The 141,585-nt window shown below is 40.2% G+C and overlaps 8 protein-coding genes across 10 annotated transcripts; 2 read left to right on the forward strand and 6 right to left on the reverse strand.

Annotated features, from left to right (window-relative positions):
* Nucleotides 1–6,531: 6,531 nt before the first annotated feature.
* On the reverse strand, nucleotides 6,532–17,161 carry adnpb (activity-dependent neuroprotector homeobox b). The gene is made up of 4 exons (XM_020635377.3): nucleotides 16,554–17,161; nucleotides 12,201–12,317; nucleotides 10,757–10,849; nucleotides 6,532–10,581 (listed from the first exon to the last, which is right to left on the reverse strand). Exons 2-4 carry the CDS (start codon nucleotides 12,306–12,308, stop codon nucleotides 7,597–7,599), a joined length of 3,186 nt encoding a protein of 1,061 aa, XP_020491033.1. The 5' UTR covers nucleotides 12,309–12,317; nucleotides 16,554–17,161; the 3' UTR covers nucleotides 6,532–7,596.
* A 1,643-nt stretch (nucleotides 17,162–18,804) lies between these two features.
* Nucleotides 18,805–22,243, reverse strand: dpm1 (dolichyl-phosphate mannosyltransferase subunit 1, catalytic). The gene is made up of 9 exons (XM_020635367.3): nucleotides 22,079–22,243; nucleotides 21,469–21,568; nucleotides 21,260–21,293; nucleotides 21,099–21,175; nucleotides 20,447–20,472; nucleotides 20,187–20,282; nucleotides 20,015–20,083; nucleotides 19,792–19,906; nucleotides 18,805–19,260 (listed from the first exon to the last, which is right to left on the reverse strand). Exons 1-9 carry the CDS (start codon nucleotides 22,207–22,209, stop codon nucleotides 19,156–19,158), a joined length of 753 nt encoding a protein of 250 aa, XP_020491023.1. The 5' UTR covers nucleotides 22,210–22,243; the 3' UTR covers nucleotides 18,805–19,155.
* Nucleotides 22,244–23,141: 898 nt separating this feature from the next.
* LOC109985098 (collagen alpha-1(XX) chain) lies at nucleotides 23,142–56,571 on the reverse strand. The gene is made up of 42 exons (XM_029277630.2): nucleotides 56,449–56,571; nucleotides 52,478–52,595; nucleotides 51,120–51,224; nucleotides 48,237–48,380; nucleotides 45,698–45,871; nucleotides 43,748–43,945; nucleotides 43,022–43,189; nucleotides 41,778–41,897; nucleotides 41,477–41,641; nucleotides 39,808–39,966; nucleotides 39,542–39,714; nucleotides 38,963–39,092; nucleotides 38,674–38,819; nucleotides 38,111–38,240; nucleotides 37,831–37,970; nucleotides 36,654–36,780; nucleotides 36,335–36,474; nucleotides 36,099–36,231; nucleotides 35,273–35,418; nucleotides 35,012–35,141; nucleotides 34,211–34,327; nucleotides 33,950–34,096; nucleotides 33,120–33,176; nucleotides 32,654–32,692; nucleotides 32,387–32,525; nucleotides 31,166–31,308; nucleotides 30,782–30,891; nucleotides 29,773–29,931; nucleotides 29,587–29,664; nucleotides 29,230–29,316; nucleotides 29,067–29,120; nucleotides 28,407–28,502; nucleotides 28,176–28,229; nucleotides 27,983–28,036; nucleotides 27,827–27,880; nucleotides 26,403–26,474; nucleotides 25,970–26,005; nucleotides 25,769–25,835; nucleotides 25,460–25,648; nucleotides 25,192–25,269; nucleotides 24,898–25,059; nucleotides 23,142–24,047 (listed from the first exon to the last, which is right to left on the reverse strand). The coding sequence occupies exons 1-42, from the start codon at nucleotides 56,560–56,562 to the stop codon at nucleotides 24,019–24,021; spliced, it is 4,881 nt and encodes a 1,626-aa protein (XP_029133463.2). The 5' UTR covers nucleotides 56,563–56,571; the 3' UTR covers nucleotides 23,142–24,018.
* Nucleotides 56,572–57,496: 925 nt separating this feature from the next.
* Nucleotides 57,497–65,812, reverse strand: slc35c2 (solute carrier family 35 member C2). The gene is made up of 10 exons (XM_020635351.3): nucleotides 65,419–65,812; nucleotides 64,945–65,134; nucleotides 64,072–64,222; nucleotides 62,568–62,631; nucleotides 62,366–62,438; nucleotides 61,837–62,005; nucleotides 61,323–61,406; nucleotides 60,185–60,360; nucleotides 59,559–59,688; nucleotides 57,497–58,432 (listed from the first exon to the last, which is right to left on the reverse strand). Exons 2-10 carry the CDS (start codon nucleotides 65,053–65,055, stop codon nucleotides 58,299–58,301), a joined length of 1,092 nt encoding a protein of 363 aa, XP_020491007.1. The 5' UTR covers nucleotides 65,056–65,134; nucleotides 65,419–65,812; the 3' UTR covers nucleotides 57,497–58,298.
* An 828-nt stretch (nucleotides 65,813–66,640) lies between these two features.
* taf13 (TATA-box binding protein associated factor 13) lies at nucleotides 66,641–67,535 on the forward strand. 2 transcript variants are annotated; one of them, XM_020635353.3, is made up of 2 exons: nucleotides 66,641–66,744; nucleotides 66,873–67,535. In XM_020635353.3, exon 2 carries the CDS (start codon nucleotides 66,877–66,879, stop codon nucleotides 67,249–67,251), a length of 375 nt encoding a protein of 124 aa, XP_020491009.1. In that variant the 5' UTR covers nucleotides 66,641–66,744; nucleotides 66,873–66,876; the 3' UTR covers nucleotides 67,252–67,535. The 2 variants fall into 2 exon arrangements, with proteins under 2 accessions (XP_020491009.1, XP_020491010.1); XM_020635354.3 differs by having other exon boundaries at nucleotides 66,650–66,744; nucleotides 66,876–67,535.
* A 543-nt stretch (nucleotides 67,536–68,078) lies between these two features.
* Nucleotides 68,079–71,364, reverse strand: tnnc2.2 (troponin C2, fast skeletal type, tandem duplicate 2). Its single transcript, XM_020635299.2, has 6 exons — nucleotides 71,259–71,364; nucleotides 70,349–70,400; nucleotides 69,849–69,992; nucleotides 69,232–69,346; nucleotides 68,977–69,113; nucleotides 68,079–68,499 (listed from the first exon to the last, which is right to left on the reverse strand). Exons 1-6 carry the CDS (start codon nucleotides 71,259–71,261, stop codon nucleotides 68,468–68,470), a joined length of 483 nt encoding a protein of 160 aa, XP_020490955.1. The 5' UTR covers nucleotides 71,262–71,364; the 3' UTR covers nucleotides 68,079–68,467.
* A 1,376-nt stretch (nucleotides 71,365–72,740) lies between these two features.
* LOC109985113 (troponin C, skeletal muscle) lies at nucleotides 72,741–78,579 on the reverse strand. The gene is made up of 6 exons (XM_020635376.3): nucleotides 78,476–78,579; nucleotides 76,473–76,527; nucleotides 76,166–76,309; nucleotides 75,930–76,044; nucleotides 73,911–74,047; nucleotides 72,741–73,193 (listed from the first exon to the last, which is right to left on the reverse strand). The coding sequence occupies exons 1-6, from the start codon at nucleotides 78,476–78,478 to the stop codon at nucleotides 73,162–73,164; spliced, it is 486 nt and encodes a 161-aa protein (XP_020491032.1). The 5' UTR covers nucleotides 78,479–78,579; the 3' UTR covers nucleotides 72,741–73,161.
* A 10,606-nt stretch (nucleotides 78,580–89,185) lies between these two features.
* On the forward strand, nucleotides 89,186–110,294 carry LOC109985108 (uncharacterized). Of its 2 annotated transcripts, XM_065961515.1 has the most exons (17): nucleotides 89,186–89,299; nucleotides 91,202–91,483; nucleotides 98,714–98,818; nucleotides 99,090–99,194; nucleotides 99,278–99,382; nucleotides 99,462–99,566; nucleotides 99,655–99,759; nucleotides 99,847–99,951; nucleotides 100,031–100,158; nucleotides 101,374–102,027; nucleotides 102,229–102,864; nucleotides 103,738–104,469; nucleotides 104,717–106,511; nucleotides 106,646–106,822; nucleotides 107,296–107,472; nucleotides 107,745–107,791; nucleotides 108,045–110,294. In XM_065961515.1, exons 2-17 carry the CDS (start codon nucleotides 91,434–91,436, stop codon nucleotides 108,683–108,685), a joined length of 5,667 nt encoding a protein of 1,888 aa, XP_065817587.1. In that variant the 5' UTR covers nucleotides 89,186–89,299; nucleotides 91,202–91,433; the 3' UTR covers nucleotides 108,686–110,294. The 2 variants fall into 2 exon arrangements, with proteins under 2 accessions (XP_065817587.1, XP_065817588.1); XM_065961516.1 differs by lacking the exon at nucleotides 99,462–99,566 and having other exon boundaries at nucleotides 108,045–110,293.
* The last annotated feature ends 31,291 nt before the right edge of the window (nucleotides 110,295–141,585 follow it).

The raw sequence follows: 141,585 nt of genomic DNA on the forward strand, positions 1-141,585 counted from the left end.
ATTTCAGTTTTTACACTCTTGTAAGTCATGAACACACACATAGGCTGAAGTATATACACACATGCAGAAACAGGATCCTATGGACATGCACTAATGGAGAGATGTCAGAGTGACGGAGCAGCCCACGGTGGGCGCTCCTGAGCTGGTGGTGGGGAGGGGGTTCGGTGCCTTGCTCAGGGGCACCTCGGCAGTGCTCAGGAGGTGATCTGGCACCTCTCCAGCTACCAGACCAACTTCCGTATTTGGTCCACACCGGGACTTGAACCGGCCACCCTCCGGTTCCCAAGCCAAGTCCCTACAGCTGTTAAATTAATATTTAAGTGTCCTTCCATCATTAAACGGTCAGTTTCAAGAGTTTTTATTATTTATTTTATTTTTTTAAGAATAGGCTTTAAATGAGACATTAGGAGTGCTTCCTATTATTTACAGTCTATGGGCTGGCTGCTCTATTTTTGCATTACTCTGCATTATATCGTAGTGAGCAAACATTTTAAACCTCAAACAATGTGTGTGTTTTTTTGTTTTTTTTTCATTTTACTTGCATAGAGTGTATAGTATATGCTTGCATTGATGGACTATTTTGTATTAGATGTTAAATGTTAAATGTAACATTTATGAAGGTATAAATGTTGCAGGTTACTTTGTTTCTTACATTTTAGTGACCTCTTCTGGTCAAAAGTCATATAGGCCTACTTCCGCTGGCCACTGGTCCAGTTTATGCACACACTGATAAGTATTCCATCATTTGAGGAGTATAAAAGGTATACATTAACGATTTTTAACTTCTGCACAACTGATAGTGGTCATCATAAAGCTCCAATATTTAAAAAAAATATATATTTTATCTGATACCATCCAATGAATACAAATTCCTTCTAGCAATATAAAATTATGGTAATAAATAGATGGATAAAGATGGATGTCGTTTGCAACTATATGGGCAGTGAAAATTCATCCACACAGGTATTTTTTTTATGTGCCTAATTAGATCTAATGACTTATTTTTAAAAGACTGAGGTAGATTCATACAAATTATAATAAGTGACCTAATTCCTTTAGAGTTATACTCAGCTTGATGGAATAACATTTAACTCCAGTTAAGTCAATATGTGATTTCAAAACTGACAATCTCAGCGGAACAATGTGTTGTTAATCTCACTGTCTCTAGTTTAAGATGCTGCATCACATTTGAGGAGTCGTCCAGTCAATAGGATCAATCTCATCTCTGTTCACTTTTGAAGGTCGAATTTAATATTATTATCATTATTATTATTATTATTAATAATAACATAAATACAAACAAATAACATGTTGAATACTTTCTGAAAAAGGGGCAAGGGCTACTCATATGTTCAATATCATCCCTTTACCCTCCTTCACTTTTGAACAGTTAACACAAATACTGTCAAACACTGCTGCCTTACCAGTTTTAAGATCTGCTGCAGAAGCATCTTTAACTGTTACACTGCATGTACAGTGTATTGCTACTTTTACTACTCCTCCATCAACCAGTTCAATAAATTGCTAAAAGTTCAAATAAAGCAAACATCTGGGACTTTCTCATGAGTTCATCTTCAATTTTTATTTTTGAATGTATTAAACTTTATGGCCCAGCTGGAGCAGGAGAGAACAGGTTCTGATGCACTGCAAGCGTGTGGTGCAGCAGGCAGCCTTTTGCTATCTTGCCACTATCTATCTAACTATCTAACTATCTAGCCACTGCCACAATGTCAAGTGTCTCTGTGCTTCTCGTCTTTTGGCATCTTATCTGCAGGTTACCTGTCTGCACTGAGGTGATGGCGTCATCAGCTATTACTGCAGCAATATTCATGCAGCATGTGTTGGCTTTTGATTTTGAGCCCCTGTCACACATGAACTGCACTCCTTAAAATGTAAAAACATTGGTCGGTTGGGTTGAATGTGTGGTAGCAAATGGCAGTATTTGTCCACCTCTACTTTAATCACACCTTTTCCTGCCATTCCTCTAGGTCGAAATCTGCATGAATTCCAATGAGGTAATGTGTGAGCACAGCCGGTAAAAGCTTTGAAACGTTTGTTAGAAACAAGTGTGCATGATGATAATGTGCTACTCTCTATTGTCTGTATAATGATTTCTGCTTTTGTGTTTGAATTGTGTCACGTCCTGATGTTGTAGAGATATTAACCAAAGAACTCTCACAATAAAAGTAGAGCCTTCCTCCTTGATATATTTCCAGGCTTCATCAGAGACAGACCTCAAAAAGTCAGCTTGCAGTTTGAAGGGGTAAGGATGAGAGTCTGCACCTTTAATGTATGGTTCTCCAAAGGAAATAAAGAGTAATTCTTCCTAAAGTCTGGGATTTAGTTGCTCCCCAAGTGAAGCTGATCAAATATCTCTGAGCCTAGAGATCGACAGACGGATGAGCCAAAGTATTGTAGCCATTGATCTCCAGTCTAATTGTTCTGCTAGAAGCTGAGCAGGAAGGCAAAGCTTTGGCTACTAACAACTTTTATGGTCTTTGTTAGTGAAGACCAGATTGACATCTGGGATACAAACGAGTAAATTAGTCTATACCTGAGCTTGTAGGATGGCTGGAATTACCCAGAGAAACAGGGTACAGACCTGAGATGTCCGTAAAGCTCTCTGAGTAAAGCTGCTGATCCTTCGTGTCAAAAAGAGCCAGTTGGGGTGGTTTGGGCAGCTTCCCAGGATTCCGCCAGGGTGCTTTCCTTGGAGGTTTTCCAGATGCCAACTGGTGGGAGACCCCAGGGTAAGCCCAGAACATGCTGGGAGGGATTTAACTTTTAATTAAGGTCAGTAATGCTTTGGAGTTTCCCAGGTGGAAACTACCTCACATAGCCTTCTGTGACATGGTCTCAGCACATGGATGAATGGAAGGATGCATGGTTATATTTCCATATCTAATCACTCTCAATTATATACACTGTTGAGAGTTATCTCTAACAGGTTATGTGCATACAGTAACAGTTGTAACCTTCATGAGGCACTATGAATGTTGAGATGTTTCCAGCATAAACCCCTCAGATAAGCAGCTGAAAGGATTCAAAGGATCCCTCACCCTGTCCGGGTCCAGGACAACATGCTTCAATGCACTCATGTACTCTAAAATGCTGGCTTGCAATTGGTCATGGACATGGAAAAAGTATTTCCTTGTCGCTTCTTCCTCCTTTTTGCAACTTCTTCAATCCCTTTGTGTCTCATAATTATTAATTTACCATCTTGTTTCTTCTTTAATCACACACATTACTTTTGTCTCTAGCCAGAAGACGTGCTTTCATTCTTTTTTTTTTCCCATTTCCCCAATAATCTTGCTTTTCTGTGCCTGCTGAATGATTCAGTCTCACCATATTCTTCCCATGCATAATATTCACCGTAACAAGGCCTACAAAAAGCAGGAGGCGCTTGTAGTGGAATAATACCAACCATCGCTCTTCTTCCTGCCCCCCATCAATGCAGAAGAGGACTCATGTCTCCCCCGCAGTCTGCGAGGCTTTTCTTTAGTCTCCTCCATTTCCTCTCCACCTCCATCTCTCTCCTCTCCATCTGTGCTGTTATTGTCCTGGTTTGTATGACGCTCTGATCTAGATGACTTCTGGCGACATGCAATATTCAGGGGATGCAAAGTGCATGGTAGCGTTTTGTATCCACAACATCAAATTTGTTCCATTAACCCCTAAAAAAATAAGGATCTCACAGTAACTCCTGCTCGTTTCCTACAGGGGGCGCCATCGGCGACTCCTCCGCAGCTGATATTAGATTATAACCTGTCCAGGATCACTTTCACATGTCCCCTATCCCATGTTTCTCAACTCAATCCTAATGTGTATGTGTCCCCTCTTTCTCTTCATACTCCTACCCTGATGATGAAGCTGCTCAGGTGGACTGCAGGTGAGGGGGCATGCTAAATTGAAGTGTTGACAGCTCAACCAATTAGCCTCTTTTGTCTTAAGTGTAAGGGATGTTTCGTGCACCTCTTTGTGTCTGACAGCACAAGCTCACCAGGGCCTCCCCGTCTCCCTCTTTCAGCTACAGGGGGCGCCAGTCTCTACACCATCACCTCCCCTCCCCCTACTCCTGCTCTTCCTTCTTCTTCCTCTCCCTCCCCCCTAACACCTCCTGCCTGCCCCCACCACTTCCTCCCCTCTTTCTACCTCACCCCTCTACTCATCTCATCTTTGCTTCTCCTCCCTGTCCCTCTCTGTCTCCCCCTTTCCTCCCCTCCCCCGAGCTCCCTTACCCATCCCTCCCCCCTTGGAAAGGCTGCTAAACACTCCTTCTGCACACAGCACTGCAGATGAGGCTTCCGCCTCCTCCACAGTCTGCCAGGCCTCTCTCCTCCAGCCTCCCCCACCATTCCTTCTCTCCCTCCCTCCCTCCCTCCCTCCCTCCATTCCTCCCTCTCTCTCGCTCCTTACAGCAGCATAGCAACACTGAATAGCCAGCCAAGAAGAGTCTTGCCTCTCTCTCTCTCTCTCTCTCTCTCTCTCACTCACCCTCCCCTCTTGCGCTGGGGTAATTTCCCTCCATTTTAGATTCCTTATCCCAGGGCGGCCCAGGATGGCATTTTAATTAAATATTTGGAGGTGAAAAAATATATAGTCAATGTACACATCTCATCCCACTTAATTTACCTGGGATGGTAGAACAGTGTGACTCACTAAATGCAACTCAGCCAGACCTGATTTACCTCTACTGTCAGAGTGTACCTTTCATCAAATGGTGCACCTTGGCAAAGGGTTAATAATCTAGTGTTCTATTTCCAACCAAGGCATTTCTACATCTTATCATTGGTAACATGGAGACAGGCTCCATTCAGTACATCTGTATTCTGGAACACTGGAGAACATGTTGCTTGGTTTCTGACAAACGCATCACATATTCTGTTTCATGTTATCTTTTCTCTCATTGTGAAAATGGGATGAGTCTCTTCAATGTGTAACTTGTTACAATCATCAGGTAACCAGCTAGTTATGGAAACTATGCATGGTAGCTAGAAGGCAGAGGTTTTGGATAAGGTTTTACATGGGCACTGTAGCTTTTACAGAACCCCTACATTGGAATCCAAAACACCCACATCCTTTTACCATGCAGGGTCTACATGGGTGTTACCAGGGTTGGGTGGGTTTCAATTGGGTCACAATGGCAAATATGCATGGGCTTAAATTTGGCACTCCATGTAGCCATAGACACTGGATAGATCCCTATGGGTCCAAGTCTACCCATATGGGCCTGGTTTGAAGTCCATCAAGGGCCCTTCATCAACCCATTAGGGCTTACCAATGCGGGGCCTTGAGAGAGAATATTGGCTGAATACCAGTAAGGTATCCCATCTGAGCCCCACACGTGTTGTGTTTGGGATAAGAGTAGAAACTTTCCCAGTTATTTCACAAATAGAAACTTGATTTGTCATTGACTCCTTCAAGTGATTTCTTAAATTAAATATATACCAATTATAATACACAGCTTTATCAAGCAGTGATATCACTATTATGCAAACTGGATTTTTGAGGCGTACACAAAGAAAACTCTTGGGTGATAAGGCACGAAATTAAATTGCACACTTTAAGTTGGGATGGAGGATTAAATTGTATTTTTTTGGGAATTATGCCTCATACCAAAAAGATTTTCCGCTATAATCTCAAATTACAAAGCAATGTTAAAAAAGTCATTAAAATGTGCTGATGGATACGAATATGTCAGGATACTTCACACCTGCATGGTAAATGAAATATTCAATTGGCTAATTTTAACAGTTCCTAAAATAAGATTCAATTAACTTGGAGGAACTGATCATTTTCTCACCTGGAGAGTGCATGCTTTACTTCTTACACAATAATGAGAATACGTCTTCCATCAAAGTAACTTTCAGAATGAGATAGAAATGGCAGTATCCTACAGAGAATTTAAAAAGACATAAACAGGAACATATTGTTTGTGGCCAACGTAAATAGCCATACATTATTATGACTGGTTGCCTGAATTTTGCATTAAATTGAGTTTAATAGATAAGAGTTATTTTGGAAATCATTTGCAAAAATCAAGTCCAATTTCACTATATACATTACTGTGTCTATAATTAAATGCAATATCTTTTGTTTTAGTGCAAAAATCATGTTCCTCCATACACTACTCCCCTTTCAACATTAAAAAAACCCCACCATACTATATCAGGAAAATATTGAGGATGAAAACCATTACCTACAGCATTTAATACCCCCCCAACAACCCACCGTAGTCTGCAATATCCTACATCAGACGTAGCTTTACCCCCCACTGTGAGGTACTCTGTTGCTTCTTTTCTTCCACAAAGGGGAACTTAATTGACTGCTGTACCAATAAACCAGCAACAAGATTTCCTTACAGGCTGCTAACCACTTGAAAAAGTTTTGCTATAGTCTCCTTTACTTTTTGAAACAGTTGACAAGTTTGGTACAATTTCAGCCTCCATTTCCAATTTCAGTTTTTCGATCGTATCAATAATTTCTGTCAGAATCTTGTGTAACCTACTGTTAAAGAAACTTCAACTTAAGTTAAGTGAGAAGCACAATTACAGCACTTTATTGTTCATAAATGCTTAAGTGAAAAATGGAAACAAAACAAAATACGCACAATTCAAAGAACACATATTGAACACGACTATATTTTTGGGAAAAAAAAGGCTTCAACTTCTGTGAGTGTCAGGATTGTGACAGCCCAGCCTTGTGGAGCAAAGAAACTATTTGAACTGAAAATAGAGAGCAAGAAGAGTCGAGTCAAGGCTAGTGAGCATAAGGCTGCAAAAGATGATGAAATGATCCTTGATACTGTAAGAGAACGTGAAAAACTCAGCGCCAGTATTTTGTCAGAACCAAAAACTTGGGAAAACAAAACTTAAAAAAATAAAATCTAATCAAGTTAAAAGCAAAAACAAATCATTCTATTATTTCATTTATATATAGATATATTATTTTGCAAAAAAAAAGAAACCTAGGTTTGTTAAAAAATAATCTTAACACAGAAGAAAATACCAGCCACCAAAGCAACATCTAGCGTTAAGCATACCAATGTAGAACTTATGAGGCTACCTTACATACAGGTAATAGCAAATATTTAAGGGTACATGTACGGCAACATGTGTCCAAACACGTCTAAAAGACTGTACAAATTTACATTACCCATCTCAGTAGAAGGAAAAATGATGGATTATCTGGTCAGCTCAAAAGCTTAACCGAACAATAACTCATTATTTTGAGCCACTTTAACAAGTTCAGTGGCTAAATCAACTTTAATTACTCCTTATCTCAATGTAATAAAGAATATAGAAGGCAAAAAACTTTCTATTTGTTTGGTGTAACCTTTTTCTTTGCACCAGCCCTCACACTGGAGGAAACAGATTAAAACTGTTTACAAATCTTTACATCAATCTTAGCTGCTTGTTGAGTCCTGTCCATAAATGTCACTGGATGGCTTGTTTTGAGTTGACTCAAGTTGTTCCATCTTTTTTTTACTCCCACCTTCACCAGGCATTGTCCTTCGGTTCAAGCGAGGCAGATTTGTTGGCATGGATCAAAACTTAAGTGTCTCTCTGACTGTGTGAGTCTTGTTGATTTTAACAGTCAGACCTGCTGTTTGCCCAGCTGGGCCCTGTCCCTCCCACTTCTTGCAGATGAAGGAACAAACTTGGGAATTATGATGGGCAGAGTGTCTCTTCCTTTAGCATCCAGTCTTCCTGAGACCACTGAGGGCCCAAAACCATTCTCTACATGTGCGCCTTCGTCCTCATCATCATCATCTTCATCATCATCGTCCTCATCGTCATCCGACAAATCATCAAGATCTGAAACAATCTTGGCCCCTGTCCTTGGCTCAGTTCTTTCTTTAGCTCCAGTAAGCTGTTTGTTACCATGGAGATGTACCTCTCCCTCTTGTTCCCTGTTATGCTGCTCTTCCTCATCACTGTCAGAGTCGATGGCAATGGGCTCAGAAAGGTCTAGAGGCATTTTCTGTGGTATGGTGCTGTTGATTGTCTTGGGTTGGTTTCTGCTGGCACTGACAGGTTTTAGGGCAGATGGGGTTACTGTAGTATCTTCTTCAATGGGCTGTCCCTTTCTTGGCGGGGCCACACCACCATTAGCAGCAACAAGCTCCTTATGTCTCTGTAGAGCCTGCTCTGACAACCCCATATGTGTACTAGACGTCCGCCTCTTGCTTTGTCCGCCCTCAAACACATCGTCCAGAACAAATGCTAGCTCATGTCTTACTTTACTAAGCTCGTGCATACTGAACCCAAGCAACACATTCGCATTTTGGGTTTCACATTCCTGTACACATTTCCTCCTTTTGTTCACAAAGTGGCTGGAGATGTCAGACTTCCATAGCCAAAGACTGGCTGCTAGCTTCTCTACCTCCCGTCGTGTAGGATATGGTGCTTGATTGAAATATTGTGTGAGGAATGCCTTTCTGGATTCGTAAGACTCATTTTCCTGTCCTTTGGGGTCAAGAGCCAGAGTTACAGGCTCATCAGAATTCTCTACAAATGCACATGGACCATTGTAATCCCGTGGGTGGGCCCTTTCTCCAGGGGGTCCGGGCCTCCTCCTTTTTGGTGCACCAGAGTCAGAACTATCAAAGCTGGCCCGTTTGAGAGAGCTGCTCTGGTTCTGGCCAGCACGAGGAGAATGTGCTGGCCGGCTATCCTGTCCATTCTGCGATTTCCCTACACCTCGACAGTGCACCAAATGTAGTGTGATGGTGGAGGCAGTCATGTTGCTAGTATAAACCCCCAAGCAGTGAATACACTTGTAGGTCAACTTCTTCTCCACAGGGTGGACTGTCTGAATCACCTGGTGCCTGTCTCTCAGGTGGTGTGCCAGTGAGTCTGAGATTGGGCCCTTGAGGATTGAAAAACAAAGGGGACAAAGTGTCTTGCCCACATCCCTCTTGTAGGGCACAGAAGCCTGAGGGATACTCTTTGTTGGTGCACTGTCAGCAGTTGCTAAAGGCGTTTTGGGCGGATGTTGAGGCATTAACCTCTTGCCTGATATAAGGGAGGCAGACAAGGCTGATGGGACAGAGGCGGTGTTGTTGTTTTGAGCATGAAATGCCACAGATTCCTCTGGGGCATCTTTCATATTGTAGGTAGTAACAATCAACTGAACATTTTTGGGACTACCCTGCTGCAGCGTGAGGTCAAAGGTCAAGGGAGAATCTGTGCGTGGGCCAACGCTCTCATCTGGGTGGGACAGGCGCATGTGAGCCACCATCTTCTCAACGTCATTAAAGGTTGCACGGCAGTGTGGGCAAGACAGACCATGAATCAACATGTGGTTTAACAAAGTGTCACTTGGGAGATAGCGGTTGCAGTAGAGACACTTGCTGGTGAAGTTGTGGATCTTCATGATGTAGTTTGCTACAGCAGGGACCTTCTCAGCTTTGTGTTCTTTCTCAAAATGAGCACTATAGACATTCTCTGGAAAGAGCTCATTACAGATGGTGCAGATTTTCCACTTCTGTGTATAAGATGTGCCAAGGACTGAGGAACCACCTTTCTTAGAAGTGACAGAAGCTACAGTGGTAGCTGCCGCCTGGACACGTGAACCCAGGGAGTTGGATTTGAGTGAGGAAGAGGCGCTGACAACAACTTGACCCCGCAGGTTGCCTCCAGAAATAAGCTGCTTTGCAGCATGTGACTGCTGCGGCACGGAAACTTGGGCATTGCCTGGTAAAGTAACCCTCACTTGCTGACTGCCAACAGAAAATGGCTGGGTGGTCCCAGCTTTTAATCTTACTGCATCATGTTTCAACCCAGATAAAAGACTGGAGTTGAAACCTGTCTTTGATGGGATGACAACACGACCCAGCTGCTGTGAGCCAGGAGTCCTGGTAGTGGCCATTACTGCACCTTTAGGGCCCATCCCTATGATGGTTTTGTCACCTAGGGTTTTTGGGGGGATAATGAGGGTTGGTTTGGGACGAGGGAATATCACACTGGTGTGTCCAATCATGGCAGTTACCTGGTAGCCTATCCTCTCGTGATCCTCAATGACATGTTGAACAAGTGCCTCGTAGGTCCTGGGAACAAACAGACACTTCTTGCAATGAATCTGGTTACTGTTGACAATGTTTGTTTTATTACTCTCTGTATTGCCTGTAGCTCCTGCTGTGCCACCGTTCTGAGCGTTTGTCTTCTCTCCTGGTTTCACAATGTAGGGCTGGGCCACTTGCTGGAAGTGTTCCCGGTAGATATGCTTTCGCACCACATTGTACAAAGGGTCCCTGTAGGTGCACTTCTTGCAGTAGTACACAGCCTGTTCCACACTGTCCCCAGTCCTCTTTAGGACACCATCCTTCATCATCACCCCTCCAGCTCCAGCCACCATTCCACCAGTGGTTTGCCGCACAGCGTTGTTGGGCATGTGGAATAGTTTAATGTGTGTTTCCAGAGTCTTTTTGTTGCCATTGTAAGTGCAGTAGGGGCAGTTGAGCAGGATGTTGTTCTCAAAGTCCTCGCTGTGGACATTGCGGAAGTGGCTCTTGTATGCAGAGAAGTACTTGGATGAAAAGAGGCAGCCAGTGCAGCAGAAAGGTTTTGATCTGTAGTCCTGGAGACATAGGGTGGAAGAAAAATTAGACTTTACAAGTTCTTTGAGAATATTGAGAACAACATTGTATCATTAGACATATTTTACTTGATTTATGAACAAGACTCAAATGTACATATACACGTTGAAAAAAACTGAATATTTATGTGAGTGTGTAATTGAATGTGTCACACACCTGGACTTTGGTATGTGAAGGTTCCCACATGCATACATCATCCCAGTTCGTGTGCTTTATATACACCTCTGGAGGAGTATAATCTTTGTAGTCCTAAACAATAAAGAAATGAAGGTTATTACTTAGGATGAAACAAAAGGGTGTTACAATACAATTTCACACTTGGGTATAATTTGGTTTTGGGGACAAGGTTCAGTGTTAATTTTTTTTAAAAGAAAGTCTGACAATTACACTTACTAAATTATATTTGATTTATTTTAAAAATGTCAACATTTGTTCAGTTTCACATAGGCTCCATCAGAAGATTGGCCTGTTAAAAATACCTAAACAAATGCAGCTTGAGCTCCTTTGTGCAGGGCACTCATGCACCATAAACTTAGATGCTGTATTCTCTGTTTAGTTTTTGCTCTGGCTTGGATTAGAATCTGCAATGACAGGTTGCTGGAACCCTGATACACCATACTGTGCCTCTAAATGCCATGACAGGACCCTCCAACTCTGGAGGATCCACTCAGACCAGCTTCTTGTTTGCAATTCAGAGAAAGAGACACTGCATGAGCTAGGAAAACCTTGCGAACATTGCTAAATGAACTAGCATGCTACGGCTCATAGACACAACATCATCAATGCCAGGTAAGACCTGCACACATGGAAATATAAAGCTCTCTTTAAAAGAATATCTGCATAAAAAGAATCACATTGATTGTGGCTGTGCTCTTTATTCCTTACTTTTAGAAATAGGATAGTCAGAAAGAGAGAGAGAAAGGGGGGGGATGACATGTAGGAAAGAATCCACAGGATGAATAGGAACCTGGGCTGTCAGCTTCGAGGACAATGGCATCCGTACATGAGGCACGTGCACTATCCACTAGACTACCAGCACCCCATTTTGGCTGATAATTCCCAAACAAATAACAACTTAAACTTTATTAAAGCCTAGCAAATATTAGAACCCGTGACATAAATAAGATAGTCCTCTACAAGACAGTCCAAAACCCCACCTTATCCCTCTAAATGTTTGTTTCTATACACTATACTGGGAGTATCCTTATTGAACATAAAGTAGTATTACAAAAGGACATGTGACGTGCTGTTCACACTGTATTATGACTCCAGTTCATGGACTTATCATCATATATTCTCCACATTTATTCAGCGGTTCCAGTCACCTTACTGCTTGACCATTACTTCTCATAGCAAGCCAAGTTAAATTAAAGAATTCCCATTTTCTTATAATTAAACCAAATTTCCTGTCTGTACACCAGGTTTAAACAGAATCCAAACAAGAATCATTCTCAAATCTTACAAGGGTTAAATATGATGTTGGGTATAAGATATTTTTGAATGACAGTCAGAACAATATTTTGCGAGGTACCGATAGTGCATAAAGTCCTTATTAAGAAAACATATAAACACAACAGCACAGTTGTCTGAGCATGCTCACCTCTAGGTGATCTCTGCAGAACTCCAAACCAATATCCCCGAGGACCCTTTTAACATTTTTCCTTGCTTTCCGTAGACTGCCCAGGTTATTGACAGGGAGCTGGAACATCCTGCCCACCTGGATTGAGAGACAGACACATAAAGCATATTAGCAACAGGAGTAGGGTATATTTGGACAGATTTCAGTATCACAAGTCGGGGAACTAACTTGACACTGTACTTGACTTGTCTAGCAAAAAAGGCATGCAAGCAGAGAACATTAATGATAATAACTATGGAATTTTTTTAAATGTCTAATTTAGTGTATAATGGAGTATGAAATAACTAAAAGGACAACAACCCCTATCAAATAATAAAGAGGATACACTGATGGCTTGAGCTATTTTTTGAAGGTAAGGCTTTTTTGAAATTAAGAAAAATATATCTAGTGACAGTTCATTTTTGCTTTATTCAGCTTTCACAAAAGATTTAATAACTAAGAATTGTTACATCTTTAGCTAGTGTTATGAAACTACAAGGGATGAAGTTGTTCCCCGATAGATTACAAAGCCAAAGCACTCTCATAGTGAGGATTCAGGCAAACCAGCCATGCATTCAGCACATGGGGCTACAGGAGGGGGTTACTCTAGAGACGATAAAAACAACTCATGAACTTCAGTCTGAGTAATAGTTTAATGCATTTAAATGTTGTTTGATGGCTAAAACTAAGTCTGGTTCAACTTGACCTCATGCAAGAGTAAGCAAAAACACACAACTGAGGTGTTGCCTTTGAAAGGTCTAACACTATTCCACTGATTAACAGGTGGTGGTAATGCTCAAAGATACAAAGCAATGCACAAGCAAATGGAGGAAAGTTTGAGACTTCCAACTTATTAAGGATGATGTCGAACATGTATACATTTCACTATAAACAAGATTACTTGGCAAAATGTCTAATAGAATAAATGCCTGAAACAAAGCTGACATCAGTGACCTCACTGATGATTTGAGAGAGACAGGTGGAGAGATATTTGGGAAAAACCAAGTTAAATGGAATTCTGTGCCAAAGTTGTGTTATTTACATGTAGCCTAGGTAAATAAAAAAACAGTTCTAACTAAGGCCCTGTGTCCACCTGGTGTTTTTTCCAGGTGGAAAAGCACTGGCTGTGCCCTCGGGGAGAAAAGCGCTGGACGTCCGTCCTGTCTCTATGACAACAGTCTGTTGACAATGACCAACACTGCTCCGTTACTTTTTAATGCAATGTTATACATTTCAAGATGTTTTTTCCCGATCAGACACAGAGCAAAGAGGAAGTGGGTATAAGACACGATCCGTAGGAGGAAAAAACACGGGGAATATCATACATTTGGAAAAGAGTGCCGGTGACGTCAGCAGCGCCACTGAAAAGTTGAAACAGTTTCAACCTGAGCGCTCGGAGCGGCCGGAAAAAAAAGGTGGAACGCTCAGAAGAAAAGACACTGGGCGCTATGCTTTTTCTCCAGGCGACCGCTTGAAAACAATTGAGAAAAGACGTTGGCATTTAGAAAAAAAAAACCTAGGTAGACACAGGGCCTAACTATGTAACATTTATGTTTAGTCTGATACGAGCCTCTCAAGGGGTAAGGATGGTTTAACTTAAAACATTTGAACTGAACAAATAGGTTTTTCTTTGTGCTCACAATAGGTACGGATAGATCTGGACCGTGCAAGTTATATTGGTGCTCAGCACAAATTTGAGAAGTTAAGAGTTACGGGCCTAACTTTTCAAATAGAAAGGTCACTGTGTCTTGTCCTGTCTGTGATTCACACAACACTAAAATAATGCATTGCACTGTACATTTGCTCCTTAAGTCCACATATGAAGCCAGCAGGTTGACCAGCACCATGACGAGGTGCTGCTGTCATGCTTAAAGTGATTCATGACACATCCGTCCACATGCTTGTTAACAGGCAGGCGATGCAGACTCTACAAATGCATCCGTTCTCAGAGATTGCAAACTGATTATCTGCATGCAAAATATTTTCAGACAAATATTCCTGTAGAATAATCATGGTCAAAGAGAACCTTAAGAACTTTCTTTCAGTATCAAGCAGCAAAAGTTGAATCATGACATGTTCAAGTTGATTGGCATGACAACAAGCATCCTACATTGTGATCATTGCACATGTGCACATCAAAATGTAATGCTAATGCAATGTATCATACAGCCCATGTCAAAAGTGGCAGGTCAAATGTCTCTATTCAAATCAGTGCTTCCTGTACTGAGGTCAAAGGTCACTGATGATCGATGACATATGGCAGCTCAGTCAAAACAAACAGCTAAGTCCCAAACAATTCCTGTGAACAATACAGTTAATTTCCCTTTGAGAAACACAAAACAGAATAGAGGAACTGTGCATCTGACCTGTTCCAAAGGCTACTGGCCTGGTCAAGAGTTGAGAGAACCGCTGACGATTGTGTCCATACACCTGTTCATCTCTTTGTCTTGCCTGTCTGCCTACCATTAAAAAATATGCTGGACATACACCCTTGTCCACTTCCTCTCTGTCTTTCCTTCCTGCTTCCTCTCATTACTCCTGGATGGCGCTAGAGAGCAGCACCATTATGTAAGCCTCCCTATGCTCTGCCTGCCCCTTTTCTCCCTGCCTCGCAATACCATCACAGAATGGCGCCTCCTATTGAGTCAGCAGTAGCCTCCACAATATGTCTGCAGTGGAGAAGGAGGGGAGGGGAGGGGAGGGGAGAGGAAGGGAGGTGAGGAGTGAGGGAGGGAGGCATGTTGAAAGGGGAGGGACAGAAGGAGCAAGAGAGTTCAGTGAAGAGGTTGGGTGAGTGTGGGGGAGTGGGTGGGTGAGGGAGCTGGAAGGAGGAGGAGGAGGAGGAGGAAGTGCGAGAGAGAGAGACAGAGAGAGAGAGAGATAGAAAGAGAGAAGGAGCGAGAGAGAGAGGGAGAGGAAAGGGGAGCAAGTGAGCGAGGGTAGAGGAGGGAGTGTGAGGGGAGAGATGATAGGAAAACAGTGAGGACAGAGTAGAGGAGGAGAGAGCGACGGAAGTGGAGGGGGGAGGGGAGGGGAGGGGGGAGGTTGGACAGGCAGGCTTAGAGGGTGGAAGGAGGGGAGAGAGGGAGGGAGGGAGAGAGAGAGAAGAAGGAGGGGGAGAGAGGAAATGGAAGAGGGTGAGAGAAAGGGGGGCAATGGAGAGGTAGGGAGGGGAGGGGGTGGTGGAAGAAAAAGAGCGAGGAAAAAAAAAAAAGCCAAGGAGAGGCTGAGAGTAGGAGAGAAGGAAGGGAGAGAAGGGATAGGAGAGGGAGGAAAGGCAATAGGAGGCTGTACTGCTGAGGGCTGCTGGCAGAAAACAGGCTTACCCCTTTGCCTGTGTTGCGAAAAAGAAAAAATATTAGAGGCCTTCCAGCCTTTAACCACATATCTCTCTTCACACAACGACTCCACTGGGACATCATGATAGCCTATGTTATGTTTTAATAATGCTCTTCCTTCGCTGTATGGATTTTCCAAAAGCGTCAGTCGACATCAGAATTCAAAGAAAAGTTTGGGATTCATAAAATCCATTTAGGTTAGTTTTTTTCCACTACCTGTCTGAAGCTGTTCATGTATAGTAAGTGGAGGTCTGCATGAGGAGTAAATGTGTGTAAAGGTTGATGGTAATGATTCTGATTACACTCTGACACTTGTACAGACCAGGTGACAAACCCTCCTACCCTCAAATAAACGAGGTTTAAGTTCATCATAACCCCCATGTCAACTGGCTGATCATATTCAAATTAACTTACGTTTGATGAACCAAACTATAGCATAAGGCTATGAGAATTACATGGGTCCAACCTGTCTGTGTGTCTCCCCCAAAACAAACACTCTGACAACACTAATGTAGATGCACTTTCAATATTCATAGCGTTGAATACGTTTACTCGCAAAAAAAAAAAAACCCCGTGGTGGATGATTCTTCAGCTCTAACGCAGAACAAGCAGTCTGTGTGGTGTGTTGATTATAGTCTCTGTTTATCCAACATCTGGCTGTATCGACACGGAGAGCTCCTGCCGCCGCTGACAAAGAATGGGGGGACACGGCGCGCTAAGTTAGCATGCTAAGCTAGCTAACTCGCACCCACAACATGGGCTGTTCGAAAACTAGTGCTGCCGTTTAGTCCTTCATTTGATGTGTTTGATATTCGCGGGGTTTGTTACAATAAAGCCTTCCGGATATGTGAGATTTGAATTTGAGGTATGGCTGAACATATAGAAACAATACCAGCCAAGTTACCTCAGCTTTACTTCAACACCACCCATCGCATCCCCCGCAGGTATAACAGCCAAACTATCTTCGTTTTCACGGCTGAATGACAGACAAGTTTACCTGCTTTCACATCCAGCTCTCCCGTCTGAGTGAAATGTGTCACTTCAGGATGTGTAGACACTTTCTCTTGTAGCAGATATCTCGGTGTTATCCTCTGCAGGTGACAGCTAGCGTCGTCGGGTAACGTTTGGGACCGAGCCACCCGGCCGTCTTTCTCTCCTCCAAACCAAAACTCCCCCTCGCAGAGGAAAAGACTATCTTCGTCCCTGCGGTCGGCAAACAGCAACTGAAAGCCCCTCACCACTCATTAGACAATTAAAACGTACATTCCCCTGAAGTAGAGAGGACAGACCCCTGCCCTGTTGTTGGGGATAACTCCACTCTTTCAAAAGAAATAGCCTAAAGTCTTTCTATTATTGCCCAGCAGCCGGTGAAGCTTTGACTATTCTCCTCACTGACAGACAATACACATCAAGCTAGAAACTGCCCTATCCAAAATGGCGCAAATAAAAGGGGCGGAAGTGACATCGACTTGATTAGCATAAATAATCTCATTGTGAGAGCCCTCGCGACCTCGGCTCATTAAAGTCTTGATTGGTGTTTTAATCAAGCCTGGGCCAATTAAGTGTATATCTTTACAAAAAAATACATTACTCGACCCTGAAAATCCGCAGAGGCCCTTTGGTTTGTGTGTGTCGAGTTGGAGGGGGTAAACAACGCGGTGCAGCAGTTACCGGGTTTAGTCGACAGCGGGCGTCCTTCTTTGAGTAGGGGCCTTCAATTTACGCGCATGCGCAGTGGAGTTACAGCTGGCGTCCCCCGCCTCCCCTGCGAAGGGTCGGATGTCTTCACCCACAGTGGTTGTGTGAGTGGTTGTTCTGTATGATGCTTGTGTCTCTCACTATGACAGGGACTACTTTTCTGTACGATGCCCCTAACAACAGTGAACATTGGTATTGTTATATATCATACCAAGTCACTTTAATCATCACTTGTCACTTTATCTTGTCATTCTCTGCAAATACTGTCTCAATTCCCTGCATATTTAACTTCATCATTCATTTTGTACTTGTATATACCCCCTATTTTCCTATTTTTATTTATCTTATCTATTCTGTTTAATGTGTATTTTGAGCTTTCTTGTCTGTGCTGCTGCCCGAATTTCCCCTCTGGGGATCAATAAAGTATTATCTTATCTTATCTTATTTAAACTGCCAAAATAATGGTTCGATTTCTCAGTCAACTTGGTTTAATCCTTTGCCCTCATATCCCCTCCTCCAATCGTCATTATTGTTATCATCACTCTTTATAATAAAAGGTTAACCCCATCCCCTCATTGGCTACCTAACACTTTTTGTACAATTTGTGTCACTGATTCAAAATATGGTTATCTCTAGGTTTGCTGTGAGGATGGCTAAAGGTGTCAGATCAAACTGTCAAGGTTCACATTTCCTATAAAAGCTAAGATAAAGAGAAAAACCTTATAATGAAATAAGCCTGGAGTTCTAACGACCTCTGGTATTGCCCTGCATTTCCCTACTTGATAATTCATAATGACACTACCATTTGTGTAAAGAGACAACTTGAATGTTAAATGCCTTTATTTTGTGACTTTTAAACTTGATTTACCAATACCTACCTCGCTGTGATCACTGGATATATCAGTTAAACGTCAAACTTTTCCACAGAATTTACCACCTAATTTCTAGGGTACCACACCCCTCTGTAAATACCAATAAATAACTGAAATTATAGTCGACTGTATTCTGACTTCTTAGTCATTTCCATTTGAATGATTTACTTCATTGTTGTGGTACCTATATGTCATCACTTTTGTGTATAAAAAGAAAAATGTATTTTTTAAATTAAAAGGATTTAGGTCAGTTGTGTGATTGTCAAACCTTTAAGCAAAGCTCTTGTGTACCTCAAGGTGAAGGTCACTAATCGGGGATCCCTTCATCAGTGTATGTGAGAAAGATCTACAAACACGTTATTGTTACCTCTGCTGCCTCATCACAGAATATCCACCACACCATGTTCTGGAGGAAAACCTATAATGTGTCACCCCAAAAAGGTTAAAATGTGACTTTTTCCAAGGTCGAAAGTGAAACTCTACACTGATCTTCATTCTGATGGAAAACTCATCATGTGCTACATAAATGATATTATCATGATTAACCAGAATGGGCCCGAGGTTATCCTTGCAGATGGTTAGTTCTGACCTTGAATAATAATAATAACCAATAAGTGAAGCTGTTTAACTAATTTAGGCTTTGAAACTGTTAAGGAATAAAACCAGAAAAAGCTGAGCAAACTATACAAACAGTTTATTTTATACAATCACAGGTATAGCAAGTAAACTTGTAGTTCAACTCAACCGTGTTAATGCAGAGACCAGTCTGCTGTCTATACTGGGAATGAAGAAAACTATGTGCCATGTTCTAAAACAACTCAACAAGATGATGGGAATGTAAAGCACCACTTTCCTCCAGTATTCATGACCGTTACTGACAGAGAATAGTTTTCAAAATGAGTGCTAGCAGAGTCCCTCTTTTCACATACCATCATGTCACTGTAAGTTTCCCTTAATGAAAACTCTGACACAACTATTGTATTCAAGAAAGTGACTTTAAGATTTGCTGTGCACACGTCCAAACAGTGATCATGTTGTGGCAAAGAGTGTGAGCAGTCCCTTCACAAAAGAAATGATCTCATTCCCTCCAAGTTTGGACTCTCCATAAACTCGATCCACAAAGGAAATTGGCACCTGTTGTTTGAAAGAGGACGAAAAAGAGAATCCTTGTTAGATATGGAAACAATTTTTGTAAATCGTTCTTCTTGCACCACTTTATTTTATTTGCTCTACTGATGACACAAAAAAGAAAAATGGACTGATTTCACTTTTCATCATGCAGACAATGTTGGACCAGGTTTCTCTGACCCGGTCTCAGTGGCAATCTACCTTTCTTTTTTTAAAGATTCATTTTGGGGCTTTTTATGCCTTTATTTCAGAGATAGGACAGTGGATAGAGTCAGAAATCAGGGAGAGAGAGAGAGAGAGAGAGAGAGAGAGAGAGAGAGAGAGAGAGAGGAATGACATGCAGGAAAGGATTCGAACCCGGGAGAGCAGGGTAGACATGGAGCAAAGGGCCCAACTTTAAAGTCAACCTCAGTATAGTAAACTTCATAAAAGTAGAATTGGCGCTGGGGCTCAGAAAAACCGCTAGGTGGAGCCTTAGACTGCGGTAGAAAATGAACCACATGAATGAAAGAAAGCATCAACAACATAGGTCCTTACTTCTCCGATTGTGTAGTTGAGCTGCCGGGCGCGGACGATCATCTCCATCTGGAAGACGTACCCTTTGGACACACAGCGCTCCATCAGACTCTCCAGTACCTCCTTCTTATAAAGCCTGGCATCAGGGAACACGAGCAGCAGCAGGAGTTTAACAAAGCACACCCACATGCAAGCACAATTCTAATTTCAGCCGCAGTTATTTCACTACACATGCAGCACACACCTGAAGCTCCCCGTGAGGTCCGAAGCACCGGGTCTCAATAACACCTGAGTCAAGAAGTTGGCCCCCCGACTGAGAGCGAAGAGAAGACAGAAGAAAGGAAAGAAAATCAAACTTCAGACTCTTTCTTTCTGAAATCAGAGTCAGCGGAAATTGATTTTTGAGGTGCAGTTACCTGATGAGTTTCCTGCGGAGGTCCCAGCCGTACACACCTCCATCCCCACTGTATCGAGTACCAGACACCACGTCGTAATTACCTTCCTTCTGCAATCTCACAATCAAGACAAAATAGTCTTCACTTAAACCCTCCTCCACATGCCATTAATATCACAGTCAATTAATTTAACTGTTTCAATGTGCTGAATATGTTCCCATTGAGATACAGTTTGGGAAACACAAATAAATGATAAGAAATGAAAATGTAAAGACACTTACTGAATAAATTCTGGGATAAATTTGGGCTGAAATAATAGAAAAAAAACAACAAGAACAATTAAAGATAATACCTCTTCACATGGAATATTAAACAGAGAATTTGTTACATTTCGATAAAGATTAATTTGATTAAAGATATGGGAGAAAGGAAGGCATTCAAAAGATATACATATACATGTGATATCCAATTAATACCCATAATGCAATTTAGAACGAGTTTAAAAGAAGTTAGAATGAAATGGATTAGCTGATCAATCATTGGCTGTTAACAAAATATCAGATCATTTTTAAATGGACATATCCTACATTTACATATATACTGTAACCTTCTGTTATATTCATATGGTTTGATCAGATCTATCCTCTTTTTTTTTTCTATAAAGTTTATTTTGGGCGTTTTGTGCATTTCTACAGAGACAGGACAGTCGATAGAGTCAGAAAACAGGGAAATTGTGATTTTACAGAAAATTAGGAAAAATCTACACACAAAAATCTCTCTTAAAACCTCTTACATCCTTTTGACCAAATGATTAATTCATTAACAGAGACTGGAATTTACTAAGTAATCATTGATGAAACACTTGTCAGTTTATAAACAAGAACAAACTTCATGTTTGAATCAACCCTGTACAGGGAAACATGTTCAACTCACATGATGGGAAAGATCTGCATCCATTATGAGGATGAAGTTCCCAGTAGCATGCTTCATACCATGGATGTAGGCAGTGCCTTTTAAAAAAAGATGTCATTAGAAGCTGGCACACTGCAACAAGAAAGAATACATCCCTTTTATTTTGAAAACGTCCAACTTACCAAGGCCTAATTTTTTCGCTCTTGGTCGTAGAAGCTAAAGTGCAGAAAGGAGAGTAAGATCATATGCATAAAGAAAGATCATATCATGCACCTTTCATTACTGGAACTAAGGGTGCATTGAGAATCATACCCAAACAAGCAGGGGGTGTGTCATTAAAGACGTAATGGTGAGATATGTATTTTAATAGTGCTACCAAAAATCAGCTTACTATCTTATCCTCTCCATAAATCTTCTGTAGCTGCTCTGCCACCTCCAGTGTACCATCCGGGCTTCCGTCGTCGATGACAATGATCTCGTAGTTATAGCCACTGTAACACAAACAATTCAAACATTTTCTCAGTAAGTTAAATTATGACATTGATGTACATTGTTCTTTAATTGTTAAACCTGGAAACAGTCTGTCATTATGATTTTTCACAGAAGTTAGTCTCTCTTATCGTGCTGCTCGATAACTCACCAGGTCTTCTATCAGTACTCTCACAACTTTACTATTTAAAAAAACACATATATGATTCAAATTTGACATTTATGTATTACTTTTTCTATCTGTATCTGTTGCTCTGCGTTGCTGTGTCTGTTAGTGTTTGTATTCGTATAGTATCAATAAAGTTTATAAAAAAAAATGTTTTAGCTTGTATTAGCTTTTACTTCTTTAGAGGAATGACTCGTTTATCGTGATTGCACATCAAATATTAAACTCTAAAGTGAAGAGTGGAGCTGTCACTGTCTCTCTCTGGTTTAGTGACAGCTCATCAGTGAGTCTCGTTAGCTCAAAGCTAACCTTAGCAGAGACGCTTCACCGGTTACCCAGGACTCACCTTTCACCGAAATATTTCACCAGAAGCCAGACTATCAGAGGTAAGTTTTCTCTCTCGTTGTAGGTTGGTAACAGCACTGAGTATTTGTCTGAATCGTCCCGTTTTAGGTGCGAAGTTTTTCTGCTCGCCATGGCGACTTGGTTTAATTACAAATGGTTAAGCCACAAAAAACCACATAGCATAACATCCGGTGTAGTGTTTTCAAAATAAATTAAGTATTGTAAGTATTAAGTATCCTTAGCGCGCTGCAGCTTTTGGTTAAAAACATGACTGAGGATCCGTTGTTTTTCAATCATTAAAACACCGGATATTGTATCGTTTTAAAACACGTGGGATAGAAAAGTTACGAAAATCTGTACAACCTTCCTATGAAACTCATTAAGCCGATGCTTCCAGTATCCAGAGAGTATCGGCTATGACAGTCGCTCCTCAGTCGGTGCAGAATAAAAATGTGGCTAGCCTTTATTTTGAAACATAAACAAACGTATCTTCAAAACCGGAAATTGAGAGTAACACTTGCGATAGCTTTGTAAGTCGCATTTGTGCTCCTCAAAATAGACACCACTAGAAACAAATTTTCACCACGGTTCCGACAAATGCGTATGATGACATAGGCCTACTACTAATATATTCTTGTTGGTTAATTAATGGTGCTCTAAAAAGACACAACCACAAAACCAAATACATACTAAGGCTATCAATTATTAATGCAAGGTGTCTTTACAGTATAAATAAGATTTTTTTGTAATATTATTTACAAAGTGTAGGTTGTTTAAGTAGTAGATTAAAAACATGTTGTATGGCTTCCCTAACTATCATTACATGTTTTAATGGTAAACTAAACCTCTATTTTTCTGGCAAATTGCTTTAATTATTCATGACATTACAAAAGTGTAACCCATACCCTAGTTTACTTAAAAGCCTGTCACAGCATATGTTTCACCCCTTGTAAGAATATGAGTTATTGGTCCCTATGCCATCAGCATGAGGATGTAACACCAGGCAACTACACCCAGCTATCCTGAAGTTAAGAATAGTCAGATAAAAAAACAAAACAATAACACTTCATTAAACATGTATGAATGGAAGTTTATTAACAAGATATAAAAGACATATAAACAAAGTAAAACTACCTAAAAACACTCTTAAACACACACACACACACACACACACACACACACACACACACACACACACACACACACACACACACACACACACACACACTATGTGTTTGTCTTTACCCAAACCCTAGGGATCAGAAAATGTAAACGTGAATTTTCAACAGGAGTTGGTGTATTATAAAATATCAGACATGAATATCTGTGTACAGTCAATACTATAAACAATATACAAAGTGATCTTACAAATGACTACACACATTCTCACAGTATCGTTTATACCATGGAAAAAAGACACTTTTACACCATGGAGTATGCTTTTTCATTATCATTGAGGCAGTTAAGGTTAGCAAATGAAATAAGTAGGAATGTACCACAGGTGGCTAAACTACTTAGCATTGATACAGTGCATGAATACATAAAGTAACATAAAAGGTTTCAGTGCGATTTCGGTGTATAAGACAGCACTTGACTGATCCCAAAGGAGAATTAGTTTCATTTATAATGCTATCTTTCCAACAGTTCTACAAAAGACAGCTTCTTAATTATCCTTGCATCATTTGGAGCCATATTTTAAATTACAGCACACTCAAACAAGAGGACAGAGAGATCCTCCCCCTGGTGTTTCCTTTTCTCACACATAATGAAGAAGCCCAGACAGCTTCAGCTTCAGTCAGTGGCAAATTCAACCCACCAAACCTCTTAAGTTTAGCGTTTGAATCTTCGTTTCCAGTCATTCAGCTCCAAAGGAACCATAGTCATTTAAAACAGATGTCCATCATCATACCTGACCGTTGCAGCCTTCTTGTTAATATCCACTTAAGGTTGGTAGCCATAATATGGGTCTTCTGAGATAGAAGGGCACAAATAAAACAGAGTCAACACACATTCACATTGTTCTTGTCAGTATCTGCAAATTATTGAGAGAATTCATTCAAGATACAAACATCCAACTAAGTTGGATTACTTCACTTCAGAAGAACAAAATGTTTCCCTGCCTTCCAGTGAGCACAGGGAGGGTTAAACCAACAACTACGTTTTAAAGTATTCTATGAAAATACCACAAACAGGCTGGAGTAACTAATAACAACTTATTATCTATAATCTATACTGCTTTTTCCCGTTTGAGGTTGCAGGTGGGCTGGAGCCAATCCCTGCTGTCATTGGGCGAGAGGAGGGGACCCTGCACCCTGGATTGTTTGCAGGTCATTAACAGGGAAGACATATTGAAACAGAAAACCAATCTTTGGACTGTGGGAGGAAGCCGGAGTAACCAGAAAGAACCCACACATGCACAGGGAGAACATGCAAAATCCACACAGAGAGGCTCCTGACAGACAACGCTAACCATGACACCACCATGCAGCACAAATTATTATGACATTACAAATTCAGTGAGTAATTTAAAAGTGGTTCTCCAATAGGAATGTATCATAAGAGTTTGCATTTGGGTTGCAGCAGGTAGCTCTTTTCAGCTAACATCTTCAACAAACCCACCTTACAGCACAGTCCCAGCTCCGACTTCATTTATGTAACTATGCAGCTAGTGACTTACTACTAGTTTTTTCAGCAAGTACTAAGTCCCTAGCTGGTAAACAGTGGAGTATTTAGCTGCTAGAGAGCCAGATAGGGATACTTCAAAAGGCCTCTTCAGAAATGCTTTTCACAGCTCATGCATTTGAGTAGTTTATAGCTAACCTGGTTGCTGGGGAACTCCTCTGCAGCCTCCACTGCTGTCACACACACCCGGTGGTCCGATCTCGCCTGGCTGACCAGGAGGTCCGGGGATTCCTGGGGGTCCTTGCTTACCATCTTCTCCTTTAGAGCCCGGAGTTCCCAACTTGGACTCACCTGGAGGACCTGTAGACATGATACACAACACATATTGGTCATAACCAGACATCAGCAAAGGGTTGTTGACTTACTGATCTTAAGATGGTTAATGTATTTTATTACAGTGACAAATCAAATATTTGACCCTTAAAGAGGTACCTGCAAATCCTTTGACCCCTGTGGGCCCCTGGACATTTGTCCCTGCATCACCTTTGTGCCCTGTAGAACCCCTTCTTCCTGTAGAGAAGGAAGAGACAAATCTGTACAATGAAAAGCTTAAAATGTTATCACAGAAGTAGGTCCATAATTTATTAATGCTAACATGTGTGGGCTACAGTCACCTGACTAACATGGAATTGTTTTTATTATTATAAAAACTTTAAAAAACATTATTATTTATTATAAGAAGCCCTATGATAGTTTTTACCCTGTTCTCCTGGGTATCCAGCCCTGCCCAGTCTCCCCCTTGTACCGACATTTCCCTGGGTGCCCCTGCTGCCCGGCTGACCCCTGGGCCCTGGTATACCAGGTTCTCCTGGAGGCCCCACTGGCTCTTCAATAGGAGTGGGCTTTCGACTCATCTCATTCATGAAACTATCAAGCTTCAGGACCTCACCTGAAAGACAAACACAACTCTGGGTTGAAGTGTTTGCACCTTGACCATCTTTTAGTTCAAATAAGTGAGTTAAATGTATTCATATCATTATAGATTATACATGCTGATCAGAATACTCACTATGCACTAGCTGCTCACAGGCCTGGGTGACCAGTTGGAAGATCATGGCCATAGACTGAGGCTCCCCCTATCAAACATCAACAGAGGTTTAAGAGCCAAAGCATTATTTTATTTATAATTTATTCACACAATAGTATAAAAAGGAGGCTTCAAAAATGATGAGTTTTGCAATAAGAACTATTTTGTGAAGATATATCCTACCTTTTCTCCTCTTTCTCCTTTATTGCCTGATAGACCCTGTGAAGCAAAAGAAACATGAACTGAATCATCATTATCCTTATTTGACTGTGCATCATCTTTTATCTTCAGTTTGAGTTCATCGTAAATGTAACATTGCAAACTAATGTCTACATATCGGAGAGTGGCTAAGAGTGTGTAAATATAGCCTTCAGATTTCTTATGTTTCCATGTTCACTGTGGATACTGTGTTCCATACATAGCAAATTGTGATGAGAGATGAGAAACATTCAGTCAAGTAAAAGTTTAATTTATACAGCACATTTCACAAAAAATACATCAAAATCATCAACACAAATAGAAAAAGAAACATTAAAATAGAACAATTTTAGAAATCACTAAACAAACCATTGACAATCACATTAAATATTCATTATAATAGTTCCTCTGGTCTTACCGTCGGCCCAACAGGTCCTGAAAAGCCTCTTTCCCCTGAAGGTCCTGGGTGTCCTGGCATTCCTTGGAAACCCTGTACAAAATAAACAGACGAATGTATAATGTAAAAATAAAATAAAAATCTGATGGATAGACATACAGTCAGAGGTGCCAGAGGTTCCTGCACTCCTGAGACAGAGGTACACCAACAGGGATCAGGAGAACAGCCAAGGCAGGCAGAGGTTTTACTGCGAGCCAAACCTGTGTCTGTTTTGTGGAGTTCAGTCTCCTTAAGTTTAGACTACTTACGTTTCATCTTGAAGTGAAGACAGATAACAGATCAATTCAGGTTTATCATAATATGTTATAATAAACCATCCAGTTAACATCTGATCATTTAAAAGAAGGACAACAACAAACCTTCAACAAACCCTTAAATAAAGATTGCTCTTTTTTATACTTTTTTTTTCTGCAATAATTGTTTTGTTTTAACGATACCATTCAAGTCATAATGATTAAGAGCGTCATTCTGTCGGCAAGAAACGGTGAGCATCATGTATTCACATGTGAGTCTGAAAACCTTTGAGCATCGGGTTCAAGCTGGTTCCATTATTTGTAATTTCCCTCAACAGTGTTCAGAAGACACCATGATCATATACTCAGTTATCAAATAATCAATTCACTGTCAAAGCATCCATAAAAACGACTGCAAATAATGACTAAATAATACAAACACATCTTGTGAATATAGACTGTTCCTGTGTCTAGACAGGAGAGGTCAGGGGGGTCGCGGGCTCAGCTGTCAGGTAGCTGCCAGGCTATAATACATTTGGCCCCTTATGCTGGATTCAATTCAGGTCAGAAAGGTCATTTCTACCAGCACCATACATGACACCAAAACAGAGTGACAGACAAAATAACCAACATTTTGATCCTACATAAAACCTGGCAAGCAGCGATGCTTCATACAGATTTGAGTCTTTACTTCATGGCAATCTGTTTCTGAATAAAGAAAATACATTTCAGCCTGTAGGTGGCGCTAAAGAAAGCTCAAAATCTGCTAAAAGGAACGGGTTCATTCTGTATAAATATGTTATGTTTATCAGTCCGTTTCATCTTTCTTCCCGTTTCTTTTAGCAGTAAATCGTATCAGTGATTGTGAATATTTGATGTGAAAAATGTAAAAAAAAAAAAGAAAAGAAAAAAGACATAAGTTGTTTGTCCAGCGTGTTGTGAATCATCTTGTCTCAGACACCTTCCCCTTTGCAGCTGTTTCAGGAATTAAAATGATAATATAGAAATAATCAACCATTTCTCTGACTGTCTTGTTTGCTTTTGTAGCTTGTATAAAGGCATCCATATACATTTTAGCCCTTTTCCTAACCAGTTAAAAATCCTGACAGGAGCTTTAAATTTCACACATTTTGGACTTAAAATGAGTCCTACCCTGGGTCCAGTGAGTCCGGGTCCACCCATGTTTCCTTCAACCCCCCTTATTCCCTGTCAAACACAGAGCAGAGAGATGAGGACACAAATACAGAGGGAGGTACGGTCACTTATTCACTCAACCATCATGAAGAACAGCTGACAGTGGCAGTTCACCTTTGGTCCAGGAATACCCTCTTCACCTTTTGGACCTGGAGGCCCTGGTGAGCCCTTCAGAGGAAGACAAATGATTGGATGGAGCACAATGAGGGGCAGATATTTTAGTTGGCCAACAGTGTGAGGAAGAGGAATAAATTTTTTCTATTAATTGTCTGTATTTTTATGTCCCACTGTTTCAGGTCAAACCCACCTGAAGTCCAGGTCGCCCAGACTCTCCCCTTGCCCCTCTCGCACCTGGTGGACCCTAAAAGGACAAAAATGAAAACAAAAAACAGGAGTATGTTGTAAACAAAATACTGGAGTTATAATAAAAAAACACGAAACACAAACAGAAAACAAAAGACACTGAAAGAGTACCTCAGCAATATGTCTACCATGGTTAGCCGACAGGTACATATTTAAAGCTAAGAGGGTTACTCACCACTTTGCCTGACACAGCTATGCCTCGGGGCCCGATGGTGCCCAGGGGTCCAAGACCTCCCTCTAGTCCAGGCTTCCCTGGAGGACCCACCTCTCCCTGACACACAGAGAAAATCACCAAACATCAGAATAATTCCTCTAAAAAACAAGATATATGTTTTTTCAGCTTGGACACTGAGTCATTTCAAGTTGCCAGCATCCAAGTACCACTCAGTTTGTTCAAATGATTTTTGAAAACATTCAGTAGTATTGTAATTCATTACCAGAGGTCTTCTTCAGGTGATATCACCAGAAGAAAACCTCCTACTTGCTCACAGGGAATGTTCCTGAATATTTCCTGCTGCGTTCTCACATTAGCTCACCCGAAAAATGTACTGGGGGGTTGGGAGGTAACTTTGGTGTAGGTCAGAGTCAAAAACTTTGCTGTTGCAGCTAAACCTTGAAATTTCAGGAAGTTTTCAGGAAGTCTGTGCACGCGTGAAAGCACCAATTATGAATTTGATGCCTTAAGGAGGCAAAAATCTAAACTTGGGTCTTTGTATCTGAAGGACCCCCCCCTCCCTCCTCTTTCTTTCAATAGCATAACAAAAAAAGGCAACATGATGCACTGAAAGCAGTTTGAACTGACATGGACTAAGCTGAATAAAAATGTGTATCTCACCTTTTGGCCTTGGTCTCCCTTTTCGCCTTTCTCACCGCGAGGTCCTGGCTTTCCCTGTGAAAATGCAAAGTGTTGAATTTTAACATGTTGCAAAACAACAAGATGATACAAGCAATGACTAAGCCAGTATTCTAGACCTCTTTGAGGTCTTGTGGTGACGTACTGTTTGTCCAGGTACACCAGGAGCTCCAGGGACATCAGAAGAACAGGTACAGGTGTACGCTGGTGCAGGACAGCTCTCCTCATCGCTCTGATGCAGACAGAGAGACATAAAGAGTGAAAACATTACACCAGCCTTTGACATTCACTGTACTCTGACAATATTGAGAAACAACTTCGGAAAAGTTTTGATAGCAGCAAGTTTTGTGCTTTTCAGTCCATATTGCAAAAAAGCAATGCAATGATAATGGAATAAGCCCTTAGTGCTTACATTCATATGATGGTTCAAACACGATATCAGCTCACAGTACGCATATGAACAGAACTGAATAAAGGTTGGTGTAAATAGTAACAGACTGACCACTCCGGGCAGGTCACAGCAGGTGTCTTCTGTAGCCCAGGTGGTGTTACAGATGATTTCAAAGGACTGCAGCTGGAACTAGAAACAACGCAAAACACAGGACACAAGCTGCTGCTGAGCACAGATTTGTTCAGGGTGTGTAAATCATTTACAGGTCTGAAAGGGGCTGGATTGAATTTAAAATACCGGTGCAGATCCACTGTTGGGTCCTCTGGTCTTCACCAGTTTTCCCAGCATCTCAAAGCCATCAGTCGGCAGGTTGCCTAGAGGGCGGGCAGGCCTCTCACCCACAAGCTGGCAGTCCACAGAAAGGAACACACTCACCTGGCTGACAGAAAGGTGAATCTGCCAGGAGCAAGAACAATGATCAAATTAAGCCACAGGTTATTTAATAAACATCAAATCCCAAATTATTTTTGAGGTAAAAAGTTTTATGCTGAGTCTCAAGATTATCACAGTTTTATAGTCTCTTACTTCCACTACTCCTGCCATGATCAGGAGAAGCTGCATTTCTCTTATAGCAGGAATAACAAATCAGATAAAAGGACTAGTCCTACATCTACCTCATTATTCATTCTTATTAAAATCCTCACATTTTCTCAGTGATATGTTGTTTGTGTTCTTTTTTAATTTTGATTAAACGCTCTCCTTGTGTATTGCAAACATGTCTCCCCATGATGTGTCCCCATGACTTTCTCTGTATTGCAGCCATGGAAGACTCTAACAAGCTACTCTTAACCAACCAAAGAAATGTCCTGAGCTCTCTGTGAAGACAAAAGAGCTGGAAGAGGTTTGAGTCTAAAGTTTGTGTAAAAGTGAAGCAGGTCTTTAGTCTTTCCCTCAGATCCAAACTGTTAATGTTGATACAAATCTGACCTGTAAATACAAATAAAGTATTTCATGGATTGCTATTCAAGCGATGAATAGTCAGTAATACAGAAATAATATATTCATATTGTGTAGTATATAATGTTTCAGATATTGATCTTTGCTATATATTGAGTCAAAACCATCTCTTTAACCTTTCCATCATTTCATATTATTATGAGTTTTAAAAAGTCTAATAACACAAAGGTGAATAAGTGTCACATTGGATGGATGGAAAGATTGCTACTCAAGCTAACATGAAATCAATTAGAATAATTATTATTTTTCAGCTTAATAAAAGTGAAGCTTCAGTCCTCTTTTCTCTCACCTTGTGAAAACTGCCATAGAACAGTCTGTGGACCTGCCGCTGGTCAAAACTTAGCTTCTGTACTTCTCCTCTGTAGTCTAGACTGAAATACACCAGCTGCTTGGTCGTAGCTGTAAGAAGGACAAAAACAGAGGAAAATATTCAGCATAAAAAAAAACTTTAGAGAAAGACAGAGAGATAAGATGAAACAGAAGTAGCACAAAAAATTGACAATTTAAAGCTAGAATTGTGGAATGATTGGAAACACTACTTTTAAAAAAAATAGAAAGGAAGGTCTCTAAGAAGTTGTGAAAATGGGACATCTCATCAGTGCTGTGAGACCTTGATGATACAAAATGAACTTGTGTCGTTTTAGAGAAAGTGACATTCAGAGGTGTTACTCACGGTCGAGCACTATTCCCATCATGGGCTGGAAGTCATTATCAGTCAGCTGCCAGAGGGCGAAGGGCTCTCTGGGTGTATCCTGCAACAGGCGGAAGGCTATGCTGATGGTGTGCTCCGGAGAGAAGCCTAAAGGGTGGATAAACCTGAAGGGGGAGAGGAAAACAAGAATGAATTCATGTAAAGGTAGAGGGACTTGCTCCGTCCCATCTTTTAATGGAACCGTTTACGTTAAGATAAAAAAAAGTTACATATTTACAATTCCTGAATGAGGACAGAGAGAAAACATTGTAATGTGAGGTGATATATTTCACCTGCAAAGCAGCACAGAGTAATGCTACTGGTGACAGTTGTTGCCTTTATATCTAGATCATCTATATAAGATCACACAGGTTTCACATTGGTCTCATGATACAAACGTCGACACTCCCACCCACTCGCTCGTGGTGAATTTTCTTGAGTGATACCTGCTGTGATCACACATCTGCCCACCCTGACTTCTTGCTGAAATTTTACTAGAAGGCTGGCAGGAAAAAGTCAGAATAAAATAAAGGCTGAAAAGATTTGGCCTTTTGCGTTCACACATGGAGCCCAGAACATTTCGGATACATTTCCACGAGTGCAGTGCGTGCGATCGCAGACATTTGGCTCACAGCCCGAAGAGAGGTGCTGCTCTTTAGACTTTTCTTTTCACACATGATACATGAGCACTTGTATCATGCTTTCCTCGTCTCTTGAATATTCAGAGTGCTTTTTACATGTAGGTCAGACAATGATGGCAGACGCTGCAGTGTGAAACATCCATTGGTATTAACTTATTCCATTCACACACATTCACATGCCGCAGACCAAATTTGGGGCCCTGTGTCCTACCCAAGGACACTTTGACATGTGAAGCAGGAACTGGGGTTCAAACCACCGACCTTCCAGTTGAGAGAAGACTGACTCTACCACTGAGCCACAGCCTTAATCGTGTACCAGTAAATGAATGAGCTAATGATACCAAATTTGTTTGTTTTAACCAGACTGTTAACATGTTTAATTCTGCTGTAAAAAAAAGGCATTTTAACATTTAACACATAACTAATAGAGATTTCTGGGTTTTGGAGACAGCCTCAAGTGGACACTCAAGGATTTTTTTTTTTCTTCAGTTTTTTGCACTTCCACATTTCTTTTTCAACAAAGTAGAAGTCATAATAAAATCAGTCGGAGGGGTGATCTCACTTGGTGCTCTGTGTCAGTTGGACGTCTTTGTACAGAGTGAATGTGGGCAGAGTGTTGAAGACAAAAGGCTCAGCTGCCACGCCGTCCACCGAAGAGTGAGCCTTCTGAGTCAGACCAAAAGCTTCCATCATGTCATATCCTGAGATTTCAAACACGTGATAGAAATAAATCATGTGTAACATTTGTAACAACATGAGGCAGATTATTAAATCTTTAAATCTGATATGTCATGGAGGAAAAGTTATGTGTGAGAAGAGCTTGTCTTACCTCTTACAATGCTGTTTCTGATAGTGACTTCAGGGCAGACTGCAACACATAGGGCAGTGTTACATCATTATGAACTCCATAGAAACCATTAGTTAAAGAGATTTATTTACTATTTTCAGGCAACACAAACACACACACAGCTATTGGCAATCCATTTTAGGAGGGTTTAAATACATTATAACAGCAAATGTATATGAATTGAAAAATGAAGAATGAAGCCAATCCTCATGATTACTAGGACTTGTTTTTCAAAGACGCAAAATGACATCAGGACATCAAATAAATATAAAAACAGATTCATTTCACAGTAAGACCAGACCTGCAGGAGGTTTTTGGTACTCAAACACAAAGAAAGTCTGCTCAGTTTGGACCCAAACAATGTTCCAAATGTATTTGGACATTTGTACATTACACATGTGATTAATGTTCATGTCTCTACAGAAAATGAGAAATGGTTCAGGCTTACCTTCGTTATGAATAGGATACAGCCGCGGAGAGATGGGAATTCTTGACGGAGCTGAAGCTGTTTCAGATTTAAAGAAATCATTAATTTGGTTAAAATACAAAAAAAGGTTAAGACTGTAACAGATGTCTGCTTAAGGATGTGTAGTTTGGCTTCATTTTTATTTTATTTGTTTGGGGCCATTAACTCCGTACCCCCTTCTCCCATGTTCATAGCTTGTATTGGTGTGTGGAAGGATATTTAAAAAAAACAACTAATAAAGGCAGGACCGTATAATCATGTTGTATTATGGAGCCTTTTTAACTGAAGGACTTTCAGTATATTCAGATTCTGAAATCTTTAGGACCATCTTGTGTTGTGTGACATATGACCAAAGTTTTGATACTACAAAAGGTACAGGAAGCCATCTGCAGGATTCCAAATCTTAGCCAAATACAGAAATATTAGTAATATTATAAGTAAGTATACAATATGAATGTTTGCCTTGGCTAAGAGGATATGATCTTGCACTTTTCCATATTAACATGTATGCCAGCACGTTGATGACACAAAGTCATAAAAGTGTATTACTTTTCAGCTGGAAGAAAACAATATATTAGCTTTTCTTTGATACAAGTACAGGGGGCTCCAATTAAAAAAGGAAGGGAACCCCTGGTCTAGATGAACCAGTGAGTTAGTTATATTTTGTGGAGGGAACACCTAGAATTATTGCCACGTGTAAATATTGCATATACTGTATTGGTTGAATTTAAATGTGCAAGCCTGGCTTTCATGGTTAGCCAACTACCTTCGACTTTGAACATACTGTGTGTGATGCAGAGACCAGATCACACCTGTTGGATGGAGAATGGAGACGGCAGAGCCTTCTTCTGATCCAAGAAGAGAGTGCACGTTGATGCGATACAGAGTTTCTGGTTCCAGATCATTGAAACAGTGACTGCTGGTGGACTCGTCCACAGTTTCTTCTTTTGTTTGTTTGTCTAAACACAGGGAAGACATAGACCACAAACATACACAACAACGCATCGATTAACAGTGCTTTATTTAATTCAGGGACATTTCTGAAAAATGACACAGGCTCTATAACGGATTACCTTTGACAGACTGGATGACGATGCGATATCCATCAACAGCAGACACAGCTCTCCAGGACACACAGATGCTGGAGTGGTCTGACCTGACCACACTCACACTGCTAACACGCAGACTGGCTGTAGAGACAGTGGGAGACAGATTTTTTTTAGATTTCAGAGGGCTCCCTCTGAAACAAAAAAGACTTGCATACAATTTCCCCGCGGGCAAAAGAACTTACCAAAACTATAAACAATCTTTTCTAATCAGTCGAGTTCCCTTTCGAGACAAACTGCTATTTTTTTTTATCCAGCATTTGTAAGCAATAACTACTTAAACATACCCTAAAATCTGAAGTATCATCTAAAAGGTTGGTTGCATCCTATATACTTAAGGGACCAAGATACCATCAAAAAATGTGGACACACGCACCATCATGACTGTAGGTGCAGCATCACCCACTGCATTGGGATTGAAAATGTGCCCCAACTCATTGTGTATTACAAGGTGTAATGGGAAACATAGTGACACAGACCAGGCTGGCAGTGCCACTTTTTACCATCTTTTCTCCCTCCATAGGTCATAATCATGCATTTTAAAAAACATGGTATTCAATGCATGTGGAGTGCTGGTTTGATTGAAAAGACATCATAATTAAAGAAACAAAGCGACCAGCGGAGGTAGGCAAAGAGACTCAGGGCAAACAATATTCCTTTACCCTCCCAGCAAGGAAAAAGCTATGGCCTTTCACATATAATAACTGCCTTTCTTATAGTAGTGATTTTCAAAAAGGACTGTGTATTCTTTCTGTGTGTTGGACTCACTAGTTTTGCCCTGAGCAGATCCACTGCCTCCTTCTCTGTTGCGGTACTCAGCGGTGACCAGGACGCTGTAACGTGTGTCTGGCTGTAATGACTCTAGCACCACCCGCCTTTCACCTCCCGAAACCAACACCTGTACACAACAAAGACACTCAACGGTAAGCTTTGAAGTAGAAGAACCATTTGTTCAAACAGTGACAGAGCGACGGTTTAATGTAATCTGTCAACATGCAGGACAACGAGGCCTAAGAAGTAGCAATTCACCATTCTGTCCTGACTTTCGGCTCCAGTTAGCGCAGTGTAAGATACACGATACTGAAGGACATGAGCATTGGGGGGTATCCAGGTAACCACCATGCTGACTGCAGTCTCCTCAGAGACAGATACACTGGATGGGCCTCCTCCAGACACTGTACAGATAAAACGAAAAATCAGTGACATTTGACCAATTAATTGAAATTCAGATTAGTTTTAGGACAGTGTACAATCTGTTGCACATGGTAGAAAGGCGCATGTGCATTCAAGGCATGCCACACTGCCCTTCTGCTAATTAAGTGGCACTTATACTGAACACAAAGCAAAGCATAAAGTACAAAGGGTTTGTATGAGCCACTTATATGCATCATAGTTCTGTTTTAGACACAACATGAATCAAATCAGTGTATCCTCTTTGATGATTTAAATCATCAGAGGCCCCAACAAGATTGGAGATGCAGCAATGCAAAACATTATATGATAAAAGGTTCAATGCTGAGCAAAGAAATTATCAAGTCTATCTCACAGATCCTCCTCTTTAGCCCTTATCCTGTTACTCCCAGGTCTTTAGGTGCTATTCTCAACAAATCCACCAGAGGCCCTCAGACTTTCACTGTCTCCTGACTGGTCCACCTATCTAGACAAAGTATTCTTCTTATCATCATTCATGCTAACACCTTAGCTTCTTTATTGCATATACAAATTTTCCCACAAATGAGAAATGACCTCACCTGAGTAATACAAATTCCCCAACAACAGAGGGCGCTAAACACACTGAGGTTAAACAGGCTTAATATATATTCTCTTTATGACTGTGTTGGTGTGTTTGACTCACATGTGCTGTATCGTATGGCCACAGCTTCACTCTGAGCTCCGTCACCGTACAGCGCGGACAGAGAGATCTGGTATTCCTTATCGTCTTCTACTCCCTCAAGGATCACTCCTTCACTCTCACCACTCACCTTCAGCTACAATAAACAGACAGGGACAAAAAGCACCATTTGATTCAAATCATATTCACTTTATTGAACATCTTACACATCACCTATGCATCTAATAATTCATATCCACCTGTCTCAGGTCTCCGCTGTTGAGAGAGATCCACTTAATGAGGTAGGAGACGACATCATCAGCTGCAGCCTCCCAGCGCACAGTGATGTCACTCCCTGAGAAATTAGTCACCCTGAGGTCTGATGGTGGAGGCACCTTCACTAGGAGATAAATACAAAGTGTGAGAAAATAGAATGTTTCTTTTCTCTGCTGCTCTGTTCAAAATGAGTTTAGAGAGCCTCAGTGAGGTTAAAAATCTCTTTTTAGAGAGTTTCCTGACCAAGACAGGCAGCAAGATAGACAATGCCTTCAAGCACAAGTGTGTATGTGTCTGTCTTACACGTGGTGATGTTACTGGTGAGTGCCACAGACAGGCCTTGAGGGTACTGAGACTGGACTGAGACGAGATATCTGGAAAGAGAGGACAGGTTCTGCACCATCACTGAGTTCAGCCCTGTTACATCCACCTGAAAAGAGATTGAATATGAAATGTACACTTTGCATTAACACTGGTTTATACACAAGCAACACTTTCACTGGTGAAGAACATTTTTACTATGCAAAAAGATTTATGAGCCATATCTTAAACTCTTCAACTGAGAATAACATTTGTGCATGGTCAGTTAAAAATCTGGTTTAAAAAAGGTCATAAAATAGGATCTTTCACGTTCCTATTCTTAAAAGCAGCGGACATGCTGTAACTGGCTTGTTTTCAGTCTGTTGGGAGAGAGACACATGTTATGACAGTATTTTCATAACTTTATAACTTCATAACTTGGCGCCAGATAATTATCTGTGGTCTCATTTGCTGTTGTAACAATAACTTCTACATTACATTAATTCCAGACGCTTTACTTCTGATAGACCAAAACTGTGTACTGAGTTAATGTGTGCACAGACTGAAGGAGTTTACAATACACACTGCTCTTCTTCAGAAATAAACCTTTTTTTTTTAGCTTTTAAGTGTCTAGTAAAAGAAAATGCTTCGTGTCAACACAACTTTTGCGTACATTGAAACGAAAGTAGAGAACCCACCCATGTTTATAAAAAGGAAACCAATCTAAGCCACATGACTATGTGTGATATAAAGTAATCTCTACTAGCATTTCACACACCATAAGAAAGACTCTGCAGCTTTACAGCAGTTCTTCAACCTGACACACTTTATAAAAAGCTCATTTTTGATGCATATCTGTTAAAAATTAATATCTTTTAGTGCAGTTAGTTAAAGTTAAACTTATTTATCTTCTGATTCAAAGCTGTTTTACACATTGCATTTGAAGACTGAGAACGGAAGGGAAAAAAGATTTTTTTATGGATGTTACAGCCTGCAATGATTCGGTTCCTCTGCATTATGTTGGCCTGAAACCATAGAAATAACAGTTTCTCTGAATAAAAGCCTCACAGGAATGGTTAAAAATATATTTTTTTATAAAGTATGATTATCTTTATCAACAAAAACAAAATCTGAGTTCCGGGCATTGTTTCGGGGTCAGATTGTTGTTGTTTTTTCTCACCTGTTTTACGTCGCTGCCATGGTTGGTGCTGTAGATGATTCTGTGGGCAGGGACGTCCACAGCTCCAGGAACCCAGCTCACCCTCATCATACTGTGGGCGACCATCGGGAATGAAACACTCACTGGTGGTGGAAGAGGGACTGTGGACAAAACCGTTCCATTTAAAACAGGATGGAAGAGGAACATAAAGGCAATGACTGATTATTGGGCCGTCAGTGTACTAAAGGGATTTATTCTCTTAGTGATCCTTGATCATCTTAGTTTGAGAGGTGTTTCATACGTGTGGTGGCGACAGCAGTGACAGGATCACTCGGGTCCTCGTCATAGAGGGCGTAAAGAGTGACGGAGTAGTCTGTTGATGGAAGTAACCCTGCAAGCTCCACCACTGTCTGGTCCGCCCTGAATTTCTCCTACAGCAATGAAGAAAAAAACAGTTAAAGTTTTTTTGTATAATACTTCTTTCAGCAGTTTTCAGCATGTCTGCCCACATCAATTTGTGATGGAACGGTGGCTACATGGTAACAAACCTCCAGACAATCCTTAATGTAAGCTTACAATGAATTTCTGTAGAGAAGTGCTTACAAACAAACATCAGAACCTGATTTTATTACTAGGGGGCGATTCAGGGGAAACAGGGATTTGCTGATATTTGTATTTATTAAAACTATTGAAGACAGCAGGCATAGCTGTGATTCAAAGGTAAGAATGATGTGGTCGTCATTAACGCAGAAATGGCCAAACATTTTACTAATTGTCTCATTTGTTTATAATTCTCAATAAAGTATAGTTATATTTACCTGAATTTGTCCATGTGTATCTTTTTTTTAAAGTTGGAGGTCTTACCTCCTTGGCGTCATCTGGCTCTCCGTGGTTGAGAGCTGAGTACAGGATCATGTATTGCGTCGCCTCCGGTGCTGCATCCCAACTCACTCTCAGCTTGCTGTAAGAGGAAGGAGTCACCTCCAGGTTGGTAGGCATGCCCAAAGGCACTGAGTGACATGAGAGGGAAAAGAAAAGATGAGCAGAGAAGTAGAGGATCAGCAGAAACAACAGTGTTTTTTCTTTTCATGCCAAGGATGAAAATAAAAATAAATCTCTTAAACTACGATGATTAGAATGACGTCAGACTTACATGTAGTGACAGTTCCTCGTAGCGCCAGGCCAACATTGTCTTCATACACAGGAAAGATGGACACGTGGTACAGTGTTTGAGAAGAAAGGTCTTTCAGAAGCACCGTGGACTCAGAGCCGGCCAATACCACCTAAAGGCAGAACATCACGTACACTTACAATTTATGCATTAAACATTTTTATTTTGACATTAAATATTCTGTTATAATATGTATTCATTTCAAATGAAGGCTACTCGTACAGAAAATGCGTTTAATTTGCAAACTAAATGAAAGGGAATTAATAAATGAATAAATTGAAAGGCGATCAGGGCTCATTGACCTGGTGTTGTGTTCTCGGTGACTCTGTTAGACAAGTTACCATGGAGAAGACAAAAACAAAAACTAAAAACTTAATCCACACATTCCTTTAAAGAGAGCTCAAACTTCATGTACTCAAGAATTTGAATACAATGTAAAGTAAGATTTAGAGGCTTCATGGAACTGACATTCTTTAAGGCATATCTAAATAAATGTGTTTTTGTCCTCAACCTAACATGACGATAATTCATGTGAATTAAAGATCTATTCAAAGATCTAACCTCCTGTGGACTCTGACCCTCGGCGCTGTGGTAGACCACTCTGTACTGTTGGACTGACTTGGCAGGATTGGTCCAGTGAAGCTTCACCTCTCGTGAACCCAGTTCAGAAAACCGTAGATCCATAGGACTTGGGTAAGAGAGGGCGGGGTCTGCTGTAGGTCCAGGATCCATTCCTAAAAAAATAAATAAAAAAAAGCAAGCAACTCTGAATGAGCACATTAAACCTCAACACGACAGACCTACACATTGATAGGCAGATAGCTCACGTTTAGAGACTCCACGGTCCTCTATCCTCCCACACAGGATGTGGACCAGCCTTGCCACCAGTTTACTGAGCAGAGGGAAGTCATTCACATTGTAGACATTCAGATCCACCGGCTCCGACGCCACTTGTCTCAACTCCGCTTCATCAGCGTTCTTTACACCTGAATAACACAGAGTTTTTAAAGTGGTTCAATCGGTGAAGCACAAGAAGAAAACACAGATAGCAAAAAATGCCTTTAAACACCGAGCAATGAGAACATGTCAGAAACTGCATTGTATCATATCAATAAAACCACATCAGCTTATTATTGGTTACACTCCTCTAAAAGCCCCGTGGCTGTATCAACAAACAACATTTTTTATTATTTACAGTCGAGTGTGCACAGAAATGCAGGTGATGATGGGACTGCTTTAAAGTAAACATGAGCCCTAAAAAGTGCCAGAACAGGGATGGGCTACTATAATTACCAAGAGGGACACATAAAACGTTTAATTTAAGGTTACTCTCAATTAGACAAGAACAGTTACTTTTCATTAATTGAACAAAAGGGAAAAATGTAACAATTTCATTTCATTTTCAGAATTGTTTATAGAGATGGGACAGATCCGATCTAATATTGTCAACAGGTCCAATATTGACGCTATTTACGTATCAGATGTTGGACTGAAGGTGCAGATCCACGTCACCGATCAAGAAAGACATTTTAATCGTACAGTCTCGCTTTGAAGACATTCAGGCAGAACTGCCCACAAATATTCTACATCAAGATGACAAGATGAAACAGCTCCATCTACAGTATATGATAGAAAGTACAATTATTTCACTTCAGATTATAATATTTAATTTGAAAACCTTACTGTTGTTGCTGCTTCCTGTTCGTATGTGAAGCAATCACAAAGTTAAAAACATTTATTTGGAAACATTTACATTTTTATGCATTTTTATTCTTTTATTTATTTTTGCTCTTTCAATAAGAAATACAATACTGGGATTTCGACCTATGTGTGTGTTCATGTTCATTAAACAGAGTGTAAAAACTTAATTTCCCCTTGTGGGATTAATAAAGTATAAATTATTATTATTACTACAGCTTTGTGTCGCCTTACACATGATACCAACAACAACAATAACATTAACTATTATTTTTTTTAAATCGGGTCATATGTATCCGAATCGTATCTGAATTTTTTTTTAAAGTGGATCAATACATCTGTAAATGTTTTTACATTGATATTTTTTAAAACTCAAATGCAAATAGTAATACTTAATTTAATCAGCAAAACAACATTTAAGACAATTTGAGCTTCTTTTTCAATGCAATGAACAGACTATTTACTGTTATTGAAGTTTATTCTACTACTTTCTACTTTTATTTTATTTAGTTATGCTTCATCAGGGAGTTTTGCAGAAAAAAATGACCAGTAATCAAAGATTATTATGTAAAAATTCAATTTCTTATTTTCTAATGCTTCTACTATTTAATTTTGTTGTTGTTGTATTCGGCAACTTAAGTTGAAATACTTCACGGCAGATTTTGTCATATTTTCTAAATGTTTACACTTTAACATTTGAAATGGACTCACAGGCCGCATTAACTGATAAAGGGGTCCACATGTGGCCACAGTTTCCCGTCCCTGTGCTAGAAGATAGAGTGTTCTCTTCAGTCTCACCTACAGCGATGATCTCCACACCGGCGTTCTTTAGCCGGTTTGCCGCAGCAATGGCATCATCCTGAGATTTCCCATCAGTCAACAAGACCAGAAAAAACGGTACGTCTGCCCTGGCACCTGCCTCTGGCCTCATGTTCTCCTCCATGACATGAAGCAGTGCCTGACCTGGACATAAAAGAGTACATATATTCTGCTGTGTACATCATGTATTTATCAGGAGCTAATGTTAGAACAAAAAATGTCAGGATTGAGACACAGAAACAAATGAGCACCATGTTGTAAACGTTTGATGTGTGTTTACCTGTAAATGTGTTTCCTCCTTTATATCTGAAATTCCTCACCGCCTCTAACAGCTGGTCTTTAGTGGTGAAGTTGTTGAGCTGCCACTCTGTGCGTGGATCTCCACTGTACTGGGTCAGACCTGGGACGAATCAAATATTGTACAAGATTAACAGATTTGTTTTGTTTCTGTGTGACATGCTATTGTGTAAAGTGAAAACACATCTCTTTTTCATTTCATTGTATCACCTTTTAAGAGGAAAAAAATAAATATTGAGCTTATGATGTAGGCAAGTGATACTCCATTTTAGACCTTTTCAATCACATGCCAAAAAATGAAAAAGAAAAGTAGGTGTAATGTTGATTTAAGGTCAATCATTTTACAAAGAAGATGCTGTATGATTGCTGGCCATTGACATGCTGTATCGTAAAAACAATGGCGTGAGGAGCAGCTTAAAGATGATGAAAGGTAGGAGTAACAGAATGAGGGATGAAGTTCAAAGGGTACGTATAATCTTAGGCTGAAGTAGTGGCATGAATTGTGTATCAGTCCTACAGCTTTGTTAGTTCCTGCCTGATATCAAGTGAGTACAAGGTGGTTGTAAGTGTTTGCACGCTGGCTTTAATGGTGTTCCTTGCAAGTGATTGGCTGGTAAAAGGTGGTTACTTCAGGAATGATAAGTAGTCATTTAGTGGCTGCTAATGTGTCCTGGCTGGTTTCTGGGCTTAAAATAAGTGGTTTAAGGGTGTTCCAGGTGGTTGCTGTGGTCATTCTCTGAGGTGTCTAGGTTGACTCTAAAGTAAGAACCTAGAGTGTTTGTTTAAAGTACGGGTGTTTGAGGCAACAGTAGCTTGGCGATTATGTCGCATTTCCCAAGTACAGAGGCTGTAGTCCTCGATGCAGCGGCCGTGGGTTCAAATCCGACCTTGGCCCTTTGCTGCGTCTTACCCGCCCTCTCTTTTCTCCCAACATTTCCTGTCTTCAGCTGTCCTTTAAAATAAAGCCAAAAATGGCCAAAAAAAAAAAAAACGAGGGTTTGACTGGGGTGTGATCACAAATAACTCACCATAGGAGGACCAATTGGTCAGTCATCATGAACATTTTTCAAAAAAATCAAGCCCTAGCTAATCTAAGTTACAATATGGTGGTATATAAAAACATACACATAGTTCTTGTCATGACCTACTGTATACAACTCTTCAATCCCTTAACATTCAGTTTGAACGATAATGTGAGAGAAAGTTCCCACAAACTCCAACCCTCACCGATTTGAATGTGGTTTGGTCCGATATGAAAGGGTGTCATCAGGCCCTCCAAGAAGTCTCTGACCCGTCTGAAGTTGGTGCGTCCGATGCTCCAAGAGCCGTCCACCAACAACATGACGTCCGCTGCTGCATTGCTCTCACACTCAAATGGCCTCCTCGGAGATATACCTTGATTAAAGGCAGAACATATTTGAACAAATCAAAGAACTGGGTATATTCTCTGTCATTTGTGCACAGTTTTTAAATGGGCAAACAGAGAGTTTTATGAATTAACTCAGGCATAAAGTGGATGCAGGTGTTGAAATGTGGGCGAGTGACGACTATGTACATGTGTCGACATGGTGCAAACATGAACAGGAGCATGTTTCAATGCATGTGAATATCTGTGTGTTCCCCTTAACTATGAATGAGAATGAGAGAGGACACATGCAGCCCTGCAGCGGAACAGGACGGCCTGTCATTATCCTTTCTTCTACCTGTCCCTCCCTTGACTGAACACTGTCATCACATTTCAAACCGACACTTACTGCAGCTCTCAACTCTTGTTCCTGACTCTTTAAAAGAGGAAAGACAATAACAGCCAGACGTTCTGATAACAAGCTTAACTAACTGAAGGAAGTTGTGATAATCATTACTGTAATGTTTTGGTTCTTTAACGTAACAAACGTCACAAAAATAAGCATTTAGAAGTCTTTTATTAGTCTAACACTGGAGAGCAGAGGTTACCTGTAACTGGCTGGGTAGGGAACGTTGTCTTCCGGGGTTTCTCCTCTGCTGCTTTGCCCTGCGTCGTCCCCTGCTCTTCTTTTTTCTCCATCTTTGTACGGTCTCGTTCCTTCTCTTTCTTTCTTTTTCTCTTTTCTTTAGGGTTTGTCTCTGGGGTCTCATCAGGAAGCTGAGAGGGGGTTTCTTCAGCTGGGGGATCTGGAGAAGAGAGTAAACAGGAAGATGAGTGAGGTTCTAGTAAGATAAACATCGATTGATGCAGGGAACAGTTGAAGCTGAATGTGACAGGAAATCTTTTTACATCAGCTCTAACTTCAAACATATCAAAGGGACACGTGAGAGAAACATTATTTCACTGTTAACACATAAACACAGGGCTCCAGGCCTACCTTTCTTCCATCTCGTTCCAACTTTTATTTCCTGTGTTACACCTACTGCAGCTGGTCTATTATTAATGTGTGTGTGTATTTGGCTCAAAGCGTTTCGGTGTAAGCGTTCATGAATACTGTATACTACACATAATATACTCGTGTGTTCTAGTTTGATTTTAAATTTGTGCTTCCGTGCCACATAGTGTAATAACGACAAGCCATGGAAGACCAGAAGCAGCTGTAAGCCAGAATTAGTAAAGAAAAAAAAACTATAACCTACAATATTTCATAAAATATCAAATATCCTCTGATAATATATATAAGTTTGGGTGTTATTATAACTATTTTTTGTCACCTTTTTTCCCTTTTTCTGTTCCAGAAATGCACTGGATTTTTGGGAAATTATAAAAGAAAGTAGCGAGAGTATTTTAGGGTGCAAATTCAGGAGGCACATCTGACAATACAGCATGGAGACGGATTCACAAAAAGGGAAAGCTCAAATCCTTAAAAACAGGGAAATCTCAAAATGATTAAAGGAATGACAAAGCAGCAACCTCCAGTGTTGAAAAATGAATCTGATCTGGAAGTGCAGAATCTTGAGTGTCAGCTCGTTCGTTAAACTGAAAGTTATGTTGAAACAGCATTTCCAACATTGCGAACCGCCCTGCAGTAACTTCATCCATTATTGTTTACAGTCTGTGTGGATGACGTACATAGAGGAATGCAGTTCCGAAAGTTTTTATTATTAGTGATAAAGCTAGGAAGTGAATGTGATGCAATACTTTTGCAAATGATATCCTGGGGATAATACCAGTTAATACCAGTTAATTCAATAAGATAGAGACTCTGCTAATCCTGCCTGAATGTGCCACACTAAAACATAGGCGTTGGGGTATAATTTCTAAAATGATAAATGAGGTCCACAGAAAAAAACTGCTGAAAATATAATAGGGTAGTGATGCAAGAAAGATTAATGTTTGGAGGATAATTAAGGATCCCAACCACTCCAAATATTTTGATTTATCTCTGCTGAGTTCAGGAAGACAGCTGCCTGAACCATTTACTAAAAATCGTTACTATTCCTATTCTGAAAATCATTTTTATTTTGACTTTTTTTCTAGTCTCTTAAATAGAAGACTTGAACAACATTTCAGGATTATATCCTTGTGGTAGCATGTTGTATGATTGTCTGTGATAAAATAAACTTGATTTAGTCAGACAGTAAAGTTCACATTGAGTGAGTTTTTCTCCAAGCAATGTAGATTACCCTCAACTATGTTATACTTAAGGACATTCTGACTGGACTTAAATTTTTTTTTTTATTAAACAAATGAAAACAAGGATTTTACAGCTGAGTTGTTGATTCCAGTTTATCTCAACATAAAACTGCGTACTAGTGTCCCATGTTGTCCTCTTCTCAAATTACTTCTCATATGGAGGCACCTGGGGTATTACTATGTGTTGGGTTTGGCCTGAGTTTCAACTTTTCTTGGTCAGGATCAAAAGACATATGATAATTATTCCAAGATGTGTGTCAGTATGTGGGGATGTGGCGCTTTAATCGACTAGCATGCCTCACCTGCAGTAGTAGCAGCAGCTGTGGTTGTGGGGTCTGGATACAGAACTGTTGGAAGTCCCAGCAGCGCCTCAGTTACGTCGTCCAGATCTCCTGACCCGGACCCGCCTGGCAATATCTTCTTCCTCTGATCTCGGCTACCGCTGCGGATCATTTCCTCTTCCCGCAGACCCTCCACTGGAAGAGAGAAACAGCAGCTATGGATTATCTTTTACCTTAAGTACATGAATTTATATTTTGATGCTAATCTTGCTACTGACTGATATTTGTAGCAGAGTGTTTATAATCAGTGTTGTTGTTACTTTTACTTATCTTACAAAGATTTGTTCCGACACTTGTTATCACACAAATCACTTTGTGTAGGCATTAATCACTCAAGCAACATAAGAAAGGCTGTAGTGTACACTTAATAATCCAAGTGACAAAATGACCACAGACCAGAAAAGTCACCACAGTGGAAACTGACAAAAGTGATAGTAAATATGGAAATACAACAGCATAAGAACAGTACTTACTGTCAGTGAACTACTTAAAAACCAGACTGTGGTACAACCTCCTCTATATCTGTCAACAGTAATTGCCTGTTCCCCTGACAGCGCTGTCAATAAGCCTGCAAAGACACTCTGTGGTACTGCTGGGTTTTTATTACTGAATATTAACTTTTACTTTCTGTAAATCCTACAGTTAAAATAAAAGACTTGTGTAGGCTTAAACAGGAGTTTAATGTGGCAATGAACTAGACAAGGCTGCACATGCCAGATGCTAAAATCGGGTGCACTTTCAAGTTTAAAGAATGCTGCATTTGAGTGTTTTCATGAGGTTGCTGGTGTTATCCTGCTTACACCAATATACCTTTGACATATATTGGATTAAGTTTAATTTAATAAAGTTTAAAAAAGTGAGCGCACACTTCACCACATCAGCTGTTACAGCACAGAATATGAACACAAGTCATGCCAGGTGAAACTGCTGACACTGACGGATTTGTAAAATATTGGTTTCCCCCGGCTTCTTGTGTTAAATTACTGCAGGGCTCTCTGAGTGCTGATGATGCAAAAGCATGACTGGACTGTTCATTATCTCGAGAAATATGTTTTTGCAGATTACATTTGAGATTAGAGGGATAAAATTGATGCGTGAGGTGAAGTTAGAGCATGTTTGCTGGTTGGTATGTCCTTTTAGCTCTGTGCTATGTTTGATTTCTTCTCTATCAAACTGCTTCACCTGTCAAAAGAGCTTTGCCCTGAGTTAGAAGACAAGGTCACAAGTGGCAAATTGAGGGTGAAATTTCCGAGGATGTACTCGACACAGTAACCTACTATCATTAGCATGGCTCAAATAGAGAACTGGGCCCAGAGGGGGTTAAAGCAGGTGGGAAAGGTGAAGACGCATCAGGAAGGAATTCCCAGACTGCAATCATTCCAGCATGACAGCCGGTGTTGCGATTTTCCGAGTTAACATGCTTTTCACTCTTGCCTGGACTTGCTCCACCCAACACAGTAACCTTATGTTACCAGCAAGGTTTACATCAAATATTATATAATTCAGAATGAGCACTACAGAACAACAATAGATGCCAAAAGTGAAGTTTCTTGCATTTCAGGGGGGAACACTAAACGGAGATTCATGACGGGATTAACAGTCAATGTCATAGGAAATGACTGCAATGAGAGAGAGAGAGAGAGAGAGAGAGAGAGAGAGAGATGTCTGAAACAATCCTAGGAACAGCAAGTTTGCAGATTTGTTGATTATTCCTACTTAAATAAGTGACACGCCATAAAATGTTGTCTTCCCACAGCTTTTCTCCTCATTCAAATGAACTTACGCACTCTTCTTTTTGCAAGCTGCCCTTCCCTAACTGCCCAACAGCGTGAGTAGAAAGCTATAACATAATGTGTGATTTTGGTGGTAAGGTTACCTTCGGGAAGTTGCCTTTACAACCCAGGAACACATTTAACTCATGTAAGTATACACTTAAGTTCAAACAAAACCTATTTTCAGTCTGTAATTCTGCTAAGGTAGTATTTATACCCACACACTCAGTGCAGAATGTGTGTGTGTGTGTGTGTGTGTGTGTGTGTGTGTGTGTGCTTATTCATCTATTTGCTCAGATGGGGCATGGACTAGGAGGAACCAGTGCAAGCTCCAAAAAAAGTGTATGAATGTCAAAAATGCATCACTTCCTATTTAATGACTTTGTTGTCTTGCCAATGATATCTCACAGTACCAACTGAGTCAACAGAAGCTTAGAGAGTCTTTTTACCTCACAGTTGACTTTGAAATCTTTCAACTGTAGATACAAGAACTGTAGCTTGTTTGGGAAACACTGACTGAGCTGGATTAAAATGTATAAACCAATTTAAAATCATCATTCTGAGTGTGCAGGACTAAGCTTTCAGATGCTGTAAGAAATGCCTGTTTTTTGTTTTACCTCAAAATGGGATTTTTAACTCTTATTGACACCTCCCTTTGTCCAGTATTTCTTCTACACTCCTCTTAGCCAACATTACATTTTTTCCCACTCTCGTACTGTGTTCCTTACTGGTGAATCGTCGCTTTGCAAGAAGTTTCTCTGTCGTCCCATTCAGAACAAGGACTTGGAGGTTGTATTCCTGACTGGAGTCAAGTCCTGCCACCGTTGCCCGACCTCTTGTGGTCGTCAGCATCAGCTCTGGCTGTGGCACCTCTGGAAAAGAGGAGAGAAGGTTGATGAAGGCTTGCCTCCAAACTATTAGGGATTAAGTCTAAAGATTATTTGGACCCAGAGAAAGAGAGACAAAGTCAAGGTTTCTTGCATCAGTTAAGATAATGTTTACTCAAAAGAATAAAGAATAAGCAGGAGGGGTGACACTGAGATACCAATGGAGTAGTAGGAAAAGTTCTTGTTACAAACCAACAACAAAGTTTGAAAGTAACAACCATGGCTCAAGGGACTTAAACTCTGCCCAGGGCTCTACTTAAGGTAAGACCACAAGTTGTTAACATTCAGACCTTCTTGTTGTTAACCTCTTTGAGAAAGGACATTTAGGATACATCTATGTGCTGCATCCAGGGAGAATTTGTCCACAGTCAGAGTTGATGTTCAATCACTTAAAAAACAACCTGAGATCTATGAAGCTGGCTGAATGGAGAATTGGCCAAACTCAAAGCTACAAATCATTGAGCTGGACTTCAATTATTACTCCAAAAATTGAACCCTAGGGATGGTCCCAGTGAGGGATAGATTTTTCTGATGGGTTTTGTAAGAATAACCATGCAGGACACCATATTCTAGTTTGACTGGTGTTCAGTTAAACAAACATCGGTAAAAACATGTCTTAGTGGGCTGATGATGCATGACAAACAAGACATCATCCAACACAGCAAGCTAATAAAACCTTCATATGCATAAAACATAAACAGCAAACATAGAATGACATGAACTGAAGACACAAACAGCCTCAGGAAATGTACTTCTCGTTCCTCCTCTTAAAGAAAACCCCCCTGCCCCCTTCCAGATCAGATTCAGATCCTACCCCTCGAGTCTCATGTTGGACTGAATTCTTCCTCTAAGCCCCCCTTCTGTCTCTCTTTTAAACAAGCCCAGGCTTAGCTGCACATTGTGGAATGAGTGATAAGAAGTTGACAAAGAGAAAACAATGTTATGAAAGAAGGGCAGGAAGAATCGAAGATGATAAGGAGGGAGCTGCATTCTTATCCAAACCATCGCCTGTGGAGCAAGAGAGCTGATACTTATAAGCCGTCAGGATTACAGTGAGATAAAAGGCACTTTGAGAGGAGTGAAAACACAGGCTTCTAATTCAGAAATATACTTTTATAAAACGTTTATGTTCAGATTTGTTTTGGATTTGTGAAATGCATTTTATTTCTTGACTCTCTAAATAGAAAATAGAAAAATTCTGTTGTGAAAATAATGAATCCATTTTAATGTTGAGGATTATTAATACTAGTATTAATTAAGTATTGGTCATAGGCCATACCAGTTCTCAGTTATTTTTAACAGAGCAGTGAGAGTGAGAAACATCTCATTCTGCTGTACGTTCTGACAGGACGACCAGATGTCTTTGATGACTTGGATTATGCTGAAAACCACAAAAACACCTAAATGTGTGTGCAATGATGGAAAGTAGTGTAAATGTTTTTAAAAGTTTATGGTTTTAATTGTGCCTGGTTTTAGGGGGTGCTGAAGCACCCTCAGTACCCTTCCTGTGACTATGATTTGAGCTGAAGTGACTTCTAAAAATACTTTATCCTCCGAAGCAATGCAATGTTTTAACTTACCGGAACATGTTTTTATACTATTCTGATGCAGTCTACTGAGAGAGAAAGCTGCTCCTGCTTCTGTTGGCACCATGACACAAACAATCCAGTCTCTAATTTAAATGCAGTAAATAGTGATCTCAGAGCAAGACTGTTATTTGGCTCTGGCAAAAGTTCTTAAAGTGACAGATTTCCAGGAACAAGAGTTCGTACACTTTCCTAACCTTGCAAAGAAATCCCTTCATTTTTTTTTAAATGATGGCATTTTGATTATAATAATTCAATTTAGAGTGAATTAAGTTAAAGAAACAGTCACATAAGGAATAACCAGGGTCCTTCACATTTGTGACTCCACTGTTTGAGCTCCATTTCTGTGAACAATTGCCCTAAAACGAATGGTGGTCCTGAAGCCAAATAATTACAGCTGAAGGCTAACGGTACTTAAAATGATTTGAACAATGGTGGACACATACCTGTGGTCATAAGCTGGAACATGAACATTACAAACGAAAAAAACTAAGATAGGTATGGTAAGATATGGAAGTGACTGTAACTTTGAATAAACAAGCTGCATAAATACATAGAATCAAGGAACATATTACACATTTATTCTCCAAATGCAAAACTGATGTATCATGTTTTGAGTGTTGCATGTGTGTGTTTTTGTGACTGAGTTAGCTAATTTTATTTGTACAGTAACAAATCGTGGAACAGTGAATACACATCCCCCATGATTTCTGAAAGTGTATTACTGATGCCGCAGATGCTCCAAAAAGACATCAGCACAGCAAAAAAATCCTAGGCACCCTACCTTTGGTAATGTTGTGTTGTTAATTACCAAAATTGAAGACATACTTCTGCATACTGTATCAATTACACAAATATGTTGGCAACGTTTCAACATATTTATGCAATTTAGATGGTGCTGAAGGCGGCTTTTTGTAAAAGAAATATGCTGAGTCTATTTTTTCTTATATACTGTAAAGCTTCTGCTATTCCATTACTATTATTAAAATAACAGACTGACTTTTAAACACGTGGTATCGAGTTTCAAAAATGCTGACAATCTTAATAGGTTGTATTGGGCCTGTGTTGGATTATCTACAATATGAAGGAGTTAGCTTATGGATGGACGGATTGCTTTCAAAACTTTCCCACAACTCACCTGAGATTGGTCTCACTCGGACCTTGTAGCCCTGAACAGGTCCGTCAGCCTCCTTCCATTTCATCTGCAGTCTGTCTTCAGACAGCACTGTCAGCTTAAGACGACCTTGACATTCACAGAGACAGAGAAAACAAAAATTCAGGTTTTAACGTGTATGTGTGTCTGGTATACTTGAGACTTGGATCAAGAGAAAGAAGGAGATCATGACAGTTTCAGACTTTTCTGAGATCAAAGAAACAATCTGTGCTTTCTTCTCTCCTCCCATTCTCCAGGGCGGCCTCACTTCCTTCTCCTTAAATCAAATCAATCTCTTGTTTTCAACATCATCTGCATAATTTCCAGCAGGGGTTTCCCAACAAGCAGCGTCTTTCATATTTCTATCCTCCCACCCTCGGACCATCCCTCTCTCCAGCTGCCCCCTCATCCATCAAAGCCTGCCCTGTCCTCTTGTCTGGTATAGAAACAGGAACAGGACGTTTGTTGGAGACTAGAGGGGTCAAAGGGCATGTCAGAGGAACATCGCAGAGTTACAGTGTGGCAGGGTTACAGATGGAGAGGAAGATGGGTGGGCAAAGAAGACAGAAGAGTGTAGACATGAGTCACAGAAGGTTGTCTTCATCGCTTCTTTTCAGCGTATGACCCTCAATAATGTGTGTGTGTTCCTGTGTATTTGGGCCAGGGGCCCATGGAGGGTCCCCGTCCTCTTGGGTGCCCGGCAAAGGATCATAAAGGGTCTAAATGGGAATTTAGAAAGAATGAGGTCAAGGTCTTACATATCCACTGACAAAAATAACTGGTTTTGACCATTATTTTTCAGTTTAGTTTCTTGCTAACCCTTACCTTTATGAATAGTTTGATTATTAATAATAAAATGAATGTTAGGAGAAAAAAATCAAAAGAGGGAATCGGTTTAGCTCAGTTGGTAGAGTAGTTGCCACGACTACAGAGGACTGGTCACAGGTTAGACTGCCAATCCTGATCTCTTTTTCTATCATATCTTCTGTCTCTCTGTAGGTGTCCTATGTCATAAAGGCAAAAAATAATCTTAAATATAATGCTAGATGTAAAGAAATGGTCATCAATTACCAAATAGATCATCCTGATCATCAGTCTGAGCTAGAATTTAGATTTTTAAAAGTGACCCCATATGAATTGAGAATAAGGTGGTATTCAAATCTCTCTGTTGTTCACTTACAAACCCCTCCTTAGAACAGACACTTACAAGCAGTTGATTGACATGTAACAAACAACAGCGTAACAGAGATGATTTTCTAGACCGTTAGGTCCCAACCTCACCACCACATCTAGCTGTGTATGTGGCATGCTGTAATTTAAGATGTACTCAAAAGGCACTATACCTTGGCCATGGACCCCCGACGAGAGCAGCAACAGGACACTCAGCAGCAACCTCAGCATGAGGCAGAGAGATGATGATGAAGATGATGATGATGTTAGGTACAGAGACATGAGTGGAGTCTGGTAACATGAAAGAGAAAGAGAACCATACATACATGTTTATTTGATAAGTCATACATATATGTAACATTAATATTGATCATGCATGCAGTGGCTAATTTGCTCAGTAGAAGACTAAAAAAAAACAGGTCATTGCCAAACTAGCTAGGTGAAGCTGGATGGCATTTTGTCTTCTTTTGATCAAAAACTTAACCTGCAAAAGTTATTATGTGACCAAGGAAGCAAATCAATAAATTAATGTTTCAGGCAAAGTTATAAAGACTTGTGTGTTATTCTAGCTAATGATTTGTGATGATTTGCTGCATTACCATCTTTCAAATGATAGAACAAAGTAAATATATTTGATTAAGGACTCTTTCTCTTATCAAAGCCAACAAAAAAAATCTGAATAATTTGCCGCATCATTCACTGTATTCTGGTATTCTGCGGACAGCTTGGGATGCTACTATGAAAACAAAGCTATCCAAGCTACATCATGCTGGAAGAAGTTAAACTACATCAACAAAATAGAGTTCCTAAAACTTCTTAAGAGAAGCAGTTTGTTAAAATGGAAGATCAAATTGGGGGCACAGACGGCCTAGTGGTTTGGTCATGCCCAATATTCGGGGGCTATAGACCTCAAGCGGGCAGCTCGAGTTTGAGTCCGGCCTGTGGCTCCTTTCCCGCATGTCACTCCTCAATTGCTCTCTCCCTGGTTTCATACTCCATCCACTGTCCTATCCAATAAAGGCAAAAAGAATGATAAAATGCCTTCTAGAAACTAGAAATTGCATTGGGATAAATGAACCAAGCAGGATTACTCAGTTTGCCAGATAACTTCTAAAACAGCATTCATACTTCTCTGCATGCCTATATAATAATTATAGTGATGATCAATAGTAATGACTGGATGGAAGGAAAAAGACAGTGTTGGACAAAGGGACATTCAGTTACAGTAGAGAAGTAGTGGTAAAAAATAATACAATCATCACCCCTATTAGTAATATGTAATATGTCATTTCAGTCATGAACTACACAAAAAAGTTATTCTAATTACTTTGCAAAGATTCATGTATTTGAAAGACCAACAAGGTATTGTACAATTTAGTTAAACTGGACAGCAAGATAAAAAAAAGGTTTACTAATTATTTTTCTTTGTTTGCCAAACAGCACAAGAAGACAAAAATAACGCTGCACCAACGAATGCAGCCGGTCACCTTTTCCCATGGGAACTCTTTTATGGCTGCCACAAAGTACAGGTGGTAGTGTTCGTCCACATTACAGACCCTCAACTTCACACAGCTAATGACACACACATTAACAAACACGCTGCACTTTAAGAGCCCATAAAACTAACACACCTCTGTCTCAGAGGGACAGCAGTCAGCACTATGCAAGACTTGCATGTCTTTAGTTCTGATTTCTTTAACAGTGCATTACAGTGGATGCTTTTCTCTTGAACAGGAAGACTATTTGAAACCTGTCCAGCATATCATACACAGCAGTTTGTGTTGACATTTCAATGCCCTGACTTGAACAAAATAAAGCTAAATGTGTTAAATAAAATGTTTAAACATGCTGGAGAACTGAAGGGTTGGAAGTGATGTAGGCAGATGCTCTTTAGTAACCAAGGGCACGATGTCTGACTTCTCCTCCCAGTGAATACGAATATTGTTCAATAAAATGAAGGAAAGAGAAGAACAAAGCGAAAATCAAATGTCTGGTAGCTATGTTATTATACTGATATTCCTAGATCTATACCTAAAACTGAGAGAACAAAGGGATGGTGAGAAAAGCAACCTTAAGTCACAGTTTAGCAAAAAAAATTACCACCAGAACAAAAGAATAATCTATTTAAAGTGTCTTCACTTCAACTGAGTAATGAGCTCATGTCTGAGTCCGTCTAGATCAACTTTATGACTAGACAGACCACCGCTGAAGAGAAATTTCCATCCTGCCTTAAGGCTCTTCAGACACAGATATACAGCCATCATGTGCAGGACGTGACGTGTGACTGTATCACTCTTCTTGTATGTTTTACGCATGTTTCGTGTTTCTGCTTGCCGGAATGTTGTCAAGTGTTTGAGCTGGAACTTGAGCTGCATGTTGCATACCAGTCTTAAGGAAAAGACTAGTATTGTTAAGACAATGCCTATGGATCTACTCGCTGTGTGCAGTTTCCTCTTTTTGCCATACCCCATTTTTAAATACGTGAGGTATATAATTAAGGTGCATTAAAAAATGTATATCAGAAACACAGCACTGTTACAGATAAACCACACTTATCTTTATGCTATTTGTTTAAATTAACCGCATATGAGCATATGCAGCAGACTTTCAGTCCAGTTTCCTCGGCCAAAAACTCAATAATAGTAACTAGGGATGCACAGATGGATCGGTTTTACATCAGTATCAGCTGATATTGGCCCTGCTGACAGACATGGACAGAGGAAGTCAGATGTCATTGTGGGACTCTTCCACCAAAAGAAGTAATGAAAAAAAAACATTGGTATCACAATCGGGTGAATTGTTGTTGCTTTCCCCCCCCCAAAACACAAATTCAAAATCTGTATTTCCACAATCTGTGCATCTCTAATAGTAAAGATTATGAGCCAACATGTGGACTTTATTATGCCAAACTCTTGAGTCTATTGGGAATAACTCAGTTTTTCCTTTATGCACTGGTGAAGAAAAATCATTTCACTTTCATCTGCAACATTTGTTGATCATTCTTTGGAATTTAAATAATAATATACAGGGTCAGTATCTGTCCCTTAAAATGTTTTGAGATGAATGTTGCATGGCTTGAAATAATCATTTCTGGCATTATTACAGGATGATAAAAAAGCCACATTAAGTATGCTAACACTACATATTCTATTGACTGTTTATGTGATTTAATGCCATTCCTTCATATATAATTTGTGGTGATATGCACCTTTAACCCAAGTTTTGAGTAGCTTCCTACTATACTCAGTGAAAGTTTATACTTTGAGGAACATGGTATTGTACAGTCTGCATCTGCCTGTTGACTATCACCAGAGAGCCAACTACTTTGACAATCATACTAAATAGAAGAGTTCATGGTCTTTGCAATAAGTTGGAATAAAATATCGCATATATTCCATAAGTATCACCTGCACTCGACCAAAATGAGCAGGAAAATAGCAGAATCACATTTATGAGCACAAAAACTAACGTTGTCAAATGTAAAATATGTCTCCATTAACCAGAGCTGATGACTGTCTGATGTCTCATACTTTCTCTGTGTATCAGTGAACTTTAGAGAAATGATTGTGGTCTTAAATTAGCTTCAGACATCTTTTCTGCCCTTAGTGTGAGCTCACCTGGAAAACATGACACCACCAAGAAGAAGCTTGAACTCCACTGAACCTTTAAGTTACTCAGGTGGTCTATTTATGAGTTAAAAAGGCGAATTGAACTTATTGAACTCAGTAGACTACACAAATGTTTAGCAGCAGGCTATTAAAGTCTATAGCGTTTTGTTAAGTACCTGTTATTTAATTGCTATTTATGTGTTTTGCGTTTCGCTTGTTACTTGAAATAAGTAAAAAAAGACTAGATATTTTAATTCGTGTATTTTCAACAATTAAAACCCGACATTTGTTTAAATGTGAATGTGTAACTTCAAGACGTTGTCTACTTAACTGTTTACTCTTCTCGTGGAGGATTTTTAAAAGAAGTTTCTAACAATGGAGGGCAACTACTCAAGATAACGTGAACTTTTGACTTTGTTTCTCTCCCCCACAACACAAGGTGGGAGAGCGCCAATAACAATAGTTTAGCTAAAAAAAAAAAAAAAGCCTACAGTTATTGTTTGTCGCCGTCTCAAAGAGCCAGGTGAGGTTCTTACCTGGTTGCTACCTGCGTGCACGTTCCTTCCTTCAGAGACTGAACACGAGCATTCCAGGGTTGGGATGTCAACACGCGCCAGTTCCGCTTGATTGTGAAGGCAGCTCTTTGACATCAACTTGTATCTGAACTCCTCGGGGTGAAATCCGAGAAGCGAGGCCGTCCCGTAGCTTCAACATGGGCGTGGCACTTCAGAGGTTATAAAAACCTCAACAGCGCAAATTCGACCTGTTTCCACTCAGCACACCTTGATTAAACGCAACAGGGACTACCTGCTGTCTGGTGCACTTTATGAATTTAATCGCCATTAGACTAGAGCATTATTTTCTATGATACCTGTGACTCTTCACAAAGTGGAATACATTTGTTGGAAGTTACTTTGGTGACTTCATGAGCAAGATGCTTGTGGAAAAAGGGGCTTTACACCAGATGCTTATTTTCCATTAAATCTGCACTATACAGGCTTAAACAATTTCCAAACAGCCAAGTTGGAACTTGACCCTACAACATGAATTCTGGCTAGCAGGTCACGCAGGTGTTGGTTATAAAAAGGTTATTTGTGAAATCTAATCCCCAATGAGTCAAAGGCATGACTCACAGATGTTAAATGTCCAAGTGTACACTGTTATCTAAAAGGTATATTAAATTAAGTTTAAGAGCCAGGCAAAAACACTTTTTGGTCCACATACAATCAAAAAAATGTCTTGTTTGATTTATTTTTCATATGCCTGACACTTACCGTAGTCTTAAACTTTGACTTTATTTTTGACATTTAGACTATATTCCCAAGGTGCAGGAAAAAAAACATTCCTCCTTTTTCTTATACCTGGTCTTATCATTTAAAATAAATTAAATAGAAAGTACATGCAGTAGCTTTTTCAACTATCTTTTCCAACGGTAGAGCAACTTGAATGAGAGGAAGACCTGTAGTGGCTGCATGATGACAATCATCAGGGTAATATAAGATAACCTCTATAATGATAGCTCAAGTTAGATTTGCATCTTGACTTGAATAAAACCTATAATGAAAAGAAAGAGGGAGACAGGTATGACATTTCAAAGTGTGCTACACATTAGTTTTCACAGATTTATTTGAAATGAAAAACGACCTTTTCTTTGTATTTCTTACTGAAGTGCAACAATGCTGCATCTTACAGAAAATCCATAAAAAACATTCAAATAGGTTTAATTTTTAAAAAGCTTTGAACTCAAGTAGTTTCAACAGCTTATTCAGTCAGAATGAATTTTAAAAATAGCTCTTAAAAAGAAGTCTTCTCGACTGCTGTGAGGTTAAGAAGGCACATCAAGGTACAGTCTTTTCACATCTCTTCAGCTCATTGCTTGACTGAAATGAATCACTTATTGACATTAGCAGCACAGGCCTTTGAAGTAAGTTTGGTTAAAAGTTCTTATTGAAATTCTTGTTTAAAAAAATCTGCTCCCAGACCTGGTCAGAAGATATTTCCACAGCGTAACACGTTTCCAGCAAAGCAAAATGGCCCACTAGATTTAAGGTGTCGGTGTGTCCCTTTTTTTCTCTCCATACATCACACTTTGTTGACATTGAGATGTATTAGCTACATTATTGAAGCTTCCCTAAGGCAAAAGATTCTAACTTGTTGTGTCAAGTCCACGGTGGATGTACAAATGATGGTCCTTGTCTGGACTGAAAACATGATCGGAGTAGGAACAGCGTAACAGAGGCTGTTCCCTCTCTCTTTTTGGCAGTGTTACCTGAACATATGTAGTTTTTTTGAAGGCTTTGACATCACAGATCAGACCATTTGATGGAAGTAAAGGAACAAGTGTTATGAAGCCATTCTAGACATCATCGGTGTGCATCCTTTGATGTCAGTGCAGAGTGATCTCTTGTTCCTCGTCTTCTTCAGCAGCTGAGTCCTCTATCTCTCCTCCATTCTGCCGCAGTAAGGGCAACTCAAGCTCTGGGCTCTTACTGTTGAGCTGCCTTAAAGAATGACCTTTGCCTGAGGGAATACAGGACAAAATTGTTATTTCATTACTTCATCAATGCCCCTCAAATTCAAATAGTTTCATAGAACAATGCTTGGCGTGGATGTTCAGCTTCACAGTGCAGCATGATGCATGCTCTGTTTGACATTAGTTTGACAACTGTGTTTCACATCTAACTGCAAAAGGGGAAAAGTTTCCCTATTCAGCTTAAACCTTTATGTTAAATGATGATCTTAAACGGTGATTCAAGCAGATAGTTGTTAATATCAGTGTTTCAGTAGTGGCCATGAGGTGGGGTTATTTCTCCAAAAACACAGGGTATGGAGGATGGACACTTACATAGTCTTATAATGTATCTTTTCGCCTCTGCTACAAAAATGCAGCCTTAATAATAATTTCAACTGATGTTTTAAGATAGCAGAAAGCAATGTGGTCACATCTTAGCCCTTGGTCCATATTAAAGTGCTGGTTGTTTTTTTCCTCATCGGAGGATGTGACTTTCTGGTTATGATGTGTTTTGTGTAGAGCCAGAGCACGACACAAATGTAATTTGGACCCGTGAAGCCTCGGGCTGGACTCTCATCTTTTCTGCATCTCCCTCTATCCCTCTATCCCTCTTTCTCAGCCCGAGAGCAGATGGCTGTTATAAATGAGTCTGATTCTGCTCAAGGGTTGTGATGTTAAAAGGATGTTTCTCCTTCCCTCTTTTGCCAAATACTGCTGAGTGTTTGTTCATGGTGGATTCATGTTGGGTCTTTGTAAATAACATTTAAAAAAAAGGGGGTAAGGTCCAGACCTTCTCTTTTTGTACAATGTCTTGAGAGAACATTTGTTGTGAATTGGTGCCATTAAATTAAAAATGTAATGATTGACTCCTCTGAGAGAAAGACATCTTGTGCTCAGCAGTTAAACTTTTGAAATGATACATATTCGACTTTTTACCGTAAAAACAAAAGATTAAATTTTTACTTTAATAAAATGATTGAACACTAACATTCTTCTATTACAGTGTCAGACATTATAATTAAAGCTGTATAGGATGGTCAGTAGGGATGTTGCTAACATTGATTGCCTCTTTATTTGTTGCAGGTTTCACATGTTGACAGTAGAATGAACAATAACAATAAAATGAACACTCACTTTTTGAATAATATGTCTTGAGTCCCACGTGTAATGAAATGCCGCACAGGCACACAGCGAATCCCAGCCAATTAAGCAAGCTCATTTTGTCTCCCATCAGAGATGCTGCCAAAAGCAGAGTACACACCTCCTACAGACAAACAAGACAATCAAAGGAATTAAGGGAGGGTGTCATAGATAAGTCTGAACAAGACTAGAACAGAGCAGGTCTTTCAGTCTTTGAATCATCTTTACTCAGCAGAAAAATAAAGCTGTGGGATGAATGCAAACATTACTCAATGGTCAATGTTTTTGTCGATTCCTGTCCAATTCGATTCAACCATTTTAAAAGTTTTAAGACATATGAAAAGAAGGTGAGCCCCGTAGTGGGACAGTTACATCTGCAAATTGTTGGTTATTTGTAATTAATCTTTTAATGGGCCAAGTCTAGACCTGCTCTGCATGAAAAGCATCATATTATTATTCCAGTTATGATTTGTTGCTGTAATTTAAATTGATTTGACTTATCTAAATATTGTTCTGCCTGGATTAAAATTGTGTGAAGGGGCTTTTTTCTTCTTTTTTTTTTATTTCAATAGCTTTAGCTTTTCAATCAAGCCATACCACACACAGAAACCATTAAGTACCTTAAAGATCCCTGATATGGATAAAGTGAGGCTTGAGGTCTTGGAGACCAGCAGGAACTCTGAGAAGCCCAAACCGAAAGCCAGCAAGCCGCCGATGCTCAGCGTGAAGAGTGAATGTAGGAGAGGGGAAAGCTCAGTAACCCGGAATAGCTTTTCAGAAGTGCTGAGGCTGAGCCCTGGAAAAAGAGACAACAAAAAAATCTTTTAGTAACTGATCATTTATTGTCCCATAATCCTAAAGTCAATCTTTTACATTCTACGGGTATTTTCACAGAATCACAACAAATGGTCACGAGGATACTGCTTGAAACCATTAAATACCAAACGTTTCATTTCTTTCCTTCTTAAGTCTCACACTAATGAAACCTAAATGAACCACAACTGAGTTTAAAATTGGAGTCTACATATTTAGCTTACCTGATTTTTTCTTTAGCCACAAAGTCTACTGAGTCTACTTAGTATTAGAATTGTTTTTTTGTAGTTATTTATTGGGACCTTTTTTGCCTTTATTAGATAGGCCAGCTGAAGAGAGACAGGAAATGTTAGGAGCAGAGAGCGTGGGATGACATGCAGCCAAGAGCTGTGATTGGATTCAAATTCACGGCCGCTAACGGCTGTTAACCCTAGACTTACCGTCTATCATGATTCAATTTGACACACCTGTTAATCCCAGCATATTATTGATTATTTTTTATATGGACTGGACATTAACGATGTGAAAATAGAGTTAAAATAGAGTTAATACCATATGCACTCTAGGGAGCAATATGCAACTCTGACACCTAGTGTTTAAAAAAGGGTACTGCAGTCAAAAGTCAAAACATTGGTGAGGGCAGTCTCTTAAAAACATTGGTGAGGGCAGTCTCTTAAAAAGATATACAGTATGTGGTCATAAATCTCTTGTAAAAAATAAATGGGCTTTATTTTTACAGCATGGTCATGTGCACCTTTGTTCAAGCTGTACAACTCTTTAGAATGTTCTGTGTACATGTAGGGTATATTGACAGACTGTATGTTGATAATAGATTATAAGCGGGATACGACCATTCACTCCGAGCCTGTGAATTTAGCGAAAGTCCAGTTTACAGCAGTGGCAACAGAGACAGGATGACAAATCACAGCTGAAGACAATACTAACCTTCATTAAACAGGAAGAGGGGAAAGAGGCCGAGGAACATGAGAGGTTGTAGGTGGTACATGGCGTCAATTGGGTTCTGAAGGCCTGGCATAGAGAAGAACATGAAGATGAAGTTTGAAGAGAAGACAAAAACATTTTATCTTTAATGAAGTAAGCACACATTTAGATGTACCTGTATTATTGTCAGAGGTTATTTTGAGATTCTTAAGTGATTCTTTGCTTAGCTACATATTGAATACAGTGCTTTTACCAGATGGAGATGATAACAAATATTGTATTCATAAATAATATATATTCTTCTCCATAGAAAGTGTATCCACTTATCAGTTCACTCATGGTCAGAGGATTCAGGCAGAGACAGATTCAGGTATTAAGTAAACAGATAAAATCATACCGCACACACTTTATTCATCCTTTTTCTCCGCTGATGCTGGTTTGGGGAAGCTGATAGTCACATTATTTTTTTTTATATTCATCTGTTTATGGGAGAAAAAAAGCCAACAAGAAAACTGACCCAGCTCAGCTTTCTGCATGAGGACCTGAGTGAGGGTCCATCGGATCCCCCCTATGAAGGACGCCAGCAGCACCATGATGAAGCCCTCCAGGTTGAACTGAGTCGACTCAAACGTAAACATAAAGAGACCAGAGGCGATCAGGAGCACAACCACGATCAGGAATGGGTTCTGGTCGCAAGAAACAAAGGAGAGATGGCGATAAACAGTCGGAGAAAATTATGATGAAAGGTTATTATGACATACAGTCCATATATTTGTATTACCTTGACAATCCTGTATCATTCGTTGATAAAACAGAGGGCATAGTTGCACTAGAAATGTGTTATAATATAGGATAGTGATTGTTATGTATGTTGGGTTTATTACATTGGTGGACTTTGTGTTCTTCTTTTTGTGTGACTGTTTACTCCAAATAACAGAACAAAGCATTTCCTCTGGCATAAATAAAGTGTGTAAGCAAATAAACCATCATTCTCTAGCAAAACTTTTTCCAACAAATACTTGAAGTTAAATATGTAGGTCACTCACCGGCTCCTCCAGTTTGAAGACCAGGGAGAAAAAGAGGATGAAGAGCACAGCTGAAGACTTGGTCATGGTGTACCTGGGATGGCACAAAATAAATGCAGGAAGCAATGACTAACTTCACAAATATGACCTCGATAACCTTAAGATGCTCAGCTCATATTGATGTTGTATGTTTGAATTAAAAAAGCACAAGTCGTACACTTACAAGCTAATGGTGATGAAGAGGAAGCTCCAGTTGGAGAGTCCAATATCTAGTGCTGTTGCCAAGGCTGGGTAAAGGGGGGCAGAATGTAGAACTCTAAGAAGCAATCCATTTTTGTGTCCCTATTTTAAGACTTTCAGTTTTAAACACAAAAAGGAACGTATCACAGATGAAGATAGATCAGTTTTAATCGTTCACATTTGAATTTATAACAGTAAAACCTAGTAATTTAAGGCTTAAATTAGCAGAACTTGAAGGGGTATTTTGTTTTCAAAGTTACTGATAAAAACAAAGAAGATGGGTTATCCTACAAAATAAAGAAACTTAAAGGAGAAATATGTTACTCTGACACCTAGTGTTTAAAATGCAGTACAAATCGGGGCGCTGGTGGCGCAGTGGTTAGTGCGCACGTCCCATGTATGGAAGCTGTAGCTCCTTTCCCGCATGTCGTTCCCCACTCTGTCTCTCCCTGATTTCTGACTTTATCCACTGTCCTGTCTTTCAAATAAAGGCCCAAAAAGCCCCCCCCCCCCCCCCCCCCCAAAAGAAAAATGCAGTACAAATTTAAAACATATCTCTCTCCATTTTTCAAAAGCATATCCAATGTTTCTCCTTTTTTACACGTTTCTGCTCGTGGAGTTTATTAGAAAAATGTAGAGGCTCTTTAGGTCGGGTAGAATCAGTTATCTCGGAACCAGTGCCCGCTTCCACCTGCAGCGGGCAGCTGGCAAATCCAGGTGCAACACCTCCCTTCTCTTTTCAAAACAAAAACAAATCATTCTGCACTGGAATCGACACATATTGGCTGCTGCGTTGTTGACAGAGGAGCCAGCACTTCAACATAGCATGTTTCCCATATGTCTGATGATGTAGTGAGGTCATTTAATGATTTAATTCAGTAGATACAGTATCTTACATATTGGACTTTTACAGCTTAAATTATTTTTTCTGAGGTAGATTTTTGGCTACTCCTGTGGACAAAGCGGTGTTTCTTATGTCTTTGTTAATTCCACCTGTACATGTGTTAGTTGTGTTAGTAGTAGTGTAACAGTCGAATGTAACACATACTGTGAATCTATGACACTGAAAACAAAAAAGACAGTTCTGCCAGCATGCAGACAATAACTCTGTCTAAAATCTACTCTGCAAGAGCGGTTACAAGCATTAATATAACATGATAATAAAAAAAATGCATTTTTGTGCTGCTGCAGGTTTGCTTTTTTAAGTAACAAAGATTTGTTTTTTGACTCTATAAAAAGTGAATCTACTTAGTAGTTATTCTCTGAGATCATTAGGCTTTTCAACTGTCGTCTTTTGTGTGATGTAATCTTTTTTTATTTTATCAATTTGAACTTTAGCCCGTGTGCTGTAAGAGCGATTAGCTTCCACTCAAAACGTTGTCAGTCAGTAACTATGATAAGAACTCTCTTTTCTCAGTCTCTGAATGTGTTGTGCTTCCATCTGATCCGTTTTGTAAAACTCTGAGAACTCTATCTGAGAAGCTCACCTGTGGGTGCTACTTTACGGAGGTAATCTCTCCAGTTCAAAGTGATGCGTGGTTTCCCCGTCCACAACTGCATGGCCCTTCGTGTCAGAGTCGAAAGGCAGAAGATGATGGTGAGGTGAACCAACGTCATGAAGAGGGGGTAGCGGAAATCCTGTGAGAGAAAATAGATGTAATCCTTGACGGCCTTGTGGTCATAATTCATCCATGGTCTACTGGCTCTTTTTTTTAAGGTTCGTTCCCCCTGGGACACTGCGAAAATGACATACTCTACACCTCCTCCTAGCATAGAAACACTTGAAGGTGTAAGTCACAGGTTTCATCAAGATATTTAATCAAATCAATACAATATTTTCTGATTTTTAAATGCCATTTTTATAATATCATATCATAAGCCAATACTACTGAATCCTGGATTATTGAACTGATGTGAAAATTAATTTTGAAGTATCATACCCACACTGTTAACCAGAGTCCCATAATCAGGAAAAACAAGATTGTTTACATTAGGGGTGGGCAACTGGCCCAACATCAACCTTCAATGTGGCCCTCAGGTCAATTTTTACACATCAATTAATCGGGAACATGAAGAAAACATGACTAAATCTGCCATGAAATCATGAAAACCAGAAGTATGTCCATAATAATATTTGATCACTGGTATATGTTGAGTTAAATTTGAGACATAATTGACTGTAATCGTTTTTGTATCCTACAATTTGGCCCTCTGGCAGTGAGAACTAAATGAATGTGGCCCTTGCTGTGACCAAAGTTGGCCATCCCTGGTTTACATGAATCATCCTTAGTGAAAACCATGAAGTACTGAGGATCAGTTTTATGACTTATCGTTTGTATGTCAGGGACTTCTTCACTTACCTTCATCAGCCATTTGTTATAGAAGGTGATGCCTATAGAGAAGGCATAGTAAAGGAGAACTAATCCAACAGTGCGAAGCCCCCGGCAGAAGAACTGGACAGGGCACGCCATAAAGGGCTGCCAGGATCAGTGGTCCAGAAGAGACTGCTACTTTGGAAAGTTCATCTCAACACTGAATGTGCAGCCCTTCCTGTGAGAAACAGCAGATTCAAGATTTCAAGATGTAAACAGGAAGAGACAGTGTGAAGAGAAGAAAGGGGAACTTGCAATGGTCGCTTAATGCCAATATTATTTTGAAAGCCAGCATCAGCTAACATTAGCCTAGGTACGTTCATAATAAATGCCACCGACTGCAGGACAACAAGTTATTAAACGGGAAGTAAGTGATTTAAATATCACAAATAAGAAAATATCTGCTTGTGTTTGCTGATAAACTCACTGTTAGCAGATGTTACAGTAACAGATAAAACTCACCAGATGGTTGTTCCGCTACGTTTAACAGGTCCAGCTGTTACCTAGGTTACATCCCGTTACCGGCTGAGGACGTCAGCCTCCTGTGTACAACGACGTGGTTTATTCCCCTTAGTAAGAAAAGTCTGTGGATAATTGTACCGTGTTAAAGGACACCACTCTTAGTTCAGCTTCACTATCACTCGCCCTGTGTAACTAGTGACAGAGTACACAGAGCAACACAGAGGCGTCGTGTCATTTCCCTGCAGACATCCTCATGCAGAACTCCATTGAGCTTAATGTCCACAAACAAAGGCTCTGTTCATTCCCCCATCTACAAGTCACATGCATAACAAACAAAGACGTTTCTTCAATCAGCGTGGACCTCTCTTTAATTCGGCATTAACATAACCTACTAGGAAGTAGAATTATTTGATACATTGTGACTTAACTGTGTTGGTTGAACGCTACCGCCCCCTTTAGGTTTAACTGAAAACGGCGCACACAAAGCGCAGAAGAAATCATTATTTATTTATTGTTTGTACATTTATTGCAAACCTTGGTGTTTTAAAATGCAGCATGGCAATAGGGTCCACTTAAACGCAGTTATTTTAAAGTAGACATTTGAATGTACAGTTCCGTTTTTGTCAACAACAAACATAACAGCAGAGAAATGTAGAAACATCTTGAACCCAAGGCTGACTCACATCATAGACTGAATATAACTTCTCAAATGTGTTGGTATAACACACACTTTAAATATTAACACTCGACGAATCATGAGTCAAAGGAAACATAGTCGGGATAAGTCACCGCTAGGCGCAGTGTTTTCTATGGCAGGCCTTTTTCTCCTGGCAAAGTCACTTCCGCAGCAGTGTTGCCAGGTCCGCTTGTTATAAGCGACTTTGGGCTTGTTTTTCTGTAAAGTTGCTTGCAAATATCGTCAGTCGCGGGTTGCGGGTTTTTGGGCTTGTTTTCTAATGTGCAGTTGCTTGTTTGGGCTTGCTTTGCTCCCTGTATGAACCCCTATTCACTCCCAACTCTCCACAATAAAGCAAAACACAATCGCAACAGTTAGGATCCGTCCACAACTCTGTTTCCTTGGTTAGCCCGCCCGCCCGATCTATATATGTTATCAAGTGGCCTCTATTTTACACAATTTGGTAGGTTAGGTCACCTGTTGGGCTTTATTTTATTTTCTGAGGCGCCAGCTCGCTTGTTTTGGGCTTGTTTCCATACAGCTGGTTGCTTGTTTCTCTCGCGAGATCTGGCAACACTGTTCCGCAGTCGACGACACAGAGGAGGAAGTCAACACAGACGACAGACTGTTGTGATCCCGCTCTGAACAAGGTACCTGTTTCTCTCCAGGTTATGTGTTGTGTTTATCGCAAATAAAGAAGAAATATCGCCAGCACAACGTTAAAGTTCACGCAGCTCTCGTCGCTTAGTTACACCAATATTTCCGTGTGTTTTTTCAGCAGAATGGCGGACGAGGAGGACGAGACCGGCTACGACGAGGAGGTGGACGACGGGTCCACTGGTATGGACGTCGGCCACGGGAAAAGGAAGAGGCTCTTTTCCAAGGAGCTCCGGTGTATGATGTACGGATTTGGAGATGATCAGAATCCTTACACAGAGTCCGTGGATATTCTGGAGGACCTCGTCATTGAGTTCATCACCGAGATGACTCACAAAGCGATGTCGATCGGACGCCAGGGTCGCGTCCAGGTGGAGGACATCGTTTACCTGATTCGTAAAGACCCCAGGAAGTTCGCCAGAGTCAAAGACCTCCTGACCATGAACGAGGAGCTGAAGAGAGCCAGGAAAGCTTTCGACGAAGCTAATTACGGATCATAACCTGACTACAGGACAAGACTTCTTATTTAGCGTTATATTTCTTCATCTTTTTTGGTCTAATGCACACACGGTCATTAACCTCAAATTAAAATGTGCTCTCAAAACTTTGTGGAGAAGTCAGAGTAACACGTATACTATTCAACTTTGACTGAAATGCTATGCTTTTGTGTTGGCATTGCACATATAGACCTACACTTGGTTGTACAGTTCTCCTTGATTTCAGAGAACTTTGTTTATTGGACCTTTTAGAACTCTTTTTTCAAAATAAAACACATAAAGTAAAACCACTGTCTTCTGTTTCTTCTTATTTAAATGTTGCTGGTTTTGTAATCTGAAGGAATGAATACAATTATATGAATAAATTGGTTACCCTTTCAATAGAGAATAAAAAATAGATAACCTCCGGATGTTATTAACTGCATGATGACTTGAACACATCCAGGGTGTTGATCTAAAATTCAAAGTGATATGTTCGAACAAAAACGGACGAGATTTGTTTTTGTCATGAAACACTACAGACACGTTTAGGACAAATCAGCGAGGAGAGAAAGGGACTGATTAGGTGCGCAAAAATCAACATACCAAAAGATCCTCACAGGAGCTTTAATAAAAAATGATTTTCTTTTTTTATCCCATTTGTGACAGCAGTTACTACAACTGATACTCAAAAAGTCTGCAGTATCCTCAGCACATCTTGTAGTCAACACAGAACTCGCTGTGTTTCAAACAAAATGGACAAAAAGAAGAAACAAACAGATTTTATTGAATTCCTCAAAACAATTTTTTTTTACACAGACCTTAAATATAACAGACCAACTACAAGTGAGCATGTGTTAGTTAATTTATTCTGTTAAAGCAAATTACTTTGTACAGTGACGTGGTTGTATTAATTGGTCTAAGCAGCAGGTCACAGGCTGCCTTTCTATCTAGACTGCATCTAGATCAGAGCTTAACCAGCAGGAGGGTGAGTCGCTGATGATAACACAACATGTGCACCTAATTTCCACATTGCATCCATGGGCTTTCTTCTAGCGCACTGGGAAAAGGTGTAACCCAGCCAGCGACCCACCATTGTTTGTCCTAGCTCTCTGTTGAGGATGTCTACAAGGATGGAGAAGACAGGCGGTGAATTGAGGTGGACAGGAAGGAGGACGGGGAGCAAGGGGGTGGTTTGAGTGTAACAGGGAAGGAGGAATGTCCATGAGTCTTTCAGGTTTTACTGCACATTCTCCATCATCTTGAGGAATTCTGGGAGAGGAAATGAAAAGTTTGAGTTACCATCATGATCAACGTCAGCTGCAGAAAATCCCAACAAGATTAAAATGAACTCTACACTGGATTCTTTTTCATATTTAACATAGGTAGTTCAAGTAAAGCAAATCATTTCTTATAAATGTTCTGTATTTTGATTATAAAATGTGGCTTAGATGGTCATTATCATTATTTAATTCCCCAAATGTACAAAAAAAGTGTAACACTTTGAGGTAACCAAAACCTGAACCAGATGTGCTTTAGCAGACCAGAAAAGGGGAAATATGCAAGGACTGCTACACAAGTATTTGAAAGTCATGACATTTAAATTCAAAACGTAAAATAATTGGATTATCCAGGCTAACCTAGAACGTCCTAATCCATTTAATGTGAGTTTTAGCCTAATTGTAAAAGGGACCTTTTTGTGTTGTAGTAAAGTATACTTAAAAATAATCGCCATCATTATGCATGTACCGTCAAAGTCGAGCATGCCATCAGCGTTTTTGTCTCCATCCTTCAGCAGCTCATCAATCTCGTCCTCTGTGATGGGCTCGCCGGTGCTGCGGATGATGACGGCGAATTCCTCTCTGTCGATGTATCCGTCACCGTTCCTACGAAAAAAAAAAAAAAAAGACAAACGTGTGCACAAACAGCCAATTAGAATTTAAGAAGAAAACATGAGTGTAGCTTTCCTGAACCAAGGTCGATGCAGGGACACGGTGAACTCACTTGTCGAACACACGGAAGCATTCTGCCAACTCTTCCTCGCTCTTGCCGGCCTGGTCCTCCTTTAGCAGCCTCACCATCATGACCAAGAACTCCTCGAAGTCAATGGTACCGCTACCTGAGTCCAAGAAAGGAAAACATCACTGTTTAGTAAAGTCAGTCTGACCAAAGGCCCTTTTTCTTGCGCTCCCTTGAGGACTAGGTTCATGTCTTTGCGCAAGGTTTTACGCATGAAACACTAAGATGTCATACTAGAATTATGCCCCGATTTGTTGTTCTGAGATAAAACCACGATAAGGACAAAAACAAAAAAGAAACTTGTCTGTTTAGAAAATCCAGTAGGCATTGAACTGTTTACATTACATGTAGAGGCTATGTTGTAATCCATTACAATACACAATGTCAGTGGGGCCTTTATAACCGATACTTTATGCACACCTGCCCCTTCAATCTGCACTAACTAAGGCCAAATTACAGGGGCTTCACTTTTAAAGAATGTCTTATACATTAACTATGTCTGTATGAGCGTGTGTGAGATAACTATAAAGTGTAGGTCTAACTGTTTGCTTGTGCGTAAAACACTGATTGTGCACAATATGATTGCATATTTCATTGCTAACCGTCCTCATCGACCTCCTCGATGATCTCATCCAGCTCCTCTCTTGTCGGGTTCTGACCCAGCATCCTCATCACTTGACCCAACTCCTTGGTGCTGATATCACCGCCACCGTCGGTGTCAAACATGTCGAAGGCGGCTTTGAACTCTGGAAAATGAAAGTTGGAAGAATTGTTATAATTATTGCTCTGTATTAAACTCCACAAAATAGGTCTGCCTCGGTAGCCTCCGAATAACTGCTCTGTCGTTTTACTACTTATCCCATTGCTTGTTAAAATACAAGCATCACGGAGGTTGACTACAGTAAGGGGACCTACTGTGCCTCCTGCCTTCAGAAGCTTATTCTAACAAAACAAAAAAATGCATAACTGGATGGACTACTTCATGTACAGCAACTACACGTGTGAACCAGTAAGGCTGCCAATTTTTTTCAAAATACTCAAGCAATCCTCTTCATTATTGGGTAGAGTAACGACATTACTGAAGCTTGCAGCAAGTACTCACCAGCCAGCATTTCCTCGCTCAGGTAGGAGCGGGCCTCTTGTTGCGCGTCAGTCTGCAAGAAAACAAGGGCGCACTCTGTCACTTCATCATTCACTACATTCTTTATTCGGGTTTATTGATCATATCAGTTAAACACTTTGGATTGAGAATTTACAAAGCGCCAAATATGTTCCATAATGATATTGCTAATATCCATATGGGCTGCGCTTATGAAAAATATATAATGGGAGAGTAAAATACCATTAAGCAAAGTAACATTGTGACATTTGAGGATTATTACGTTACTCCTACGAGTTTTCTACAAATATTATTGCATTTATATTTCTGCATGATCATTTCTTGTGATTGGCATGTTTTCATAAGTCATGTGATGCAGCATATAGAGTAGTTGCGTCTCCCATGGACTCTTCTTGAGCTTGGTGTAAATTAGTCCGGCTATTTCAGGCTCAACACATTAGGCTCGCTGTATATGGCCTGCAGACATCCAATCCCTGGAATCTGACGCCTAAGCAGAATCCGCACTTTAGCAGCTGCCACCCATCCACTTAAAGCAGCGTAACTTTGTACAGCGATTAGTGCATGGGCTTTTATTAAGGCATTTAGTTTAAATAAGCTTAAATAATCTTTTAGATGTTTCCTCTAAAATGCAAGAATTTAATACATAAACACATGTATTGTTCTGCATTTCATAAAATGTAACGGGAAATAAAAAGATAAAGATTTTCAATCTATAAACAGGGTAACATGCTGCTCCACAATACAGTTTTCTGTATTAAAGACTTCATATGCATTAATTACTTAATCAATAAAACTCAATTCACATGCTCCCTTCCTAATGGTTAATTGCTATTGGTTGGTTTACAAAATTGGAACACTTCAACTCGTTATTTGCACAATTGCTTGCTCTTACCATGTTTGTGGATTAGCTTTTCCCCCCTAAATATCCAAGGAAAAAAAAAGCCCAAAGGTGTGGTCAATCCGCGTGTACCTCAACAGAGAGACTAGACGTCAAGTGAAGGTTCAGACACACTTTAAACGGGACAGCTAGGTCCCGCCCCCTGTCGCTCACAGGCCCTCCAGATTTAGTACCGTGAACTTTTAGGGTTCTGGGGCCACTGAGAGCCAATCAAATTTTGGAGAGGAAAGCTCTTGATTCTTGAAGTTACAAGTTTAAGAATTTAAAATCGGAGTTTTTAGGACTTAAGTGAACCAGGTTTAATACACAGGGGAGAATGGAGATGATACAAGTTATAACGCAAAGTTTTTTGGGGTGAGTAGATGTGGTGTAGAAGATATATTAGTCTGTCTTCTGTTGTGTTTAAACTGAGGTTATTAGAGTTAAGGAGGGCCAATCTTACAAATGTAGAAACAATTCATACTGGATGTTAACAGTACTTAGAATGAACATTTGAATGCATCATGCTATGGCCTTGAAATAGACCCTTATAGCAGCTGGTGGTGTCATTTCTTCAAACTACTGTAACACACTTAAAAATACAAAAATGAAATAGGCCTAATAAAATTATAGATCATCCAGCATGCAAAATGATGAATCCTTTTCAGGCCTTGTAAATATAAGACTATGGTCGAGGATGGGGAGTCATAGCTTTGAGGTAGGTTATGGGTTTTGTGATGATGGCGTTTAAATCTAGGCCTGAAACTTAAAACCCGGACCCCATTCCACCATCCCCCCAGCCTTGCTCCCTTTGCCTACATGCCCTGAATAGCAGGCAGATTTAAGACTGAGAGAGGGCAGGGACTTGAGGTAAGAACCCTCACGTCTTGGTGCCCTAAACACGACCTGATGCTCCTTATTTGGATGGAGGTTCCTGGAGGGAGGGCCCGATGGGAGAGACAGAAGAGACAGGAGAGGAGGATAGGATGCTGAGGAAGAGAGCAACCCTGGAGAGAGGGGAGGGATGTGGCTTTTTGAGAAGTTGTAGGGGGCTTGCAGGCTATATACCCAAAGACTGATTTAACTCAACTGCTTTGCAACTGCCTCAAGCCTCTTATACCGACTGGCTGCGTGGCTTTGCCTCTCATGCTTGGGGGAATTGATTCCTGTGCTGGGAGATGACTGCAAGAAGATCAGTGATCAGTACTTAGGAGAGAGACAATTGGAAGAGATCATTTTGAACTGGATATCTGATCATTTCCTTGATTACTGCAGTTTTCTAGGATTAAATGAAATAGGGAGGTTGGTAAATAGTGCTATCTAGTTCAACATGGAGGCTAGCTGGCTCGGGACAGGGAGGTCAGAAATGTGTTTGTTTGTGTGTCAGGGAGGATTTTGTTTCTTATATGTCAGTGTGAAAGTGGTAATCCAAAAGTCCCAGAGAAGGCCACCAAAAGATGAGCCGAAGCAACGAAAAATCAGACGAGATAAGACAGGTCAAGATACAGGAGAAAGCGGATTTATTTGTAAAGCACAGAACAAGGTGTAAAAGATATCAAGTTCTTTAGAGGAGGGGTCGGTCTAGGAAGAGGAAGGTGTGGGTAAGAGCTATAGGTGGTGTTGCATTTCTGGAGAAACAGCAGCTGCCAAGAGGACAGCTGGCTGCTTTGCTCAAGGAGGCGGTCTGGGGAAAGTGCCTTCGTCTTAAAAGGTTTGAACGGATATTTATAGATATCCCCACCCGGCTTCAGGGTTTCATATGAGAAGGGGGCAGTGTTGGGGGGGGGGGGAACTATTTCTATACTTGTATCTTTTTTGACGTGTCAGTAGCTGCATCACAGGTTGTTTGTACAGGGCCTCTTGCATTGAGAGGATTCTCTCTGAAGACGGTTCATTAGGGAATGTAGAGGTGGTGTCATTACTGGACGTTCTCCATCATCTTCAGAAACTCTGGAAAAAAGAAGAGATGAGTAACAGTCGATTAATCAACCAACCGACCAAGCCATCATGTCCAAGTGTACATGCTGTGACTGTCATCCTTTCGTCTTCTTCAAATCCATATTGTAATCGGAAACTGGTGTTTTTTTTAGTTATTAACGGAGTTAAACCCAACACACCCACAAACCCTCTAATAACAGGCAACTGAACAACATTGTATTCACTAACTTGTAAAAAAGGAGTGCAGAACATCCTTGTTTTTTTTTTATTTAAAGCTGGCAAATTTAAAGTCCAGTTTCGAGACCTCGTTGTCACGTTTCTCCGTTCTTGTTTAACTTTTAAAACCGTGGCAGGCCATAATTGTGCTGAAAAACATCACTGGCTTGTCTTGTGTACTTCTAGTTTGTTGTCAGTTTAATTTGAAATCATAACTACTATTTTATTTATTTGACCTTTATATAACCAGGTTTTTTATGCATTGAGATCAAGATAGCTTTCACACAATGAACTGGCCAAGAGAGTTTTAAGGCAGCTGAGACGATATTATTTTTTTACTTCAGCAACTCTGTAATTAAAAAAAAACACTCAATAATTTAAATATTTCCTCCTTTTTCTGTTCATACACATTTTTATTTTATTTCCTCCTGATAATATAAAACACATTTGGAACCTCTGCATAGCCCACAGTTGTCAGAATCTCCTCTTGAACTATGTGTCGTCTTTTCTTACCGTCAAAATCAATCTTTCCATCTTTGTTGTTGTCTGCTTCCCCGAACATCTCATCAATATCTTCCTCTACCACCGGTTCTCCAGTGAGATGAAGAATATCTCCAAACTCCTCCCGGTCAACGAAACCATCTCCGTTCCTGGGAATTGAATTATTATATTATTATATTCACTGTGTAAAAATTCTGTCATGGTGTCAGAGTTTCTAAACGACCAATATCTTTCCTTTAGCATTTCTGTACTTAAGATTAATGTCAGTATCAGACAATATACATATTATAGCCTCCATGATTTACAGGTAGTTTAATTCTAAATAAGAATAGGACTGATGAACAGTTTCAGGCAAACACTTGTCTTCTTAATCACTGACATACATCTTGCTTATAATGGTTGTAAATACGTAGTACCTTATCATTATTTTTATTTACTCCTATATTCTAATTTTATTAATACTCATATGCACGTTCTTCCTGTTGTCTTTTACTGCTGCAGCACTTGAATTTCCCCACTGGGGATCAATAAAGGATTATCTTATCTTATCTTATCATGCATCACTTTGGAAAAGATGCCATGGTAAATATTTGGTCAAACACTTCTCAGGTTAGGTCATCCAAGAGAAAAAGAGCCAATTAGTGAATGTAGTAACATATTTACTCTCCTTTAGCTATTTTTTTCCCTCCAAGTTCCTGAGTTAGATATGTCGCTATGAGCAGTGATTGAAGTGGTTATATTTGTTTTTTAAAGTCTTAAAATGATCACAATGTGGGTGCTGGATAGCCTAGCGGTTATAATTGTTCACCCCATGTCCAGAGGGCTTCAGTCCTGGAGTGGCCCAGGTTCAACTCCGACTCTCTGCACTTTGCCACATGCCTTCCCCATGCTCTCATTCGATTTCCTGCTCTGTCCTATGTCCTATCCTCCACAATAAAGGCATACGAATACCCAAAATATCATCTTTAAAAAAGTGTAACACGATGTATCATATTGAAAGTGAAAAGCCTTTACAATGAATAATCAACTAAATCTGCAGCTTTTAGCAAAAGAGTGCTTTATTGTTCATTTCAGCTGACTGGCAAACGACTTGAGTATTTTGGCTAATTATCACACTCAGCACCCTCATTGCATTATTTCAAAAGTCTTAAAGTCCAATTCACACTACCTGAGGAACCCCAAATAGCAGACGGACAGGATTTTCTCAAACCATTTCCAGTCTTCTTTGCAAGCTCAAGTGCCTCATTAAATGCCACTGATTATGTGCAATGCTATATCGTGTTTGTAAAGGCAGATAAAGTACTGACCAACTAATCCACACAAATGTAAAGTCCTCAAACTACCATGGGCATTTATCATTTTTCTAGAGATGTTAACAACTCAAAAGTTACAGGATAATATCCCCATCCTTTGTTGACAAAAGAGTAGGTGTGTTCATTTAATAATAAAGTGTTTTTTACAGGGACTTGTACAAAGAAAAAACTGCTTTAAACACCAAAACAAAAAGCGGATGGAGGAGGTTTCTTTGTCAAAGCTGGGCCTGCTGTGGAGTGTCACAGTGAGTCTGCCACCTCATGGATACTGTAAGTATTCTATTATTAGAACTGTGATATGAAACCATGGCTACAAAAAGGAACAAGTATTGTTCTCTCTGCAGGGAGGGAAGCTTGTCCCCTAGCTCACACTTATTTTTAGCTGACTTCTGAATGAGGGTGCTTCATTTAGCTGGGAGTGAGTTGTGAGCATGTGGGAGTACTGAGGTTCAATTTTCTTTTGAATCTGCTGCCTCTGCGTGGTTAAAACTGTTATTTCAGGTTAAAGCAGAAGAATTACTCGCTCCAACAAATTAATCACATAAATGTGAACAAGTAAGTATCAAATGCAAAGACTGGATTTAGTATCAGATATTGATAAATAAAGATTGGTTAATGGACATAAACACAGGCCTAGCATTAAAGTCCAGCGCAGCATTTAAATCTTAACAACAGTGGCGTTTGTATTTGTCTCTTTGGCAGTTTTGTACGAACATACTTGTCAAAAATGCGGAAACACTCCGAAAGCTCTTCTTCGCTCTTTCCAGCCTGGTCCTCCTTTAGCTGCTGCACCATCATGACCAAGAACTCCTCAAAGTCGATAGTACCACTGCCTGAGGAGGGGAGGAGTAAAAGTGAGAAGTGATAGCAGTGAAACTCCTAAAAAACTATCTTGACTTCATCAAACAGCCTTTAATGATTTAACATCTTGTTTCATAATGATAATGATCTCACCATCCTCATCCACCTCCTCAATGATGGCATCCAGCTCCTCTCTTGACGGGTTCTGACCCAGCATCCTCATCACTTGACCCAACTCCTTGGTGCTGATGTCACCGCCGCCGTCTGTGTCAAACATGTCGAAGGCGGCTTTGAACTCTAGACAAGAGAAGGAAACCGTTTAAATGAGAACAAATCTTCAATACGAGAACTCTTTTGCATTATACCATTTTCAGCTGCTTCTGAAGCACAAATGACAGATTCAGTTTGTTTTATTACAAACTGCAGGAGGTCGTGATGAAAAGCAGTGGAGGAAACTGACCTGCAATCATCTCCTCAGTCAGGAAGGAGCGGGCATCGCTTTGTGCGTCAGTGGGCTTTAAAGAGGTGAAAAAGAAAAAGGTTTAGAGGACGGAGGTTGACAAAAAGAAAGGTTACTATTTCCAGATATATTCACCTTCAACCACAAAATAATGTCACTTAAGGTGTAAGTGATGGCCACATTAACAGAACAGGAGTTGACCAGTGATGATGACTGCAGTTCAAAGTGTGAATAGCATTTTTAACATTCACACCATCACACACAAACACATTCGGCTACTGCTGACACACTAACACACAAGTATCTCATAAACTGCCTCTCCTTCACTCGTATGCTCGAGTTACTCAATACTCATACTCAAGCTCAGCTTCTCCACAGAGCCAGACAAAACCAAAACAGAAACCCAAAGCCAAACCAGAACTTTCATTAATGAAGAGACAGCCAAAGACTGGAAAATGCCCTGATGACTGGTAAAACAAGAGTCTTTATCTTAAGTGGAAATTAGGCTCCGACCGATATGAAATTTAGGGGCCGATACCGATATCATTATTTGGAAGAGAATAATCCAATTCAGATACATTGGCTGATATCTTTCTTAGATCTATCTTTGATCGGTATAGATAGATATAGAAATATAACTGTTTTGCCTTGATCCCTCTAATGCAGTTAGCAAACACTTGTGGAAAAGATATATAATGAAGTCAAGATGGTCGCTCTGGAGAGTGACAATGCTTGTTGTGATCCATATAGCGCCTTCTGCTGGTGACAGCCAGTAAGAGAACTGCTAGTGTAATTCAATGATACTCAAATGAAATGCTATTTAACTGGTGAATAAATCTAGTAATATCAGTGCATCTCTGCGTTAAAATGAGCCGATATCGCTAGTCTCTGGATATGCTAATATATTATCGGCCGGCCGATAAATCAGATTGGCTCTTGTGGAAATGGCAGCTCATGAAGGGGCGCACAACAAAAGCAGGTTTTCCCCACATGTACAACTTTGTATTAGCACAAAAACATCAGGAGTTTTTAAAGCTTTGGACTTCACATAAATGCTGTTCCAATCTGATCCAACAATGTTTTCCTTTCTAGTTAGCATCTCTATGTAGACATTTTGTCAGATGATAACACAACGACAATCCAACACATTTTTTTCCTTAATTATGCAACTTTCCCTTTTTGTGTCATGTTTCCTTGGGGATAAAGTTCAATCTAATCTGCGTTTTCATATTTCTGTTTGAAACAGCAAACACCAATAGGCTCTCTCCAACAAGAAGTTAGCAGAGCACAATGACAGAGCACTTGAAGCCAATAATATTCCCATATCGTTATCATATAGACCCCCTGTTCCATGATATGTAAGGCAGCCGGACCAAACAATGCCAATATGGTGACGTATGGAAGCTCTTCCATTCGTTCCACTCATTAGTTCACTTCAGAGCTATTTTTAAGGTGAGACTTGGGAGAGGATTTGAAAGGGATTTTCTCAAGGTTAATTTCCAAACTTAGGACATTCAGGAAAGGCAGAATGTGGTCTCACTTTACTCAGCTGTGTGCTTTCTATCTTTAGTGTCGCTCCCTTCAATCTTAATATCAATGTTATTAAGTTTAAAGTTACAAAGTGATGGAGCACAAAGGCAGCGTGAAAGCTTTCCAGGCTGTTAACAAACAGCAAAGAAGAGTTATAATAGTTAGCAGAAATCAAAAAGGAAAAATAGTATAGATTTTCCCAAGTTTTCACAAAAAAAGAAAAAATGTTTCCAAGAGATAAAACACTACTTTAAAGAGTCCATCTGATAATCCAGCTGTGCTACAGATGAGAACTTGCTGGGTGACCTCGGCTGAGCAGAATGAGTTAGTTTATCCTTCAAATAATAATGAATCCATCTTCTGGTTTTTATCCTCATGATAAAACAAAAGCAAATCCTCAAAGATAAAATCAAAACTCGTTTTCTGAAGATGTTGTTTCCCTTAAACCTCCGTCTCTGTTTTCAGTTTCTTACCATGTTGGCCGGCTGTGCTGAACGACAGACACCAGGAGAAATGACAAACGTCTAAGAAATAAAGTCCCTGCTATAAAGTCCAGGTAGCACTGCGTCTGTGCTCCCCCATATGTACCCTCTCATCCTGCCTGGCTTTTACTGAAAATGATGAGGATTGGACAAGAGGCAGCCAATCAAAGCCAACTTTAGTGTGTGCCCTCTCACAATTGTCCTGATGGACATCCCCTTGTTTGGCACACTGTCTAATCACCCATATTTAGAGAACAGACAAGCTCAGTGACATTTGTCCAAAAAAAAAAAAAAAGAAAACACATGGCTGGAGGTTATTTTGGCAGAGGATCAACTAGGCATTTCAGTGCAGACACTTGATTTCACGTACTGGACAAGAACCAGAGCGCATGCATGCTCACACACATCTCATACTAGAACTCACACACACCGATTAGCACCTCCCTGCATGCACAGATTCACAGTGTCGATTAGCCATCTATCTGCCCGTCTCCCTGTCCTCACTGCAGCTGACTTGCCCTTGCACTTATGACATCTGTAACTTAAGAGGTGTGTGAATACACTGGTGATCTGACACAGCTGTGTCCCATCTTTAACCACTTTCTCACTTCCCTCAACAAGAAAACAAACAAAACACCCATATAGCTACAAATTGGTAACCAAGAATAGGTAAGTCAACCTTTATAATAAAGAGCCAAAGTGAAGCTGTAACGTATGGTTCATAGGTTAAACATGATGCAGGATCTCATTAAATCTTAATTGATAAATTGGAGACCAAGACATATAAGACCGGAGTGCTCCAAGACATTTAGGGCTCAAGACCAGATCAAGACCAAGACCAAGACCAAGGCAGTGCGAGACTGAGCCAAGACCAAGACCATAAATATCACAGAAAAATCCTCAACTTGTGTGCAGTGGGCGTGTCACTCACTTAGACCGTAACACTGGCAAGGTTGTGGCCGTAACCGAGGGACAAAAATTCTGAAGGAATTGACGTTATTTCTTCTTTTAGAAGGGGCATTTCCTTCTACTCACAGTAATGATATCAAAATACAGTCTATCTTGATTTAAAATCCTGAATCCGCCCAGCCTGAGACAGAGACAAGACCGAGTAAAAATTCTGTCAATTCCGAGACAAGAACTTCAAAATGAAGTCTCGAGACCAGTTTCAAAACCAAGGCCGATATAGCAGGCTTAGTCATTTGGCTTACTTAGAATAATTTGCCAAAGGCTGTTTTTTGTTTTTGAAAATCAACTTTAATTTGTTTGTTCAATACTTTTCTTTTCAGCGCCCTTTAAAGCTTTGTTGTAGATTTTTTTTGCTGGCTGTAAAACTTCCTGGAATGAATACTAAAGCTTGCATATGACATAAGCAAAGGAGACCATCAGCAACCAGATAGATTATTTCTATATTCTATATATATAGAACAGGAGGTTTCTGCGTCTCTAGCTTTAAATGCAAGTGAGCTGTGTTTGATCACTCCTCATTCTGGATGGGCTTGGGTGGCTTGGGCTTTCTTGCACCATGCCCGCCTGTTAACAGCGGAAAGGCAGAATCAGACTGCAGAACAAACACCTAGCTATTGGAGAAAAAAATGTTTTTTTTCCCCTTAAACAAAGAAATAGGAAATTATACAACCAAGTTGAAACCTCCGTGTTTGAAAAAAGGAAGCCATGCAAAGTCATTCAGTTAGTTGAGTGTCCGCATGAGGCTGGCTGCAGATGCACCGGAAGTCATACACACCCCATTTAAAAAAGCTTGTTTTTACATGTTTACAGCCTGGTACAAAAACAAAATAAGGTCTGATTAGCTAATGTCTCAATTATAACACACTGTACAGGGTTGCATTTTTTGATAACTCATCTGTTTTGATTTTATGAAGGATGAGCGTTATTAACAATAAGGCGTGTGGCTGACCTGATTGACAGGTGGCCAAAATGTAATGGTTTGTCAAGAGGCTTAAAACCCGCCTCAGCTCCAGCTTTCAGCCCATCGTTAGGTTGACTGAAAGTTAGGCTGGGACAGGATTACCAGCATGGCGACCACCATCGATGAACACTCCAAAGCCCCCTGCAGTAACAGATGGGTGATGACACTCAGGCTCCGTCCATTAATAGTCTATGGAAACAACAAATGGAGTGCATCTAAATAATACAACCAAATACACAGTTTGTTCACATACTTTTAAAGTGACACTTCCAAGGTCTTTCTGATCTGATCTCAGGATGTCCAAAGCTATCACAAATCACTGTTAGAAAAACAAGTCAGTCACATGATTGACAATGCTTTGGTGTGATTTAGGCACAAAATAAAACTACCATTAATTTTTTGATTACAATGATTATTTTGGATGACGTTAAAATGTTTTAATTTGGATATAATTTTCCATCATACACCACCTGAATAGCCATATATGTTCATTTTTAAAAGAAGGGAAACAGAATATAAACTGTTTTCTTTCCAGTCCAAGTTTTCTCTTCTCATAACACTCACACTTGGAAAGGATGTTTTTTTTGTTGGAAAACAGGAACTGCATGGATACAGAAACATGTTAGCATGCTGGTATTAGCATTAGACTCAAACGCCCACAGTACTACTTCTTTTAGGGTTGTTAAAAGCTTTGCTGGGACTCAAATCATTTTATCATGTTAAAAAAATACAGTAATATTCTCAGATAGCAGTCTCCCTCTCATTCAGCTCTATTGCAGATAAAAAAATCACTTTAGTTGGACAAAATATCTTTGAATCAAGCCTTATTGAGGTAATGAAGCAGCTGTAATATCAACTAAATATAACATGTAAAGTTAAAAATGTCCTGTTCAGATCAAGAATAATATGTAATGTAAAAAAGATGATAAGAGGCTTTTCCTTTTTTTTTTTTTGCCTTCAAGGATAATACAGCTGAAGAGAGACAGGAAATGTTGAAAAGAGAGAGTGGGGGGGTGACATTTAGCAATGGGCCAAGGTTGGATTCAAACCCACGGCCGCTGCTACGAGGACTACAGCCTCGGTACATGGGTTGTGCAACATAACCACTACAGCTAGGCATTTTATTTAATGCAGCATGATTGCGTACCAAACAGTTGTTGGTACATGCTATCTGTACCATCTCCTCTCTCCCTTTCGCTTGTCTAGCCATCACACCCATCACGATTTCTCCACTGCTTTTCTCCCATTGGACAAAACTCCTCCTTTCATCACCCGCGTGCTATTCTTCTTGTCTTGAGCCCCGACATCTCCCCTTTCCATCTTAACCTGCTCTCACCCCTCCCAGTCCTCTACCCGGCCGTCTCCAGCGGGCCACAGTGTGAGTTCAGCTTTCATGCCGTCCAACTTATGTCACCAACTTCATTGAGTGCCTGTTTGGTGTCTTGACTGACAGCAGCAGCTGATGCTGTGCCCACCTCAAGGATCTGACAGAAGAACCTCCTTCTACACGTAGGGGAAAGAGAAAGTTGTGGAAGAGTGAGATGATTTGGTTTTCAGAAGAAGGATGAACATGAAACTGCTTACACTTTAAAAAAAAATATAATTTGCTTCACTCTCTTCTTCTTCTTCTTCTTCTTGTTTTTTACACCTTCTTTACTAATGCCTCTTTCTATTCCTGGACATTCCCTAGGGGAGCAACTGAGCCCTCCAGACAAACAGTCCCTATATAAGGCTGGAGGTATGCCATCACTGCTCTCCCTCTGTCCCTGTGTCCCTCTCTGACACCCCATGCCACTCCTTTATGTCCTTTTCACCCAATGCAGTGTAGCATACTGCAGAAAATGTAATCATATTTAATTCTTCATATAATTAAATGTCTTATAAATCCAAATTCCAGGTTCAGTACCGGTACATCTTAGAGTGTGAAACTGAGATTACCTCCTCTCTGCTGTTACAGTATCCCACTTGAAACACTTTAATATTAAGTGATTTATTTATGGTATGAAGATAATTTTGTTATTGTGTTGATTACATTTTAGGCAGTTCTTATAAATGTCCTAATAAACGATTGTGCTTCTCCCCTAGCATAAGGTTATTTAATAATTTTTAGAATATTGAAAACTACACTTAAATGCAATTTATTTTCCCTTGGAATAAATAGTTATATATTTTCAATCAATTTTGCTCCATACATTATGCCTTTAAAGCTGACAGGTTTCCGGGTACCTACTGATGAATAGAACCCAAACAGCAGGATGTTGTCACCATGTTTCACTGCTCTGATGGTGCACTGATGGAGATGATGTGCAGTGTTGAGTTACTGCAATATTATTTTGTGTTCCAGAGCCCCCAAAAAAGTTTAATTCTGGTCTCATTTGTCTGGATTACTTTCTCTTTTTATGTTTTCTGTCTCCCAAGAGCTTGTGGTAAACTTCAACTGAGATATCTTATGGTTTTGTGCATGACTAAAGATAAGCCTTCCTTAGAAGACTTGCGTTTTTTGTACGATGTTTTTTTCTTCCTGATCTCAGAAATGGGTCTCACAACTTGTAGTATATCAATGAACTGAGTTTTTACTGGTTAATGATTAGAAAACTGTTTTCACAAAACTATTTGTGTCATGTCAACGTGCCTAATTCAGAACAAACAAAGTGGCAGGTGATTCACTGAAGTGCTTCCAAAGTCTTAGAAAATGAGAGGGATGCAGATTGTTAAGAAACAAAAACAACAGTTACATCAAACTGGCAGGAAAAATAAGTATTTCTCAAAGTGTGAGGCAACTTGTTTGCCTGGAGAGTAAACACATTTTTTTGGTAAAAAGACACGATAAAGAAAGTATGAATTACCATCCTGCAGGTAGTAGGATGTTTGAGTGGCTTTTTGATGCCATCAAGTGGCACTTAAGGATATGTCAGGCAAATCATTTTTTTAGATAAAGTTACAATGATTTGGCGCCATCCAGTGGCTTGAAAGATTAAGTGGTTAATTTCTGCATGTTTTGGTCTGGATTTGGCATGTATTATATATAATTCAATAAAGACATTAAACACTTAAATCTTATAGTTTACTAAACATAGAAGTTTTGTTTTGATACAACCTTTGTCATAATAATACAAGATGTGGTATAGTGTGGTAACTGTTAATAAATTGTGCACTAACAGATTTTAACATTTTTTGTGTCCCAGTCATTTTTCTTTGTTTGGTATCTTCTAACTCTCTCTCTCTCTCTCTCTCTCTCTCTCTCTCTCTCTCTCGACCCCTCACATATGCACTCCTGTAAATATCTAGATAAATTCAACGTTGTTATCTGTTTTTCAAAACATTAACAAAGCAAAGCTATTAGATATTTTGCTTTGACTAAATAAAACGTATGTGTTGATGACATTATGGTAAATAAAATCACAATGGTTTCACATTCAAAAAATACTGTTTCCACTTTGGGGCCAGCAGAGAGCAGCAGACACAATTGAATGAGAAAAAAAGGAGCATTTAGCAGTATTTACAGAGTGTCTGACTGAACGTCCTCCTTATTAACTAATAAAAAGTAAAAAATATACTATTCCTTATTTGGATAGTGACCCTCGAGATTCCCAGACCAGCCTTCAGAGAAGACTAATGAATGAAAAAAGAAACAGCCCGACAGAGTGGAATGGCCATGACGCTTTGAAGCGGCTTGAAAGCACCCTGGTGTTCCTCTGCTGCTGCTTCTGATGGCCATGACCTCACACTGAAGGTCAAAAGGTCAGACAAAACAGGGCCATACATCTGAGGCCTGACCCATGCAGAGGGTACAGAGTTCATTCACAACAGTCAGGTGAACCAAACAGTGATCCTTTATAGTAACATGAGAAGAGACACTTCAGCACAAATAGTTGGAGAAAAATTGTGGATGGATAAAGTAGCTAAACATCAAACCCGTTATCATTTACACCCAGGGGCGATTCTAGGGTCAAGACAAAAATTCACTGGGGGTTCCTCGTACCAGTGTTCATCACCATTATATGTTCTGGTAGTGCCTATTCCTCTTAATTTTCCTTCAGCGACTTTCATTGACAGACTTTGGTTTTCAGAGCAATAATGCATGCAGCACTTAGCAGGAAAACGACAGGGAGTGCTGTCAGATGGGGCTCCCTTGTGAGGTTTCCTACTGTCATTGCAAAATTTGCACATTTTGAGCCTCTGCTTTGGTTAAAAGTTTGTCAACCCTCAAGCAGTGGCCTGCCTTGCCTGTTGACAAGCAGTGCCTCTGTTTACACCGTCATTCCTTTATATGTTTCCCCAAATCCCCTCCTTCCTCAGAATGACAGAGAATTCACAAACTTTAAGCAAATTAAACAGAACATTCTGCATGTGGTAGTGGAAAGATTTCTACCCTTGATGAAGCCTATTCATTTTTAATGTATTATGAATGAATTGAACTTTTCCATTCTGTTAGCTTGTGATTTGGTGAGGATTTCTTGTCTACTTTGAGGAGTAAATTGGGACGGTATCATGATGGTTCAGTCTTTGATATGAATAGAAATCTTTCTTTCTTTCTAGATGAATTAACTGGTGATGCACGGCAGAAGTGGATTTTGAAAGAATAGTGATAACCATCCAACTATGCCTATTGCATCCCGATGTGATCAGTGTTTTAATGTTACGGGAAGAGTTTGTGGAGTCACAAAGTATGTTTATTTCAAGAGATTAATATCAGAAAAGAAATGATAGGTGAAACTGCACATACTTGTTCAAATATTTTAAGGTGGAAACATCCCTTCAGGGTGTGCATTTGTTATCCTTGACACACCCACCTGTAACCTAACCCTATGTGACCAGAGACAGGAAATACAGAATATGTGTAACCATGAGGTAAGAGTTTGTGTTTTAGGCTTTCTTTTCATCGACCAATTCAGGACAATTGAGGTCACTTGTGAACTCTAGATTTCATTATTGATCTTATAGTTTGGCTGGTAACATACAGGTTGGGTTTAGCAGGGGGGTAGTAATTGAGAGAAGGAGGAGAAGGGACATAAGTTGGAAAATTGTACAACAGAGAGATGACAATTGTTATAGAAAGAAAGAATGACGCCCCTTTCCTCTCCCAATCTCCCTCTCCTTATGTACTGCAGCTAAGTGGTTTCCAGATGTTAAGGGTTATTAGAGATTAGCTATGAGAAGGTGCTTGGCTGGGAATCTAGATATCCAGACTAAATATTTGGCTCCAGCTGATAAGAAAAAGGAAAGGAAAATGCCAGGAGTGATTGAAAGTGGTCTATAGTAAACGGGACGAATGACTTCATTTGAAATAAGGAGGAAAGACAGAAACGATGACAGGAAATGGAAGTACCAGGTCAATGGAATACAAATTATATTTCTTCTAGAGGCTCATTTGGAAAGAATGGTTATTGAGGATATTTCTTTTTATATCTATTTCTTACATGCAGGACCTGAGAAGTTTAAAGGTTTTTGTGTTTTCTATAATGGAAAGCGAGTTCCTCGATCCACTCATTTGCTTACATTTGCTTTCTTGTGAAATAACTGATAAGGTTACAGAGAGAGTTTAATAGTCCTCCTTGAAACTGAGAAAAATAGGGGCACGATATTGTTTTGGGGGATGTGGCTCGGTAGAAGAGTGGGTCAATTCTCAATCAAAAGGTTGGCAACTTGATCCCAACAAATGTGTTCTATAGGACGTGATCCCTCACTCCAACACCCTTTACCAGCATATATTAGCCCTTTTCAGAGAGCAATTCCACAACAGCGCTGCAACGTAAGCTTCGCTGTCATTATGCCTTAAAAAAAAAAAGGAATCTTATTGAGGCTTCCTCAGTGTACAGTAACTGGTATTTTAGCTCAGGGGTTCCAAACTTTTGAGTTAATGACCCCAAAAATAAGGGTGCCAGCCAGAGAAATTAGGCTTTTGCAACACTGCTATTTATGCATAAAGGTTTATATAATCATCGAAACAATAACAAGTTCTTAGTAATTACCTTTCTTTCTATGTATGAAGCAAATAACATTGATTTTTCCAATGAAATGTTGAGGTAGAAAAATAATGGTGCCTAAAGTAGAAATAATTGTAAAAAAAAAGTATTACAAACTGTATGCAACTACTACAGCACAAACGAGATGTTACAGCAACTGGAATGGGGACATTTGAGAGCAAAGGCTGGAGGTCAGTGGTGGAGAGAGATAGTCTGGACTAACAGAGGTTAAAAAGAGATGACTGTAGGATGTGACCTCTCGGAGGGAGAACTCAATGGCAACTGGAGGGTTCAACAGTCAGCGTCTGGAGGGAGATGATTATGCATCAGGACTGCATGAATCATTGTGGCAGCTAATAACCAAGTGTATGTGTGTGTAGAATTCCCATTTGTACCTATAAGGGGGATTGCTGATGACTGCCTTATTGATGATTGAGGAGATCTTTCCTTTGAGAGTTCAACATTTAAACTTTTTTTAAGCACATCTGGGAAATAGAGAAGCATGCTTGCACATTAAGCATTTACAAAAAAAGTGTCCCGGGTTTCAGAAAATCCAGTCAGGTAGAAGAAACTGTCTATTCCGAGCTGCTCTACATCGCATTGCATCATATCACGTCTACCTTATTGTACTCATACACTGGATTGTGTCTCATACAGACATGAGGATCATGTCACATGTCTTTACAGAAACATGGTTGACCTACAGTATAGCAAACCTTTTTGAAAACTCTATCCATTTCCTCAAACAGAAAGTAACCACTGAAAGTGTGAACTTATATCTGTATGATCTCTAGAACTTAAACATCAATAACAAAAAGCCCTTGTGCATTCCTCTTTCCCTGTCTGGTTAGTTTAGGTTTAACCTAATGATTATCTGAAATAAACTGTTGAATTACAAGATAAAACAAGTCATACTAAAGTTAAGTCTTCCACTTTAAAATCCCTGGTCATCAATCACTCTTAATCCTTTAACTCCGCTCTAGCTTCAGAGTCATGACATGATCAGTAAACTATCACATACCACCATATTTCACAGGGTTTAAATCTCTAACAAGCTTAGTGATGTCAGCAGCCTGACTGTGAAACTGTCCAGTTAGTTTGCTCTTCAGGTGGTCTGTAGTTTCACAAAAAAACTTGGACAGAATGTAAACTGATCAATGCTTTCTTTTAAATACTTTAGACAATACAATGCAAACTGTGAAGAGTGCATGTATTTACAAAATACGGATAATTAATCCCTGACAGACTCATCACCAATCAGCAACATAATTAGCTGTGTACCATAGGATTTTATACGAACACTCAGTCTGTGTAGGGACTATAGCTGCACCTTTCCAAGCCAATGCATTACATCTTTCATGTATATGAAAACTGGTGTCAAACTAGTTTGATAAAAGACTGTTCAAAACATGGATGTGGTTTTGGTGACGTCAGGCACTGGCTTTTGAAGAGACGTTTTGAATCCCAACAATCCAGTCCTATTGGAAATGTTATCTCCACCTAACTTTAGACTGTTAACGAGGTGGCAGTAGATCTGTCTGTTGGGTCTTAGGTTAGGAACCGAAGGGTCGCCAGTTCAAGTCCCAGTACAGAAACAAGTGTGGGATTTGCTACGGCTCTTTGAGCAAGGCAGGCACCGATCCCTCTACTGCTTGGGCCTCCAGTCCTTGTGTAGCCCCCTCACTCAAACATCACTCCATTAACTCTATGGTCTATCGGTCCTGTTTGTTCTTTAAGGCCCTTTGTCTCTGTAAAGTTTGTCTTAAAATAATAGAGTGAAAGTTGAATTTTATTCCAGATTAATAAAGTGTGTAAAATGAACGCTCAATTCTAGAAAAAGAGGTGGAGCTGCGGTTGGTCTAAAGCCTCCAGTCTAACACCTTGTACACATCCACCTGTCAGTCAACTCAACTACGCCCCAATTATACAAATGTATGACCAACTTTAAAATCAAAACAGATTTATAAAAGTTATAAAAAGATTCACCCCCTATACAATGTGCACAAACAAAGAAATTGATACCAAATTAGTTTTTGAACCAGTAGATTTTATTTATGTAAAAATGTACATTTACATTTTTTATGTAATGGGGATTCCTTGGCTTTTGCAGCCAGGCTCATGTGGACACTCAATGAACTGCACCTGGCAGATATTTGCACTTCTGCGTTGGCCTCACAGGAGGTTGCTGCCTGACTTTGTTAAGGAGAATCAACAGTAACAGACATCACTGCAAACCTTGATGGATTTAGCTCATCAGTAACATGAAATATTTTCAGTATAAAACAGTACTTTTCTACATGACAAGACAAGAAAGAAAACGTCTCCTTTATGCTTAATATGGCTTTTGAGCTCTTGATGCGTAAGCTCTCCCTAACTTTGTTTCAGGTTTTTTTATTTTTTTATTTGCATCTTAAAAACACAGTTACCTGAATTGAACTCCAATAAAGGTGCTGTTGTAATTTGACTGACTCAACCCTTTCAAGAAACCTACAAAAATACCACAATAAAACTAACCCCTGGTTAATATGTGACCTGTTTACAACACATATTTAGTGAGCTTTTCATCTAGAGTGAAGCAAAGGGGTAAGTTTAGCCTGTGTGTGTGTGTGTGTGTGTGTGTGTGTATGTGTGTGTGTGTGTGTGTGTGTGTGTGTGTGTGTGTGTGTGTGTGTGTGTGTGTGTGTGTGTGTGTGTGTGTGTGTGTGTGTTTGTGTGTGTAGCATCCCATCCATGGGTCTATAAAAAGAGAGTCACCTACATGGTTTTCTTTGTGTCGCAGGCGATGGTCCCCAACCTTATTTTAAACCAAATTATGCTAACAGGAAGGAGGCTTTGACAGAAGGACAAATAAAATAGAAGCAGATGAACACAGAAGGAAGTCACAGATATTAAAAGAAAAAGAATGACAACGGGAAAGAGGTGAGTGGAAATAGATCAAGAGTTTCTGGAAAAATGTGCTTTTGAACATGGTGAGTGGGTTGAACCACATCAAATTGCTTCAAAGTGTGAGAAGAAACCAAAGAAAGAGAACCCCCCCATGTTAAATACTACATGGTGAAAAACACAACTTCTTATGTGACCAATGATATATTTTTTCACTGCTGTTACATTACATTACATTACATTACATTACATTACACCTGTAACTGGCACACACCTGGCAGCACTTGAAGCTCAAAACAGGAGTGATTACCAACAGAAGAACATTGCAAGGGGTTTTGGCACATTTTATTTGGTCGCAACCCACACATTTAGCTGTGTTGCTCATTCCATGAATGCACGATCCTTACATGTTATACCTTAATGTAAAGGGGACTAATCAGGCTTTTCAATGATAAATAATACAACACCAATTAATATTATAAAAGTGACAAATAAGTGACCGAAATAATGTTTCCAAACTTTTTTTGAGGAGTTTAGATTTCTGACATCAGTAACAGACGTATTTCTAGCAGAAAGGAAACCACAGATTCAAACTTCCTGTCTTATTTCCTTATCTTCTGCAAACACATCACTGTCAAGTTTGACATCTCTTAATCCTACCAGTGATCAGTCTGACGGTCTAAACATTTTTATTTTTATTTTTTACTTTTATTACTTTTAAATTGGTTAAAAACAGCACAAGCTGACCAAAGTGCTTCACTGGCAGAGGCAAATTAAAACATTGTATAAAGACAAAGTAAGTAATGATGAACACAGACAAACATGATTACATGACAGGCCAGTGGTTCCCAAAGTGGGGGTCCAGACCATAAGGGGGGTTGCAAGCAACTGCAAGATGCCTTGGAAAAAAACAATACTAAGATAAAACAATTTAAAATTGTAATCTATTACATTTGTTCATTTTAAAATTGTCCATTTGGTGCCTGTTTTGACCTCAAGTTGATAAAGTGAGGGAAAATACGATTAGGAGTTCATATATTGTGTTTAATTTTGAAATTGTTGACACACTGTGCGTTTCCTGTCAGGGTCGTTCTATACTGTCCAGCTTGGCTCGTGCTTACAGGTGGATAGTATTGGGGGAAATGTCGAAAATAGACTTGCAGGGCGGAGTGAAGACTGTGGAAAGCCAATTGAACATTTATCAGTAGCTTGATATCAAAGCTCAGTTTCCTGTACTAGTGAGGTATCTGACTGCACTAGTTTACTAGTGGAATGCAGAAAGATTTACTAATAAACTAGTTGACAGCAAACACTCTGACGTGTACAATATTTTTTTTGCGTCTACTAGTAAACTAGTGAGTCTTAAATGTTTATTTTTTAACTAGTAAGGTGCAAAATATCGAATAAACTAGAAAGGCATATATGGACCATGCTAGTTTAACAGTTAGGATTTTTTACAAGTTATCTTGTAAGAGCATAAAAGTCCACTAGTTATACTAGAGATGGCTTTATGAGTCTTAGTTCACTAGTGAGGCTCAAAATGTTTACGAGCAAAATGTTTACTAGTTAACTAGTAAGAGAACAAAGGTCCACTAGTTGCACTAGCATTGTTTTTCGTACTAGTGAACTACTTAGATCTAAAATGTCACCAGTAACAATGATTGCACAAAATGATAATGAGCAGGTGGGGAATAAGTGAGGCTTCCAACAGGCTCTAAAAAAACAAAGACAAATTGTACATCAAATCAAGAACCAGGATCCAAGGTCCATATATTTCAGGTATGAATTATTAACTACTGGCTTCTTCCTCCTACAATAACTGGGGAAAAGACTTTGATCAGATGTTTCCCATAAACGTTAGAGGAACGTTTATTTGCCCAGTGTCTATATGAAGTGAAACTTAGTTTATTCACTTTGTTTAACTTTCTGGTTTTGCAGACTTTGAAATGAGTCAATATGGCGGGAGAGAACAACATGCGGTGGATAGGTGCCTGCCCCTGTGTCAAACAGGGAAATACTAAGAATCAGACAAGCAAGGAGACTCTGCTTCAACTACAAGACTACTGAAAAAGTTAAGAAGCTGGAAATGGGGTGATTCTGTTTCAAGGAAAAAACTTTATTCAAACTTACTGACAAACAGAAAACACATCAAAGTGTTTCTAAAATCAACATGTTTGAGGAGCAGCTTGAGGAGCAGGCTGAGGCAGCGCCAAGAGACAAGTAAGTGAATATTATTTTCTTTTACAGTTGCATGATATATACCGGTGTTGATTCTAAACATTTTTTCAGTTCCTGTGTACTAGCAGCAATGCTATTGTTGATTTTTTCTTTCAAAAAGATTAAGAGATCATGAGAAGACAAAATTTCAAATGCAATCATGAAGCAACACAATGTAAAGGAAGTTAAGAGTGTTACGGTTTAGTACGGGGGCCAACAGGTGAAAGAGCTTAAACAAGCTTAAACAAATTGCATTCACAAACATGTACAACAAATTCAAAAACAAATGCTGGTCTCCCTGACTCCTTCCCAACAATAATTAACTATCCCACACAGTACCCCTACAGGCCTGGAGCACTTCTGTTGAAAAGGCTGGATTTGCAGTATTTGTGTATTTGCATTTTATGTTAATGCAGTTGGTTCTGCTTGTTGCAGAATGTTTTTTTCATTTGCAGCCGTTTTAGCCATGACATTTATTTTAGTCGTTTGCTCGGGAATTGGCAGGGCTTTGAAATTTGCTGCGTGTTTACTTAATGTAAGTCGTTGCAATCTTCACTGAGCGCTTGCTTCTGTTTCCCCCCGTAGTTTAACAATGTGAATGCATTTTGACATCTGTATTGAACTGTATTGAAGCCTGCATTGTAGCGCAATTGTGAACCTTAATTTGTAATAAACACAAAGTACTTGTGCCTTAATGAAAGGTGCTCAGTGAAGACACCGCTAATCCCAGTTATGCCCCCATGCCTTACTGATAAATTACATAATCCTCTGGCCCTTAGTTGCTACAGCTACCAAAACAGCCTTGCCACTTTCAACAGACCCAGGCTCTATTGATGTGAGCTCCAGGTGGTGACAACCCCAATACTGCCTATTCTATCGCATGGCCACTCCTGGCCCCACAATTCAACCAAGTAGACTGATGGTCATTAAGAGCCAAGACATCTCCGGGGTTGTCAATTGAGAGCCTCCCTTCACTGGTTTTTTATCCCATGACACCTCTGGAAAGCCAGACTGTGAGCTCCAGCGTCCCAGCTCTCACCCCCCACACCCACATGTAAAAATTCTATATCTTACCTACCCTATCACATAACCGTTACAGCCCAAACAGCACAAACTTTAACAAACACAGGCTCAAGCTCCATGTAGTGCTGCACTTATGCTACCCAACCACATGGCCCCTAATGGCTCCCCAAAACCAAATGCAACTGGTGCCCACATTAAACATAAAAAAGAATGGCACAGATAACACAATGAAAGACAGACACAGAGAAAAGTCTTCGAAAGATCTCAGGAAGAGGGCAAGGGAAGCAGAGCTATGGTGAGGTGCTCTGTTTGTGGCTAGCACTTAACTCTGATCGGGCTGTTGTTCACCACCCCCTTCTTTCTGAAAGTTTCTCTTGAATGTTCCCTGAAATCCTTGAAGTCAAAGTAAAGTGACCAGTCCAAGGATGACCCTCTAAACTACACGAAAGGATAACTTGAATTTCACTGAATTTCCTCTTTTTGAAGTCCCTCAGGAAGACCAGGGGTTGTAAAATCCATACTGAAAGTGTACGTTGCCCTAAAACCCAGAAATCGTGTGCGCCCCCTAAACATTGGATGTATAAATATACGCCATAGTCTGTAAATATTAATGGATGAAGCCTAAGTGACGTTAGCCATCTGTTACGACAGGGGGTTCTGGAGGCTCACTGGCAGAGGCAGCCGCCATGCTGGAAATCCTGTCTCAGCTTAACTTTCAGTCAACCTAACGACAGGCTCAGAGCTGGAGCTGAGGAGGATTTTAAGCCATGTATCGTTCATGAAATCAAAGCAGAGCCATTTGAAAAAATTGACCCAGAGTGTCAGTGATGACAATAACTAATCAGACCTATTTCCCTTTTTGTACCAGGCTGTAAACATGTTTATTTATTCTGTAAAAACAGCTTTTTTTCCAGTCGTGTGTATGTGACTTCCGGTGTTCCTGAAGCCAGCCTAAAGGGAACACTCAACGAACTGCAGGATTTTGCACTTCCACATTGACTTAATGTTTCAAGACTGGAGGTTGCCGTTTGATATACTCACACCTGCACACAATGTTCCCTTTATAAATCATGATCCACCAGGAAACGTGTGCATGTGGATCAGCCCCCATATCCATAAGCCGCCTTCTACACGCCCACATTCAACCTTAAATGGTCAGTGCTAAGCTCCTCATGGAAGGAAATGCATACAAATGAGCAATCAGATCAAATGTTTGCTGAATCATGGCGACAACTTATTGTAAGTTAGACGAAGAAAATACACTTTCTGACCCAGAAATGGAGGAGCTTGTGAAATAAGTGGAGGTTAAACAGCACATATTGTTTGTTTGCTACAGTAGGAGGATCAAAAACTAGAGACAAATCAGAAAATGACACCGCATTGCTGCTGCATTCATGTCAGTCCCCTTGCAGTGCCAAAACGTCCACCGTTAATCATTACGCCATGTGTAGCTGCAGTGTTTATAAGTTTATGGCACCCACACTGAGTTATCATGTCAGTCAGCAGTCTCCCTCACTTTAGGAGATTATTAATCAGGAGGTTGATCAATGAACAGCTTTTAATTGCCACATTTTATTGTGGCAAACTGTCTGCACTGTGACTAATTATGAGGATATATAGGCCTAATGATCGTCTAAGATATGCATCGACTTCATTTTCTACAAGAAAATGAATCGGCTGTATTGATGTTGCCATTTATGGATTGCCATGCAACTGACTATCAATAAATGACGACATCAATACAGCCGATTCCCATTCTTCCTCTATGGTTCCAGCATGCCCAACTGTTTCCCCCACCAGACCCCCTACCGTCCAGAGGTCTGCTCCTCCATCCTCCCAGCTGTCCCTGTGATCAACAGCTCCCCCCACTGGCCTCATCCCTCGTTCCCACATTCACTAACATTGTCTGCAATAGAAACTCTCATTACAATAAGGCATCCAAATAAAAACAAAATCACTGCTAAATCTGTCAATTTTTCAAATTTGTCAACCATCCCCTGTCAGCCACTCCCTCACCCTACACACTTGCTGAATACTCGCTCCCTCAACAATAAAAGCCTCATTCTCCATGACTTCATAACCAACACCAACCTGGACTTCCTATGTCTCACCGAAACCTGGCAAAAACCCTTGGACTATTTCTCACTAAACCAAACCACACCCACAGGATACACATACATGGACAAACCCTGCCCCGATGGACGGGGTGGTGGTGTTGCAGCCGTTTACAGGAAGGACATTAAAACTACCACCATTCCCATCCCTGCATTTGACTCATTTGAACACATTGCTTTCAAACTCTCTGGTCCCACTCCCCTAGTCACTGTTGTAATCTATCGCCCCCCCAAACCAAACCCTTCTTTTTTCAGTGATTTTCATGACTTTCTAACCCAACTCTGCTCCATTTCAACTTCTGTTCTGCTCCTTGGGGATTTTAACTTCCACGTCGATGACACTCAATGTAAAACTGCCAAAGAATTCCTGGACCTTCTTCACTGCCTCAACTTCACACAGCACATCAACTTCCCCACTCACAGCCGCCATCACATTCTGGACTTGGTCTGCTCCACTGGTCTCACAATCCATCGACTGTCAAGTCTCAACTTCAACATCTCCGACCATCTGGCTATAAACATGGACATTCTCATCCCTCCTCCAAAATTAAACGAAAGATCTCTTCAGAAACATAAAATCAGTAGACCCCTCAGCTCTCTCAGCCTCTATTACCAGCAAAATATCTTCCTCCCCTCCCCCCCAATTTAATAATCCCTCTGAACTCATCACCTACTATAACAACACACTCTCTTTCTGTTAAGATCAACTGGCTCCCATCAAAACTAAAACTGTCTCATTCACACACTCTGCACCCTGGTACACTTCTGAACTCCATAAAATGAAATCCTGCAAACGCCAGCTCGAAAGAAAACCGGTTTAACAGTTCACTTCCAATCATACTCTGACTACCTCAAAAAAATACATGGAAGCTCTCAGCGCAGCCCGGTCCACCTATTACTCACACCTCCTCCACTCAGGCGCATCCAACCCCAAGGCTCTCTTCTCTACAATAAACAAACTCCTCAAACCCAGTGACAACACCTCTACCTCCTTCACAGTTGATAAATGTAATGCTTTTCTTTCATTCTTTCAATCCAAAATTGACACCATTTACAGCAGCTTCAACACTCCCACTGTCCCGTCTTCATCCCTACCTGCATCCCCTCGCCTCATCACCCAACCTCTGTCTCAGTTCTCCCCTGTGTCCCCAAATGAGCTATCCATCATCACCTCTAGCATGAAGTCCTCCACCAGTATTCTCGACCCCATCCCATCCAGTCTCGTCAAAAACTGTCTCCCAGCCATCGTGCCACTCATAACCTCAATCATCAACTCCTCCCTCTGCTCTGGTTCAGTACCCAAAACTCTTAAACTGGCAGCCGTCACCCCCATCCTCAAGAAACCTGGACTCAATACAGACAGCATGTGCAACTTCCGCCCCATTTCCAACCTCCCCTTCTTTTCAAAAATACTGGAACGTGTTGTCGCCTCCCAGATCAAATGCCACCTCTCCTCCAATAACCTGTTTGAAACATTCCCCTGCGTCCACCATGGTTCAGTGCTTGGTCCCCTCCTGTTCATCATATACTTGCTCCCCCTTGGTAATATTATCTGCCAGCATGGTCTCCATTTCCACTGTTATGCAGATGACATCCAGCTCTACATCTCCACCAATTAAATCACCACTGAAACCCGCTCTACCCTGACAAACTGCCTCAGTGAAATAAAAACATGGATGCACACCAACTTCCTCTCTCTCAACTATGCAAAATCAGACATAATAATCATCGGCCCTAAATCCCTCACCAATTCAATTCACAACTTCTCCTTCACAATAGACAACTCCACTCTCTCCCCCTCCCCTCATATCCGCAATCTTGGAGTCATCTTTGACAGCCAGCTCTCCTTTGATCACCACGTCACCCAGCTCACAAGAACCGTCTTCTTTCACCTCAAAAATATAGCCTGCCTCCGTCCGCTACTCTCATTTTCTGCTGCTGAAACCCTAATCCATGCATTCATCACATCCAGACTCGACTATTGCAATAGAATCCTTTTCAGCACATCATCCAAAGTCCTTAATAAACTTCAATACATCAAAAATTCTGCTGCACGCCTCCTCACCCACATGCGAACACATCACCCCTGTCCTGCAAAATCTCCACTGGCTCCCTGTCCCTTACTGTATCCAATTCAAAATCCTTCTCCTCACACATACAGCCCTCAACCACCAGGCCCCCTCCTACCTCACGGCTCTCCTTCACCCTCACACTCCTGCACGCAGCCTCCGTTCTTCAAAAGCCAACCTCCTATCTCCCCCTCTTAGAACCAAGCACCAAACCTGGGGGGACAGCCTTCTCCATAGCTGCCCCCTCCCTCTGGAACTCACTCCCTACACACATTCAATACCGATCCTCCTACTTTCAAATCACTGATCAAAACTCACCTCTTCAAACAAGCTTTTAATGTATGATTGTGATGTGTTTTCTGTAGTTTACCTTTATTGTTGTTATCTTTATGATTTGTGTGTAATGTTGCAATGTCTGTTAGTCTGTCCTTACTGTACTGTTCTTTCTGTTTTTATTTATTGTAAAGTGTCTTTGAGTTTTTTAAAAGCGCTTATAGATAAAATGTATTATTTTTATTTATTATAAGATACTCATCTACACAATATATACGTGCAGATGATGAAGATATGCTGAGTAACAAGAGGGTAACATATGTGAAACACACAACCAATGCCATGTCTCTGTGCGCTCTGTGGGTCTTACAACACAGTAATCTTTTTTAAAACTAAAAATCACACTTGATGATAAATGCACGATATTGGAAGATATTAATAAAAACTGGTGGCACTGTGGTTTTTGTGTCTACTTTGAATCTCTTCTTCAGTGATTATATTAGTATACAGTCTGATCCTCTGCTATGGAAAACAACTCACTACATGTACGAGTTTAAATTAAATTGATTGTTTGAATGATTACGATGACGTGGATCTGTCAGTAAAGTTTGATATTGAGGTACATAAAAAGTGTGAGAGATAGTATTATACATTCTGGCTTCAATTCACCACTTCACCGTCTATGTCACCAATTTCCCCTGCTTCTAAAATGAACATACGTCTGGGTCGATGTTTGCTTACTGGTGTGCACATTTTACCGCCAGGTTTGTTTTTATAGATAGCAAACTTTGTGTGGGAAATGGCGTCCGCCAATTTCAGGCCCTGTTTTGTGCGTAAGCAATGGTTATGAAAGAGACCTCAGACCCTTTTACAACCAGCATAATTTCCATAAAAAGTTACCAATGCAAGGATGATCCTCTTAACTTCAATTTAATCATGTTCTTCTTCATCAATGGATGGATTAACTTTATGTTTATAGGAAGAATATGCGACTTTTTGATCCAGTAGATGTCGCCCTTGTGCACCAGCATGAAACCAAAACAACTCGCGCTGCATTGTTGTGTTAGCATGCTAATGCTAGCGTTTGCTCATACCTTCACACTGCATGTAAATTTTCACGAAATGACCGTGATCTAAAAACGCTTACGTAACATTCAGTTAAGCAGTGAGTACAGTATGTTATTCTTCTTTTCTCTAGTCCCTCAATTAAACAACTTTTATACGCAAGGGGATGAGCTGGACAAGTTTTTTTCAGAGGACATACTGGATTTTTTCTACATTTAAGTGTAAAATGTTGCATATTCAGCCTTTAGTATTGCTTTCTCACAACATAAATTACTGACTGAATAAACAGGTGGTACAATACCATACAATACCGTACAAAAAACAATGTTGTTTGTAGTTGAATTTCAGTTCAGGGTTACAATCTCAATAGTCCAGAGTATAAAGAGAGGCTAGGGATAAAACCCAGAGACTCTATTGGATTACCTCATGTCCATATCAGTCCATCTCAAAAATGGAGAAGGTTTAAAATTGATTAAAAAGATGAATCTCATGATTCTTTGCAAAGATTGATTGTGCAACAAAGACCTGACTCCCTTACCACCAGTAACATATCCATGAAAAGTAACAGATCAGAAGATGAACCTCTTAGATTTAGTGACGGAGAATTTTGGTTGGATATTAATTCGTGTTTATACTTCATTCAGATAGTTTGTAGAAAAGTAAATCACTGAAACAATTTTGTGTTACAGACCACTGGTGCCAGAAAGACCAGACTCTCCATCACTGAGCGGTGTTTCCATGAAAAGTGACCGGTCCAAAGATGATCCTCTCAACTTCAATAAAGGGGAATTTGGGTAAGATATTAAGTCATGTTTATTCTTCATTAAGAAGGTTTATATAAAATGAAATCACTGAAACAATTTTGTGTTAAAGGCCATTGGTGCCAGAAAGACCAGACTCTCCATCACCCAGCGGCATTTCCATGAAAAGTGACCGGTCCAAAGATGATCCTCTCAACTTCAGTAAAGGAGGACAGAAGTAGGATTTAAAAAAAAAAAAAAGGCTCCTTCTTTGATAGAAAATCATTCTAAAAAATGAAATCACTGACACAATTTTGTGTTACAGACCACTGGTGCCAGAAAGACCAGACTCTCCATCACCCAGCGGTGTTTCTATGAAAAGTGACCGGTCCAAAGATGATCCTCTCAACTTCAGTAAAGGAGGAACAAAGTAGGATTTAAAAAAAAGTTCCGTTCTTTGATGGAGAATCATTCTAAGAAAAGTAAATCACTGACACCAATTTTGTGTTACAGACCACTGGTGCCAGAAAGACCAGACTCTCCATCACTGAGCGGTGTTTCCATGAAAAGTGACCGGTCCAAAGATGATCCTCTCAACTTCAATAAAGGGGAATTTGGGTAAGATATTAAGTCATGTTTATTCTTCATTAAGAAGGTTTATATAAAATGAAATCACTGAAACAATTTTGTGTTAAAGGCCATTGGTGCCAGAAAGACCGGACTCTCCATCACCCAGCGGCATTTCCATGAAAAGTGACCGGTCCAAAGATGATCCTCTCAACTTCAGTAAAGGAGGACAGAAGTAGGATTTAAAAAAAAAAAAAATGCTCCTTCTTTGATAGAAAATCATTCTAAGAAAATGAAATCACTGAAACAATTTTGTGTTACAGACCACTGGTGCCAGAAAGACCAGACTCTCCATCACCCAGCGGTGTTTCCATGAAAAGTGACCGGTCCAAAGATGATCCTCTCAACTTCAGTAAAGGAGGAACAAAGTAGGATTTAAAAAAAAAAAATGCTCCTTCTTTGATAGAAAATCAGTCTAAGAAAAGTAAATCACTGACACCAATTTTGTGTTACAGACCACTGGTGCCAGAAAGACCAGACTCTCCATCACTGAGTGGTGTTTCCATGAAAAGTGACCGGTCCAAAGATGATCCTCTCAACTTCAATAAAGGGGAATTTGGGTAAGATATTAAGTCATGTTTATTCTTCATTAAGAAGGTTTATATAAAATGAAATCACTAAAATAATTTTGTGTTACAGACCACTGGTGCCAGAAAGACCAGACTCTCCATCACCCAGCGGTGTTTCCATGAAGAGTGACCGGTCCAGAGAGGATCCTCTCAACTTCGATAAAGAAGGGGCATCTCCAATCAGAAATAAAGAACGTGGTAAGATATTTAGTTGAATCCAATTTCAATTCCTTTGATGCAGAAACATAATGATCATATGACTGTTAAATCACTGGAATAGTAACTTTTTACCATTTGTGCATACTGGCATCCCATTGTTCAGTAACATTGATGGTGCCATGGAAGATAGAGATATGCTCATTAAACACATTCAGAAAGAAAGAGACTTACAAACAAACAACAACAAACGTTTTTTTCTGCCTGCCATAAACAATGTGTGTAGTGAAGTATCAAGTGTCAGGTGTTTCCCAAATTCTTTAAATTGTTCAGAGTCGTGACAGATTTATTGGAGATATGTTTTTTACAGTGATAAAGAAATGTTTTTAGATGTTAGATTGCCTGAAATAATTTAAATCTGTTCATTTGAATTCACCAAAGCAGACACTTGAATGTAACTAAAATAGCTTTACGTTTATCTTTTCAGAATAAGTAATTCAAAACAAAAATAAATGAACGTATTATAAAGTTCATGGTTGTTTAAAAAAAAAAGCCAAATCTAGATAATACTTCCTGTGTTGTGCCATTATTAATAGGAAGAATGTGTGAGTTTTTGATACAGTAGATATCGCCCTTAAGCACCAGCGTGAAACCAAAACAAACTGCTGTTTGAGCACACCTCCGCCAGACTTAAGCCTCCGCTCTCCTCCAGCGACACACCTCCAACCCCCATCCACTCACGTAGGCATGAAGGAGTTTAGTGGAAGGGGCAGACTGCCTGTGGCCTGCATTGTACTGTTAGGCTAATGTTGGCACACTTTAGTTAGCTTGTAGCGTCACATTGAATGTCAATTGACACGGAATGACCGTGATCTGAAAACACTTGCGTGACATTCGAAATACGCAGTGAGCATGTTATTCTTCTTTTCTCTATTTCTTGACTAAAACTACTTTTATACTCAAGGAGAGGAGTCGGCCGTCACGTCCATGTAAACCTGATGTAAACACGGCTCTGACAACAACACAGCCAACGGGACTCGCTCTTCTCCCTCATTGTAGACAGTCATGTCTCAGAGACATTTACATAGGACATGCATGGTTTCTGCTATATTTATATGTTAAATGTTGCACATTCTTCCTTTTATCTAGCTTTCAATATTCAAGATGGTCACTTTTACTGTGCCTATAGATAAGTGATTCAGGGCTGAATCCGACCTTTATCATTAATAATATGTTGAATTTGTTTTGTTTATGCAGAGACAGCAGAGCAACAGAAGAAGCTGATATCGACCATCAAAGAAAACTGTAGAAAAACTCTTCAAGATGGAGACAAAAATCATCCTAACCAGCGTCACACAGAACACGTCATGAGAGAAGACAAAAGGCCTGAAAAATTTACTGAAGTGAAATCACTAAAAGATATCTTCAAAGATAATAAGGGACAACCAATCAAAACAGTGCTGACTGTTGGAGAGTCTGGTATTGGAAAATCCCACCATGTGCAGAAATTCATTAAAGAGTGGTCTAAAGATGGTTTTTGGAGCACAGCCAAAAATAGAGTTATTTTTCTACTTGACATCTCAAAGCTTAACTCATTCAAAGGGGAGAAATTGTCTTTAATCGAACTTCTTCATAATTTCTACCCGGAAATGAATGAATGTAAAATCTCTCACTTTGAACAGTTCAAAGTTCTGTTTGTCCTGGATGGATTGGATGCTTTTCAAACAGCTCTTGACTTTGACAACAAGGACACCGTGACTGATGTGAGGGAATCAGCTTCAGTAAATGTGTTACTGACAAACCTCATCAGAGGATCTCTGCTTCCTTCTGCATGGATCTGGATAACCTCCCAACCTTTAGCTGCCAATCAGTTGCCTGACAAACGTGTTGACAGGAGGACAGAAATAAGATGTAAGCTTATATGCTCTATGAATATAGAATGTTGAATCAAACAGTGGAAACTTTAATCAGCTTTACAATAATAAAGATTTGTCACCAGTGAACAAAAAATATTGCAATTTCATAATGGATGCCAATCTCTTGTAATTTTAGATTGCAAAATTTGTTTCACTGCATTCTGATTTCTTTGTTTTGTCTTTTTCCTTTCTTTAGACAAAAACATCAAACAAAAACTCACCGCAGAGCTGAAGAAGAGAATCCACAGTCGGCATGAAAGAGAACTGAAAGGACTTAAAACTGACACAGAACTCCATGAGATTCATGAGCCTGAAGATAAGAAAGAAAAAAAAAAAATCTGGGAAGCATCTTTTCCAGGCTTACAGAAAAAAGGGGGGCAAACAGTACTTACAAAGGGAGTTGCTCATGTCGGTAAAACGTACCAAGCACAGAGGTCCATGGTACACTGGGCGAAGGGAACATCCAATAAAAACATAGACTTTGTTGTACCAATTCATTTCCGTGAGCTGAATTCAAGAAGAGAAAAAGTTCAAAACATGAACGATCTGCTCCATCATTTCCTCAATCCTGATAAACACCCAGGAGTTTGCAATTATGATGAGTGTGAAGTACTTTTTGTTCTTGATGGATTGGAAGAATGTAAACTTCCCCTGGATTTTGAAAAGAACACGGACCTGACTGATATGGAAGAAACAGCCTCGATGGATGTGCTGCTAACAAACCTCATCAAGAGGAATTTGCTTCCCTCTGCTCATATCTGGATCATCTCTCGACCTTCAGCAGCTGACAAAATCCCCTCCGAATACATCCAGAAAGTGACAGAATGTCGAGGTATGAAACTATGACTAACAAATTTTACCACTAAAACCTGTTTCAGTAATCTGTATCCTGTGTTCATTATTTTTGTTTGTGTGTTGATTTTAATTTTGAAAAGGAAATACTAAAGCTCAAGCTATACCTGTGTTAGAACCCTATACTGTAGGCTATAATCTCCATTTACATTTTCTACATAGAAATATAGATTGTGTACACGTGTCCTGATTATCAGCATGTAAAGTGCTCTGGTTTCATTTTGTACATATGGAGTCCGAGATGCATTGACCAATCACGTATCAAAATGCTTTGGTGTATACTGGAGAAACACTGTGTGGACAGTAAAAAAACAAAGCGGAACGTTATCCTACCTACGTAATGAAATACCAGCAACCATCAGCGGTTATCTAAAGAATAGGCTAAAATGAAAAGAAAGGATTCCTCTACAGTATATGGTATTACTTAGACAGAACGGAATAAAACAAAGAACGGTAATTAATTGATCTCTATAAACAGATATCTGGATAAATGTGCAGCTAACAATCCACTCTGGATCGAACATCTCTAATTCAGCAACAAACTTGCTTGACGCTGTGTTAAAGCCAATTAGTGTTAAGATTTCACAACTACCACAAATGCATCAGAAGGGATCGGTCCGATCTCAATTACAAAAATCAAGCCATTTAAAAGTTATTTTCTTCGTCTCTTGACAACAGACCTGAAAAAGCTTGCATTTTTACTTTTTACAAATCTGCATCATTATATTCTTATTATAACATTATTCCTGTTAACGACATTAAGTAAATCATGAGAAAAGCCTTTTTCTGACATTTCTGATTGCTGACATGACACAAAAATCAATCAATAATGACATTTGTTTTGTTTGTTCAGAGACCTTGGAGAGACGGAAGAAGCTGATATCCACCCTCAAAGAAAGATTTAAAAACAACATTCAAGATGGAGACATAAATCATTCTAACCAGACAAACACAGAACACATCACGAGAGAGGAGAAAAGTATTGAAACCAATGATGGAGAGAAAAACGAACGTACGGTGGCAACATCAGTGACTCAAGTGACTGCAGTATCTGATATCTTCAAAGATACAAATGAAAAAACAATACGAAATGTGCTGACTACTGGTGTGACTGGTATTGGGAAATCTTTCTATGTGAAGAGATTTGTAAAAGAGTGGGCTAAAAATGCCAACAGCTCAGTTTTTACGTGGCTTTTAGATTCCATATGGGGCCGAGCCAAAACTCATGATGAAGTTATATTTCCACTTGACCTCTCTGAGCTTAATTTGATTAGAGAGAAAAAAGTCAGCTTGTTTGAACTACTTAACCATTTCTTTAAGGAAACTCAACAAATAGTCATCTCTAACTTTGAACAGTTCAAAGTTCTGTTTGTCCTGGATGGATTGGATGCTTTTCAAACAGCTCTTGACTTTGACAACAAGGACACCGTGACTGATGTGAGGGAATCAGCTTCAGTAAATGTGTTACTGACAAACCTCATCAGAGGATCTCTGCTTCCTTCTGCACGGATCTGGATAACCTCCCAACCTTCAGCTGCCAAACACTTGCCTAACAACTTTGTTGACAGGAGGACAGAAATAAGATGTAAGCTTACTGGTGCTGAATATGGAAATACAATACAAACATATATTAAGTGATAATAAAGCAATCATATAATGAAATACGAAAAAACATCCATCCAGTACATGTTGGTGTTTGTGCCTATCCTGTTATTCAGCAAGATATCATGCTCATTAATAGTGGTTTATGAATTGCAGTAAAATTGCATCCCAAATTGTAATCATGTTAAGTGGCTAGTGTTTCTCCAAAGTAATGTTTTTTTTTTCCACAGATAAGCCTGATCTTGCAAGTAAATGGGAACTCAAATCTCAGCTGACGGAGCAATTTACTCATGTGACAATGGGGGTGGACATGCAGAAAACATCTGCTCTTCTGAATGAAATCTACACAGATCTCTACATCATAGAGGGGGAAAGAGGAGAGGTCAATATTCAACATGAGACCGTACAGATTGAAGGTGCCAAGTTCAAACCAAAGGAAACATCCATTAAGTATGATACCATCTTTGAACCAGCAGTAGGAAAACCTAAGAACATTAAATCTGTGCTAACAACTGGAATGGCAGGCATTGGAAAATCATTTGCCACCATGAAATACATGCTGGACTGGGCTGAGGATACGTCGCACGCGGACATTTTCTTTATGTTTCCGCTGTCTTTCCGCGAGCTGAATTTGAGAAAAGATGAAATGCACAGCTTGGAGGAACTCATTTATAGTTTCTTTCCAGGAATGAAGACATCAGAAATAGAAGATTATGACAAGTATAATATCCTGATTGTCCTGGATGGTTTCGATGAGTGTCGCCTTGATCTCGACTTCAATGAAAGTGAAGAGTGTACAGATGTGAAAAAGCAAACCTCTGTGAAAGTTCTGCTGACAAACCTCATCCTAGGCAATCTGCTTTCTAAAGCCCAAGTCTGGATCACCTCCAGACCTGCAGCATCCAACAGTATCCCTGCTGGTAAAGTTGACCGTGTTACAGAGGTGCGAGGATTCAATGATGACCAGAAAGAGGAGTACTTCAGGAAGAGATTTGATGATAAAGATTTGGCTGAGAAAATCTTGTCACATGTCAAGACTTCAAGAACCGTTTACATTATGTGTCACATCCCTGTGTTTTGCTGGCTGACATCAACAGTTCTGGAGGACTTTGTGGAAAGAAAAGAAGTCGGGAAGATGCCCAGCACTCTGACTGACATGTACATACACTTTGTTTTGTTACAATGCAGACAGGCGAATGTGAAGTATGACACAGATGAGACAAGTAAGAATTCTGAGCCAGATTCATGCTGGAACACAAGCAACAAGACCACAGTTGTTTCTCTCGGGAAGTTGGCTTTTGAAGGGCTCGAGACAGGAGACCTTGTCTTCACTGAAGAAACATTGATAGAGTGCGGTGTCAACATCACAGAGGCTGCAGTCTTCTCAGGCATCTTTACCCAGATTAAACGAGAACGCCATGGGCTGTACCAACAGAATTTGTTCTGCTTTGTCCATCTGAGTATTCAAGAGTTCATGGCAGCTTTCTATGCATTTCACACATTCAGTGACAAAAATGTAAATCTGCTTGCCAAACCCCCTTCAACAGACACAGATGTGCCTGAATCAGACTTTTACAGGACAGCAGTAGACAAGACCTTAGATAGCAGAAATGGAAACTGGGATCTGTTTCTTCGCTTCTTGCTTGGCCTTTCTCTGGAGACAAATCAAGCTCTCCTGAAAGAGCTGCTGAACAAGACAGAAAATAACAAGGAGACCAATGAGAAAACAATTGGATACATCAAAGAAAAGATAAGGGAAGAGAACAGTGATGCTGATCAAAATTTCAATCTTTTCCACTGTCTGAATGAACTGAATGACCAGTCTCTTGTGGAAGAAGTCAAAAAGTACCTTAAGTCAGAAACAACCACATTTGAAAACTTCACCACATCCCAGTGGTCGGCTCTAACCTTTGTGCTGCTGACTTCAGATGAGAAGCTGGATGTGTTTGATCTAAAAAAGTACCGCAAATCAGAGAAAGTACTTCTGGGAATGTTGCCGGTCGTCAAAGTCGCCAAAACTGCTATGTAAGTACTTCGCAATGCCCCCTCTTAATAACCTGAAAACATGAGAAAACTGATTAAATTGCTCTAGTGACTTTTTTGACCTTGCCATAGCTTCTATTTTTGATAGAGTTTCTAATTAACAAACACTTTCACAGGCTAAGTTGGTGTGAGCTCACTGCAGAATCATGCAAAGGTCTCTTATCCTCAGTCCTCAACTCTGCATCCTCTAACCTCACCGAGCTGGACCTGAGTCATAACGACCTGTTGGATACAGGTGTGAAGCTTATTGCAGAAGGCCTGATGAGTTTACATTGTAAACTGGAGATTCTCAAGTAAGTGTGCATTGTACGCCGGGCCGCTGACTGGGAACCAGGAAAAGTTGTTGGTCGGATCTGGTTAACAGAAGGGGCTGGTTGGAGCTCTGTGACGCTTAGCATTGACTCTCTGTGGTGTTGGGCAATGTAGGCTCCAGGGCAGCTGCCATGGGAAGCTGAGGAGCTGGGGCAGTGGGCATCATAGGCTCTTGGATAATGGGCAGCTGTACCTCTGGGGTAATTAGGTTAACAAAGTCGGTTAAAATAACTTAATGCATAGTTTTATTTAAGGATTAAACAACCTTTCCAGATTGTTACACTGAGCATATTAAACTATGTGGAATCATAATTACAACAATTTCTCATCTACTTGAACCACATAACCCTAACCTGTGTGTGTGTGTGTGTGTGTGTGTGTGTGTGTGTGTGTGTGTGTGTGTGTGTGTGTGTGTGTGTGTGTGTGTGTGTGTGTGTGTGTGTGTGGTCTGCAGATTGTCAGGTTGTCAGGTGACAGAAGAAGGCTGCTCTTACCTGGCCTCAGCACTCAAGTCCAATAAGGCCTCCTCCCTGAAACATCTAGATCTAAGTTACAACCACCCAGGATGCAACGGGGCAGCTGTGCTGTCTGCTATAGCTGAGGATCAAGATATGAGCTTGAAGACACTATGGTATGTGTAGATTTTTGTTTGGAAAATGTCTCTTAATGTAATCACATGACATTCAAACAGTTGTCTTGAGTAACTTTAGATAGTGTTCCCAATTGTTTTCAAATTGGCTCCATGTGTACCTATGTTAAAGTACACTAATAGTAGAAAGTGCCAATCCAATCGTTTATTTTATTTTGATGCCAAGAATGAGCAGTCTGTTGCTCGTCTTATTTCTTAGTTAAAAATATATTTACTATATTTAAGCCTAAACTCATTATTTCCTGTTTGTACAGCTTGGACCACTGTGGAGAGCACCGCTTGAAGCCAGGGATAAAGAAATGTAAGTATTTTTTGGAACTGATTGCTAATAATGAATTACTTTAGTACCTGTACTATTAGATCTTAAACTTATGCCTCATCAGTTTAAATTCATGTTAGATGATGAGCCGTTGTCAACATACTATGATTTAATATATTCCAAGTATTATGTTTGGATTTGTCCTATACAACATAGTATTTTAAAGGCTTTTAACCTTAAACCACTACAAAATAAAGAAAATCCCTTATTCATATGTTCTTTCATTCTGTGACAGATGATGGAGATCTGAAGTTTGATGAAAACACAGTAAACAAGAGGCTTGTTCTGTCAGAAGGAAACAGGAAAGTGAAAACTGTAATAAAGCTGGAGGAGAAAGTGGAACGACCAGAAAACGAGTACAGGTTCAAAAGATCTCAAGTGTTTTGTGAGGAGAGCCAGAGGGGCCTCTGTTACTGGGAGGTGGAGTGGAAAGGGACTGTTGGCATTGCAGTAGCATATGGAGGAGTGGGTAGGAAATGGGACAGTAAGTGTGGCTTAGGATGCAATGACATGTCATGGAGTCTGCTCTGCTCCAAGGATGGATACACTGCCAGACATGGAAAGACATCCAAACCTATTACAGCTCCGTTTTCCCAAAGAATTGCTGTGTTTCTAGATTGGGAAGCTGGAACTCTGACTTATTACAGTGACATATCAGGAGAGCTGAGCCTCATACACACATTCCATGCCAACTTCACAGAACCACTCTGTCCAAGCTTTTGGTTTAAGAGGGGCTCTGTGACTCTTTGCAAGATAGACAAAACCCCTCTGCGATGGAGTGCAATCAAGCCTCAAAGTCAAAAGCTGACGACGAAAGCTAAAGCGAAAGTGCTTAAATCATCAGCACCTAAAGGGGCAACTCAAGGCTGGCTGTAAAAGTGAATAAGTCCTCATTGATGCCCATGATCATCGCATTGCGTCTCAAGCCACCTTTTCCTAACCTGAATCATTTTGTTACCATGAGTGAAAAATATGCAGATTTTCTTAGTAGAACTACAGACCAATCTTGAAGTTACCTTTCTGTTCCGAAGAAAATAGGGGCCAACGTTTAATTGCTCTACTGTAAAAAAATGAAATTTTGAAATTGTGAAAAGTTTCAATCTGGTTACTTGTAGTTCCACAGCACTGAGACTGCTCAGGACAAATACAAATTACCTTTTAGTTTGTGCTTATGAAGGCATGTGGTCAGTCCATGTACTCGTGCAGCCTTTTTCACCATTAATCACGACATCCTATAGAACAGACTGAGGCCTTGGATAAGGGTATAGTATATAGTACAGCCTTAGAGTGTATGATATCTTTTCTGATGGACAGAAGTGTCCCTTTGTCTCTGAACAATTAGCCCATGTGTCTGCTTTTTCTTGTGTGACGTATGGTGTACCTCAGGGATCATTTTTGGTACCAATTTTATTTTCATCATCCATGCTTCCTGGGGAACATCATATATAAACATCGGGTCTCTTTTCATTTTTATGCAGATGATACTGCATTTTACCAGCCCAATTCATCCACAGACCCTGGTATGCAGAGTTCTGTTAACAACTACCTTTATGAGTCTGAGAGCTCACAAAGAAACTCACAAGACACTTTCTGCGTAAAAGACATGATTTTCATTGGACCACAGCACATGACAAAGCAAATACTGCCATCTGCTGGTCTTCTATTAGATCGAACCTGTCACAGAGTTCTTGGCATGTCGTTTGATCTTTTTTTTCTCATCTCATTATGCCTCGATTACTGTAAGAGCTTTTTTGCCGCCCTGAAACAAAATCAATTGTACAGAACTCAGCTGTGAGGCTTTTAACCAGACCAGAAAATATGACCACATCACCCCTGTAGCCTCTCTATGATGGCTCCCAGTATATTTATTGATTACTTTTAAGGCCCTTCTGACTATAACGCAGTCCTTTTACTGCAATCTGGCTGAAGTATAAAGAGGACAGAGTGTTTGCTGCGAGTGCTCCGAAGTTTGGAATGATCTGCATTAGGAGATCAGGTCAGCTGAAAAAGTTTGAGTTCCTAATTAAAACATTCTGAAAGTATTTCCTGATTTTACTAAGGTATAATGTTTTGAATTGTATGTCTTAGAAAATGGAAATATTTAGTTCGTATTCTCTTCTTTTGCTTATGATTTCATGGCCTGCCCATTTTATTTTGCTGCCTGTGAAGCTCTGTAACTTAGATTTTTTAAAAGAGCTCTACACATAAATGAATAAATAAATAGATGTTATTACTATGGCAGCTGTCCGTGATCTTGAACAGTTTAATATATTTTATATAACACTCCATGGACATTGGTTGGTCTGTAATAATAAATGCTTAGTGTGTATCTTTAAGCCAAACTGTACTCTACTAGTAGGGCATGGTTGCATCCACTGCTGCACAGAGATCATTTGTGAATATAATAATTTCTGATGTTTGTATTTTTATACCTGTAAATAAACTAATGCAAAAAAAAAATCAAACTGACCATTAAGTGCATTTATGTTTGTGTTTACATAACTGTGTTTGCTGTTTGTACAGATCTACGCTTATTTTATTAAATCCAAGATACTTGGAACTGTGACCAGTTCAAAACTATCCTAAATACACAGGGTGGATTATTCAACATTCAGTCATAACCATAGCCTACATGATTTTGATACCACACACACATACAGACTTTCAACTATTAGTCACATTAAATGTACGTTTTTGACAGCCAAATGTTGAAGTCTGTGTGGATGTGTGTGAGCATCTGAATGTAGACGGTAATGAATTACACCCGTGAAAAACAGCTTGAATGAAAGCTTTAGCGAGAAAAGGGAGGGGGGGGAAATGACTACTGAAAGGAAACATCCAAGACAATGTAGCACCCAGCAAACTCAAGGCCTCTTCACACAGGCTTCCTCATTGCTTCTAAAAACCTAATTCTTGACCAACACTTTGAAGAGGCTTAAGAACTCGTTCGTTCCGGGTCCACATCAGAGACCCTTAAAAACAACAGGCCTGTTTGATACATTCAGGATCTGTCCCTTTTCGGCTTCTGTCCCCTCTATCTATCTGCTGCTGTTAAGTGACATTCCTCATTCAGAGCGCCTCTCAGTCCTTCTGCCTCTGTAGATTTGTTTAGAGTAGAGAGCTGTGTGTGCTAGCTGAGAGTTACATGAATGAGTGTTTGTGTGAGTTTACTGAAAGGGGACCAGGGACTGTATGCATGTGTGGATGTCATTGGTTAAAAACTACAAAGAAAGCACGAACAAAGAAATATTCTGTTCAAGTATTCAAAGTGGTTGATTAAATGGTTTTGCTGTTGGTGTTTTCAAACTTTTCGATAACTCTGTCATGTCATGGAAGCATTTATCATATTTGATTGGCCAATTAGAGCAACCAAAAACAGCTGTAAAACCTTTGTTTTTCTGTAAAAACATATCACAGATGTAAGGACTTCTGACCAAACAGAAAGGAAACGGGACTTTAAAAACTGCTGACTCCGCTTACATTATCAAACCCATTTTGGCTTTATCAAATTACAAACCATGTTTCGGTGGGAAATTATATCTTCACTAAAGAGAAAGTTTAAAAAGAATTAAAATGAAGTTAAAGCAAACTCCAAGACACAACGAGTAGCCTAATTCAAGTTATACAATCAATTTTGATTAAACTATTAAGTTACAAGGTTTTGTGATTGTGAGGAAGTTGGAGTGTATGCAGTGTTGAGTGTGTGTTTGTGTGTGTGTGTGTGTGTGTGTGTGTGTGTGTGTGTGTGTGTGTGTGTGTGTGTGTGTGTGTGTGTGTGTGTGTGTGTGTGTGTGTGTGTGTGTGTGTGTGTGTGTGGATGTCTACAACACAATACAATACAAAAAACTGGCAAAAAAGGCAGTGTGCAGGCCAGGGAGTGAGCTCAAACAACTCAAACCATAATAATTTTTTGGGGGGGATTTAGTAAGCACAATTTCAGTTGAAACACATCCAACAAGCAAATAAAATGTTCTGCTTTGGTAGCCTAACAGGAGAAAAACAAAAAATATATAATTAGTTTAGTTTATTAGTTTATTTGAATCAGGGACAGTGTACAAGAAAAAAAATCTCAGTAGAGAAGAGATGCTTTGTACCAGATTTAGCTAACTAGCTTATTTCCATCTGTTGTCTGTAATCAGAAAAGAATACAAATGTTTATAATAAAAAATGACCCTTGTGAAATGCATTGTACCCTTTTTAATTAGACTATAGGTTATGAACTAATTATTGGGTTTGTATATATTTATATGAATTGTGCTTCATTCTCTTACTTTTTATAATGTTTGTCAAACACTACTTTAACCTGCTCATCTTACTTCACTTCCATGCTCTTCATTCTCTTAAGTTTGAAGTCATATCATTATGAACTTAACTTATCCACACACACTCACATGCACATCACCGAATTCCCCTCTGTGATTAATAAAGTATTTCTGATTCTGACCAATTAACGTGTTCTGAGCTGTCTTGAGTAGCGCCTTCCGGACTCCAATACATCTACACCTCATTTTAAATGTATTATTTGCAGACAGTGATAATTGCAAACAATATAAAAAAACGGATGATAATCAATCCGTGTTGTTATCTGTCCATTTATAAATTGGAAAGTGTCTTTGGAGTAGCCACAGTCAGGCAGCAACTAGTCTTTGTATACATCTCTGTTTTTTCCAAAAATAATTTCTAACCAAGAGAGCATTTTCCTCATGCATTCACATATTATCGTCTGCCTGTAAATGTTCACCATTTGGACATAGACCAAACAGATAAAAAACTGGTCCATGAGTTAGACCAAAGCAAAAAAAACAATACAGGGCTCGAAACAGTAGGTCTTATCACTGAACACCCTGTGATTATCAGAGGAATCAGAGTGGATGAAATTAAACTTACTGAGCCAGTTCATAGTTCCTTTAATTGACCCAAGACTCAGCATAACAATGTTGTTGCTTATTTTACTTTGAAAGGGTATTTGTATCGAAGAACCTTTACACTTTCTACCAAAGGGTATGTTCTCTTAGCAGCCCCTCTTGTTGACTTGGTTGGTCCCACAAAGAGAAGGGTAAGAATATTACAGAGACAGACACACATGGGAAACTCGATGTGGGCTGTAGAGTTGTCCTTAACAGCTGACTTTCTCTCTGTGTCCTCTTCTCGCTTAAAGGCTAAAGTCATTGCTAAATATTTGAACTTTTCAGTCTCTCTAAATATTAACCTGAGCATTCAGATCAGTGATTTGTGACTTAACTGTCAGTTCCTGTGCGTCTCTTTTTCCCCGACTGTTTGATACCCCGACATGAACCCTATTCACCAGTGGGGTCAACTATGTGAGGTGTGCTGGGTTCACGTTGTGAGGCACATCAGAGCTGCTTAAACAGTGCACAGAGAAGCAGCAATGGCACCATGATTTCTTCAGCTGCACTAAAACAAGTCAAGTATTTAAAACATTTCCACTCCGACATGTTGTGAATGCGGGGAAATAAGAGCTTTCAGCACCCTTCACTTCCACCACTCCGTATCTATGCCCTGCAGCCTGCACAGACAAAGTGGATTAGACTCTGATAGCAGCTTTTCAGGTGTCACATGTTTGTGAAATAATGTGTGTGTTTGTGTGTGTGCATGTGTATCCTAGCTGTCATTTAATCCATCCTCAGGTTGCCCTGCTCCTGCACCCCGCATGTCCACTCTGCCTCTCACAGACCAATCACATTCCACATTCCTCCACCTTCCCAGGATCCCAGGGACCCAGGGTGCATGGCTGTAGGGCGTTACCATGGCGTTGGGGTGATGAGGTCACCCCCCTTTGGTACTCCGGTGGTGAGATGAGAGCCGATAGGAGGGGGTAGAGAGAGACAGAGAGAGAGAGAGAGAGAGAGAGAGAGAGGGATGGGGGAAAGGAGAAAGAGCTAATCAAGACCCACTAAGTACCCAAGCATAACATTGCCTAACATACATACCCTTAATCCTGAACCTACTTTCCTACTTAACCCTTAAACAAAGCCCTAACCCCGAAACGGCCCTTTTGGGGATATCAGGGCTGTTTAAAAAAAAATATTATTATATTAAAATATATTTAAAAAATGTATTTTCTGTTCCAAAAATAACCCTTCCCTCAAAAACGTACATTTGTCCTCACAAAGTTTGAGATACAAGAGCACACACACAAAACGTAGGCTACATTTAAAGTCTTTCATTTGGTATTTACTTGCACCTCTGTCCTTGCTCAGACCGCCAATGAGAGACGTTCCCCAAGACTTTGTCCTTGTTTATATACAGTCAATGGCAGCTGCCCATAAACCGCTATTTAAAATGAGAAATATACTGTATGTATGTTAGTCAGAGATCTCCTTTAAAGGGTGTTAAACAACAGAGCTGCAGTAAAGACAAGGAGGAGGATGGGCAAAACCAAAACACTACAACTATGTAGTTACTGCTATGTGGACACCTTAGTGGACCTGTTGTACAGAAAGGGTTCAGGCTGCAGCACTTATGTAGCCATGATAAACAACCACATTTTGTTCCTATTATCTCAACCTATATCATATGTAAGGGATCCTGAGGGGAAAACATTTGCATCACTTTTGTTCAACGTCTTCAAACTTTAACATCCTTAAATCTTTCATCTGTTTTGAGGAAAGAGCGTAAACAAGTTTAGATAACAGGGAAACCCACTACTGCCACAGGGAGCAGCTTTGAAGGGTTCTTACCAGAACCAGAAACCTTAACTGGCTAATTGTTAACAGTCATTCTACTATTTGCTTTCCTTTTTTTGTCCTTAGCCTTGCAAAATATTATTGAATTTGCAAAACATGCTGATCCACTTGAAGTGAGATAACTACTGTCTTAAATACTTCATCCAAGAGTGTCCAGGAAGCACATGTTCAACACCTTTAAATTCTCACTGAGAGATAAAGGGGTGAAGTGTGCATGGCAGAAACTTTTGGGTTGAATCCAGAGAAGCACTTAAAGGGTCAGAAGAGTTGACACAGCAACTCAATCTTTCTGCCTCTCCTCTCCTTGTTTTTAGTCAGTCTAGACTAATACAGTCCTAGTCCTGCCTGAGGTAACCAGTAAAGCATGAGACAGGCTCCAATATGTCCAAAACTCCGCTGCCAGATTCCACATCCACACCAAGCCCTGGCAGCACATCACCACAACCCTCATCCACCTCCACTGGCTCCCAATAAGATCTCAAATCAAATAGAAAATACTCCTCCTCACTTATAAATCCCTCCATGCCTTAGCCCCTCAGTACGTCTCCGACCTCCTACCTCGCCCTGAAACCTCCTGTCCTGGGACACTGGCCTGCTCTCCATACCACACACCAGACTCCCCGCCTATGGAGACAGGACCTTCAGTGTCACAGCCCCCCACCCTCTGGAAGACCCTCCCCTCAAACATTACCAATGCCTCGTCTTTGGACTCTGGATTGAAAAACTTTCTCAAACACCATCTGTTCTCCACAGCCTGCAACCTCCCTTATCTCTGCCTCTCCGGGGCGCCAGTAGCGTAGCGGTTAGTGCACGACCCATGTGCGGAGGCCGCCTGGGTTCGAATCCGAGCTGCGGCTCCGTTCCTGCATGTCATTCTTCTCTCTCGCTCTCCCTGATTCACAGCTCTATCCACTGTCCATTCTCTACAACAAAGGCACTAAAAGCTCCCCCAAATAATCCACCTCTCCATATGTCTCCCATGCGTTGCTTTCTGTTTCAGTTTGGTTTTTGTTTACTTCTTTGTCTGGTCCCTCCAACCTTGTAAAACATCCTTGGGTCCCTTGAAAGGCTCTGTATAAATCCAATCTATTATTATTATCATAATTATGCATTGCATTGTATATTTTTAGGCAGAAAGCTTCAGATGAATAATTCTGTCAGACACATGGGAGGGGGTTCCTGCCTCCTATCTCTTTGTTATATGACCCACTTCATCACTTGCACTGTTGAGTTGTTATGGGCTCAACACACATATTAAATGTCTGTTCAGATATAAATTATGATTGATTCATATCACAACAGCTGCATCTGCTTCTCTAATCTCAACATATCTCACTCACTCTCTTCTTTTCCTTTTGCATCCCGTCTTCTCTTTAGATATGAGACAGAAGTTATCGCAGAGACAACATGTGTTTCCATGTACCGTCAAGAGCACGCTAAAAAACATACAGCAGTCACCAGTTATTTATGATCTACCGTGATCGGCCTGGTTTCTGTCTCTCAGTCTGTCCCCACACACACACCAACACAGACACATACACACACACTTGCTGAGAGACAGAGCGCAGACAGGCAGGATGGAGAAGAGTGGTGAGGAGTGTCGAAGGATACATGACCAAATATTTCAAAGGAAATCCATGAAGCATTACTGTCAGAAACACACACACACACACACGCATGCACACAAACCTACACACACACTTTTCTGTGTAAAAATTCAAAATATGTTGTTGAGTATAAATGACCCAAACATCCTAAAAAAATGAAGGCCACTGTTCTTAAAGGCCCTGGCACACCAAGGAGATCGCTCACCGTCGGTCCAACTTGGTGAGCGATCGTTGCCCTAGTTTTTGCGGTGTGTCCAGCTCCGTCGCTACCCATCAGCCCCTGTCTCTTTTTTTGCGTATGATGCGACATTTTGAATCGGCGCCGATCAGCGCGGTTGGTGTTATGAATCACTCTGATTGGCTGTACATGCTCAGCTAACTGAATCAGTGCACGAGAAGAAAAACAGAAAGCAAGTACACATTTTAAACTTTTTATCAGACATTATTCTCGATTAGAAGTACTTTTATGACAAGTGGTGAGCGACAGCCGTCTAAAAAAAGTATCATAACAATGGTTTAAATATCCGCATTCTTCTCCATCCTCTTTCTCTTCAATGCTTTAAAAATTGACTTAAACACACGATTCAATTCATCCCAACCTCAATGTATTTCCCTCATGTTTGTTGTCATTGTAAGCAACATTTGCACATTACCCTAACGGACCAATATGTAAGATATTTACTGAATGAAATCATAAATTGACCTTACTCTATCAACAGACATGAAGGAAACATGTTTGTTGAAGTGCTGCAGCCAGTATGTCCTTGTATGTTCTGATTTTGTTTTGACAAGAGAATTGAGGCGGCTTTAAGGCACCCCACCACATCCATTTTGGCAACCCCTCCGTTTTCCAGGTAAACAGCAAACCAACAGGTGTTGCAGTGATAGAAGCCTTCCCCTTTTTGGAATGAAGATTACAGACTACCGCCGCCTGCTGGCATGGAGAGTTTTTTTCTCTCACCAAGCGCAGAACATATGCGGTGGTTGGCAGTGGGCTGTAGTCTTTGCGGTGTGTTCAAGTGCAACCTTTTAGACCAAGACAAAAGGCGACGGCTTTTGTCGTCACTAGCTCTTTGCTGTCCGCTTGGTGTGTCAGAGCCTTAACCTGACTTAAAACACAAAGACGGAGTTAGAGAGATAGGTACTGTGATGAGAGTCGGTCAGTAAAGTGTCACAATGAAATCATCACTATACATAAAGATAACAGAAAACAGCGATGACCCCATGAGGGGTTTGTATCTGGGGAGCAAATGAAGCCTCCTTTGTTCAGCGCAGTGACATATTTATGCAGATAGTTTGTTCTCAGCTTGTCTGTTTCTCTTTTTAGTGACTGCACTCATTTGATCCTGATAGCTCACATGTGGTTGAGGCCGATCGCTGACAAACTGACCCTCATAGATGGAGAGATGGAGAGATGAAGCATACAGTCTTGCTGAAGACAGGAAACCCTGGGAGGAGCTCACTGTGAAGTTATGTCTCTGTCAGCGAGGTGAAAAGCTGTGAGGAAAGACATATGCTGCATGTTTTCCTAAACAACACAAATGTACAGTGAGAGCTGTAATCTGCTCTGGACCACGTTTGTTCCCAATTATGATTTTTTTTCTTCTTCTTCTGTGAAACCTGCTGCGAATGCTGAGTCATACTGTACTGTGTGGGGTTTTTAAACATCAATAACCTTGAAATGTCGTCTGGATTAACAATAATATGATACCCTTGAATCTGGAGAGGTTTTTTTTCCTGACCTCGTATGCTAAATCAAGAGGACGTCTGCAGCTAAAGTTCCACAATCAGGATGGGACACCGATGGCGCAAAACCAAAATAATGGAAGAGAAGTTCAAACTTAGTTTGAAACCTGACATATAAAACGAAGGAGAAGACAAATGTTGTGATACTGACGCTCCTCTGAGAGATTATTTGTGTTAGCCTGTGATCGAAATATAAGTCAAAAGCCCAGAAATGATAAGAGAGCAGACCAAATAAATGTGCTCGGAGACAAAGACAAATCTACATCTATGAGGTCCTGACATGTTGGACCGGTCTCAGATTCTCATAGCGTGAGTTTGGTCTCAGTTATCCATCTCATCTCCCCTGTGGTCAGACTTAATAACAATATATTATATATATATATATATATTTTACTTAAACATAACATAATATACACCATGTTGCAATGTGAAGAGTCATGGTCGGGACATATGTGTGTTTGTGATTTGGTTAATCAACACTCTCCACTTTGTCTTGTCTCTGTTTCCTGCAATCACAGTTTACATCAGATTTAACAATCCCAGTCTTTCCACTGCTCTGCTTTGTGGAGACTCCTGCTTTTTTTCCCTCCTCTCCCTCTCCCATGCAGAAACACACACACACACACACACACACACACACACACACACACACACACACACACACACACACACACACACACACACACAGCGTAGTGTTGATTACCCATGTCTAAACACAGCATGTTCGACAAGGGTCGCCTGCAGCCTGCAGGTAAAGAGTAATGGGTTCCAGATTTGGTGTGTGGGCGTTTGTTGGTTTTCTGTATCTGCTGGTCAAAAGTGCAACGAATGTTAGTGCTTAATTATCACAGTTCCAAAGTAGGCTTAGAGTACAGCATAATGAGATGGAAAAAAAGATCTTCTCTCTGGCAACACTGCTTCATTTTTCCATTTGTTCCTATCTTCTTCTCTTCCTTTTGTCCCTCTGCTTATTCCTTTTTCCCTAACCCCCCTGCTTCACTTTTCTACTCATGCCCCTTGTCTTTTTATAAAGTCAAAATCTGAAAAATTTCAATTTTGTAATTCAAGACAACAAAGGACATTCTTTTTTCCGTATCTTTTTGATCGTTTGTACCTACACTTTGTCGATATCCCCTAACTCGCCTACCATGTTTCAGAGATGGTGGGACACCAAACCTGTCTCTTAGGGACTCATATTTGACTAGACCCTGACTTTAAACTGACCTTCGTTCCTTCTGTTAGACTGTGACCTTCAGAGCATGTGGTTGCACACGTGTCAAAACAACATTCATCACGTCTAAAGCGGCTGCTGTTCCCTGAGCGCTGCTCTCATTTCTTTTCATCCCTCTCTTCCGCCTTCATCTTGGCTCTTATGGATTTCAATTTTTTCCTCGTCCATTTTTAAGATCCTAACCTCCTTTTGATTTGCCTCTCTTCATGAGGCTCACTCTCTCCGTTCTCCCCACCCATGTCTTAATCACACAGTATGTCGAATGTTTACACTAAAATAAATAAACTAATTTAAAATGGACTACACCTTGTTGTTGAGTACTTAAATTACCTCTAAAATTTCCAAGAGTAAGTCAGAGAAATGATCGTAGTTGTAGTGTCTTGTCACATCGGCCGTCATGACGGACACGGCATGTTTATCGTTGCCGTGGAAACACCGGATGTTACATCAAAGACCACTACATAATAAAGCGGGAACTGCTACTGAAAGCTGCCGTACTGTTGCTCTATGTGAAGGTCGAAGGTCCTCTTTTGTAATTGTTTTTAATCAGAGCCCCCTGGTGGCTAAATGTAAATACTGTGTGTTTAAGAAAAGTGTCTTAATACACATGAATCTTTCATTCTAATGATGCAAATGGAAACAAACAGGGACAGAAACAACTTGATGAATATGAATATAGATAATTGTCCAATTCCTGATATTTTTAATCTGTCATCCGTTTCCCTTTTTTTTTTTTCCACTTCTGATCATCTCTCCAGACCTCTTTTCTCCCCTCTCCATTTTTCTTCCATTTCACCTTCTTTCTGTAATATTTCACTGCTCCCTCTCTACTTTTCCTCCTCTGCTGTGGAAAGACGGACGATGAGGTCATAAATCAGAAGAAGTGAAGCGGTGTGGAAGAACAGGTTTGAGGGTCAGCGCCTTCGGGAACACTCCTATATAACTCCCACTGGGACGTCAGGATTCAATATAAGCACTCTGCCTCAGTCTCTTCATCATTCTACTTAGTCTTTCTCATTCTGTCTCGACTTTACACTATTTGCCCTCGCTCTTTCTTTAGCTGTTTTTTTAATTTTATGTAACAGGTAAGTGAAGAGGTCAAACACCTGACAGCTGAAGACCTGTTTCTTGTAAATGGATGGTTTGATTAAATTATAGAGATCTGCAGGATAAAGATTTTGTTCAGGCTCAGCTCATTCCAACAAGACTTTGACAGACAGAGAAATACAAAGAGAAGGCCAAAACCAACACCAGCGCTCTAAAGTCAAATTGTAAGCACATTTAGGGGTTGGACATGCATGAAAAAGTAAGTTTTAGAAGCTTGATGGAGCCGCATTGACTTGGAATAAAGTTTACTAAAGCAATGTTGCAATGATTTATTATAAAAACCAAACAGCTATAGGGGCGCCGGTAGCATAATGGTTAGTAAGCGTGCCACATGTACAGAGGCTCTAGTACTCTAAGTGGGCGGCTGGGGTTCAAATCCCACCTGTGGCTTCTTTCCCCACTCTCTCTCTTTCCCCGATTTCTGACTCTACCCACTGTTCACTCTCTAAATAAAGGCAGAAGAAGCCCAAAAATAAACCAGCTTTGACAAACCTCAGCATACACTCAACTTGTCCTCCTACATTCTTTGAAAAATCAACATGTGGCCATACATTCAATATATCAGCATCTCCAAAGCTGCAGTATAGGGAAGACTTCTTGATTGTCTACATCTAAGAGGAAAAGAGTCTCAAAAGTTTCATGTAGAAATCACTGAAGCTGAACGAAACTATTCTGGGGGAAAGTCACACAAACTACACCTGACATCATGTCTACATGGCTGCTTGTCTTGTTCCATCTGAATTTAGACTCTCCAGCAATGACAAAGTGAAAGTAAGTTCATGCTAATTTCAGGCGCAACATTGTGTTGTAACAGCCTGGAGGAGCACTGAGATACCAACAGTTGGACATTTTAAAAGTGTTTTCAACAGTCTAGCCCCGGAAAAGACAACATAATATTTCTCTGCATAACAGCTTCATGGGATGTTTTCTATTAGGGTTAGGGTCAGATAGCTTCTAAAGTTATTTGTAGTTTAGAGATTGATCAACAGAGAATCAACCTGTTACCCTTCAGAGTCACATCCTGCACACAGTCATTTAGAGGTTGTCTCGATTAACTAGATAATTATCTCGGAATAACGAGTTACAGCACATTTTCTCTGCGCCACACTGGTTGCTTTGTTATTGTGTAGACCTGACAGAAACACATTAATATACATTATTAAATGGAGGCTGCATCCAGTCAGATGTATTTTTTAAAAAGAGGCACCTACAGTTGCTTATTATCAAATGGGAAAACCAGGAATAAGGCTTTCAGGTATTTACTCAACCAAGAAAGAGAATTTAACTCACTAAATGTACGATTAATCATTAAGCCGATCACTTCAAGCTATATAATTTTTATTAATCTTATAAATCCAAATACAAGACATGCATGATGTGAAGAAGTTCAGGACAAAAGGCAAAGATTTAAATCAAAGCTGACCTGCACAAAACCCTGAAAACAAAAGAAATATGGAGCAGCAGCAGGTTCATATGTTCAACATCAGTTCTCCGTCTCCGAGGACGTAAATCAGCTAAACTAATCACTGATTCAGTATGCAGGAGTAAAAATCCCACAAAACGTTTTTTTTTTTACAAATTCCCCCGCAGGACAGAGCAAGGAACTCAGGGAAATATTATCATGTTCCTGAGAGTGTGATTAATGTTCAAGATGTTCAAACAAACACACACACCGCAAATCAGTCCCACTCACTGCCTGACATACCTGCAGGCTGTAGATAGTACAGCAGGTCACTTCTTTTTATTTACATCTAAAGACAGAGAAAGCACACAGTCTGCGTCGTCTGTGATGGAAAGATTACAGTGAATAGGTTTTCTGTTTTTGGATAAAATCAGAATCTCAGTACACTCAGTCGGGTTTACAAAGTTATCCGTGAGACGATCCTTTTCCTCTCATACACAAATAAACTCTCAGGGAGGTTTCTGCCCCTCTGCAGTGTTGTATATATAAATGCTGGTTTTAGCTCGGAGGCAAATTCAGGCTACTCTTACATACAGGCAACATACCAGCTTTGAAAGTTGTTGTTCCTTGGTTTCTGGGACAGACCGTTCACTCTCTGTGAACATGAACGACCCGCTTCTAAAAGCCACAAGCCAGAGGACAGGAGCGGGAACACTGTAATGTCATTAAGATGTTTAACCTGGTGCTGCTCTGCTGATGCTGAACTGGAGGCTAACTCTGTGGGAACATGCATGTCAAAAACTCTACATTCAGTGGGGCTTCTGGCTACAGCTGAACTTTTAATTTAGAGCTTGATCAACAGAGAATCACCCTGTCGTCCTTCAGAGTCACAACCTGAACAATTTAAAGGCTGTCTGGATTAACTAGATAATTATGTCAGAATAACGAGTTAAGAGGTGTTGGAATTTGCTCTGCACCAAACTGATGCCTCGGTTGCACTCTGTGGGGATTCAGTGTTTTCAGCAATTGCCTTATTATTTCTTAGTCAGCCTGAATGCATTTCGGATTCTTCACGTTATACTAGTGAAGCATGTCTTATCATCACAGCTGATCCTGAAAGATCAGAGCGGAGTTTGCATCTAAACTGCAGATCTAAGTTGCCAGCTGTGCAAAGTCCGCAAACTAATAACAATAATGTTACGTAGAGACCATATAAGACCTGAGTATCACCAAATGTGTCAACCCAAACCAAAATAAAACAGTGTGGGAATGTTTGCTTCTTTAAGTGGTATAATTAAGATCTTCTGTTCTCTCTCCCTCCCTGATGACCTTCTCTATCCACTGTCCTGTAAAATAAAACTAAAAGCCCCCCCCACCCCTCTGAAAATCTTAAAAATACTGCAGACATGATGCGAGCTCTGTTAGCCCATTAACTGCAATTTCCGTTGTGTGTTAGCATCACACTACTGACTACCCCCCCCCCCCCCCGCCCAAACAAGTTTCTTCTTTTGAGGTTTTTGGTGGTAAATCCCTCAGTTTCCCTTCTATTAAAACATTAACATTTTTCTCTGTTCTGTTCTTGTGACCATTTCTCAAAATGAGCAATGCACTTCTTGGGAAACTCTTTCTCTGCTGTCAAATAACTCCCAGGCACCTTGTTGCTGTCATGCTTTTAAAATAGTTTCCTCGTCTGCAGCTCTCCGCCGTCAATTTTATGTTTGATCGATACCATCCACATCCACATCCAGCCTATTCACCTCCACTTCTCATCAGAACCAGCTGTCCTGTGGGTCCTCACAGTGAGCTCATCAGATCACATCCATCCTGAGCTGCAATGAGGCCGTTCTTTTTTCCTTCACAACCACCTGTGTCTGGACTCCATTCACTCAAAAAAAAAGGGAAAAAATATTTTGAGCGAATTTTGGAGTTTAAAGGCAACTTTAAAATGCTTTTTTATTAAATTATTTTAGTAAGGGGCACCCGGATAGCCTAGAGGTTATGTTGCGCGCCCCATCTATGGAGGCTGTAGTCCTCATTGCAGCGGCTGTGGGCTCATATCAGACCTCTGCCATTTTCTGCATGTCCTCCCCCCCCCTCCTCCAAACATTGTATCAAACCTTACAGAGATGGGCTTACTTTGCTTCTTTTATAAGTTAAAGGCAGGGTTGGTAATTTTCTCCAGATACACTTTTTAAGATTTTGGTTGAAATTGTCTTGACAGACATTAATAACTCATGTTCTCTGAAAAAGGAACAAAGAAAAACCGTCATCCATATCAGTTGTAAGCCTGTAAAAACTTCGACCAATATCTGCCACGAGGTACCAATCTGATGAACCAATCACAGCCTCCCTGTCTCCCTGCTCATTCTCTACCACTTGCGTGGACTAGCCCACACTCAAACATTAGCGAAGGTCCGTTTCTGGACCAATGGCGCTTGTGCATGTAAGTGAGGGGCGTGGCTTTTGAGGGAGCACAGAGGGGAGGGGTTGGGTGCAGACAGAGCACTGAGGGAATGCTACTTTCAAATTCATGCTAGTTTTCGAAAATTATGAACCCTGCCTTTAAGGCTTGTGTGTGAACTAGTGCTGTAAAGCTGTAGGAAACTTCAGCCTGCTATCAGAGTTACATAGTTCAGTAAAGAGGCAACTGGGCTGCACTGTGAAAATGGGCGGCACTCTCCACGATGAAGGTCATTGTACTAGTTTGACCTTTGAAACTATTTTAACGTTAAAGTGGAAACGTTACATTGTGTTTTTGGAACTTCACTTAAAAACTTAATAAACTGATGTGATAAAAAAATATAATGAGGATTGTGAAGGGTCGTGTGAAAAGATAAAAAAAAGCCAAACTATTGTATGATATCATTGTTATTACTTGCACATATCTCTGTTAAGCTTAAAAAAATGGAATGCTTAATCAGTGTAGATTTTATTTCGTTGAAGGAAATCAGTCATTTACATGTGAACCGTGCATGTAAACTCAAGTTAGGCATGCATTGTATGTTTTAAGCTCCTGTCAGTGCTAGCAGTGTGTAAGGCTCAGTGTTCATCTCTGTTCCAGAGGAAGTGAGAGTAGCTTTTGGGTGGATTTTCCCTTTAAAGTCCAGCCATGGGAAACCGCGCAGTGACAACAGACTCCCTGCTGAGCAGACCGAATCTGGGAGCTCTGTTCCAACTGAAGTATGTGTAAGCATGTCCAAGAGCATGTGTGTTTTGCAAGTGTGTGCAAACAGTTCACACAAACACACCCACGCACACACACACACACACACACACACACACACACACACACACATAACTCTGGTCTGGATCATTTTTAACATGTGTCTGCTGGGATCTGTGTATCAGCTGAAGGTTCATACAAGAATTGGTTTGGACTTTGGATCATCTGAGGCTACTGTGATCTTCAATCTCCATAAAAACACTGTGTGCCTGTGTGTAAGTGTGTGTGTGACTGTGTGTGCTTGATGGATTGCCTCTTTGGCAGGAAGATTTGTCACTCAGCAGGGGAGAGCACGGCTAAAACACACATACACACACACACACACACACACACACACACACACACACACGCACACACACACACAGGCGCACACACACAGGCGCACACACATAGGCGCACACACACACACACACACACACACACACACACACACACACACACACACACACACAGGCGCAGACACGGAACAAAGATGGTTACAGTTCTGTTGGTGATGAGAGAGAAAGAGGGGAATCAAGTGTGTTTCTGCATCAGGTTATGATGGGAGCCTCTCTCAGGATGTGTGCTTGTGTTTGTAATATGACTCAAAAGGTCAAGTATCTGTGAATACATTTACTAAAAGTGTGAAAGCTATTTCTTGCATAAAAAGAACTCTGATGGTGTGCATGTGTGTTTGTTTGTAGCCTGTAATGCGTAGTGACAGTAGAACATAGTAGGGTGGTGAAGTGACAGTGCTTGTTGTCACACTGCTAGACATCCTGATCCTCTTCTCTGGCAATGCTTTAAATGGAAATACACACACATAGACACACACAAACAGACAGACCCACACACACACACTTGAAACTTTCCTAAAAAAATCATCCAAACTTTTATAAACTGTTATTATACTTATGAAAGCATCTCATGACTAAAAGCCTGATTTATACTTATTCATCAAATCTATGCCGTCGACTCACGTAGCTCTTTACCTTCATAGATGTTTACGTATGTAGCCTGATGTTCATTGAAATGAAACAGACCACAAGCCCTGTGATTGGTCGACATTTTCCTTTTCTGGCTTGAACCACATGAAAAACATCAGGATACCAAGTCTAATGATGACGAAGAGATGAAAATATATGTTTTTCCTATCATTAACCTCTGTGTATGTTTCACGGTGTAGGCTAACCAGTCGACTGAGCTAACAATGCTATCGAGTTGTATATTTCCAACGCCAAACGTTCAAGCTCCTCCTCTATTTTCTTCTTAGCAATAAAAGCAGTATAATCAACTTCTGCTCAACATTTGTCATCTCCAACTCCAACATAATTCCCTTAGTTTCAGTCCCTAGTGTTCTCTGCCACAAGCAGAAACGGGGATATAGAAATCGTATCAGAAACTTGCTTTTGTAGGCGGAGTATTGCAGAGCTTTGCAGACCATAGACTGTAAATAAAAATGGACGTAGCCTGAGTGATGTCATCCATTGGTTACTGCAGGGGTCTTTTGAACCCTGTCAAACCCTGTCTACTTTTTCAACACTTGAGGTTGCCGCTGGACAGAGACTCTCCATTGCACAAGTATGAAGTGCTCACAACTACCATTGGACTGTGCCTTCCCAACCATCACCCGTCGCCCAGCCACCACCATCAGACTGGGTCGTCCCCTAAACCATCAGCGTCCTCATTCATGCACGGCCTACTCCGACCTCCACCTCAGCAGCAAGGCAGTGTGGACAACAGGAACGGGAGGAATACAAAGGAGAAATCCTTCCTGCTTATTATCCCATTGGCTCTTTTGCAAAGCGTCTCGAGATAACACTTGTTGTGAATTGGCGCTTTAGAAGTAATGATTGATTGATTGATTGATTGATTGACAATGGCGTAGGCATCTACAACCAGACGTTTGTTTCGTTCTTAAAGACCGTATTTGTGTGTAATTAATATTAAAAATAGTTAATTGGCATTTGCAACATTACTTACACCAGAACTGTGATTATTCTGTACACTGGTTGTTTTACAAAATAAGGATGATATTCTCCAACACAGCAGAAATCCTTTAACAATATAGGAATCTGTGTGCATGTATGTAGGTTTATGTGGGATTGCTCTTGTAGTGATGGGTCCGATTATCTCTGCTTTGAAGGTGGGGATTACCCTCTCTGACCCCAAAGTGAAGACGCAGCCATTATAGACACACACAAACCCAAACTCATGTCCACACACACACATAGGTCTGGTGATGTTTCTGCAGGGTTTGAGGACTGAGCCATGTGGTCTGACTCTGAAGTCAGTCCAATAGTATAAACACTCTTAAATCATCACATGATCTCATCAGCACACATGAACACACAAACATGAAGTAATACACTCACCTACAGGGATGTGAACACACACAGTGGAAAAGCAAGAGAGAGAAAGAGGATGGAGAGCGTACACAGTTTATCATCACCTAAGCAGCCCAGAGGAATTTTATAACAGAGGGATGTAGGAGAGAAGGAGGTGAAGGGGGTTAAAGGGGGTTTAGAAAAGAGGGGTCTGGGAAGAAGAGAGAGATGAAGGCAGCATAAAAGTATGTGTGGAGGAGAGAAGGAAATGAAGTTGGGGGATACTGGACAGAGGGGGATTGGGAGTGGGTTTGGTTTGGTTTGTTATAAACAATCATAATGAAGAAGTTGGAAAAAAAAACCTTAACCCAACTTTATCCCGTCTTTATTTATTTACCTTTAGGCTAGTGGTTCCTCTTTATTTCTTGAATTTCTTGAAGTATACATTACAGGAACAATAAAATACCTTTGTAAAAGAATGCTGCTGATATCTCTTCAGAGCGTAAAAAGTCAGTGAATGTCTTGCAGGATCAAGCAGCAACTTAGGCTGTTGAACAATTTAGCCAATGTGGGAGTACAAAAAAGAGCAGTTCCTCGAGTGTCCACATGGGGCCGGCTCCAAAAGCAAAGGAATCCTCATTAGCTCCAATATTGTAACTCCTTTTTGCTGCAAAATTAAGTATTTTTACAGGCTGGTACAAAAAAACCATGTTTTTTTATATTTTCTCTGCACTTGAGAGACATGACAGTGGACAGTCGTAAATCAGAGAGAGAGAGAGAGCAAGAGAGAGAGTGGGGAACCACACGTGGGAAAGGAGCCACAGACAACACTGGAACGCGGTTGCCTGCCTCAAGGACAAAAGAATCTGAACACGGGGCACATGAACCAACCAGGCCACAGACGATTTAGGTTCTGCAACTTTTTGTTGCGTTTTGGCAGTTCAGTATCTGAAAAAAGGAACGTTTTGAAAAAGGTCCAGAGTGCAAACTTAAAAACAAACTGCAAAGACGCAGTTCCTCTGAAAACAGAGGCTTTAGGCACATGCACAATAGAGTTTGAGTCAATAGCCATGCTACTTTATTACCGGTGTTTCTTCTATAGGATGATTGTACAGTAAGGCCATGAAGAGATTCATATTTTACCTTGAGGATTCATGATGGTTAAAGATTACACTGGAAAGAAAATGGAAATGTTTTAACAGCAAAATAAGTTAAGGATGGAAATAAGATCAGTGGTAGATTTTCTGTGATGACTTTGCTGCATTATTGAAATTCCAAATGTCTGAAGTAGAACAAGTTCAAGTAATAAAGTTAAAAAGGTCACATAGGGGGGAAAACAGCATCTACATTACCCCAGAGAGGCAAAGATATCTGCAAAGCTGATTTGTGTCACAGATAATCTTTTTATTCATGACATTCCAGACAGCAGAAAGTCAAAAGGCAGACGCGTCAGTAATCTCCGTTTAATCATTGATGACCGTCTCAGATCGGCTCCACGAGGATTTAAACTCAGAGTCTTTTCTCGTCTTATGTAAATCAAGCTGAGATTAATTCATACATGTGCTGGTTGAGAGAAAGACAGGGAGGAGGTTTTTGGGGAGAATAGGGACTCGGCTGAGTGGGGCACAGATAAAAAAAAAAAAAGGGGGAGAAGGGAAGAAGAGGAGGATCGAGAAAAGTGGGACGCTTTCCTGGAGGCCTCATGTCATGAGATTCTCATTATTTACCTCCATGGATACCAAGAGCCCTCCCACTATCTTTATATTCTCTTTCCCCATCCTTCTTCCCTCCTCTGCCATTATTCTTCTCTCCTCATCCTTTTGACACGAAGTGTTCCTTCACTTTTCTGCCTCCCACACAGATCCCAAATCTTCCCTCTACACTGTCAGGGATTTTTGTTGTCTTTTTTTCTTTTTCCTCTCTATTTTTTTAACTCTTCTCTTGATCTCCTTCCTGCTGTTTTTTTTTATTTGACTCTCTTCTCCTTTATGTCATTGATTCCATCGTGTCCATGCAGAATGATACTCTGTTATTGCAAGTGTAGCAATTTTAGCTGAAGTCTTCTTTGCTGTTTTAGAAGAATCTTACTAGCTGAAAGGGGTTACTGTTTGCATAAGTCCCTGTGTCCACCTAACGTTTTCTTCTCAGTGTCAGCATCTTTTTTAATTGTTTTAAATGAGCAGAGAGATTGTCTAAGCAGAAAGCGGCCGCCTGGAGAAAAAGCGCAGTGCTCAGCGTCTTTTCTCCACCCTTTTTTGTGTGGCTGCTCCAAGCGTTCATGTTGAAAATCTTTCAACTTTTCAGAAGTTTGTAGATATTTTTGTTAAGAGTCGGGAACTGGTACCACTCTTATATCTGTGCATTAATTAAGAACCATTATCACGATGCATGTTAGCTTAGCTTAGCATACAGACTAAAGGGAGGGGTGAAAGCCTGGCTTTGACCTCCTGCAGTCTTGTCAATAAAATGTGAGGTTGCCAGGCAACCAGGGAAGACTCCATAAAGTCACAGCAGCACCCAACCTTAAGAATAATCACTTGACTTTTTGCATTGAGGTTTTTGAAGGAATGACACTAAATGGAAGGGTGGCTTCCTGTTGCTGCATAACTTTAGCACTTGGGATATTCAATTAATACTGTCTGGTTACTAAAAGTGAATTCATATCTTCCAGCCAATCAGAGGGGAGAATCTTCAGAAGTATAATGCTACATAAATAGATCAATCACACAAGGCTGGACTTTACATACGAGGTTAGAAAACTGTTGTTTTTCTCGTAGCAAATAAAATAGAATGATTTCCTTTTGTTCTTGTGCTTTTATGCTAATCAGAAGAGTTGTTGCAAACTGAGATTAGAGCAAAATTTTACTTTTAACTATTTTTTCTTTTTATTCTAGCTCTTGAAATAATTTCTGTCTGGGGTTGTGATACAGTGGCAGAGATGATATGACCTGAACTTTTTATAACTGCTTATAAGTCATTAGATTTTTTCAAACTTAGTCATTCTAAAATAATTTATAGATTGTCAAAATTAGACCATCTATGGTGTCTGGGAATTTACCTAATGGTGTACGTGCTGTGTTGGTTATGGTTGAATGTAAGCGACGGTTTCCCTTAAAACAAACTGTCCTTGTAATTTCCTGAGTAATTTAGCGGGTTTGCAGAATAATTTATTTGGAGAGTGTGATGAGCTAGGCTCAGGTTTTAAAACAGACCACCAACAGGCCACTAAAGAGGTGTAATGCAATGATAATCCTTTAGCAATATGCACAGATTCTTGTTAGTAAAACCTAACCCACAGGGCAGGGTTTTTTTCTTCTTCTTGGGCATTGTCCAGATTTGGAGACAGAAAGGTAATCCTTTAAAATTGGAAGGGTATCCCTTTTCTTTCTTTAGGGGCTAAAACCAATAATCCTTTAAAAGTGGGCCGGCTCTTGTTCTCTCGCTCTTCATCTTCCCGTTTTAAGAAGGAAGTGTAATCTGCTTTTAGTTTGGCGCTTGGTTTATCCCCCAACAGGCATCTGGGGGTATGATGGCAGGTCTGGATGATGGATTGAGTGCATAAGTGGATGAACTGAAAGACCTATTGTAGAGAAAAGAAGGTAACGGACAGAAGGAGAGATCAAGAAAGAAACCAAAACAATGCAAGTAAAAAACAGGGAACAGAGGGAGAATGGATGGTTTGACATGAACATCGCACAAAAAACCAAGGACAGAAAAGAATAACGAGAAATAGACTGAAAGTAATAAGAGGCAACTGAAAGAATGACAAAGTAAATGAGAAAAGAGTACAACTAGAGAGAAGAAAAGAAGCAAATATCTCTGAACCAACATCCTCAAATCACACAGGATATTAAGTTGGTGGTCAGCAGGGGAGAGATTGTTGCTGTGTGTTGAAGTAGCCAAATAGTGAGAGAAAAAAAACACCATACACACACAAACACACACAGACACACACCTTTGGAAACCAAATCTCCCAGTAGGAGCCAGTGTGGTTTTAACCTTTGACTTTCTGACCTCGTCTTAGTTACGGCGCAGTTAGCTTAGCCGCTGTGAAACCATTAGATACTTGTGGTAAAGTTGTAGCTTGGGAGCGATTGTGTGTCGTTTAACCACCTAAATGCCTTTCAATGTGCATAAAGGTAATTATACACAGGCCATTGGAAGCAGGAGTTTTTTTTAAATCAATATTGTTCTGCAAGAATTTCATCAGGTGTGGCAACTTTTCTACACATTTAAAAAAAGGAAACTTAAATTCTCCATTCTTGATTTTTCTTTACCTTACCTGTGCTTAGTGCAAACAAATGCTTACAAATCTCATCAATCAGACCAAACTTCAGAGCAAAATCTTGCAGCAAACCAATTCTTCTCCTCTCATACATTCCTGCAGAGCCTTGAGAGGACAGTAAATTCTGGATTTATGGTTTTGCTGATGCGTCGCAGTCCAACAGAAAGCATAGAAAGGTTTCACTTTGATTCCTCACATGGGCTCCTTCAGATGGCAGAGAGAGCAGAAAGGTTAGAAAGGTAGAGCAGAGTGGTTTCAGTAAACCCTCTGGAGACAAACCCTTTCACCTTTCAGCCCAGTTTCCATCCTTCATTTCTTCTGTGTGTGTGTGTGTGTGTGTGTGTGTGTGTGTGTGTGTGTGTGTGTGTGTGTGTGTGTGTGTGTGTGTGTGTGTGTGTAAGACCACTCTTAAGTAGATCCCCTCGCCTTTCAATGACTTGTTTGAATAAGTCTGCATGTGGCCAGCACAGGGCAGAGTCTGGGTTTGGTTCACCTTGTGTGTGTGTGTGTCTGTGTGTGTCTGTGTGTGTTAGTATGTGAGGGGATTAGTGGCTTGGGCCAAGGCTAATCTGCAAGTCCCCAGGGAGTCTGCAGAGCCCACCACTGGACTGCGTTTGTGGAATGAATTGTATGAATAACGTGTGTTTGTGTGTGTGTGTGTGTGTGTGTGTGTGTGTGTGTGTGTGTGTGTGTGTGTGTGTGTGTGTGTTAGATGTACTACTGTGCATGGGCAGCCTTGCTCTCCGACTGCTCTATTGAGTTGTGATTAAGACTTATCCCAGGAAGTGAAATACCAATTCTACACACATGTGTGTGTGTATGTGTGTGTGTAGCATTGTGTGTGTGTGTGTGTGTGTGTGTGTGTGTGTGTGTGTGTGTGTGTGTGTGTGTGTGTGTGTGTGTGTGTGTGTGTGTATGTGTGTGTGTGTATGTGTGTAGCATGTGTGTACGTTTCTGTATCTGTAGTCTCCGTTTCGGGGTCATCATCAGTTTCTCTATTAAGAAAGAGGCAGCTCTTTGCTCTTTGATGTTTTTCACCGAATCAAATCAAAGGTAGGATTTTTCTCCCTCTCACTGTTGGATGTGCAGAGTGGGTGATGACCCACTGTGGAAGTGCTCATCCTTCTGCTGCTGTATGCATTTCATTACTGCAGAGAAAGATTTAAAATGGAAAACTACCAAGTCATAGAATATTGGTCAGACAGAATGAAATACTAAGTTGACCGATCATCATCTGTCTGTTATGTGCTGCCACTGACAAGAACTGTTTTTCAAAAAATTTGTCTCTGTGGCAAATTGAAAAATTATGCAACATTAATTTGGAATATCAACAACATGTTCATGGTCTTTGTGAGTGATTAAAACCATGCAATCGTTTAAAATATACAGTATATATAAAAAGAAAATCAGTTTAATGTTATAAATAAAGTTGAGTTGCTTAAAAGAATATTTAGAATATGTGATATTCTTAATTCTTCATTATTAAAATAAAAATGTAGAGATGTTTATCTGCAAGTACTCTGAGTCTGAGTGGGATTGATTGCTTTTGTCTCCAGGGGAACACTGGGTGTTGTCCTCATTCTACTTAAAGCTGGAGCTTCACTCTCACAATGACTCTCCCCTTTTTCAGGGGTGTCACATTCACATGATAGCGACCTTAGTTTTATTAAAACGACTTGCTGCCATTTTCTTTGAGTGCATTCCCCTGGATAGTTCTTCACGTGTCTTTTTGTGTCTCTTGCCAGATGTTTTTGAAGCTTTAGTTCATGTAGGCTACATGACATGCTTGAGATGAAATTACTTTTGTGCAACATCCTTTTGAAAACATTGCAGATAAAACCAAAACTAAAACCAAAAAATGGAAGCGAAAGAGAAAAGAAACAAACAAAAGAACATGTGAAAACACAGCATCTCCATGGAAATATACTTCATTGTGCATTCCTCATATAGAATGAAATTAGACAAAACATAGTTTAAAGGGAATATAATCATTAATCAATACGCTTAAAAGCAAAGTTGTTGATAATATCTAAGATGACCTTCGCAACCTGCACACATCTGCATCAGTGATTGGAGGTTGAACAGACCTTCAGGGCTTCCTCAGGGCAGCTGGCAGGAAGGTTGCAGGCTTTGTGTGTATGTGTGTGTGTATGGTTTAGCTTCGGGAGTCATTTCGGTAGAGGAAAAACCATGGATTAGGACAAGGCGCCTTGTGGAAATAGGAAATTAGCCTGAGGGCTAAAGAGGGGTTTGTGTGTGTCTGGCTGTGTGTGTCTGGCTGTGTGTGTGTATGAGTGAAAATTCGTGGAAATTCACATATGGGCAGATTTGTTTGAGTGTGTGTGTGCATGAACAAACTACAATATCTTATCTCTTAAAAAATGTTTTGGTCATTACCTAACCACATTTGAAGTGATGTGTGTAAATCACCTCACACAGGTTTTATTGAGGGGCTCCTGACCTCTGACATCACTGTTTGTTATGTGTGTTCACGCTGCAACCAAAAAAGACCAGGAGCCAGTTTTACTGCTGTAATGTTGTGTTTACAAATCACCTTGAGTGACCACTGCTGTTTGCTTTGTCTTCTCCATGAATCACCATGTTTTTAGTTGAGTAACATATCAGTATGGCGCTCCATCTCCACTCCACAGACCAAGTGTTAATTACAGTTTGTTACTGTATTATAAGACAGTTTGCCTATCACATTAATAAACCAATGGGTTTTATTTGTTATCTGACGTAGAACACAGAGCAACAAAAAAAGCCTTTAATAAAAAAAGAGTGAATTCAAACTCCCTCTGGACTTGTTGGTCTCAGCTCTGTGTTCACACCGAGGGAACAGAGATTCCTTCAGCTTGTTTAAGTTTCGCTTTGAGGCTCCAACACGCTCACTTCAGGTGAACCCCTCCCTGTCTAACCGTTAGCCCTGCCACCAGGTGGCGTAAGAGAGACAGCCCCGCCACTCAGGTACGCTTTTAGTAGAGGTATAATAGGCGCATTATATCACAAGAGTACAATTCAGGGAGAAGCAACAGACTTTCCAAACTGAATGTAAGACTTTTACGGTCTAAAATACTTCAAAGAAATAAGAACCCGATAAACTTTGGGCGGCATATCTGAATGGAGATTAGTCGTAGAAACAGCTAAACTCAGGAGGAGGGGAAGCAGTGTGCTGAAGGGACAGCTTTGTTTTGGTTTGACTGGTGTGAAATGTACTGGACATCTACTCTGATAGTTGCACATTATACCTTCAAGAATGAGATTTTATTTTAACCTAAACACTCCAACCAATACTGTAACACAGAAAAGGAACTGGTGCATAGTTTTTCTTTCTACCTGTGTTGTTTAATCAGCCGTAAACTTCATCTCCAGGCAAACAAACTTTTGACTTCAAACTTGTGTCAGTCAGGTAAAGTGGTAAAGAAGGAACCTTTAACTTTTGTATGTACAGCCAACAGTCCTGCTGCTTCTGCCCTAAAACAGCATTAATGGTAAGTCAACTCTGACATGCCTTTTGACCCTTCTGACTGGTTCTGATGAACGTCACAACGTTATAGCGTAATTCACTTATGCAGAACAGTTAACGATAAACTTAATTTGTTGCCGGCTGAGTTTTATGTTGTGCATGTGGACGGACTTGGATCTGCACTGTGTGTCTTAATGTGTGTTTAGTTAAAGTGCACATAGACAAACTTTGACATGCACTTCATCAAGTGACCTTTTAACAGGGATTACATAGGCTTCATCAACAGCGTCTGTGCTGTGAGTTATGTTGGCTGCACTAAGCCAGACCTTAAGGTGAGGTTGGTGGGTGGGGGGTGGGGTTAAAGGAGGGGGTCTGGGCTTCATCAGGAAAAACAGGATCAGAAGAGGTGTCAGAACCGCAAAAAATAACAAACCCATATTAAATCATATCAATGGGTTTGTGGGTGAAGCTGCTCATTAAAGCACACACTCTCATGTTTAGATGGATATAACCATCATCAGTAAATATAACTGTGGAGATTTTTTGTGTGAAAACAGCCATTTAAACTCATTCACCTGTGTTTATAGGGGTTTAAAAATCATCAATTAAACTAGAAAAGTAACTCTGTGTTCAGACTCCCATCAAACGATATATCATATTGTTATGATGCATGCTTTATTTATTTTGTGCTTTATGGTATGGCACTGATAATCCAGATCATATGCATTTAGCACACCTGTGTCTGAATGTGTGATTGGGCTGGGGGAACTGAGGTGAAACACGTTGTTCAATCACAATAAGTCGTTTTTAGGGTCGGGCGAGGAAAATCGGGATAGGATGTTGACATAGGCGGATCACTGCATGGGCAAAGGGGGCAAGTGTCCAAGGCCTTATCAAATGGTAGTCTTGGCATTCAGATGTATTATTTTATGAACAAGAGCTTGGCTACAAGCTGCAAACAGCTGTTTCTACTTACCAATAGAACTACAAATTATTTTATGTAGCCTATATAAAAGAAAGGAAGGAACAATCACATTGACAGACTGCTCATCCAATCATGATATAAGGACGTTCCACATTTTGTTTAGTGTTTTACCTGTTCGGATTGTGCAAGGACCATATAATGTGCATGCAACAGAAGGTTAACGTTCCAGCATTTCACTTTTTTCTGTGAAGAACCCAGACAGGTTTATTGTATTTTTAAACAACAAATAACAGTGATTGTGGGTTTCCCTGTGCATTTGTGCAACCAAACCCTGTATGCTTGTGGAGGACACAGTGTGTGTGTAATATTTAGTGTTTAGGTAGAGCTCCAAGGTGAGTTTGTGTCCAGTTCCTGTGGTCATTAGAATTCGTCCATGGATGTTTACATGCAGAAACACAAAAAAGAAATGAACAAAACCGGGAAACTCAAGTCAATGTAAAAACACTCACTGTCATACACAGGAATAAAAGCCTTTGCTCAGGGGGACTTAAACAATGTCATATTAAAGAGCCCATATTTTGCCCTTTTTGGGGTTCGTATATTTAATCTATGTACCTTCTTTTGTACGTTCACAATAGCTAAAGTTAAAAAAAGTGTCTGTTTTCATGTACTGCTCCTCCTTGCTCCCTCTACGCTCTGAGTCCGTCAGCTGCACTCTGCTGAGCCCACACTGTTAGACCCCACGTGGGCCAAGTCTGCTCTGATTGGTCTGCCGATCCGCTCTGTCGTTATTGGTCAGTTGCTCAGCACGGTTCTCAGAAATGTCCCGCCTCTTTTACCATATTGGGAATGCAGCCACTAGCTCCATCTGAGGGGAGCATAAACATCAGCACCTTAGCACTACTGTGCTGCCGCAGGCTATGGCATATCGTGGGCGTGCTACAGAAGTTAACGGGCGTGCAACATGAGCTGCAGGGCTTGCCACAGCGAGCCAATGGGCTTAGATCAGTGAACTCACACTGACAATGACGTCGCACTGACACATTTTTATCGAGGGGGGCTAGAACCGAGCGTTACATGCGGCTAATGCTACAGCTAACAGGAGGAGGTAGGAGAAGCCGCGTTTCCGCGGACTTTGAATTTTTGCAAATAGAAGTGCCTAAACATGCACAGGACACTTGGAAAATACACTAAAGAGCATATAAAACCAGAAAAAGCATAATATGGGACCTTTAAAAGTGTTGCTTTTTATTTAAGCTCCCTAATGTTTCATTTTAAAATTCAAACACAGTCATTTTAAAGTTACCAACTGAAACAAAGAGAACAAGCAGTCGATTGTGGCTCTGCATTGGAAGAAAAGTGTTTCTTTGTTTCTAAAGGAAAGAAGATTGCTCCTGATAATCCTTACTTTATCATTCTATTTATTATCCTTTCTATAACTTTAACATTCCTTTCCTCTACGTTTCTCCTCATCCTTCTCTCATCCTTATCCTAGGCATCATACGAACACCTCCCTCTATCATCATTTCCATCTTTATGGCGCCATCTCTCTCTTTCTCCTTCCATCTCCTCGGCTTTTAACTCCGCTCACCTTTTACCTCTGTTTCTTTGCTCTGCCATTCATTTCCCCCGCCCTTCTTTACCTCGAGCCATAAACCTTGTGACCTGCATCTCTCAGGTGTAAAGAGAGGGGCGGTAAAGTTTGAGGAGCGTGTGTGTGTGTTTGTGTGTGTGTTTGTGTGTGTGTGTGTGTGTGTGTGTGTGTGTGTGTGTGTGTGTGTGTGTGTGTGTGTGTGTGTGTGTGTGTGTGTGTGTGTGTGTGTGTGTGTGTGTGTGTGTGTGTGTGTGTGTGTGTGTGAAAGAGAGAGTAAGTAAATTGAAGACATGAAGAAGCTAATTGAATTGGACACATATTGTAAATCACAGAGGGTTAAAGTTCTCATAATGGGAGTGTATTTCTCTTTTACCATCTCACTTTCTAAGCCTGAATGCGTGAAAGAGCACACACACACACACACACACACTCACACACTCACACACACTGGTGTTATGTATCTGGAAGTTTTAGTGGATTGGTAACATGTGGTGCAGGATTAGTTAAAAAGTTTAGAGTGCAGGCAACACAGAGAACAGGAATAAAGAAAATCTGTAGGTATACACCAAATAAGATGTGACCAAAATATTTTTTAACCTATTTGTTTTTTCCATGATGAATTTTAATGTTTTTTTATACAACAAGGAAAAGCACCATGATTTTTATGCAATTCTAGAAAGATTTACTAGAAATATAGTCTTACTTTGTAACAGTAAATCAAAATAAGAACATCCTTGATGCAATGAATTTTAAATTTAGAAATTAGATACAAAAATTATGAAACCATGCAGTTACTAATCTTTGTACAGAACTGGCTCGCTGTCTAGCTCTTTAGCACAAGTGTTAAAAAATAAGTCAGGTAACGGTTTATAGACACTGTGAGGTGGACAAGCGCAGGTTAACATGCACGTAAAGGGGTTTTATGTGTATAATGTGAGGAACAAATGCTTCCAAGAACATGTGTTTTTCATGCACAAGTGTGTGTGTGTGTGTGTGTGTGTGTGTGTGTGTGTGTGTGTGTGTGTGTGTATGTGTGTGTGTGTGTGTGTGTGTGTGTGTGTGTGTGTGTATAAGTGTATCCAGACAGGCAGACTGAGCTGGAGAATGTTACACTATGGTGAATTACTTTGAGACCGACAAATAAAAAAAATGAGTTTGGCGATAAAAGAACAAGGGGAACAACAGAGGAACAGACAGAGGAAGGAAGGAAGGAAGGAAGGAAGGAAGGAAGGAAGGAAATACTGAAGACATCAGAGGACTGGTTGATGATGAAAGGAAAGACTGAAGAGAGATGAATGGGGTCACACAGAGGGTGGCAGTGACAAGAGTGTTTAGCATTTCTGAGAAGATGTTAAAGGTTTCTGTTGCAAACATTGACCAAAAAGAGCATACTAACAAACAAAGAGACCATCATTAGACCTCCTCATTTATTCACATTATATTTTGGGGTTGCAACCATGTAAGAAGCTGACATAGAATCTTATTAAGTTTACTTTACTGCAAATTTGGGAGTAGAACAGGAAAGGACAGGAAGCCCTATTGATACTGCCGTTTCCAGTGCTGTGTGTGTGTGTGTGTGTGCATGTCTGACCCCCAAGCCCTGAACCACTGGATCCGTTTCTGGAACGTGAGCGCAGCCATGATCAGCTGTACACACATCACACGAGAACTACAAGATCATGCGGGAATAAAGAGAAAAACATGCAAACAACATGTTGCTTTGTCTGTCTGACTATGACTTGTTGTTCATTCGATGCCTGTTTTGACGTAATGTTGATAAAGTGATGAAAAATACGATTGCATGTCCGTATAGTGTGTTTTATTTTGAAATTGACCAGATGTTCTCTTTGTCTGACTTCCTGTCAGGGGTTGTCATATTCTGTCCAGTTTGGCATTGAAGATGACACAACAGGATGGATTAGAAACAAACTACCCAGCACCACAAGTTACACTCTGAGAGAGATAGTGTGAGCAAATTAAGCAGAAAAGTTTTGTTGGTGCTTATGCAGACTGATACACAGACAATACAAGAGAAAGCACTGGACGAGCCTCTCACTCCCTCTGAAGGTGAAATAATGAGTTAGCACAGAGCACTTGAACGCAAGAGTAGAGATATGCTTCCCACACCTGGTCCTAATCAAGGCTAATCAGCTACACACACCTGACCCTGCACTGAGTTGATTTTATCACCAACCTCAGTGAGGAGCAAGAAAAAAATGCTCATCATTTGCTCCTGCTTTCTGCTATGCCTCAAAGTCTAATTCACAAAGCATATAACGGCAATGATGTTGATGCACACACATGCTTAGTTTGCTTTTCTCCACATTTAGACTCAAAACAAGATCAAACTGTACAGAGCAGGATGTCTGTACCTCTACTCTGCAGAGATAAGCTGTTTTGCTGACAGAGCTTTTTGGTCCACATAAAGGTGATGAGCTAGGAGGGGAGGAGGAACTTTTTCAGGGTTTATTTTGATGCCAGACTTCCCAAAAGTGTAACATGAGTTTTGCAGTTTAAAACTGAATTTCCTCTCTGAATGGACAAAGCAAAGGCGGACTCTGGGAAACAAAATGCAAAAAAACACTCACATCCTTGTCATGGCTCCAGACCTTTTCCACAGATTGCAAGTATGTGTCAGATGTGTTCAAACTTAAGATGTGAGTTTTGGTCCAAGCCAGATTAGAAAGTGCAATTGTACTAAAACTAGCAGCACTCTCTGAATTATTATTTTATTTTTTTGCCGGTAGGGAACTTTGCTTCTCTTGAAATAAGCACCGCATGACAAGACTGTGATCTAATTCAGTCAGAAATCTGTCAAATTCTGTGGGGAAAACTGCCAGCCTTGGAACAGTCTCACAGGAGGTTTCCCAAGTTTTCTTTTAACTTCAACTTTTTTCCCTGAGATGGTTTCAACAGAGAAGAAGATCCTTCATTCAGATCCCTGCTGTGAAAAAGTGCCAAAATGTAGAAAAAAGGTATTTTTGGCAGAAAACTCGGAGATGACGAATTTGAGCTGAGCTACACTGAACTTGGCTAAAGAAACGGTTCTCATTGTAACGTTTTAAGTGAAGCTGTGATCTGCCAGGCAGAAACCAATCGGGCTCCTCTGAGCACGCTCTGTAGCACCAGCTGGCTCTGTGTGTCGACAGGGAAAGGCGGTGTCGGCTTTTAACGGGAGAGGAAAGACGGGATGGTCGACTGAGTGTCAGCGAAGCGGAGAGACTTTTGTTTAAGAGTTAAGAACTGAGAAAAGAGGAGAGTCAGAGGAGGGTGGGATAGGAAACATGATGTGATGGAATTATGTTTCTTCTTACACCATCAGTAGGTGTTGTCCATTATGGGTCCAAAAATAAGATAAAGCTATCATAGAGAACATGTTTCATACTATTAATGCCATCTCCATTCATTATTGTATCTTGTGCCAAACACTGAGTATCATTCACATCAAAGAGAAATTTAAAGTCAAAAGGAGAAGTCAGAGGAAGTTGTAACGTAATGTTATACAAAGTTCAGGTTTGATTAAATATACAGATCATCTCTGTTATATCCATTTAACCTCTTTCTTTTACACTCAGTATGTTCTTTTTCCTGTCCAGTTTTTCTTCTGTGTTGAAGCACAATGTCCACCAAGAATAGCTCATAAACATATATTCATTCTTAATCGACAGGTAAGAGCGACCCAATTAAATTACTTCATTTGAAGAGAAATATCACTGAATGATTTTTTACCCAACTTAAATACACACATACAAACTTTTTTCAGCTGTACAGTATATAAACTCACACACATTCCTCTCTGTCGCCTCTAAGCCGAAACACTGGTGAAGTAGTTTTGCCGGCTCAGTGATTATTTTGATAAGCCTTAATGATGATGGATTGACTGAGATTTAATGGAAATAAGTTTAATGTCTCATAAATTTTAAGGTGGCACCTTGTTTTCTTTTGCTTCAGAGGTTTGAAAACCATTACGCAGTGAGGGTTACGGGACATTAAACAGTCAAACTTTAAAGGCGGGAGTGGGACAGCAGCAGTAGCAGCACGACTGGTGTTTATCATCCTAAGGCTAAAAAGTTACAATTTTAGTTCACCAATGGCATTTAATCGAAACTGAAATGTTATCTTTAAATGAAATGTTCTTGTTTGTCTAATGCGTAGTGAGTGTGATTAAGTTAGCTGG

Source organism: Labrus bergylta, chromosome 12 (assembly GCF_963930695.1).
Source record: "Labrus bergylta chromosome 12, fLabBer1.1, whole genome shotgun sequence".
In the NCBI taxonomy this organism is placed as follows: domain Eukaryota; kingdom Metazoa; phylum Chordata; class Actinopteri; order Labriformes; family Labridae; genus Labrus; species Labrus bergylta.

Bases quoted from the DNA above. Each gene is read 5' to 3' on its own strand.
- tnnc2.2 (XM_020635299.2), bottom strand. The intron at 69,993-70,348 runs GTGAGTACTTGC...TTCATTTTCCAG, and splicing joins GAGCGAGGAAATGCTGGCTG to AGTTCAAAGCCGCCTTCGAC. The intron at 68,500-68,976 runs GTACATGCATAA...TTCCTCTCCCAG, and splicing joins TGGCATGCTCGACTTTGACG to AATTCCTCAAGATGATGGAG.
- LOC109985108 (XM_065961515.1), top strand. From the start codon at position 91,434: ATGTTTGAGGAGCAGCTTGAGGAGCAGGCTGAGGCAGCGCCAAGAGAC. The intron at 91,484-98,713 runs GTAAGTGAATAT...TTTGTGTTACAG, and splicing joins GAGGCAGCGCCAAGAGACAA to ACCACTGGTGCCAGAAAGAC. The intron at 104,470-104,716 runs GTAAGCTTACTG...TTTTTTCCACAG, and splicing joins CAGGAGGACAGAAATAAGAT to ATAAGCCTGATCTTGCAAGT.
- LOC109985113 (XM_020635376.3), bottom strand. The intron at 76,310-76,472 runs GTCAGTTTCCTC...TCTCTTGTCTAG, and splicing joins GACTGAGGAGATGATTGCAG to AGTTCAAAGCCGCCTTCGAC. The intron at 76,045-76,165 runs GTGAGATCATTA...TCCCCTCCTCAG, and splicing joins TGAGGAGGTGGATGAGGATG to GCAGTGGTACTATCGACTTT.
- dpm1 (XM_020635367.3), bottom strand. From the start codon at position 22,209: ATGGCGAGCAGAAAAACTTCGCACCTAAAACGGGACGATTCAGACAAA. The intron at 21,294-21,468 runs GTAAGCTGATTT...TCTGCACTTTAG, and splicing joins TTTATGGAGAGGATAAGATA to CTTCTACGACCAAGAGCGAA. The intron at 19,261-19,791 runs GTAAGGACCTAT...TTCAAACAACAG, and splicing joins TCAACTACACAATCGGAGAA to GTGCCAATTTCCTTTGTGGA.
- slc35c2 (XM_020635351.3), bottom strand. From the start codon at position 65,055: ATGGCGTGCCCTGTCCAGTTCTTCTGCCGGGGGCTTCGCACTGTTGGA. The intron at 62,006-62,365 runs GTGAGTGACCTA...TCTTGCGACCAG, and splicing joins TCTTCAAACTGGAGGAGCCG to AACCCATTCCTGATCGTGGT. The intron at 59,689-60,184 runs GTACTTAATGGT...GTTTGTCTGTAG, and splicing joins CCATATCAGGGATCTTTAAG to GAGGTGTGTACTCTGCTTTT.
- adnpb (XM_020635377.3), bottom strand. From the start codon at position 12,308: ATGTTCCAGCTCCCTGTCAATAACCTGGGCAGTCTACGGAAAGCAAGG. The intron at 10,850-12,200 runs GTGAGCATGCTC...TTTATTGTTTAG, and splicing joins TCTGCAGAGATCACCTAGAG to GACTACAAAGATTATACTCC. The intron at 10,582-10,756 runs GTGTGTGACACA...CTATGTCTCCAG, and splicing joins CTTCACATACCAAAGTCCAG to GACTACAGATCAAAACCTTT.
- taf13 (XM_020635353.3), top strand. From the start codon at position 66,877: ATGGCGGACGAGGAGGACGAGACCGGCTACGACGAGGAGGTGGACGAC.
- LOC109985098 (XM_029277630.2), bottom strand. From the start codon at position 56,562: ATGTCAAAGAGCTGCCTTCACAATCAAGCGGAACTGGCGCGTGTTGAC. The intron at 48,381-51,119 runs GTGAGTTGTGGG...CCTCTTTTCCAG, and splicing joins CCGAGTGAGACCAATCTCAG to AGGTGCCACAGCCAGAGCTG. The intron at 36,781-37,830 runs GTGAGAAAAAAC...ATCTCTTTTCAG, and splicing joins ATGGCAGCGACGTAAAACAG to GTGGATGTAACAGGGCTGAA.